Below are 101,700 nucleotides of genomic sequence, written 5' to 3'. Positions count from 1 at the left end.
TCCGTTTTCTCTCGTCTTTCAAACTCCCCAGCCCATGGCCATGGGTTCTATTGGCTGCTGTATTTAACATTCAGCAAACAAGAGCTTGCATCCCTCTTCCAATAGTCTATAAGTATAACAAATGCTAAAAATAAATTCTTCCAGTAAGGTATTCTAGTCTAGCTTTTCCTGGGACTCCAAGAGCAAAGGATTTTTTTTTAAGGAGAGGCCAGCAGAGAGCGACAGAGGCTATAAGTTATATGCTTATTTATAGCCCATCATTGATTACCTAAATACAAGGCTAATAACTTTATTGAATATATATACAATTGATATATATATATATATTTAGGTATATATATACATCAATTTTGAACAGGATTATCTATTTTGGATGCAATTTGAATGGAATTGAGAGAGAGACAGAGAAACGATGACAAAGTGCTCGCATGCACTCTGATTTAAAGCAACAATTGTCACGCCCTGACCATAGAGAGCCTTTTTATTCTCTATTTTGGTTAGGTCGGGGTGTGACTAGGGTGGGTGATCTAGTGCATTTATTTCTATGTTGGCCTGGTATGGTTCCCAATCAGAGGCAGCTGTTTATCGTTGTCTCTGATTGGGGATCATATTTAGGCAGCCATTTCCCCACTGGTTTTTGTGGGATCTTGTTTTCGTGTTGATGCCTGTGAGCTCTACAGAACGGCACGTTTCGTTGCTCTTTATTGTTTTTGTGAGTTTCAATTAATAAACATGTGGAACTCTACGTACGCTGCGCCTTGGTCCGAGTATGATTACCACGACAATCAGACAAAAGATCACAGAAGATCCCACCACAACAGGACCAAGCAGCGTGCCCGGGAAGAGAAGGTATCCTGGGCTTGGGAGGAGATAAAGGAGGAGAAGACATCCTGGACTTGGGAGGAAATTATGGCTGGAGACGAAAGCCTTCCGTGGAAGCAGACGCAGGGAGAGAAGGGAGGACAGCTACGACGCGTGAGATTGTGTTGGTAGCCCTGGGAAAACACACCTCATTCAGCTCATTGAGGGCTTGATGATTAGTTGACAAGTTGAATCAGGTGTGCTTGTCCAGGGTTACAATACAAATGTTTACTGGTGGGGGTACTTGATGAACAGGGTTGGGAAACACTGTGCTACAGTAATATAAGGAATAAATGTGTGTCTGAAGCCATGGGTTTCACGGCCCTATAATAATGATACAAGTTATATCACATTAAAAATGGGTTATTTACAACCTCTGGGGTATAACAAGTTGGGCAAAGTGGTGTAGGAGAGTCTGACATATAACCCCTAACTTGAGTTCAGTCTTTGCCAATGAGAACCAAGAGGGGCCAAGCTTCGTCCTTTATGACTGGGAAAGGCCTTGATTCTAGGCTGTAGAAAATCCTACTACATCTCACTAGATCAGAACAGGATGGATCAACAGTGATTGATATTACTGGTTTTTATCCAATAAAAAAAGGATAGTTGTGTTTTGCTCCATAACACACTTAAATTATTTGTCTTCCAATATGAAGTGGATCATTATCAGGTTATTTGATATTTCAGCTTCGGTAACAAAATAACACCATGGTCGTAACAACACTTTAAACAGTTTGTAAATGTGTAGAATGTGTTTGTTTTGGGTCCAGACTGGTAAGTTAACTTAGTCACAGAGGATTTTCTTCTGAATAACTGGTCAGTGCATAGCACTTTCCATTCAGTTTCAGGCAACTTTGATGTAAGGCTTGATCACACCTGTAGTGACGACTTCTATCCATTGTTCACTAGATATATCAATGTAATTACACCCAACACAATGTTGAAAACAGAATGATTCCCACCACTAGATCACATAACTAGATGTGAGCTGGACGTGATCCCAACGCTGCCACCAATTTTAGTGGAAGTAAGTGAAAGCTGCAACAGACACTCTAACCAGGGTTCATTGGTGGCAAAGTGAGCACTAATGGCAGTTGCATTGAAAGCCTGGTATGCCCTTGGGCAGTGGCAGTAAGCCTACAGTGGTAGCATATGCCTTGTTACAATAGCCTAAGTATATAACATGATTGAGACAACCATAATAATCCCCATGAAATGACCTTGGAAGTAAAATAAGTGTAAATCAAATAACATTTTATTGGTCACATACATGTATTTAGCAGATGTTATTGTGGGTGTAGCGAAATGCTTGTGCTTCTAGCTTTGACAGTGCAGTAATATCTAACAAGTAATATCTAACAGTGTCACAACACATACCCAAAATACACGTAAATCAAAGCAAGGAATGCATTAAGCATATATATACATATACACTACCATTCAAAAGTTTAGGGTCACTTAGAAATGCCCTTGTTTTTGAAAGAAAAGCAAATTTTGTCCATTAAAAATGACATCAAATTGATAAAAAATACAGTGTAGACATTGTTAATGTTGTAAATGACTATTGTAAATGGCTGATTTTTTAAATAGAATATCACTTCAAAATATTTTCCCACCAGCACAGGTTTCATAAATTCACAAATAGCGATGAAATATTCACTTACTTTTTGAAAATCTTCTTCTGATTTGTCATCCAAAGGGTCCCAGCTACAACATGTAGTGTCGTTTTGTTAGATAAAATCCTTCTTTATATCCCAAAGTCTGTTTAGTTGGCACCATCGATTTGAGTAATCCACTCGTTCAACCTGCAGAGAAAGGAATCCAAAAAATACTGCTAAACTTTGTTAAAACAAGTCAAAATACTTTCTATTGAATCCTCAGATACGCTAAAATGTAATTAAACTATAATATTTCATACGGAAAGAAGTATGTTCAATAGGAAAGCGATATTAGCAGGTGTGCGTCCTCTTCGTCGCTCGCACATACACGAATTTCCAAGTCTGTATCCCAGTACTAAAACTCATTATTCTTCCTCGTTTTGGAAGAAACAAGCCTGAAACCTTGAACAAAGACTGTTGACATCTAGTGGAAGACATAGTAATTGCAATCTGGGAGATGGATTTGGATTTGCCCCTATACTTTCCATTGTAAGAGCATGGGTTCTCAAAAAAAAAGAATTCTGGTTGTTTTTTCTTTGGATTTTCTCCTACCATATCTATTGTGTTATAGTCTCATGCATTATTTTAACATTTCTACAAACTTCAAAGTGATTTCTATCCAATGGTACCAATTATATGCATATCCTGGCTTCAGGGCCTGAGTAACAGGCAGTTTACTTTGGGCACGTCAGTCAGGCGGAAATTGAGAAAATATTACCCTAGCCTGAAGAAGTTTTTAATGACATTTAGAAATTGTCAAGCCAAGCCTTCGATACTGGGTAAGCCTACAGGATAGGGAGGGATGTGTTTTCTGTTTGTCGAGATTGACATAGTTTATTTATTGTAGTGTTGAAAACCCAGACCATGATAATGAAGTGCCCGAAGTAGGTGTTTTGTTTATTGGTTGTGTGATGCATTGGCACAGAAACCTCTTGGTGGAAAATTTGTTGCATATATTTTATATAATTACAAATGTGGCATCAACATTTTGAAAATCTGATTCCTCCTAGCTGATCATTGTCTGCAACCAGCTCTGATCGTGAAGTAATGAAACAGTAAGCTCATCTGTGGTGGTCGGCTAGCTCTGAACCTTCAGACCGTAGCCCTGCCTGGCATCAACTGTGCCATAATAGCATGTTGCAAAGTTGATATCAACGTTTAAAAACGTAGGGTCGCTACATTTATTGTTATTCGTGGTCGTAAACATTATATTGAGTTTATTTTACGAGGGGGAGGGTGTTCAATTCATTTTACAGTACAAGGGGAGGGTCATGTGAAAATATTTTTACATTTGGGGAGGGGGGTGATATTTTTTTTATGACAGCTTGAGTTGGACAAGCCCCCCCTAAATGAAAGATTGATTGAGGCTGCCTGCTCCCATTTTGTGGGAATCGGCTGTTTGGTGTCTTGTATTTTCCATACCAGACTGAGGTTATTATCTTGCCTCCTGGCGTGAAGCAATACGAATCTACATCTTTAGGGGCCGATGAATAAACGAGATGATGAACGAGAACGAGGAAGTCGCGCTTGTGGGATGGGGAGTTCACAATAACAGCTGGACTGTCCACTCTATCCACGCCCGCCTGTCATTGAATGCCAGTCACTGAGCGGAAGACAGAGAGAGGCGTCTCCACCGTGCGGCGCCACGATCGATGCGACACAGTACACCTGAGGAGTGAACCATACCTGCGGAGAGTAGACTCTTCTCCAAAACCAGCTCGCCAACATGGGGTTATCACCTTCTAGTCTCCTAGATGAACATGGATCCAACTACATACGAGGTAAAGGAACACTTTTCCAAAATGATTATGTGTGCTCATACTTTGTCTGCTCCAGACGCGGTTGCGTGGTAGTCTGTACCTGCGAGAGTGGCAAGATTACGCAACTCTGTTTTCCGCGGACAAATTTTACAAACCAATTTAATGAACTTTTTAAAAATTCACACCGTCTTCAATATTTTGTTCCACTGTCGCATAGGCTGCTACCCACTGGGCACATACGTGAGTATAACGTCTAGTTTTGATTTAGGTTAATTTGGTTGAGTTGTCAAATAAGGTTAATTCAACACATAATCCAACAAATGTCATCCTGTTTTTGGATTTAGGTTAAATTGGGTGTAAAAAATCCGAAATTCCCTTATGTTAATGACTTTTACAAATCCAATCAGTTTTCCACATTGATTCAAAGACATCATATATTTTTGGCGGGGTTTAAATGACGTGGAAACAATGTTGATTCAGCCAGTTTTTGCCCAGTGGTCTTTCTCAGTGGAACTGTTTTTTCTATTCATCATATCTTTTCACCTGATATGCTTGGTCAAGAAAATACAGATACAGTGCCTTCGGAAAGTATTCAGACCCCTTGACTTTTTCCAAATTTTGTTACGTTACAGCCTTATTCAAAAATGTATTAACAAAAAAAATCATCACCAATCTACACACAATACCCCATAATGACAAAGCGAAAACAGGTTTTTAGATTTTTTGCAAATATATTAAAAATAAAAAACATAAATACCTTATTTACATAAGTATTCAGACCCTTTGCTATGAGACTCAAAATTGAGCTCAGGTGCATCCTGTTTCCATTGATCATCCTTGAGATGTGTCTACAACTTGATTGGAGTAAATTCAATTGATTGGACATGATTTGGAAAGGCACAGACCTGTCTATATAAGGTCCCACAGTTGACAGTGCATGTCAGAGCAAAAACCAAGCCATGAGGTCGAAGGAATTGTCCGTAGAGCTCCGAGACAGGATCGTGTCGAGGCACAGATCTGGGGATGGGTACAAAATATTTTTACTGCATTGAAGGTCCCCAGGAACTCCATTATTCTTAAATGGAAGAAGTTTGGAACTACCAAGACTCTTCCTCTTCCACAAACAAATTAAGAAGGAAAGAAATTCCACAAATTAAGTGTTGATGTCTTCACTATTCACTATTATTCTACAATGTAGAAACTAGTAAAAATAAAGAAAAACCATGGAATGAGTAGGTGTGTCAAAATTTTTGATTGGTACTGAATGTTTGACTAACACTTGAGGATCCTGCTATGTAAAAAGATCAAATCACCAATTGCTTGGTCAATGTCATCTGAGAAAGATCAAACGTTTAAAATCTGCAGGAGGCGTGGATGGTCAGTGGTGTGATGTGATGTGGCTGTAGGATACACCATGCTACATCACTAGCCTGAGACAGACTGGAGATGTGGAGAGAACAGCAAATAAATATACATCGGAGCATAGGAGGATGTCATGGGAATTATACAGTAGCCTCATAGAACCTTCCTGAAATAACCTTTTGGAGTTTCACCCTAGTCCTGGTTCTGCTGTTTGTCTGTATCTGGCAGGGCTTTATCAAGTAAGGTCACCCCTTCTAGCCGTGCAGGCAGCTGAAAAGTGAGAAGCAGTCAAAAAGTTCCTGGACCTGTTTTACCTTTCTCTCTTCAGGTTACCATGGTGTCTATTGAGAAACATATGGGTGGGGACTGTGGACAAAGGATTATTATCTCTCTCTTTCTCTCATTCATTGTTTGTGTGTGTGTATGTGTGTGTGTTAGCATGTGCTAATGGACAGTGCTTTCGGATGTTAAGCTTTGGCCATGTCATTCTCTACCATAAACAACTATCTGAAATGAATAATAACAGATATTTGCATAATTGTACATTAATAGTGATGCGCCGATATGACATTTTTGGCCGATACTGATATCCAATATTTTCCTTGCCCCCCCAAAAAACGATACCGATAACCGATATTTAAAATTTTAGCTGCCTTTTAAGCATTCTAGTACAGTTAAATAGTTAACACACACACATGGACGCAGCGGTCTAAGGCACTGCATCTCAGTGCAAGAGGTGTCACTACAGTCCCTGGTTTGAATCCAGGCTGTATCACATCCGTCCGGGTTTGGCCGGGGTAGGCCGTCATTGTAAATAAGAATTTGTTCTTAACTGACTTGCCTAGTTAAATAATTTTACACACACTGACCCAAAAGTAATTTTGTTGGCCATTACTTATGTCCCCATTACCAGTAAAACATAATCATAATCTTTCACTTACTTGCTGTGTTGTTTTATTGTGCATTTGTTCAGTCGTTTCATTCTCAACCAGGATTTCATCATACATGTCAAGCAGTGAAGTTTCAGCTCTGCCTGTCCGTGGCCTCTCTTCCTCGGTGCGTACTGTCACTGTGTCCGTTTCCATCTTGTCCAGCTGTGTATGTAACATTTCACATAAACCCTGTTTATTGTCTGCATCGAAGTAGCGGTCCTTGTACATAGCATCGAGCATGGTGGCGACACAGTAAAGCGAGAATGCCACCGAATCGCTTGTTCACAGCCCGTGTCGGCAGTTTTGCTGAGCAGGCGTTTCAATGCCATGACAGAGGGTATCACGTCTGCTGCAGGCGCAGTTGATGACCTTATTTCTCGAGTCAGTTGTTCGAATGGAGCTAGCTAGTGTGTTCATGTTTCCATGTTTCAAACATGTTCTCAAATGCCATTGAAATGGCAGCAGCGGTATGACAAGCAGCACATTCATGAGCATGCAAAACGACTTTCCTCAGTACGAAATCCTCGAGGACCCACTGTGCTGTCAGACTCAGCATGCTCATGGGGCTGATATCGCTGGTCCAAATGTCAGTCGTGAAGCTAATAGCAGTTACTGTGTAACTCCGGTAGGACAACATCTGAAAAATAGCGCACTTGGTAGTGTGTAACGGTGCTCGACCAATCGTCGAAAGCCAACATCACCCACGACAGAACGGTTGATTGTCAAGAGCAATGAATTCCATTATCTTGGTGTTAATGGATTTCGCCTTTGAGTTGTCTCGCTGAAATTTTCTTACTCTTTCAAATGACTGCTCGACTTGTTGACTGCTCAATCCACACAGCAGACATTGTGGGCTAGGTTAGGAATGCTGTGTTGCATGTGTAGCACAACATTTTACGTGGCGTCATTAATACCTAGTAGTATACCTATTAAGTTAGAGTAGCAGTGGTCGAGTGTATTACCCCCGCGCGTAGTGCAATCAATATGCTGATAGAATTTAGGTAGTCTTGTTCTCAAATTTGCTTTGTTAAATTCCCAGCTACAATAAATGCAGCCTCAGGATATATGGTTTCCAGTTTACATAGAGTCCACTGAAGTTCCTTGAGGGCCGTCGTGGTATCTGCTTGAGGGGGAATGTACACAGCTGTGATGATAACTGATGAGAATTCTCTGGGAAGGTTATATGGTTGGCATTTGATTGTGAGGAATTCTGGGTCAGGTGAACAGAAGGACTTGAGATCCTGTATGTTGTTATGATTACACCATGAGTCGTTAATCATGAAGCATACACCCCCGCCCTTCCTCTTCCTAGAGAGGTGTTTATCTCTGTCGGCGCGATGCATGGAGAAGCCCGGTGACTGTACCGATTCCGACAACATATCCCGAGAGAGCCATGGTTCTGTGAAACAGAGAATGTTACGATCTCTGATGTCTCTCTGGAAGGCAACCCTTGCTCGAATTTCGTGTACCTTGTTGTCAAGAGACTGGACATTGACGAGTAGTATATTCGGGAGCGGTTGGCGACGTGTACGTCTACGGAGCCTGACCAGGAGGCCTCTCCGTCTGCCCCATCTGCGGCGCCATTGTCTTGGGTCGGCTTCTGGGATTAGATCCATTGTCCTCGGAAGTGGTCCAAACAGAGAATCTGCTTTGGGAAAGTCTTATTCCTGGTCGTAATGTTGGTAAGTTGACGTCCCTCTTATATCCAATAGTTCTTCCCGGCTGTATGTAATAAGAATTAAGATTTCCTGGGACAACGATGTAAGAAATAATACATAAAAACCAGAATACTGCATAGTTTCCTAAGGACTTGAAGCGAGGCAAACATCTCTGTCAGCACCATCTCACAAGTGATAGGCTAATATTGTCACTCATCAGACTATTCTTGATTTAATCTTGTCTTTACATTAGAGGTCGACCGATTATGATTTTTCAACGCCGATACCGATACCAATTATTGGAGGACCAAAAAAGCAGATACCGATTAATCGGCCGATTCTTATTTATTTATTTGTAATAATGACAATTACAACAATACTGAATGAACACTTATTTTAACTTAATATAATACATCAATAAAATCAATTTAGCCTCAAATAAATAATGAAACATGTCCAATTTGGTTTAAATAATGCAAAAACAAAATGTTGGAGAAGAAAGTAAAAGTGCAATATGTGCCATGTAGAAAAGCTAATGTTTAAGTTTCTTGCTCAGAACATGAGAACATATGAAAGCTGGTGGTTCCTTTTAACACGAGTCTTCAATATTCCCGGGTGAGAAGTTTTAGGTTGTAGTTATTATAGGAATTATAGGACTATTTCTCTCTATACCATTTGTATTTCATATACCTTTGACTATTGGATGTTCTTATAGGCACTTTAGTATTGCCAGTGTGACAGTATAGCTTCCGTCCCTCTCCTCGCCCCTACCTGGGCTCGAACCAGGAACACATCAACAACAGCCACCCTCGAAGCATCGTTACCCATCGCTCCACAAAAGCCGCGGCCCTTGCAAAGCAAGGGGAACAACTACTCCAAGTCTCAGAGCGAGTGACGTTTGAAACGCTATTAGCGCGCACCCCGCTAACTAGCTAGCCATTTCACATCGGTTACACCAGCCTAATCTCGGGAGTTGATAGGCTTGAAGTCATAAACAGCTCAATGCTTGAAGCACAGCGAAGAGCTGCTGGCAAACGCACTAAAGTGCGGTTTGAATGAATGCTTACGAGCCTGCTGCTGCCTACCATCGCTCAGTCAGACTGCTCTATCAAATATCAAATCCTATACTTAATTATAACATAACACACAGAAATACGAGCCTTTGGTCATTAATATGGTCGAATGCGGAAACTATAATTTCGAAAACAAAACGTTTATTCTTTCAGTGAAATACGGAACCGTTCCGTATTTTATCTAACGGATGGCATCCCTAAGTCTAAATATTGCTGTTACATTGTACAACCTTTAATGTTCTGTCATAATTATGTACAATTCTGGCAAATTAATTACGGTCTTTGTTAGGAATAAATGGACTTCACACAGTTCGCAACGAGCCAGGCGGCCCAAACTGCAGCATATACCCTGACTGCTTGCACGGAACGCAAGAGAAGTGACACAATGTCCCTAGTTATAAGAAATTAATGTTAGCAGGCAATATTAACTAAATATACAGGTTTAAAAATATATACTTGTGGATTGATTTTAAAGAAAGGCATTGATGTTTATGGTTAGGTACACATTGATGCAATGACAGTGCTTTTTCGCGAATGCGCTTGTTAAATCAGCACCCGTTTAGCGAAGTAGGCTGTGATTCGATGAGAAATTAACAGGCACCGCATCGATTATATGCAACGCAGGATACGCTAGATAAACTAGTAATATCATCAACCATGTGTAGTTAACTAGTGATTATGTTAAGATTGATTGTTTTTTTATAAGATAAGTTTAATGCTAGCTAGCAACTTACCTTGGCTTCTTGCTGCTCTCGCGTAACAGGTAGTCAGCCTGCCACGCAGGCTCCTCGTGGAGTGCAATGTAAGGCAGATGGTTAGAGCGTTGGACTAGTAACCGGAAGGTTGCAAAAACGAATCCCCGAGCTGACAAGGTAAAAATCTGTCGTTCTGCCCCTGAACAAGGCAGTTAACCCACCGTTCCTAGGCCGTCATTGAAAATAAGAATGTGTTCTTAACTGACTTGCCAAGTTAAATAAAGGTGTCTAAAATACCGATCACCGATTGTTATGAAAACTTGAAATCGGCCCTAATTAATCGTCCATTCCGATTAATTGGTCGACCTCTACTTTACATACACTAAATAATATATGTGTGACATTTATTTTGATTTAGAATGGACCATTATCATGCACCTGTCTCGAAACAGGGGCAGGGGGAAAAATGCATGTCATCTATTCACTTAAATAGCGAATGGAGGACGCTATCCCCGTGGTTAATTTTCATGCCAGCCAGGTAGGCTATACGAATGTTATAAAGATAAGCAATGTTCTTAATATTAGGAAAGTTAATAAATATATTATGCCTAGCCTATAGAAAGCTGATGGGATCATTCTCCTTTTAATAGAGGCCATCACTCTGTTTTCTCTCGCAATTGCATAGCCTATATAAATGTTGCGCAACATGAGCTCATGGGCTCTCATTAAGTGTTTGATTACATTTGCAATGACGTCAGAGTGATTAGAGGGATAATAGAGTGCTTAATACCAGGCAGTTAGCAAGTTTGGTAGGCTACTAATGACCATCAGCAGCATCAGAGCATGGAGGAGCCTAATTACCGTGACTAAACGGTCACATGGAATTTGACTGCCTTCATGACTTGTGACTTCCTGTGTGGCGGTAATACGGTCACCGCAACAGCCCTACGTCATTTCAACATGGATAATTGGGTAATATTTTGATAAAGAAAAACCCTTGAATGAGTAGGTGTGTCCAAACTTTTGACTGGTACTGTACATTTAGATGCAAGTGACCAAATCCATTTGAGATTCTGCGCAGATTATTACAGCAATTGTGATGATCTCCAGAGTCCTGTGAGGACCTAAATATGCTATCTTGAACATGCCCACTGGGCACAAACTGGTTGAATCAACATTGTTTCGACGTAATTGTGATGTGGAGTCTACGTGGAACATACTTTGGATTTGAAAAAAAAAGCATCAATGTAAACCCTTGTTTTGAGGGTAGAATTTCAGTCATTCTTATGATAGCACATTGTCACTGACTATTACCAATGTAATAGCTGGACTGGGCTTGGTTTAAACCCTGGATGGGAGACCGAAGGGTATCTGTAGATAGAAAAATTATCCAGTAGGAGGTGCTGTCCAGCCTATTGTTATTTTCTGATAGTGGATAAAACGTTGAAGATCTGACGTAGTTTTAAGGGTACGAATTCAACATATTTTATACTAAGTTTGTCTGTTGAAATTTGGTTACCATGATGACATAGTCCTGTGTTTGAAATGTCACCCTCAAAACAACAGGCGATGACTTTTTTCAAATCCAATGTATTTTCCAACAAGATTCCATGTCACAATACGTTGACAAATTACATTGAAACAATGTCGATTCAACCAGTTTGTGCCCAGTGGGCTGTGACCCCTTGAGCAAGAGAGAGAGCAAGTGTCAGAGAGAGAGAGCGAGAGAGAGCGAGAGAGAGAGAGAGCAAGTGTCAGAGAGCGAGAGAGAGAGCGAGAGAGAGAGAGAGAGAGAGAGAGCGAGAGAGAGAGAGAGAGAGAGAGAGAGAGAGAGAGAGAGAGAGAGAGAGAGAGAGAGAGAGAGAGAGAGAGAGAGAGAGAGAGAGAGAGAGAGAGAGAGAGAGCGAGTGTCAGAGAGAGAGAGAGAGAGCAAGTGTCAGAGAGCGAGAGCGAGACACAGAGACTGGATGACCTTGGGCTCAGTAAAGAGAAAATGTAAAAGCTTCCAAAGCTCGTAGTGAAACCGGGAGCAGTATCACACCCCAAAATATGTGCGCTTAGCAGCTCAGGTATGGCTGTGGCTAGGACCAGGTGGCGTTTAACATATTACTATCCTGAACTACTATACATTGTCTTGCAGGTTGTAATTCTAAAGTTGTGCTGCATAAGGTAGTTGTAAAGAAAATACACCTATTGTCCACAAAAGCCCTCTTACTCAACATACCAGGCATTTCCTCATTGTGAGGACAAAGATGCTTATTGTAGTACACAGTGCAGAGATATATTTTTCATTGGGGAAATATTAGACTCGCTTCTGGCTGTCATTCAATATCAATGTTGATGTTACATTCTTATTTCCTACATTAATCCCAGCATCCCATGGCACCCTGCTATGTCATATCTACCACAGCTGAAGCCTGCAGTGAAAACAATGTTGTCACAGTCAATACATCACTTGAGGTCGCCAGTACAGCAACACTATTGCTAACTGATACTGAGGAGCAGGTCATGACGATAATAGAACACACCTCACAATCTCATCTGAGCACAGAACCCTTTTTACTGTGACAACACCCACTCCACAGAATTAGGCTGCAGAACCTCCTTTCCATAATGCAATACATGGGGTTGTGGATGGATGATGTAATGGTATAGCCTGTTGAACTTGCCCTCCTTCAACAGAACACTATTTACACACAGTTGTAAACTCCCCCCTGTGAGCCAGCTCTGGATTGGCCAGCCTGATCGCAGGAAGCTTAGTATGTAAAACCACGACTGTTTATCATTGTTTTAACTTTCAAAGCTCAGCAGATATGCAAACGCTATGTGACAGGCTGGCAGCCAGCGGGGGAGTGTGTGACTAGTAGGATTGCACATTGAGGAATATTCAGGTGGAAACTTTCCCTGGGAATAAACAGAAATATGCAAATTAATACAATTTAAATGTAGATGTTTTTTGCATTGGATATATTTCCATATCAAATGGAGACATACAAACCTTTTACCTTATACGTAGACAATTGCAAATTATTAAATCCTTCCAATAGAAATCAATTATTTAGTTACGAATTTTACTTTAATGAAATTAGTTGACTCTTCACATGGGATGATTTCACTGAACAAAAGGGAATATTGAAGGATCCCCAATGATCCATCACATCTCCCAAAAACATTTTCAGCATATACAGTGGGGAGAACAAGTATTTGATACACTGCCGATTTTGCAGGTTTTCCTACTTACAAAGCATGTAGAGGTCTGTAATTTGTATCATAGGTACACTTCAACTGTGAGAGACGGAATCTAAAACAAAAATCCAGAAAATCACATTGTATGATTTTTAAGTAATTCATTTGCATTTTATTGCATGACATAAGTATTTGATACATCAGAGAAGCAGAACTTAATATTTGGTACAGAAACCTTTGTTTGCAATTACAGAGATCATACGTTTCCTGTAGTCCTTGACCAGGTTTGCACACACTGCAGCAGGGATTTTGGCCCACTCCTCCATACAGACCTTCTCCAGATCCTTCAGGTTTCGGGGCTGTCGCTGGGCAATACGGTCTTTCAGCTCCCTCCAAAGATTTTCTATTGGGTTCAGGTCTGGAGACTGGCTAGGCCACTCCAGGACCTTGAGATGCTTCTTACGGAGCCACTCCTTAGTTGCCCTGGCTGTGTGTTTTGGGTTGTTGTCATGCTGGAAGACCCAGCCACGACCCATCTTCAATGCTCTTACTGAGGGAAGGAGGTTGTTGGCCAAGATCTCGCGATACATGGCCCCATCCATCCTCCCCTCAATACGGTGCAGTCGTCCTGTCCCCTTTGCAGAAAAGCATCCCCAAAGAATGATGTTTCCACCTCCATGCTTCACGGTTGGGATGGTGTTCTTGGGGTTGTACTCATCCTTCTTCTTCCTCCAAACACGGTGAGTGGAGTTTAGACCAAAAAGCTAAATTTTTGTCTCATCAGACCACATGACCTTCTTCCATTCCTCCTTTGGATCATCCAGATGGTCATTGGCAAACTTCAGACGGGCCTAGACATGCGCTGGCTTGAGCAGGGGGACCTTGCGTGCACTGCAGGATTTTAATCCATGACGGCGTAGTGTGTTACTAATGGTTTTCTTTGAGACTGTGGTCCCAGCTCTCTTCAGGTCATTGACCAGGTCCTGCCGTGTAGTTCTGGGCTGATCCCTCACCTTCCTCATGATCATTGATGCCCCACGAGGTGAGATCTTGCATGGAGCCCCAGACCGAGGGTGATTGACCGTCATCTTGAACTTCTTCCATTTTCTAATAATTGCGCCAACAGTTGTTGACTTCTCACCAAGCTGCTTGCCTATTGTCCTGTAGCCCATCCCAGCCTTGTGCAGGTCTACAATTTTATCCCTGATGTCCTTACACAGCTCTCTGGTCTTGGCCATTGCGGAGATGTTTGAGTCTGTTTGATTGAGTGTGTGGACAGGTGTCTTTTATACAGGTAACGAGTTCAAACAGGTGCAGTTAACACAGGTAATGAGTGGAGAACAGGAGGGCTTCTTAAAGAAAAACTAACAGGTCTGTGAGAGCCGGAATTCTTACTGGTTGGTAGGTGATCAAATACTTATGTCATGCAATAAAATGCAAATTAATTATTAGAAAATCATACAATGTTATTTTCTGGATTTTTGTTTTAGATTCCGTCTCTCACAGTTGAAGTGTACCTATGATAAAAATGACAGACCTCTACATGCTTTGTAAGTAGGAAAACCTGCAAAATCGGCAGTGTATCAAATACTTGTTCTCCCCACTGTATCTGTTAAATGATAGTCTAGAAACTAAAGCTCTGGTTGTCTTCCTCTCAGGCTTCCATGTCTTCTCCCTGGACCTCCTCAATGTCCACCTCTTGAACATCAGACTGAGGCCTCATCTTCACTGTCACTTTCCAACCTTGTTGAGGATAGATCGTTGTCAGGCTCAAAAAGCCTCACATTTTCCCAGATGGCCACCAATTTTTCAACCCTTGTATTGGTCAGCCTGTTACGTGCTTTGGTGTGTGTTCCCAAACAAGGACCAGTTGCGCTCCGAGGCGGCTGATGTTGGGATTTGGAGGATGATGGAGGCAACAGGGGAAAGAGCCTCAGATCCACAAAGTCCCTTCCACCAGGTGGCTGGTGAGACATGTTGGCACGACTGCTATATTGCATCTCCATCCCAAAGCCCTTGTGTTACACACGCCTCTTGGAGGGAACGCAACACCCTGCTACACTCACCTCCCCATGGAGTGAAAGAGGTATGTGACTGTAGGTGCAGGAAAGGATAACAGATGCAGAATATATTACCATTAACAGCAAATGTTAACCAAAGCAAAGAAAGTAAAAGAGCCCTATCTCCTACCTACCCACAACTTACCTAACTAGCACACTAACCAAAGTACAGGGGATGGGCCACCCAGGTCTTACCTAGTGTGCATAGACATAGTACATACTACGGGTATATGTATGCCCGCAGGCCTCCTGCCAAAGCACTCCCAAGGTGCCTTCCCCTTCCCCCCTGGGAACAAATGAAACAGAACAATACAAACTTAAAGTGAACAATTTCACTAATCAAAATCACAGTCCTATGGCATACACAAACGTCAGCAGGACCAGCTACAAAATAAATTACCAAAAATCATCGAGACCAACAACGTAACACTGGACATAGCAAGAAGCTCCCTCCTAACAAAGGAACACGGGATTTTAAAGCTGCAGAAGGAGTCGGTAATTGAAAACAGCTGTATCTCCTGACGAGAGGGCGGGGTCAGAGCTCCAATCATCAATGGGGCCGACCAATCAGCTGCTTAGGACTTCAGGAAGCCATTTCCTGAAATACACACATAAGCACATACAGTGAGGGAAAAAAGTATTTGATCCCCTGCTGATTTTGTACGTTTGCCCACTGACAAAGAAATGATCAGTCTATAATTTTAATGGTAGGTTTATTTGAACAGTGAGAGACAGAATATCAACAAAAAAATCCAGAAAAACGCATGTCAAAAATGTTATGAATTGATTTGCATTTTAATGAGGGAAATAAGTATTTGACCCCTCTGCAAAACATGACTTAGTACTTGGTGGCAAAACCCTTGTTGGCAATCACAGAGGTCAGACGTTTCTTGTAGTTGGCCACCAGGTTTGCACACATCTCAGGAGGGATTTTGTCCCACTCCTCTTTGCAGATCTTCTTCAAGTCATTAAGGTTTCGAGGCTGACGTTTGGCAACTCGAACCTTCAGCTCCCTCCACAGATTTTCTATGGGATTAAGGTCTGGAGACTGGCTAGGCCACTCCAGGACCTTAATGTGCTTCTTCTTGAGCCACTCCTTTGTTGCCTTGGCCGTGTGTTTTGGGTCATTGTCATGCTGGAATACCCATCCACGACCCATTTTCAATACCCTGGCTGAGGGAAGGAGGTTTTCACCCAAGATTTGACGGTACATGGCCCCGTCCATCGTCCCTTTGATGCGGTGAAGTTGTCCTGTCCCTTTAGCAGAAAAACACCCCCAAAGCATAATGTTTCCACCTCCATGTTTGACGGTGGGGATGGTTTCTTGGGGTCATAGGCAGCATTCCTCCTCCTCCAAACACGGCAAGTTGGGTTGATGCCAAAGAACTCCATTTTGGTCTCATCTGACCACAACACGTTCACCCAGTTGTCCTCTGAATCATTCAGATGTTCATTGGCAAACTTCAGACGGGCATGTATATGTGCTTTCTTGAGCAGGGGGACCTTGCGGGCGCTGCAGGATTTCAGTCCTTCACGGCATAGTGTGTTACCAATTGTTTTCTTGATGACTATGGTCCCAGCTGCCTTGAGATCATTGACAAGATCCTCCTGTGTAGTTCTGGGCTGATTCCTCACCGTTCTCATGATCATTGCAACTCCACGAGGTGAGATCTTGCATGGAGCCCCAGGCTGAGGGAGATTGACAGTTCTTTTGTGTTTCTTCCATTTGCGAATAATCACAGAAACTGTTGTCACCTTCTCACCAAGCTGCTTGGCGATGGTCTTGTAGCCCATTCCAGCCTTGTGTAGGTCTACAATCTTGTCCCTGACATCCTTGGAGAGCTCTTTGGTCTTGGCCATGGTGGAGAGTTTGGAATCTGATTGATTGATTGCTTCTGTGGACAGGTATCTTTTATACAGGTAAGAAACTGAGATTAGGAGCACTCCCTTTAAGAGTGTGCTCCTAATCTCCGTTCGTTACCTGTATGAAAGACACCTGGGAGCCAGAAATCTTTTTGATTGAGAAGGGGTCAAATACTTATTTCCCTCATTAAAATGCAAATCTATTTATAACATTTTTGACATGCATTTTTCTGGATATTTTTGTTGTTATTCTGTCTCTCACTGTTCAAATAAACCTACCATTAAAATTATAGACTGATAATTTCTTTGTCAGTGGGCAAACGTACAAAATCAGCAGGGGATCAAATACTTTTTTCCCTCACTGTACAAATCCACAACAACACAGAAACTGGGGAACGGAACTGTGACAATACAGAGGCGGATGCAAGATGCAAGCAACGATGGTTTAATGAATACAGTTTACAGCAGCAACAGGACAGACAGACTGTACTCAGACGGAATCCGACCCAGGGACTAGAGCGCATCTTCCGATGATAGCGTGCTGAGAAATCCAGGGGAGTGTGTCCGGATGGGTAGGAAGGAGCACAGAAGATAATCCACACAAGGGCGGCGAGAGAATGAGCACGGACACACGACACAACCTCAGGGAAGTAACAACGATCTGACAACAAGAACACTGGTTACAGAACATATAAAGGGAAGATAAGTGATTCCAGCTGGCGCAGACAATCAGGCCGAGATTGGGAACCACGCCCACACAAACACGGGAGAGAGAGAGAGAGAGAGAGAGAGAGAAAAAGAGAAAGAGAGAGAGAGAGGGAGGCAGTGGATTCATGAACCGTGACAATACCCCCCCCCCTAGGAACGCCTCTTGGCGTTCCCAGGCGAATTTACCTGTCGATTGAAATCATCGATAAGGGAGTGATCCAGAATGTCCCTAGCAGGTACCCAACTTCTCTCCTCCGGACCGTAACCCTCCCAGTCCACCAGGTACTGGATTCCGCGTCCCCTCCTTCTAGAGTCCAAAATACGATTGACAGAAAAGGTGGGTTCCCCATCAACAAGTTGTGGCGGCGGGGGAACCGGGACCGGCGGGTTAATGCGTGCCTGAAACACAGGTTTTATTTTAGACACATGAAAGGTAGGATGAATTCTCCTATACGCCGGAGGAAGCTTGAGCCGGACCGCCACCGGACTAATGATCCTGGTGACTTTGAACGGGCCGATAAATTTGGGGGCAAGCTTGTTCGAAACGGATCGGAGTGGAATGTTCTTAGTAGAAAGCCACACTCCTTGGCCAACGACGTATACCGGAGGCTTCGACCGGCGGCGATCGGCCTTAGCCTTGGTGCGCGCCCCCACCCGGAGAAGAGTCTCACGGGCTCTGCTCCATGCGTGACGGCACCTCTGGATGAAAGCGTGAGCGGAGGGAACAGTGACCTCGGACTCCGTACTGGGAAAGATAGGTGGCTGGTAACCTAAACTACACTCAAACGGAGAGAGACCCGTGGCTGCCACTGGCAACGAATTGTGAGCGTACTCAACCATAGAGAGTTGTTGACTCCAGGAAGAGGGATTCTTAGAAACCAAACATCGCAACACTCTCTCCAAATCTTGGTTGGCCCTCTCCGTTTGACCGTTGCTCTGGGGATGAAACCCTGAAGACAGACTGACACTCGCTCCCAGTAACCTACAAAACTCTTGCCAAAACTTGGACACAAATTGGGGCCCCCTGTCAGAAACTACGTCCATCGGCAGGCCATGTAAGCGAAAGACGTGATCCACGACAGTTACCGCTGTCTCCTTGGCAGATGGTAATTTAGGCAAGGGAATAAAATGAGCCGCCTTCGAGAACCGGTCCACCACGGTCAAAACAACCGTCTTGCCCTGGGAGGGCGGGAGGGCGGTAACAAAATCTAGCGCGATGTGGGACCAGGGTCTCGAAGGGACCGACAGCGGTTGGAGTAACCCATCTGGAGGTCGATTAGAAGTCTTCCCAGTGGCACAAACCGAGCAAGCCAAGACAAAACTGTGAATGTCACGAGCCATCAGTGGCCACCAAAAGCGTTGCTTAACCAAAAAGCTAGTGCGGCTGACTCTTGGATGACACGCTACGTTGGAGCAATGCCCCCACCGAATAACATCGGACCGACACCCCTCCGGCACAAACAACCGATTAGGCGGACAACCGGGCGGAGGCTTTACCCCTTCTAAGGCCGTTTTGACCCTCGATTCAACCTCCCATGTGAGTGTGGAGACCACTAGGGTCCCGGGTAGGATGCACTCGGGAGTGGATGGGCGTTCGGAATGGTCAAAAATGCGAGAAAGGGAATCGGGTTTGACATTCTTGGAACCCGGGCGATACGAGAGAGAGAAGTCAAAACGTCCGAAAAAGAGTGCCCACCGCGCCTGCCTGGAGTTGAGTCGCTTGGCGGTTCTGATATATTCCAAATTTTTGTGATCGGTCCAAACTATAAAAGGTATCCCCGAACCCTCTAACCAATGGCGCCACTCCTCCAGTGCTAACTTCACTGCCAACAACTCTCTGTTGCCAATGTCGTAGTTGCGTTCCGCAGGTGATAACCGATGGGACAGGAACGCGCAAGGGTGCATCTTGTCGTCAGAAGAGGAACGTTGGGAAAGTACCGCACCTACCCCCACCTCTGAAGCGTCCACCTCCACCACGAACTGACGCGAGGGATCGGGAGCTATGAGGATGGGGGCCGAAACAAAGGGGCTCTTGAGTTTGGCGAATGCAGCCTCGGCTGTATCGGACCACCTGAACGTCACTCTGGGGGAGGTTAAGGCGGTAAGAGAAGCGACTATCTGGCTAAAGTTGCGAACGAAACGCCGGTAGAAATTGGCGAATCCCAGAAACCTCTGTAGGGCCTTACGGGAATCTGGGCTTGGCCAATCCACCACAGCCTTAACCTTGTCAGGATCCATGCGAATACCTTCAGTCGAGACGATGTAACCTAGGAATGGAACGGATTGTGCATGAAAAATGCATTTCTCCGCCTTGACAAAAAGTCCATTCTCCAACAACCTCTGAAGCACTCGTCTGACGTGCTGAACGTGTTCCTGGAGAGAAGAAGAAAAAATCAGTATGTCATCCAGGTAAACATATATGAACTGATCAATCATATCTCTCAGCACGTCATTGACGAGTGCCTGGAAAACCGCTGGGGAGTTGGATAGCCCAAAAGGCATGACCAAATATTCGAAGTGCCCTCTGGGGGTGTTAAACGCGGTCTTCCATTCGTCCCCCCTCCTTATGCGAACCAAATGATATGCATTACGTAAATCCAACTTAGTGAACACGGATGCTCCCTGTAACCTTTCAAAGGCTGAGGACATCAACGGTAAGGGATAGGTATTCTTCACTGTGATGTTATTCAACCCACGGTAATCAATGCAAGGACGCAGAGATCCGTCCTTCTTCCCCACAAAGAAGAACCCCGCCCCCGCTGGAGAAGAGGAAGGACGAATGAATCCAGAGGCCAGAGAATCAGAGATGTATCTCTCCATAGCCTCCCTCTCAGGAACAGAGAGTGAATATAACTTGCCTTTAGGCGGAGACTCACCTGGCAATAATTCTATTGCACAGTCATAGGGACGATGCGGAGGAAGAGAAGCAGCACGGGACTTACTGAACACCTCCTTCAGGTCGAGGTATTCAACGGGCACGTTAGACAAATCCACTGCCTCCTCTAGAAACACAGAATCAGACACAGATGAACAAGCAGACACTAAACAGGACTCAAGACACTTGTTACTCCACATGGATATAGAGTTATGACCCCAGTCAACTCTGGGGTTGTGTTGGGTGAGCCAAGGGTGGCCGAGAACTAATGGTGCAAGGGGTGAGTCCATGAGTAGAAATGATAGTGTCTCAGTGTGATTGCCAGAAGTGATGAGTGTGATAGGTTCAGTGGTGTGAGAAATGTTGGGGAGTTCTTGACCATTGAGAGCGTTGACGGATATCTTGTGCGTGAGTGAGGTGATAGGAATCTGGAGTTTGTGAGCGAGCTTGAAGTCCATAAAATTACCCTCTGCTCCTGAGTCCAGTAAGGCTTGGGTGTCGTGCGTGTGGGTGGCCCATCTTAGTCTTACCGGGAGGAGAGTAGATGATGAGGTCTTCTCTGTGGTGACACCACCCGATAGTAGCCTCATACTTACTACCGGGCCTGATCTTTTACCGGGCAGGAGTGGATAAAGTGGCCCGCTCTACCACAGTAGAGACAGAGTCCTTGGGATCTCCGCCTCTCCCTCTCTTCCCGGGAGAGGCGAGCTCTCCCCAGCTGCATGGGTTCGTGAGCGGAGGCTGAACTGGCCGTGTTCCCGCCGCTGGCATGCCAGCCCTCCGTGTCGTTATACGGTCTGTTAGGGCATGCTCGGCGGCCAATACGACTCAGACGAGCGTCGACCCTCAAGGCTAGTTCCACTAGTCCATTTAAACTCCTGGGAAGGTCCAGAACATAAATCTCCTTCTGGATCCGGTCCTCCAGCCCATGCAGGAACATGTCCCACTGCGCCTCCTCGTTCCACTGACACTCTGCGGCCAGAGTGCGGAATTGGATGGAGTATTCCGATACTGAACGGTCTCCTTGGCGAAGGTCAGCGAGTAGTCTGGCCGCCTCCCTACCCGCCACGGCCCGATCGAAGACCCTTCTCATCTCCTCGGAGAGTGTCTGGAAAGAGGTGCAGCATGGGTCCTGGTTCGCCCACACCGCCGTTCCCCAAAGAGCCGCTTTGCCTGATAGCAGTGTGAGTACGAATGCTACCTTAGACTGTTCACGGTTGAAGGTCCGTGGCTGCAACGAGAAATGCATGGAACATCTCGTAAGAAAAGCTCTGCAATAGTCAGGATCACCTGAATAACCCTCTGGTGTCGGTAGCCGTGGCTCTAGCTGGGAATCCGGCTCTGGCGGGGCGGGTTGAACTGCCGGTGTAGGTGGCGCAGCGAGACCCCTCAGATGTTGTAATTGTTGGGTCAGCTGGGATACCTGCGTCGCAAGGGCTTGTACTGCCCGACCTGTGCTGGAGATGTTCTCCTCTTGTTGATCCATTCTCGTGATACTGCGGGAAATGAATTCGGTCAGACTCGTTGAACTCGCTGCATCCATGGTCTGGTCAGATCGTTCTGTGACAATACAGAGGCGGATGCAAGATGCAAGCAACGATGGTTTAATGAATACAGTTTACAGCAGCAACAGGACAGACAGACTGTACTCAGACGGAATCCGACCCAGGGACTAGAGCGCATCTTCCGATGATAGCGTGCTGAGAAATCCAGGGGAGTGTGTCCGGATGGGTAGGAAGGAGCACAGAAGATAATCCACACAAGGGCGGCGAGAGAATGAGCACGGACACACGACACAACCTCAGGGAAGTAACAACGATCTGACAACAAGAACACTGGTTACAGAACATATAAAGGGAAGATAAGTGATTCCAGCTGGCGCAGACAATCAGGCCGAGATTGGGAACCACGCCCACACAAACACGGGAGAGAGAGAGAGAGAGAGAGAGAGAGAGAGAGAGAGAGAGAGAGAGAGGGAGGCAGTGGATTCATGAACCGTGACAGGAACACCTTGCTTGGAAGTGTACTTCGCCAGGCTGCCAAGAACCTTGCCCACATCCAGGCCTAGGTGGCGAGACACGGTAGTGATGACACAATAGGCCTTGTTGATAGGCCTCTACACCAGACAGGATGCTCTTGCCAGCATACTTGGGGTCCAACATGTACACTACACTGCGGCGTATGTGGGCTTCAGGCAGAAGTCTTCATGCTTTTTGATGTATTTCAGAACTGCAGTTTCCTCTGCTTGGAGCAATAGTGAAGTGGGCAGGGCAGTACAGATTTCTTCTCTTACATCTGCAAGCAGAGTCTGAACATCAGACAGGATAGTATTGTCTCCCTCAATCCGTGCAATGGCTACTGCTATAGGTTTCAGGAGTTTCAGGCTGCTTACCACTCTCTCCCAAAATACATCATCCAGGATGATCCTCTTGATGGGGCTGTCCGTATCGGCAGACTGTGATATGGCCATTTCTTGGAGACTCCTTCCCCTCCAGGAGACTGTCAAACATTATGACAACACCACCCCGACGGGTGTTGCTGGGCAGCTTCAATGTGGTGCTCTTATTCTTCTCACTTTGCTTGGTGAGGTAGATTGCTGCTATAACTTGATGACCCTTCACATACCTAACCATTTCCTTGGTTCTCTTGTAGAGCGTATCCATTGTTTTCAGTGCCATGATGTCCTTGAGGAGCAGATTCAATGCATGAGCAGCACAGCCAATGGGTGTGATGTGAGGGTAGGACTCCTCCGCTTTAGACCAAGCAGCCTTCATGTTTGCAGCATTGTCTGTCACCAGTGCAAATACCTTCTGTGGGCCAAGGTCATTGATGACTGCCTTCAGCTCATCTGCAATGTAGAGACCGGTGTGTCTGTTGTCCCTTGTGTCTGTGCTCTTGTAGAATACTAGTTGAGGGGTGGAGATGATGTAGTTAATTATTCCTTGCCCACGAACATTCGACCACCCATCAGAGATGATTGCAATACAGTCTGCTTTCTCTATGATTTGCTTGACCTTCACTTGAACTCTGTTGAACTCTGCATCCAGCAAATTAGTAGATAAAGCATGTCTGGTTGGAGGGGAGTATGCTGGGCGAAGAACATTCAGAAATCTCTTCCAATACACATTGCCTGTGAGCATCAGAGGTGAACCGGTTGCGTACACAGCTCGAGCAAGACATTCATCAGCATTTCTCTGACTACGTTTCTCCATTGAGTCAAAAAAACGTCTGATTCCAGGAGGACCATGAGCTGTTGCTATCGATAAGGTGTCTGATTCATAATTTTCACATCGAATAGAAGTAGAGGGACTTTTGTCAGAGGTTGCGTGTTGTGAGCACTGAGGAAACTTTATGCACCTGGCCAGATGATTCTGCATTTGGCACAGTATTTGCAAATGTACACAGCTTTTCCTTCCACATTAGCTGCAGTGAAATGTCTCCACACATCAGATAGTGCCGTGGCATTTTCAAATCAAAGTCAAATAAAAGTTTGTCACATGTGCTGAATACAACAGGTTACCTTACAGTGAAATGCTTACTTACAAGCCCTAACCAACAGTGCAAATTTTAAGTAAAAGATAGGTATGAGGTAAACAAAAAATAGGTATTAGGTAAACAACAACAAATGAAAAGAAAACAGTAAAATGACAGTGAAAATAACAGTAGCGAGGCAATATATAGTTGGTACCGGTTAGTTGGGCTAATTGAGGTAATATGTACATATAGTTAAGTAGTAGCAGCGTAAAAGAGGGGGTTGGCGGGTGAGGGGTGGGCGGGACACAATGCAAATAGTCCGGGTAGCCAATGTGCGGGGGGCACCGGTTAGTTGGGCTAATTGAGGTGATATGTGTGTGAATGTATAGTTAAAGTGACTATGAATAGATGATAAACAGAGTAGCAGCAGCGTAAAAGAGGGGTTGGCGGAGGGGGAGACACAATCCACTCTCGTAGCCAGGGGAATTTGTATACCAGAAATTATTTATTTTACTTATGTGTGTGTAAAATGTTACTGTTCTCAGATGTTTTATTACTAGATTTTAGATTTCTTTGCTAAATGCTATATATACAGTTTTTAGCTGGAATGTTCATATGCTGCATATTTGACTGATATGTGGTTGTCTCACCTAGCTATCTTAAGATGAATGCACTAACTTTGATGTTGATAAACCTAGCAGTACTACTTATTTCCGTAAAAGTGAGGCGGATATATACTGTAGCGTTATGCAAAAAAACATGATTATTTGTCTCTCTAAAAGGAAACCATCAAGTGATAGATTTGAACCAAATACATGTCTGTCATTGAATAACCCCATGTCATGATTAGATAGTGAAAAAACACTCATCTCTTTCATACGTTTTTTAAACAATAAAATCTAATATGCCAACTTAAAAAAAATATATATACATATTGATTCATTTGAAGTAAACCTCATGAAGCGGCCCCTTTAGAACTTCCCCTTTTTCCGCTCAACTACGGTACTACTAGCAGGTGTTCTTCATGTTTTGTATATTTAGTGTATAATGCTATTTACTGTATGATTGGGTGATGTTGTTTGTAGGTTGTGCAGAGGCAGAGTTGAAAGAGTTCCGTCCCCACTACAGGACACAGTACTCTGTGGTCTTCTTCTCCCAAGTCCAGGATGAGCTGCAGGAGCCAAAAGAGAAGACAAAACAGCTCCTTAAACAGAGGGTAAGGAGTGTGTGTGTGTGAGTGTGTGCGTATGTGTTCAATGGATCTCTCCATTGATTACCGCTGAGGACATGGTATCAAGACATAATCTCTGTGTTGATCCAGGGTCCTCCGGAGGCGGGGGAGGTGCTGTATGAGGAACAAGTCCTTCATTTTGAAGCAACCAGGTGGGAAGAGAGGTACGTGGTGGTGCGTGGCAACTACTGCCTGGAGTGCCACAGCAGCTTCGAGGTGAGCAGGACACTCTTATGACACTCTTTTTAACAGCCATAAGGAGGACATAGTCATTGGGGCGGCAGGGTAGCCTAGTGGTTAGAGTGTTGGACTAGTCACCGAAAGGTTGCAAGTTCAAATCCCCGAGCTGACAAGGTACAAATCTGTCGTTCTGCCCCTGAACAGGCAGTTAACCCACTGTTCCTAGGCTGTCATTGAAAATAAGAATTTGTTCTTAACTGACTTGCCTAGTTAAATAAAGGTAAAATAAAAAAAATTGGGGAGACATTTTGTCTGAATAGGTGAATGAATAAGCAGCATAAGAAAAATGTATACAGTATTTGAGCTAAATAAATAACAGAAAAATTGAAATAGACCTCGTGCAGTGACTCCTTTCTTCCAGACCTTTGTGAAGGGTGTGCCCCCGCGCCACAAGCTGCTGCCAACAGGGGGCACAGTGCTCACCACAGAAGAGAAATACATGGCCATGGTGGACAAATGCTTCCCTGTTTCTGAAACCAACAGTGAGTATATCATGTAATATGATGTCCGTTTTGGGCATCCATACTTGTGTATGACATGCACAGATTCATTTAGGTAAAGGAAGCAAACTAGCAATGTCGAAACTGACCATCTATGCTGTGTCTCCTTATTAATATACACTGCTCAAAAAAATAAAGGGAACACTTAAACAACACAATGTAACTCCAAGTCAATCACACTTCTATGAAATCAAACTGTCCACTTAGGAAGCAACACTGATTGACAATAAATTTCACATGCTGTTGTGCAAATGGAATAGACAAAAGGTGGAAATTATAGGCAATTAGCAAGACATCCCCAAAAAAGGAGTGATTCTGCAGGTGGTGACCACAGACCACTTCTCAATTCCTATGCTTCCTGGCTGATGTTTTGGTCACTTTTGAATGCTGGCGGTGCTCTCACTCTAGTGGTAGCATGAGACGGAGTCTACAACCCACACAAGTGGCTCAGGTAGTGCAGCTCATCCAGGATGGCACATCAATGCGAGCTGTGGCAAAAAGGTTTGCTGTGTCTGTCAGCGTAGTGTCCAGAGCATGGAGGCGCTACCAGGAGACAGGCCAGTACATCAGGAGACGTGGAGGAGGCCGTAGGAGGGCAACAACCCAGCAGCAGGACCGCTACCTCCGCCTTTGTGCAAGGAGGTGCACTGCCAAAGCCCTGCAAAATGACCTCCAGCAGGCCACAAATGTGCATGTGTCTGCTCAAACGGTCAGAAACAGACTCCATGAGGGTGGTATGAGGGCCCGACGTCCACAGGTGGGGGTTGTGCTTACAGCCCAGCACCGTGCAGGACGTTTGGCATTTGCCAGAGAACACCAAGATTGGCAAATTCGCCACTGGCGCCCTGTGCTCTTCACAGATGAAAGCAGGTTCACACTGAGCACATGAGCACATGTGACAGACGTGACAGAGTCTGGAGACGCCGTGGAGAATGTTCTGCTGCCTGCAACATCCTCCAGCATGACCGGTTTGGCGGTGGGTCAGTCATGGTGTGGGGTGGCATTTCTTTGTGGGGCCGCACAGCCCTCCATGTGCTCGCCAGAGGTAGCCTGACTGCCATTAGGTACCGAGATGAGATCCTCAGACCCCTTGTGAGACCATATGCTGACACATGCACATTTGTGGTCTGCTGGAGGTCATTTTGCAGGGCTCTGGCAGTGCACCTCCTTGCACAAAGGCGGAGGTAGCGGTCCTGCTGCTGGGTTGTTGCCCTCCTACGGCCTCCTCCACGTCTCCTGATGGACTGGCCTGTCTCCTGGTAGCGCCTCCATGCTCTGGACACTACGCTGACAGACACAGCAAACCTTTTTGCCACAGCTCGCATTGATGTGCCATCCTGGATGAACTGCACTACCTGAGCCACTTGTGTGGGTTGTAGACTCCGTCTCATGCTACCACTAGAGTGAGAGCACCGCCAGCATTCAAAAGTGACCAAAACATCAGCCAGGAAGCATAGGAATTGAGAAGTGGTCTGTGGTCACCACCTGCAGAATCACTCCTTTTTTGGGGGTGTCTTGCTAATTGCCTATAATTTCCACCTTTTGTCTATTCCATTTGCACAACAGCATGTGAAATTTATTGTCAATCAGTGTTGCTTCCTAAGTGGACAGTTTGATTTCATAGAAGTGTGATTGACTTGGAGTTACATTGTGTTGTTTAAGTGTTCCCTTTATTTTTTTGAGCAGTGTATATACAGTACCAATCAAAAGTTTGAATACACCTACTCATTCAAGGGATATTTTTTATTTGTACTATGTTCTACATTGTAGAATAATATTGAAGACATCAAAACTATGAAATAAGACATATGGAATCACATAGTAACCAAAAAAGTGTTAAACAAATCAAAATATATTTTATATTTGAGATTCTTCAAGGTAGCCACCATATGCCTTGATGACAGCTTTGCACACTCTTGGCATTCTCTCAACCAGCTTCATGAGGTAGTCACCTGAAATGCATTTCAATTAACAGGTGTGCCTTGTTAAAAGTTTCACTTGTTGAATTTCTTTCCTTTTTATGGCGTTTGAGCCAATCAGTTGTGTTGTGACAAGGTAGGGTTGGTATACAGAAGATGGCCCTATTTGGTAAAATACCAAGTCCATATTATGGCAAGAACAGCTCAAGTTAGCAAAAAGAAACGACAGTCCATCATTACTTTATGACATGAAGGTCAGTCAATATACGGAAAATGTCAAGAACTTTGAAAGTTTCTTCAAGTGCAGTCGCAAAAACCATCAAGCACTATGATGAAACTGGCTATCATGAGGACCACCACAGGAAAGGAAGAACCAGAGTTACCTCTGCTGCAGAGGATAAATTCATTAGAGTTACCAGCCTCAGAAATTGTCAATTAACTGCACCTCAGATTGCAGCCCAAATAAATGCTTCACAGAGTTCAAGGAACAGACACATCTCAACATCAACTGTTCAGAGGAGACTGTGTGAATCAGGCCTTCATTGTCGAAATTGATGCAAAGAACCCACTACTAAAGGACACCAATAAGAAGAGGAGACTTGCTTGGGCCAAGAAACAAGAGCAATGGACATTAGACCGGTGGAAATCTGTCCTTTGGTCTGATGAGTACAAATTTGAGATTTTTGGTTCCAACCGCTGTGTCTTTGTGAGACGCAGAGTAGGTGAACGGATGATCTCCGCATGTGTGGTTCCCACCATGAAGCATGGAGGAGGAGCTGTTATGGTGTTGGGGTGCATTGCTGGTGACACTGTAGGTGATTTATTTGGAATTCAAGGAACACTTAACCAGCATGGCTACCACAGCATTCTGCAGCGATACGCCATCCCATCTAGTTTGCGCTTATTGGGACTATCATGTGTTTTTCAACAGGACAATAACTCAAAACACACCTCCAGGCTGTGTAAGGGCTATTTGACAAAGAAGGAGAGTGAGGGAGTGCTGCATCAGATGACCTGCATCGGATGATGGTGCAGACGGAGATGACAGCAGCGCGATTAGCAAGCAACTCTGCAGTATTTTGTTTGTTTACGTACTATTTTATTGACGATTCAGTTTATTGACGATTTCTGAGGCTGGTAAATTCTAATTAATTTATCCTCTGCGCAGAGGTAACTCTGGTTCTTCCTTTCCTGTGGCGGTCCTCATGATAGCAAGTTTCATCATAGTGCTTGATGGTTTTTGCGACTGCACTTGAAGAAACTTTCAAAGTTCTTGACATTTTCCGTATTGACTGACCGTCATGTCAAAAAGTAATGATGGACTGTCATTTCTCTTTGCTTATTTGAGCTGGTATTTTACCAAATAGGGCTATCTTCTGTATACCAACCCTACCTTGCCACAACACAACTGATTGGCTCAAACACATTAAGAAGGAAAGAAATTCCACAAATGAACTTTTAACAAGGCACACCTGTTAATTGAAATGCATTCCAGGTGACTACCTCATGAAGCTGGTTGAGAGAATGCCAAGAGTGTGCAAAGCTGTCATCAAGGCATATGGTGGCTCCTTTGAAGAATCTCAAATATATAATATATTTTGGTTACTACATGATTCCATATGTGTTATTTCATAGTTTTGATGTCTTCACTATTATTCTACAATGTAGAAAATAGTCAAAATTAAGAATAACCCTTGAATGAGTAGGTGGGTGTGTGTGAGTGAGTGTGAATGTGTATGGCTTAAGTTACACGCCCTGTCTGTTGCTACACAACATTGCGCACTCACAATGGTAATCCCTTCTCGCAGACAGTCTCTATGTGGGGTTTGCTTCGTTTCCTACTTGTCTAGTGAAATGTCAATGCAAATACCCTGGAAACAAACATTCTGGCCTAAAACCTGTTCAAACCTGCCTACAGGGACACAGAAGCGTAGGGAAACCAGCCTTTATATCCGGACTGATATTACCATTCCATCCACTGAGCACTGATACATGCTGTGTCTCTCTGTTTGCAGATTCTTTCATTTAGTTTCTGTTGCCATTCCGAACACTTATTTTGAAAGTTGCCCAATTTTAGTCGAATACTTTGTTGTTCCCAAAACTCCCACCTCAACTGCTTTTAGATGTGTAGAGAGCACAGTGAGTGGGTGTTCGTTTTTTGAGTCCTTGCTTCTCTGGGAGAAGCAGCATTACCTTTCCTATTACAGACGGCCACAAATGCAGACCGAGGCTGTTGTTTTTATCACACTTGATCATATGTTTTCTCATGAGAGATGAATACTACCTTAAAATAGATACTTGATCATCAAATGTTTCGTCCTTTGGAATGGCCAGTGTGTTCCTCTCGAAAAACCAGGCAGGCTGGTGTGCGCGTGTGAGGATGAGTGTGTCTGTGGGTGCGTCTGGGTGGGTGGGTGGATGTATGTGTGGCCCAGCATGATGTGTGTAATAGTAATTGCCAATGTGGTATGACCAACATGGTGATGTGTGTGTTTCCATTGCAGATGTGAATGAAAAGTTTGCCCCTCCTATAATCGGGATGCCTGGACAGTTCCCTGTGTACCTCAGGCTTCCGTACCGTAGGGATTACTACTTCTGCTTCCGACAGGATGCTCGCCAAGCTGAATTCCTCTCCATCCTCTCCGACTGCATCCGCCACCAGAACCAAGGTAACTAACCAGCCAGAACGAACGGTTACCATGGTAGCAGGTTCGCCACACCAGCACTGAAGCAAATATGCATAGGCTTAACTTTGAATAACATTTTCATGTAGGGTCTCCTGAGGGAGGAGAGCAAACACAAGGCTCAGTCAGAACTAAGGCCAGGGCTGTGCTCCAATTCTCTACCGCTCACTCTGAAGTGTGCAGCCACTTACCCCCCCCCCTCTCTTGTGTGTATGGGACATAGTGGAAACTCCCTCTAGCCCATGTTTTCACCATGTTTTGTTAGTGCACACTTTGTGGAGACAAGTAGGCAATTGGAACACAGCCCAGATCTGACTTCCTTATTAAAAGACAGAGAAGCATCACACATTTCTTCCCACTTCTCTCTCTCTCTTTCTCTCTCTTTCTCTCTCTTTCTCTCTTCCTCTCTCTCTCTCTGTCTCTCTCTGTCTCTGTCTCTCTCTCTCTCTCTGTCTCTCTCTGTCTCTCTCTGTCTCTGTCTGTCTCTGTCTCTGTCTCTGTCTCTGTCTCTCTCTCTCTCTCTCTCTCTCATTCTCTCTCTCAGACTTCCTAAAGAAGAAGACAGTTGAGGTGCAGGCCTTCCTCAAAGCAGTCCACCTCTACAGACAGGAGAAGGGCAGCTATGACTCCTGGAAAATGCTGATTGGCAGTGACGTCAGGGTAGGTTACTGGTTCTGTTTCTATGCTTAAAACACTCACATCAGCAGATACTGATTCCCTTGACACTCTTTCTCTCTCTACCCCCCCCCCCCCCCCCATCCCCTGTTAGTTGATGGCAGTATAATTGGGCAATTGTGTGGTCAGGGAGCATTTGTGATACCAGGAAGTTAAGTTAGAGGTGCAGGAAACAACCCCTCTTACTGCAAGGAGGCCGCCACTGTCCTACTGCACTCGCACACCTCCGCATTCACTTATTTGTGCGTGTGTGTGTGTGTCTGTTCTTACACCTCTCTCATCATAGCTTAGTACTGCGTTGAATGTTTTCAACGCCAAGTGTAGAGATGTTGCTCCCAGAGAGTTTTGCTCTGTAGTTTCACCATGTGTTTGCAGTATTACTCACCGGCATGTTTTTCAGGGGTAAATCAATCTGCGTGTTCTCATATGATTTGGATGTTTGATATGCATGGTTCGTAAGATTTGTACAAATACATTGTGTGTTTGTGTTTGTATAGGTACTGGCCAACCTGGTTATGGAGGAGCTGTTGCCCTCTTTGGAGAAGGACATGCTGCCTCATCTAAAAGCCAGGAAGACAGAGAGGAAGAGAGTGTGGTTCGCTGTGAGTCACGCTACCAATACTAAAGTATGATGATAATGACCCGTGTGCGTGTGTTTATTTCCTTAAACCCTAACCCCTCTCTATTCTGCACCACAGACCGTAGAAGCGGCCTATATCCTGGTGCAGGAGTGTCTATTTGAGGGTATGTCTGCTCTGAAGGAGGAGTGTAGGAAGGCAGCTCACCAGCAGGAGGTGCTGATACGCTCTGATATGGACCAGATCCTCAACTCCAGAACCTACCTGGAGGGAAAACTACGAGGTACCGACTAACCCTGGAGAGAGAATCAATCCAAAACCTGCCCCATACTATACTTGTTTACGGTTAGGGGTTCATTTAGAAATCAGCAAGAGAGTTAGGGGTATGCAGCTCTCAGTCACTACAAGACAAACAGGCTGTACAAATGCAATCCTTTACTTGTAATTTGTCACATGATACTGTTTTACATGAATGCATCCATATGAGCGTGAACATGGCAGATTAACTGCATGTATTTGTGTGTACGTGTGTGTGTGTGTGTGTGTGTGTGTGTGTGTGTGTGTGTGTGTGTGTGTGTGTGTGTGTGTGTGTGTGTGTGTGTGTGTGTGTGTGTGTGTGTGTGTGTGTGTGTGTGTGTGTGTGTGTGTGTGTGTAACTATACTTGTGGGGACCAGAAGCCCCCACAAGAATAGTGAACAAACAAAAAATTGGACTAACTGGGGACATTTTGTTAGTCCCCACAAGATCAAATGCTATTTCTAGGGGGTATAATGTTAAGGTTAGAATTAGTGTTAGTGTTAGGAGCTAGGGTTAGTTTAAGGGTTAGGAGCTATGGTTAGGTTTAGGGTTAATGTTAGGTTTTCGGATTAAGGCGAGGGGTTAAGGAAAATAGGATTTTGAATGGGACTGAATTGTGTGTGCCCGCAAAGGTTAGTTATACAAGACTGTGTGTGTGTGTGTGCGCACATGTTCGTGCATGCGTGCTTGCGTTTGCGTACGTGTGAGATTGTGTGTGTCTGATTTTAGGGGGCTGGGTAGACCTGTTGGAGATCCAGCAGGGCTTAGGTCAGGGTGTGGTATTGGGGCGTTGGTGTACATTATTCTTTTGTTCTGTTCAGTGTTGTTGACACTGATACCTAGCTAACTCCCTGGGAGAGTGAATGTCTCTGTGGGGACAGTAAATGCCACCCAGCAGATTTGATGACTGTACACTGGACTTTATACAATATTCGTGCCCAGGCAGTTTACATACAAGCCATGACAATACCCTCCGTTCAACGAGTTACAATTATCCATTTTAGTCAGCAGCACTTAAGATAGATAACTTGTTTTATATTCATTAAACGCTGTTTTTATTGCATTAATGGAACAGGAGCACTATAGATTCAATCCAGAGAGAGCTTAAACTATGATTCAATGTACAGTACTGTATCTTGTTCTATTGACCAAGCCCTAGCTTGTAGCCAGTTTATCAGAGCAGCTAATGAATGTATCTGTCCTACTGTAGCCAGTTTATCAGAGCAGCTAATGAATGTATCTGTCCTACTGTAGCCAGTTTATCAGAGCAGCTAATGAATGTATCTGTCCTACTGTAGCCAGTGTATTGGAGCCAGCAGAGAAGTTCTGTTCGGAGGGAGTGCAGCCCTACCTGGCCTCCGTACTGGAGGAGCTGATGGGACCAATCAGCTCAGGGTTCCAGGAAGCACGGCTCCTGAGTGACAGCCAAATGGACCAACTGTGTCAGGACTTCCAGGAGGGCGGGGTTACCAATGAACTCAAGCAGGTGCAAACTTCCTCTCCTCTTCTTCTCATAAACAGTCCTGTCTGAGCTATCATTTACTCAAACTATTGACCCCCACTTTGCCTGTTGATTCCGCTTGGTCTTTCTTCTCGCCTTTTCCCTCTCTCCCTCACCCCTTTTCCCTCTCTCCCTCGCCCCTTTTTCCTCTTTCTCATCTATTCCCTTTTTATCAAACTCCATCACCCGTCCTCCCTTTCTGTTGCTTCCTTTTTCATCACCCTCTCTCTCCTTCCTCTCATCCCCCTCTTCCCCTCTCCCTCTATCCAGGCCCTAGCTAAACTGAGTAGGCCAAATCTGTTGAGTTGTTACCAGAGGATCAACTCTCTCCACGACCAGCTGCACGACCTGCAGGAACGCTTTGGCTTCTCCAACATCAGCAGCCTGGTCAACAGCACCCAGATAGACCTACAGCAGGTAAACATTACGCACACACTAAGTGACTAACTAAGATTTTCCACACTCTTCAGACAGTCTCAGTGGTTGTGAATATAATATATTTTATATTTGAGATTCTTCAAAGTAGCCACCCTTTGCCTTGATGACAGATTTGCACACTCTTAGCATTCTCTCAACCAGCTTCATGAGGTACGTACATACCCCAACCAGAGCCATGGATTACAGGCAACATCCGCACTGAGCTAAAGGCTAGAGCTGCTGCTTTCAAGGAGCAGGACTCTAACCCGGAAGCTTATAAGAAATCCCGCTATGCCCTCCGACGGACCATCAAGCAGGCAATGCGTCAATATAGTACTAAGATCGAATGGTACTGCACCGTCTCTGACGCTCGTCGGATGTGGCAGGGTTTGCAAACCATTACAGACTACAAAGGGAAGCACACTCAGGTGCTGCCCAATGACACGAGCCTACCAGCTAAACTGATTCTATGCTCACTTCGAGGCAAATAACACTGAAACATGCATGAGAGCACCAGCTGTTCCCGGAAGACTGTGTGATCACGCTCTCTGCAGCCGATGTGAGTAAGACCTTTAAACAGGTCAACATTCACAAGGCCGCAGGGCCAGGCGGATTACCAGGACGTGTACTGCGAGCATGCACTGACCAACTCCGAGCATGCGCTGTGCCCAAGAACACTAAGGTAACCTGCCTAAATTACTACTGACCCTTAGCACTGAAGTGCTTTGAAAGGCTGGTCATGGCTCACATCAACACCATTATCCCAGAAACCCTAGACCCACTCCAATTTTGCATACCACCCCAACAGATCCACAGATGATGCAATCTCTATTGCACTCCACACTGCCCTTTTCCACCTGGACAAAGGGAACACCTATGTGAGAATGCTATTCATTGACTACAGCTCAGCGTTCAACACCATAGTGCCCTCAAAGCTCATCAATAAGCTAAGGACATTGGGCCTAAACACCTCCCTCTGCAACTGGATCCTGGATTTCCTGACTGGCCGCCCCCAGGTAGTAAGGGTAGGTAACAACACATCCGCCACGCTGATCCTCAACACAGGGGCCCCTCAGGGGTGCGTGCTCAGTCCCCTCCTGTACTCCCTGTTCACTCATGACTGCACGGCCAGGCACGACTCCAACACCATCATTAAGTTTTCCAATGACACAACAGTTGTAGGCCTGATCACCGACAACGACGAGACACCCTATAGGGAGGAGGTCAGAGAACTGGCCGTGTGGTGCCAGGACAACAACCTCTCCCTCAACATGATCTAGACAAAGGAGATGATTGTGGACTACAGGAAAAAGAGGACCGAGCATGCCCCCATTCTCATCGACGGGGCTGCAGTGGAGCAGGTTGAGAGCTTCAAGTTCCTTGGTGTCCACATCACCAACAAATTAACATGGTCCAAGCACACCAAGACAGCCGTGAAGAGGGCACAACAAAACCTATTCCCCATAAGGAGACTGAAAAGATTTGGCATGGGTCCTCAGATCCTCAAAAGGTTCTACAGCTGCACCATCGAGAGCATGCTGACTGGTTGCATCACTGCCTGGTATGGCAACTGCTCTGCCTCCGACCGCAAGGCACTACAGAGGGTAGTGCGAACGGCCCAGTACATCACTGGGGCTAAGCTTCCTGCCATCCAGGACCTCTATACCAGGCGGTGTCGGAGGAAGGCCCTAAAAATTGTCAAAGACTCCAGCCACCCTGGTCATAGACTGTCCTCTCTGCTACCGCATGGCAAGCGGTACCGGTCGAGGTCTAAAATGCTTCTAAACAGCTTCTAGCCCCAAGCCATAAGACTCCTGAACATCTAATCAAATGGCTACCCAGTCTATTTGCATTGCCCCTCCCCACACTTTTACACCGCTGCTACTCTCTGTTGTTATCATCTACGTATATTCACTTTAATAACTCTACCTACAGTTGAAGTCGGAAGTTTATATACACCTTAGCCAAATACATTTTTCACAATTCCTGACATTTTATCCTAGTAAAAATTCCCTGTCTTAGGTCAGTTAGGATCACCACTTTATTTTAAGAATGTGAAATGTCAGAATAATAGTGTAGAGAATGATTTATTTCAGCTTTTATTTCTTTCATCACATTCCCAGTGGGTCAGAAGTTTACATACATATATAGTAATCTAAATTGCATGTCCTGGGCTGGAATAATACATTATGGCCTTTCTCTTGCATTTCAAAGATGATACCATTTTTTTTAAAGAACAGTTGGTTTTATGTCCTGGGAAATGTTCTTGTTTCTTACAACCTCATGCTAATCGCATTAGCCTACGTTAGCTCAACCGTCCCGTGGAAGCGACACCGAACCAGGAAGAAGATAACAAGACATTTGTGGAGAGGTTGAAAAACGAGTTTTAATGACTAAGTGTATATAAACTTCCGATTTCAACTGTAATTTTTTTTTTTTAAGTGGCCGTCCCGTCCAAGTCTCTCTTCGAAGGCATTGAGTTCCTCCAATGTAAGCATTGGCAGTATAGGTTCTGTACATGTACATATTACCTCAACTAGCCGGTGCCTCCGCACATTGACTCTGAACCGGTAACCCCCTGTTGTCACGCCCTGACCTTAGTTATCTATGTTTTCTTTATTATTTTGGTTAGGTCAGGGTGTGACGAGGATGGGTATGCTTGTTTTGTATTGTCTAGGGTTTTTGTATGTCATGGGGTGTTTGTAAGTCTAAGCATATGTAGGTCTATGGTGGCCTGAATTGGTTCCCAATCAGAGGCAGCTGTTTATCGTTGTCTCTGATTGGGGATCATATTTAGGTTTCCATTTCCCCTTGGGTATTTGTGGGTTCTTATTCTATGTTTAGTTGCCTGTCTGCACTAGCCATATTAGCTTCACGGTTCGTTTTGTTATTTTGTTCGTTTTGTTCAGTGTTCATTCTTTAAATAAAGAAGAATGTACGCTTATCACGCTGCGCCTTGGTCTCCTCCTTACGACGGCCAATAGTCTCGCTATTGTTATTTTACTGCTGCTCTTTAATTACTTGTTACTTTCATTTCTTATTCTTATCCGTATTTTTGTAACTGCATGGTTGGTTAGGGGCTTGTAAGTAAGCGTTTGGAGCATGTATTCAGCACATAGGGGCGGCAGGTAGCCTAGTGGTTAGAGCATTGGTCCAGTAACCGAAAGGTTGCTAGATCAAATCCCAGAGCTGACAAGGTAAAAATCTGTCGTTCTACCCCTGAACAAGGCAGTTAACCCACTGTTCCTAGGCCGTCATTGTAAATAAGAATTTGTTCTTAACTGACTTGCCTAGTTAAATTAAAAATGTTTTTTTTTTTTTTAAATGTGACTAATAAAATTTGATAATTTCATAGTTTTGATGTTTTCACTACATTCTACAATGTAGAAAACAGTAAAAAATAAAGAAAAACTGAGTAGATGTGTCCAAACTTTTGACTAGTACTGTATGCACAGTGTGTCATTGATTGATGAGCTCCCGGTTAATTCCTCCATGTCCTGTGTTCAGCTGGTGGAGAATGCAGCGTACACATTCCATCTGCTGCTCTACAAGGACATAGAGGACAACCCAGGCAACGCATGCTCTGCCATGGAGAAGTCCAGGCACAAGGTGCTCAAGGTACGCTGCTTATTCATTATTACCCGTCTGTGTCTAAAGCACAGTTACGTCACAGGCATACAGAGGAACTCACTGAGAAGCACGGATCAAAATGAATGTTTATATGCTGATTTAAACTCTATGTGTTGCAGCAATATGACTATGACAGCAGTACGGCGAGGAAAAGGATCTTTCATGCGGCCTTGGTGGGGATCACTCTCCCTCACATCAAGAAGACCCTGGCCCCCACTTACAAAACAGTGAGTCAATACACACACTTTACCCTTTAACCTAGAACAAATACACATAACCTGGCCCCCACCTTGTAGCAACTTATAATGTAAAAACTGCCAATGATGTAATAACAGTTAATAATGTAGTATATTTTGCATTTATAATGCAATAAATGTTGATAATGTAATAAATATGCTCAATGCGTAACGTAATAGTTTTTCACATTCACATCAATAGTGTAATAACTCACGTCAACCCCCTTAAGGCAGTGGTCACCAAACGTTTCTGAGCCCAGATCACTCAGGCAGGGATCTACCGCTCAGAATTGGTTAAAAACGATTAAAAACAGTTCTGTAGCAATGAGGTCTGTGCAGTAGGCTATAGTCCCAATACATTAGGACTGCGTATTGGCTATGCTTGAATTTCCCTGGCAATGTTGTTCTTCTCAGACCATTTCAAAATTATATTTCAAAACTTCAGGTGTATGATCACACTGGTAATAGATCATAGTTATATTAGTTGTGAGACACAGTTGAGTGATCATAAATTGAAGTATATAATTTGCTTTCATTATTTTACTGGACGGATGGTGCCTGCATCTGACGGTCAGTCTCAGCGGAGGGACAGCATCAGAGGGTCCGCCTCTGCTTCGAACACACCGACTGTGTAATTGCGTTTCGGTACACCAGAAGTACATGAATTTCCAATGGAACGCTGCGTTTGCCCTGCAGCATTTCGTTGCAGAGCCAGTTGCAGTGCGTTCGGTGTGATACATACGTTCCATTTATCGAACATATGCATCAAATTGTATGCGTAGACTTGACAGAAAGTAGCAAAATGTGAATGTTGAATTTTTGTTGCACACATATACAGTAAAAACAAAAGTGGGATTTCATAATAAAAACAGTTTAATTGCATAATTTCTTTACCTATTTTATTAGTTTATTTGCCAAGTAGCATACATATTATTTATTCGATGACATCAAAAAATGTATTGTGAGAGCCTATAAAATAATTTCCCTTCAAAATGCATAATTTTGGAGCGAAATGCAATAACAAATAGCCAAGATAGCAGAGAGTATTCTCTTTGAGACAAACGTTGAGGAAGTGGTCTTGATTGCGCTGTTGGGCCGGGACCAGCCCCGTCGAAAGGGGGGGGGGGTCTATGTGGGTCCAGAGATGGTTGAAGTTCCGAAAGCAAAGTTCCACCGTCTCATCCAAGAGCTTCGACTATTTGGAGAGGAATTTCGAAGTTACTTTCGTCTGGACCGAAGCCAGTTCGATCACCTGCTCCAGATGGTTGGAGCCTGGATCGCCCAGATGGATCCCAACTACCGGGAGTCCATCAGCCCAGTTGAAAGCCTGGCGATTTGTCTCCGGTAAGCTCAATTCTAGTGAATTTTTTAAAGCCTTTGATACTGTAATTGATTGATATTAAATATATTTTATGTGCAACCTAGCTAGCTAAAGGGCTCTCTAGTTAATAGCCCCTATGTGACATCAGATGTGCTTTTACAGAATGTCATTAGGGCCATAACTTTTACCAAAGTTGGTTTAAAATGATTTTTTAATGATGCAATGTTACCAAATGAAAAGAAAGTTGGGGTGCCTTCTGCCCTGATAAAGGTAGGCTAGTCTTCTCCAGGACCACTTGTTGTTCAAGACTTGACATTCCTATTGGAATCACATACACTCTTAGAAAAAAGGGTTCCTATAAAGTGTCCCTCTTTCCCCACAGGATAACCCTTTTTTGGATAACCCTTTTCCCTGTTGGGGAAAAGTTTATACATGGAACCGAATAGGGTTCTACCTGGAACCAAAAAGGGTTCCTCAAAGGGTTCTCCTATGGGAACAGCCGGAGAACCCTTTTAGGTTCTAGATGGCACTTTTCTTCTAAAAGTAGAGTTGGCCTGGGCTACAGTTTATTGATACAGTCATAGACTGAATTGTACTGTTTCAAGGCATTGTTAATGAGGGTTGATGAGTATTACAATATAATTAGTAGAGAATAATAAACTGTAATGAGGTGGTAGGTATACTACTGGTCAAAAGTTTTAAAACACCTGCACAGATTCAGTTATGTAAAAGAAGCAAACTAGCAATGTCGAAACTGACTACCTATGCCGTGCCTCCTTATTAATACATATACAGTACCAATCAAAAGTTTGAACACACCTACTCATTCAAGGGTTATTTTTTATTTGTACTATGTTCTACATTGTAGAATAATAGTGAAGACATCAAAAGTATGAAATAAGACATATGGAATCATGTAGTAACCAAAAAAGTGTTAAACAAATCAAAATATATTTGAGATTCTTCAAAGTAGCCACCCTAATGCGTTTGAGCCAATCAGTTGTGTTGTGACAAGGTAGGGTTGGTATACAGAAGATAGCCCTATTTGGTAAAAAACCAAGTCCATATTATGGCAAGAACAGCTCAAATAAGCGAAGAGAAACGACAGTCCATCATTACTTTAAGACATGAACGTCAGTCAATATGGAACATTTCAAGAACTTTGAAGGTTTCTTCAAGTGCAGTTGCCAAAACCATCAAGCGCTGTGATGAAACTGGCTCTCATGAGGACTGCCACAGGAATGGAAGACTCAGAGTTACCTCTGCTGCAGAGGATAAGTTCATTCGAGTTACCAGCCTCAGAAATTGTCAATTAACTGCCCCTCAGATTGCAGCCCAAATAAATGCTTCACAGAGTTCAAGTAACAGACACATCTCAACTGTTCAGAGGAGACTGTGTGAATCAGGCCTTCATGGTCAAAATTCTGCAAGTAACCACTACTAAAGGATACCAATAATAAGAAGAGACTTGCTTGGGCCAAGAAACACGAGCAATGGACATTAGACCGGTGTAAATTTGTCCTTTTGGTCCGTAGTCCATATTGAAGATTTTTGGTCCCAACCGCCGTGTCTTTGTGAGACACGGTATGGGTGAACGGATGATCTCCGCATGTGTATTTCCCATGGAGGAGGAGGTGTGGGGGTGCTTTGCTGGTGGTGACACTGTCTGTGATTTATTTAGATTTCAAGGCACACTTAACTAGCATGGCTACCACAGAATTCTGCAGCGATACGCCATCCCATCTGGTTTGTGCTTAGTGAGACTAGCATTTGTTTTTCAACAGGACCAGGCTGTGTAAGGGCAATTTTACATAGAATTAGAGTGATGGAGTGCTGCATCAGATGACCTGGCCTCCACAATACCCCGACCTCAACCAAATTGAGATGGTTTGGGATGAGTCGGACCGCAGACTGAAGGAAAAGCAGACAACAAGTGCTCAGCATATGTGGGAACTCCTTCCAGACTGTTGGAAAAGCTTCCAGGTGAAGCTGATTGAGAGAATACCAAATACCAGTGTGCAAAGCTGTCATCAAGGCAAAGGGTGGCTATTTGAAGAATCTCAAATATAAAATATATTTTTATTTGTTTAACACTTTTTTTGGTTACTACATGATTCCATATGTGTTATTTTACAGTTTTTATGTATTCACTACTCTTCTACAATGTAGAAAATAGTTTTAAAAAACAAGGAATGAGTAGGTGTTCTAAAACTTTTTTACCGGTATTGTATATGAGTCGATAGAATATGTGGGTGGAATTTCAAGTTCGTCACAATATTGATAATTGTTTTGAATTTTATTTCACATTCTTGGAGACCAACTGTCTGGTTGGTGAATACATGCCTGTCCCCAAGGAGGAAGACTGGAGGGCTATCGCTGCCGAGTTCCTGGAGAGGTGGAATTTTCCCAACTGTCTTGGCTCCATTGACGGGAAACATGTAGTAATCCAGGCTCCACCGTGCTCGGGTTCGCAATTCTACAACTACAAAGGAAAATGAAAAGTGGATCGGCGATGGCTAGAAGGTCGGTGACGTCGACCGCCGAACTCCACCCGAACAAGGAGAGGTCGGTGACGTCGACCGCCGAACGCCGCCCGAACAAGGAGAGGGACAGACTTCGGCGGAAGTCGTGACAGTCTCATTGTTTCTCTTCATTTGGAAGTTATATTTAAGTGAAATTTGGGAGTAAAGACCACACATTAACCACTTCCCTCTCCCATTAACATCAGTATTATACACACCTGGCATGGTACATCAGGTGAGCAGGAGATCTAATTAAGGTTATACGACATACAGTTAGTATGATAACAATGGACCCTCGGTAACCTAGGGACAATACAAATAGTCAAGTATACCACCATCTTCACTGGTCTGACAAAATGCAGGTTAGGAAGAGAGTGTTTTTACTTTAATCTGGTCTTAGATCTGCAAATGTGTAGGGAAGAAATAAGCAGATTAAGTCTAAATGAGATATTAATAAACAACTGAAACAACTGACTATGAAAACATTAGACATAAATAAGTATTCAAGTACAGGAAAGAACATGACAGGTATGTGTTGTAAAAATTTTACCAAAAATAAAAACTATTGAAAGAGGTGTGTGTCCATGTATGTGCGTGTAAAAATACAAAAATGTATGTGTAGCTTGTAATCTGTACGAGAACAACAAGAGCATGTATTTTTGGCACAACTGCAGTCAGATACAGGGACTACTCATAAAGCCTAGACATAGTAGGGGAACTTCAGACATGGCCATAAAGAGAGAGAGGGCAGGGCTGTCTGAAAACTAAAAGTGAATGTGTGGCCACAATACAGGTAAACACACATTTCACCTTTAGTCTTGTAAAAGAACAAGAGCATCTGAATTCTCCGGTGTGTCAGTTTCAATTCAGTCAATTTTCATGCAATCTATGTACAACTAATAATGAATGCTGTCCTACAGTAAGTATTGAGAAACTATTTACTTTATGAATTCCATGAATTTTATACTAAAAAGCCTACTAAGAAAGGACATAGTAAGCGGAATAAGGACAGTTAGAAAATCTCAAGTGAGGCCCCTTGGAAAATATCAGTTGCATTTCCTTGATTCCTCGCGTCCTCTCCTCCACCTCCTGCTCAAAACCCATTGGAGGAGAAGGTCAAAACAACAACCAGACAGCTCTCCACTTCCTGTCCTTCCTGTGAGCTGGTCGGCTAAATTGACTCCATCTCTGGAAGTGAAGAGAAAAACAACACTTACAAGCATTACATAAAATAACACCATAAAAGGTGAGATTTATGTTAACTAAATACTGCTTGTATAGTGTAGTTAGTGGCATAAATATTGGAACAGTATGGTAACATTGGTAATTCTTGCTGTTTACTCATGGAATTTGTATTTCAGATCAAAAGATGAATATGACAGGCAAATATTTAGACAGCAAACTTGTTTTCGGATATTTTCTAACCCAGAAACAACAGCTATACATTTGCCTCATATGAATCCTTTGATCTGAAATACCAATTAGCCTACATGAGTATACTGTAAAAATGACCTACTTTACTTCACTGTCGCAATACTTAAGACAATACCTGTGTTGTGGAGAAAAAAAACGAAACATTGAACTCGGCATCGAAAAGCAGCTAATTAATTTAAACCTTGACTGCTTTGCTGAGGCAGCCTCTTTAGGGTTGCCACTAGACTGATGGCAAAGAGGGTCTCTTCCTCCTCCTTCCTGTGAGCATCAGGTTGGGCTGCATCCCTCTCGACAGCTTGGAGGAGCCTCTGCTGAAATGAGTGGATCTGGGGGCTGGTACCTCCGATGGTGCCTGGTGTGACTTTGTTCCTCTTCGTGTCTCTCCTCGTTTGTCTCCACGGCCACATCCTGTTCAACGAGGTCCCCAGTGGTCACTTCCGTGAGGGTCATAATAATCTCAGGTGGTCCTAGATCCAGAGGTGCTTCCTCCATTTCATCATCTTCCATGGCTGCACCGGTGGTTGTCATACTCGTGGATGATGTAGATGTTGTAGAGGGTCTCGCTGCACCGGTGGTGGTCATACTCGTGGATGATGTAGACGTTGTAGAGGGTCTCGCTGCACCGGTGGTGGTCATACTCGTGGATGATGTAGATGTTGTAGAGGGTCTCGCTGCACCGGTGGTGGTCATACTCGTGGATGATGTAGACGTTGTAGAGGGTCTCGCTGCACCGGTGGTGGTCATACTCGTGGATGATGTAGACGTTGTAGAGGGTCTCGCTGCACCGGTGGTGGTCATACTTGTGGATGATATAGACGTTGTAGAGGGTCTCGCTGCACCGGTGGTGGTCATACTTGTGGATGATATAGACGTTGTAGAGGGTCTCGCTGCACCGGTGGTGGTCATACTCGTGGATGATGTAGACGTTGTAGAGGGTCTCGCTGCACCGGTGGTGGTCATACTCGTGGATGATGTAGACGTTGTAGAGGGTCTCGCTGCACCGGTGATGGTCATACTCGTGGATGATGTAGACGTTGTAGAGGGTCTCGCTGCACCGGTGGTGGTCATACTCGTGGATGATGTAGACGTTGTAGAGGGTCTCGCTGCACCGGTGGTGGTAATACTCGTGGATGATGTAGACGTTGTAGAGGGTCTCGCTGCACCGGTGGTGGTCATACTCGTGGATGATGTAGACGTTGTAGAGGGTCTCGCTGCACCGGTGGTGGTCATACTCGTGGATGATGTAGACGTTGTAGAGGGTCTCGCTGCACCGGTGGTGGTCATACTCGTGGATGATATAGACGTTGTAGAGGGTCTCGCTGCACCGGTGGTGGTCATACTCGTGGATGATGTAGACGTTGTAGAGGGTCTCGCTGCACCGGTGGTGGTCATACTCGTGGATGATGTAGACGTTGTAGAGGGTCTCGCTGCACCGGTGGTGGTTATACTCGTGGATGATGTAGACGTTGTAGAGGGTCTCGCTGCACCGGTGGTGGTCATACTCGTGGATGATGTAGACGTTGTAGAGGGTCTCGCTGCACCGGTGGTGGTCATACTCGTGGATGATGTAGACGTTGTAGAGGGTCTCGCTGCACCGGTGGTGGTCATACTCGTGGATGATATAGACGTTGTAGAGGGTCTCGCTGCACCGGTGGTGGTCATACTCGTGGATGATGTAGATGTTATAGAGGGTCTCGGTGCAACGGTGGTGGTCATACTCGTGGATGATGTAGACGTTGTAGAGGGTCTCGCTGCACCGGTGGTGGTCATACTCGTGGATGATGTAGACGTTGTAGAGGGTCTCGCTGCACCAGTGGTGGTCATACTCGTGGATGATATAGACGTTGTAGAGGGTCTCGCTGCACCGGTGGTGGTCATACTCGTGGATGATGTAGATGTTATAGAGGGTCTCGGTGCACCGGTGGTGGTCATACTCGTGGATGATGTAGACGTTGTAGAGGGTCTCGCTGCACTGGTGATGGTCGCACTAGTAGATGACAGAGGGTCTCGCTTGTATGGGCAAAAGAGTGAATATTACATTTTTGGTTAAAGTAATTACACTATTACACATGCAAAAGTTCTTACATTATTAGCTCCTCTTCCATTATTGGTATTTTATTACATTATCAGTTGCTACACACCTGCAAAACAGTGAGTCTCTCAGCTAGCCTTCAAAACCCTCAAGAAAATAGGGGGAAAGACAGCATAAATTATACTGCCCCAAAAGAATAGTGTTTTGAGAGCACAGGCCTTTACATATTTTTTTGTGTCCTGAAATCTCATTATTGTTTAGAAAATCACAGGTTGAAATGGTTGTTTCTGTGTCTTTAGGCGCTGCAGGGTCTTAAACAGTTAATCAATGCAGACTATTCCAACTTTGTCCATGTTCACAATATCTATGAGGGCATTTTGCTGCAGAGTCTGGACAAGGAAGTCATCAAAGGTATTGTTTCTACTAGATATTGGAGTTATTCATTTGATCTTATTCAATTGTAATACACATTTTAGGCATTACTACAACGTTACTCTCTCTGCTCACCCTCACCAATATTATTAGTGCGCTTGCTTTTAAACACGTCTCTGTTTGCTCTACAGTGGTGGAGGAGGCAGCCAGGCTGAAGAAACACAATCTGTTCACAGACACCAGAAACTTCCTGAGCCAGTCCAGCTCCTCCAGCCTCCTCTCCACCCCTTTCATCCCCAGCAACCCAGCCAGGATGCTAGGCTTCCCCGGACAGCTCCAGACCCAGCCTGAGACCCCTACCTTTATCCAGACCCACCCTGAGACCCAGCCCGAAGCCGAGGTAACAGCCCAGCCCGCCTCTCCTCTTCAGGGCAATGGCCTGGTGGTCGGTGGGGGTGCACAAGGGTAGGGCTGTGGCGGTCATGACATTTTGTCAGCCGGTGATTGTCAAGCAAATAACTGCTGTTCTCAGTATTTGACCGTTAATTAACATATTTAGCATCTCCCGGCTTCCACACACAGCCTACAAGCCACTGATGCAGACCTTTGGAACATCTACATTTTTAAAAAAGTCTAATAAATCCATGTAATATAGCCTACACCATCACAATAAATCCATTAGTTATTTTAGACAGGTCTAAAGAAACATGATCTAGAAAATGTAGTCTATTTCAGAAGAGCAGAGTAGCATATTCTGAGGTATCCTGATGTTAGGCCCTGATCTGGCAATGCCACATGTCTGTGTGCTACATTAGTTCATTTAGCAGACAAGATTTGCTGAGAATTTAGTGGCATTATTTTATATTATTTTATAGTATGAAGAATACAATTGAACATAGCTGAAGAAAATAGAAAGGATATTTTCTCCAAACGATTTGAGGGTGACTATTCTGTGTTGAGCAGTAAACAAGGAAACAGGTACTGCTATATGCATCATTTGTGATTCGATTTTTAGCACATTCTAAGGGTGCATGATGCAACTCTAATGATGATTTGAAAAAAGTTGCATGAAAGGTACATCAGTCTCTCATTCACAATATGACAAGCACTTGATATTTCCCGGCTACATCCCCTTTGTGTGGCCATAATGCCCCCTGAAGAAATCCATTCCTTTTGCGGCCAGGGGCCGTTATGCCCTTGGGATGAATATTATAATTATAATTCCCTTCTGCGTGCTGAAGCACCTCTCATTCACATGGCTCTCTGTCACGTGATAGGGTCTTTATTACAGGCTACAAATGAAGACAGACACACATCCGGGACACGCGTGTACTTATCCAATTCCCGAGGCACATATTGAAGATATTGAAAGAACTGTCCACATTTAATTTTCTACAGCCAACAAAATGTGTAGGCCTAATGAATAGCAAAAGCACTAGCCTATGTCAATTTACTATCCCTATAGTACAGAGGTTGACCTATTCTGTGCGAGAAATAAATATTCCAAACACAGTCTGGGACGGTTGTGGGATGCGATAGATCCCAAATTAATACAACCACTAGCATAAAAAAAAACTGTTTTATGCAATGTGGCTGACGCAACAGATGAGAACGTTTGACTTAAGATGTTGATAAACTGTTAGGCTATTTCTTACATTATAAACGCAACAATGTGCACACGGCAGTAAGCTACAAATGCGATTATGCGTTTTTATTATAGGTCTTATTATCAAGGTGCATTTTTATGGTGAAAATTATCTTTCCCAAACTTGACACATATGCCAGTTAGGCTCTACACCCGTTGTAACGTGGATTAATGTGCTTAATTTTAAGAAGTTGTTTGGCCACTTTAGTTGTGATACAAGACTATAGGAGGATGGGCTAGGCTACACGAAGTGTGTGACTATTATTTTAAAAAGTTGCACAAAAAAGCATGTGCTGTTTCTTTTTTTGCCTTAAGCTGGGCATCATTCACAAGTGATAATAAAACAGGGGCAGCAGGAAAAAATACATGTCATCTATGCAATTAAATAGCAAATGGAGGACGCTTTTCTCGTGGTTCATTTTCATGCTAGCTAGGTAGACTATACTCTTGTTGTATAGAGAACCAACTGAGATAGTTCAATGGGACTCTCCAGTCCCAGCCGAGACAGATAAAGTGTCTAGTCCTGCTACAACGGAAACAGCTCAAGTGGACATCCCTGTCCTAACTGAGACAGCTAAAGTGGACATTCCTGCTCTATCTTAGACCACTCATGTTGACACAGGCCCTCCAGTTGAGACAGAGAAGGTAGACAATCCAATTGCCCCTGAAATAGTGATGGTAGAAAAGCCAGTCGCTGTTGAAAAAGGGAAAGTAGGGACACCTACCGAGGCAGAGATATCCATTGAAGTAGACACCCAACCACAGTAGCACAAAGCAAAGCTCCTTCCCCCAGTCCGGACCCTGTCCCTGACCCACATTGACCCTGTAGTTGTTGAAGATTCAGTAGCATGGCTTCTCTCATAATCACCACTACTGAGCCAAAAGCTGATAGAGAGAGCAGTCCTCCTCACAGTGACCCAGCGGTGCCCTCTAGTGGTGAGAAGCCTGTAACTACCACCAGCAGACTCCAGACTTGCTGCAGCAGTAGAGACCAAAGATGTGGAGGGAGCCTGTGACAGCCCCATCCGTCCCCGATGATGGGGATGAGGACTTGGTTACAGATAGCGAGTCGGCCCCCGTCACACATTGAGACCCCTAATGATGATGTTACAGTGGCGTCAGGAGCAGCAGCCCCCGCTAAGGAGGTCAAAGTGTCACTGAGCAGCAGAGGAGATTTCTGTGACCTCTGACCTTTATTAGAGGTCAGTGTGAGTGAATCACCTGTCAGCGTCAGAGGGTGGACCCCGTTCCCCCTTAACCCTGTCGCCGAAGCAACATTAGGCGTTAACGGAGAAGCTAGTGTTGAAGTCACTGCATGTTCTGATTCAACCATAGCATCAGCAGCCAATGTGAATGTAGTCCCTCCACAGCTCCAGCCACCCTCCCTGCTGAGCCAAAGAGGCCCTCCAGGCTGGGGATCCCGCTGAGCCTGCCCCCAAGGCCCTGGACTGTGTGAAGGAGATCCGGGACCTGGTGGTGGAGGAGTTGGAAGTGGAGAAGATGGTCCAGCGTTACCCAGGTAGTTTTAACCTATAAGAGAGGGGTGACCAGTGAGGGGCCTGATGTCACACAGAGAATAAAGGATGACAAGGGCCCCATTTTATTTTATATCACTGTAATTATGAGGAGTATGGAAATGTGATAGACTATACCCTTGCTGTTGTGGAAACCGACTGAGATTACCTTCACTGTCAAAAAACAAAGTCATTTTTATACAAGCATAAAACTGTACGTTTCCATTAAACTGGTCAAATATGAATGTGTACAATTGTGTTTGTGAGAAGATCAATGTGGTGAGATAACTGGATTATCAAATTCGGGACCAAGGAAAACATCAAATTGACTATTGCAATTGTGTGGAATGAACTTCCGTTTGTGTCATAGATTTTTACATGTATTTTAGATGATTTGAGAACAGTTTGATATATGCCAGTTTAAGTTGTTCAATATTAAATCAAGAACACTGCCGTATATTGAATCGGTCCGAGTAGCATATGGGAGGGTTATGTACAGCTATCCCAACAAGAGATACATCCAAAGGCATCATGATTTGAGGAGCTAATGTTTCTTCCAAGTATATTATTATACTGTATACACATAGACCTACTGCATTGATTGCATGAAGAATGAGCCATTTCCAATGGACGTGGTTGCTATGGAGACTGGTCCAGTGTCTTTATATCTGAATGACCTTTAGCTGTGTTGAAATGTCAACATCATCCAGTGCCTGTACATAACATTTTATACTGGCAGGTTGGGAAGGGGCTGTGCATATTCACTGTATATTTAACAGTTAATTGCTAGCTAAATGTAATTAATTTATTGTTTTCAGCTAGTTTTGTGCTCCATAAACTCAGCTAGCTTCAGTGGTAAAGGAAGACAAACACAGTAAATGTTTTATAGTCAAATAAAAAGGTTATTTTATTTAAATAAATAACACACAAGCACTGGGCGGCTGGCTGGTTTTTCTAGACTTCATACAGTACTTTATAGTTTCTCAGACTCTAAAATTTTTCATGGATAAACAAAATTATTGCCACCCTTGATAAAGACTATAAAATAAATACTGACCTACACTGAGTGTACAAAACATTAGGAACACCTGCTCTTTCCATGACAGACTGACCAGGTGAAAGCTAAGATCCCTTACTGATGTCACGTGTTAAATCCACTTTAATCAGTGTTTATGAAGGAGACAAGTTATAGAAGGATTTTTAAGCCTCTAGACAATTGAGACATGGATTGTGTGTGTGCGCCATCCAGAGGGCAAGACGAAATATTTAAGTGTGGTTGCTCTATTTCCTCTACGGCATAAGTACCTTATGGTTGAAGACTCTTCGAGTCATAAAAGTCCATTGAAATGAAGAGGTGCGTGGCCACTTGGAGACACCAGTTAGTCCTTACTCAAACCCTTATGTTTTTGTCTTATGTTGCACTTACCCCACATTTTCCAGGAATAGTCTTATGTTACTGAATGTATCCAGAGTATTTTCAGATTTCATTATCAACAAATGCAGTGAAAAGTACAGTAAATGTAAAATGCACATAAAATCAACAGTGTAACGTTTGGATTCAGTCTTGTGTCAGGTGAACTGTTGTGTACTCACCTTTGGTCTAATAACTTCCCCATTATCTCCAAACTGTTCCCTTTCAATTGCTACCATGCTTATGCATTTAATATTTATTCTGTTAGAAACATTTAAATGTGTCCCTATCCATATAGGCCATTTCCCTCGAGTATAAATGGTTGAAATGAGATGAACTTAAAGGCCCAGTGCAGTTCTGTGTTTCATATATACTTACACACGATCAGGTTGGGATAATACTGTGAAATTATGATAATGCCCTTTTGGTGTAAGAGCTGTTTGAAAAGGCCGCCTGGAATTTCTGACTGTTTTGGTGGGATGTAGTTTTAGCATTCCATGGTGATATCACCATGCGGTAAATTAGTTAATAGACCAATAAGAAAAACCTCTGCCAATTTCCCTACCCACTCAGACATCTCCCAGACAGTGCTAGCTAAATTCTAGCTTGAGAGCCTTTTGCAATAGTTAGATTTGTTTATTTTTGACTTTTTAATTAAACAATCATAGTAAGGTACTTAATTGTTATACAGTAATGATTTGATATTGAGATAACGTCTGTATTGGACCTTTAAAAAAGTTGTATGTAATATTTACATTTTTAAAGGGTGCCATTAATTTTGACACGTACTTTTTTGAGAATTGCTTTTATTTGTTAAACAAAATCTATTTGAGCAATTGTACAAGTATAAAATAATATAATTTTCAAAACAATGAGCATACAATATAGCTCAGTATTTGTATTATTTATTTTATACCCTTTTCTTTGCTCATCTTTATCGAGGGTGCCAAGGACTGTACAAGGAATGGTCACATCAAACAATGTCCACTTTCAACACTTTATTTTAAATATTGCACCACAGAAAAATGTGTTCTGATGAGCACCAGGCACAATGAAGAGACAACACAACAAATTGTTAATTTATATAAAAGAAAACAGTTAAATAAACATAATTACTGAATGTTTGTACAAAGGCAAAGTAACAGAAGTAAAACTGTCAGTCTCATGAATGAGGTCACCTATAACAAGGACTGTCACAGCATGCAGCTGCTGGACAATTCGAATAAGACTAACACTGTGCAATACCAACCAACCACCTCTACTTCGGAAATGTAATGCGTGGAACACATCCTATGGAAACAAAGCAGTGCTCATCCTGTATAAGTTAAGACTAAAGTTAAGCAGGTGTTCTTGTATTACGGTACATACTTATAGTGAACACATTGAGATATTGCAAATATATTCCAATTAAAGCTCAAAACAAATAGCCATTTATGACCTTAACTAGAAAAAGATTGTTTTCCAGAAAAGCGTTTGGGTAGCTTAAGATGTAATGTTAGCATTCAATAAAACAGAAACATCATCACTGCTAGGGCTTGGAATAGAGCACTTGAAGCGACTAGCTGTTAAAACACACAGTAGTAGTGTTGAGACACTCATCACTACACAGAGCTACACGGGAGATAGCTGGAATCAGTCTGTGCGGTGTAGTGAACCCAATTTGACCTGGTTGATCTGGAGGCCGATTCCAGCCTAGCTGTAGAAGAACTGCTCTTCTGGCCGGAAGCCGGAAGCCGTGGCGGGGCGCTGTCCAGAGGTCACCGTCGACTGTCTAAACGTATCGATATTCATACTGAAGGGTTAGAAACACACACACACACACGTCAGCCCCACAGGAGTCGAAGGGTTAGAAACACACACACACACACACGTCAGCCCCACAGGAGTCGACATCACGTGAGATGGTTCTGAATACCACCACTAGGTGGCATTCTGAGACAGTGAAACATACAAGGACGCAAACAAAACATGGTAAAAGGCGTCGTAGTATAATGGAACGTTAAGTGAAAGCGCTTTAACTTAATGCAATATTAATCTGCTCTAATACAGGGTTCTGACATAACAATGAGGCTCAGTGACAGGGCACCTGTAGCTGCAGGGGTAAACAGTGGAGGCAGCCAGTGAGCCAACTACATAAAAACAGCTAAAATGTCAAAACACAGCTCTGTCAGAGAACAACAGCTAGACCTGTCTAACCTGCATGCCCTCACTCCACCCCTCCACCAACCCCAGCCTATTTGGGGGATGATAAAGGGGCTGTAGCTACAACCATACAAATCAGTTACCATGGGGATGTGGATACAGAGGAAGAAAGGCTGGACGATTTCACGGCTGGGCGTCTCTCTGCTGTGACCAGCTGGTCTTGACCGTTCAGCTGTGCAGTGGGGTCAACGCGACCGTCTTGTTACCCCGGACTGGACGTGGGCGAGTTAACCAAACAGAGTGATGGATAAACTGCCCCCCGACAAACGACAGCATGTCCCCTTCTCTTTCAATCCTTCTCTCTTGGTCTATACACTGTCAGTTGCTGGCTGGCCGGGCCGACATCCTACGGCTCATTAAAATACGAGCTGTTTGCTTTGCCCCTGTGAGCGCCCATAATGATGTGTTGTTTTTAGCCCAAATCACTTCCAGTGATCAGTTACACACTCGGTACCCCCTCTTCCTCGTGCCCCCTCCCAACCCCTACCTCACTGGGCAGGAATATGTCTTTTTCATCTCCGCTCGGCTGTCGGGGGGGATTTGAGAGGCAGGCTAAAAGGAGGCTAAGAGAAACACTGGAGAAACACCAGAGTCCTGAGTCAGACAACCTGCTTGGATAGCTTGCTGCCTCACAGCCTGCCTTGATAGCACTGTCTGCCTGCCTGCCTGCCTGCCTGCCTCACAACCTGCCTGGATAGCTTGCCTGCCTCACAGCCTGTCTTGATTGCACTGTCTGACTGCCTGCCTCACAGCCTACCTGGAAATCCTGCCTGCCTCACTGACCATCTGTCTGACTACACCCTGGGCCTGGGAGAAAGAGAGGCAGAGACACAGCTGGACCTCAGGCCAGGGCCTGCAGTCTGGTTCTGGTGGTGATGAGGAAAGGATTAACACAGTGGTATTCAAACGTCGGGGTCGCGATGGAACTGCAGCGGGGTTTGAGTAAATGTATTTATTTTGATGAGATGAAAATGCAATGATTTGAAAGTTATCTGTTGATGTAAAGATCCAAATTGACAGATTTTAAGGTTGTGTCATTAGATTTGGGGTGTAGTGGGGGTTTTCTTTGGGGGAAAAAATGGGTTCCCAAAAATACCACTGGTTTGAATACCACTGGTTTAAAATGCGCACGTTACGATAAAGAGGGTCAGTTGATCAACAACTCACTCACACACTAATATGAGACATGTAAATCAGCTCGTCTCTCACCTCATTCCAGGTATGCGTGTGTTGTGACATTTTAAGAGAGGGAGGGTTATGTTAGCAGACAAAAGGCCCTCGTTTTTCCACCCTGGTACTACAGGCCCCAGTGAACCCAGGGTGAGGTATGGGGACACATTCTACAGAGATCATAGTGCACAGGAAGAGAAGCAGGCCCCTTTTCCTTTTTTTTGCTCCCCTGACCCTCTGCTCCCTCATACGTCTGTCCCCTCCCACCTCGCCCCGGCCCTCTCACCCGAGATGCTTTGATCTCTCCCCTGGCTGTCACTCCTCAGGTTACAGCTACCCACTACACAAGTGCTAAATAACCAGCTCCCACCTCCCCCCTCTCTTTCGCCGTCTCACCTGATTGCAACACCGTTCTGTTTTCCTTTAGTTTTACATTCCTTAACACTCTTGACTGTCAATCACTGACAGTCCTTTCAAAGCGCTCATTGATTTGCCTGTCTGCGTGTTGTGTGTGTGTGGGGGGGGGTCAGAAACCCTCCAATCTCACGCTGTTGTTCACCTCTAGTAAAATCCAGACACTTCTCTTTCCACACGGGTACACGAACGGCACCCCTCGCTCAGCCTCTGTCGCCTGGCCCACTGAGGCTGCTGGGACTTATTTGAACTTTCTTTCAAATAAAGGACCCGCTCCTTCCCAACGACCCGGGACTAGAGACGTTTTATGTGGTTCATATAAAATAGCTCATTATGATATTTATACAAATAACAGTGATTGTATTAAACCCATTTAAAAAGACCCGATTCACACCATGTTTCACACATAGTTTTAAATAAGCGCTGGAGCTGGCTTTGATTATTGTGTTAACCTGGACCACTCCAGAGTACACTGGCCAAATTAAAACACTCTTACAGATGCCAATTCCCCCAGCTTGCTCAGTATATTTAAAAGGTATCAGTTACAAAGAAATTTGGGGGAAAAAAGCCTCCTACTCGCTTGCTCTCTCTCCGTTCCCTTCCCTCGCTCTCTCATTGCTATCTGTTTCTCCTTCCCTCCCTTCCCTCTCCTTCATCCATTTGGAAGCTGAAAGAACTGTTGCATGGATTCAGAGCATTGTCCTGCTATCTGCTCGACACAGCAAGCCTCTCAACAGCAGTCAACACAAACATACTCCGACAGGAAAAAACCTTGATCGCACGCAAGATGTTTGATAATAAAAAAAAGTCACTTCAAACAAACTCCCCATTTCCTCACCTATTCATCATTTTAACAGCATATCAAATTACTTCAACTTTACATATTAGGCCTGTTTAAGACAGCAAAAATCAAAGGATAATATTTGTTTTATGATAAATATAAATAATGATTTCATTGCAGGCTGCATCTGAGCCTCAACAGTGTAGAGCAGAGTGTGTGTTTATTCTCAAAGCTCCAGTATTGCTGTTGATGGCCTTCTGGGATAGTGGAGGACTGTTGACACAGCCCCTGCCCCTGGTTCAATAACAAAGATCAGCGAATACTGGAGAAGAATAACACCGTTCACCGAGCAGCAGAGACTGAGGCTGAGACGGTTTGCTACGGGGTCATTGTCCTGCTTCAGGACAGCCTGTCAGTCCCACGTGGCTCAGTAGGTAGAGCATGGGTTGTGGGTTCGATTACCACGGGGGACCAGCACGAAAAAGTATGAAAATGTACGCACTTACTACTGTAGGTTGCTCTGGATAAGAGTGTCTGCTAAATTACTCAAATGTAAATGTTAATGCAGGAGAAAGACAACCAGTCCTGCTGTGGTTCTCCAGCGGATGGTGGGGTGGAAGGGGGAGAGGTGCAGCTCACTGCCAAGAGGAGCCTCTAGGGGGATGGGGATAGAGGTGCAGTCCAACCCCTCACCTACTCTGAGCTCACCTGCCTGGGAAGCCTCCAGCCTGGCCCATGTCTCCATTCTGGTAGTCTATGAAGAACTCTGGGCTGATGGTACTGTCTGCTGGGATGATCCCATCTGGGGAGAGAGACATACAACTCTTAAGTTAGAGACACGTTTTCTATTGAGTGTCTCAACTCCTCATCTCGCCCTCTCTCACTTCATCCACACCTGCGCTGTGGAAGAGGTTGAGTCTCTCCAGTATCTGTCTCTCTCCCACCCTCCTCCTCTTTCTCTCTGTACCTGCGCTGTAGAAGAGGTCAGGTCTTTGCCCCCCTTCCTCCTTCTCTATCTCCCTCTGTAGGGGAGCGTGGGGTAAGTTGAGCCAAAGGGGTAAGTTGAGCCACCCTTGTTTCCAGGAAACCATACAGAAAATAAATAATTTGACCAAATATTTAGGAAGAGGTCATCATTTCATGGAGTCTGAAGGAAAAAGTGGTAAGCAAGTTAGATCCAAAAAACATTTTTACCAAGTCAAATTAATTTGTGTAAGTGGTTTCATGATGCTTGTATCTAAAGCCAAGTTCATCATTATTTTTATTTATTTTTTACATCAGTTGGGGTCTCTAAGTTTCAATATAAGGTCATAAACCTGTGTCGGTTAATATAGTCAAAATGTTTGCCTTGCGTAAGTTAAGCCAATGGCCATGGGGTAAGTTGATCCAATGGTTCAGCCAATGGCAAGTTGAGCAAATTGAAGTGTTTTCTTCCCAGGCGTAATGCAAGGCATTATCGCTGGGATATGAGGTAACAGGACCTGGCCTATGTATGATAAGTGTTTAAAAAAGTGTTTGTCAGGTGTTATAAGCCTGTGTTCAAAGATGTTTAAAATTATTAAATGACAAAAAGCGATTGTGAATGTATTGAATTTTGTTTGGGAACTAAAGATAGACATGGTTAAAAACAAGGTAGTGGTAATATTTAATTCAGTACAGAAATTTGTAGGTGGCTTAACTTTCTGTTGAAGTTGTGCCAAGAGACCACTTTTTTTTGGACAAGCTATGTTTTAAAAACTGTAATGTTTACATGACTTTTGATTATTTCCAGGGACACACAACATCCTGAAATGTATGTAGATATCTTCGTTAAGAAAAAATACTATATTTCCCTTGACTAAGTGATGCTGAATGTAAAAAAAATGGCTCAACCCCACTCTCCCCTACCTGCCTCCCTCCCGCCGTACCTGCACTGTAGAAGAGGTTGAGTCCCTGCTGAATGTTTCTGCTTCCCTCTCTCCTTCTCTACCTCCCTCAGTACCTGCACTGTAGAAGAGGTCGTGTCTCTCCAGAATGTCTCCGGTGTGCATGAAAGGTTCCCCGTCGTCTCCGTACATGAAAGGTTCCCCGTCGTCTCCGTACACGAAAGGTTCCCCGTCGTCTCCCATGGCTCTGTTGTCCACCATCTCTAACCACTGGGAGTTGTGCCAGCGGAACTTCTCACTCTGGATCTTCCTCCCCCACTCTTCATCATACTCCTACAGCAGGAAGAGAGAGAGAGCGACAGAGCGCGAGAGAGAGTGACAGAGCGCGAGAGAGGAGTATGGGTTACTGGAGGTTCACACACACAGATAAAAACAGACCGAGTCATACACATGAATACAAGCACACAGGCAGGCATGCACACTGAAAGCACTATATGGAAATCCACCATCTTCAATTGATTTGAATCCCAGCCTTAGTAGCAAACAGATACACTCTGTGTAAACGGAGAGAGTCCACCGAACTGAAAGTGTAATTGGCTGTAGAAGAGTGGCTGGCAGGGAGTCAGCTAGGGCTGGGGGACCAGCCGGACCACTGACCGCCATATTGGTCCATCTCAGCAGGGAGGGCCAGATCCTCCACAGACTACTACAGCATCCCACAATGCACTGCTCTGTGTGCCCGCACCCTACTGATGCTGTTACTAATAAAAACCTGGCGTGGTGAGATGGATGGGACTGCGATGGGGCTGTGTGTGTGTGTAGAGCTTGGCCGAGGAAGGCTGAGGAGGAACACAGATTCTGTTTTCCTTTCTCTGCGTGGGCCATTTGGGAGAAAGACCCTCTTTGAGCCGCTGTGCTCCACTCGGCCAGGCCCTGCAAATTAATCATCCAGATGCAAAGCAGAGCCCCCTGGGCACTGACAGCCACCCAAGGCCCAGGCCTCAAACGGACCCATTGTCACATCGCAGGGCCGCTCTCCGTCCCCAAAGTGGCAGTGACACTTTTTGTCAAGCTGCAGATTTATCACGTCTAAAGCGGCTTAATGACTACACGGCTGACTTCCCCTGGACCATTAGTCTGTAGTAAGGGTTTTATATGAAGCTTAATCCATCATAACGAGAGAGCTGAGCTAATGACGTCTCAGAGGGAAGGAGCCAGCCGATATAAAACAGTACTCAGGGCATTTCCAATGTTCCTCCTCAGAGAAAACCTGAATCTAAGAATTATCCTCATGAATTACCCTTCTGTCTGACCTAGTAGAACCATCTATGCGTAGATTTCTCTCTCTCTGTGGGGTGTGTGTGTGTGGACACAATGATCAAAGGGGAAACATTCAAGAACGTACAATAAGGTAAGGTAGCCTGCAGCTCTGCTAAGGTAGCCTGCAGCTCTGAAGACTAATGATTGTGTGAGCGTAGGGTCTGCTTTTTTGCTCACCTACCGCGTCCTGTTACGACACTCTCCAGAGCCTGTCCTGGTCTTTCATGTGGTTCACATCTTAATAGTTCTCACTGATAATTTCAATGAAACACTTCCTCTCCCCCACTACCAGCTCCACAACCCGGATTTAATCTATAGCTAATTACACTGATCTCAGGCCTGTGACAGATCACACCATGACTGGGACATAACCACACAGGAATTGAATGTACCAGTCCATTCAATCTAAATGTTACAATTAGAGAGATAAGTAATGCATCTTTGCAAGTACATTGTTGATTATGCCATTATCTGGAGTTTTTCCTGGCTAGAAAACAGTTTTTCCTGGCCTGCATTAAACAGGGATGGATCAGGACAACATAGAAAATCTGGAAAACCAGAATTCTGGCCAGTTTCAGTTAGAAATTAATGGGAAGAAAATGTCAGAAAAACCATACTTATGTTCTAAATAGTAGACTTGAATATGCGAAAATATGTTTAATATTATGTGAAATTTCTAAAATGTAGCATGCTTTAAATGCCAGGATTACAGTTGAAGTTGGAAGTTTACATACACTTAGGTTGGAGTCATTAAAACTCGTTTTTCAACCACTCCACACATTTCTTGTTAACAAACTATAGTTTTGGCAAGTTGGTTAGGACATCTACTTTGTGCATGACACAAGTACTTTTTCCAACAATTGTTTACAGACAGATTATTTCACTTATAATTCACTGTATCACATTTCCAGTGGGTCAGAAGTTTACATACACTAAGTTGACTGTGCCTTTAAACAGCTTGGAAAATTCCAGAAAATTATGTCATGGATTTAGAAGCTTCTGATAGAATAATTTACATAATTTCAGTCAATTGGAGGTGTACCTGTGGATGTATTTCAAGGCCTACCTTCAAACTCAGTGCCTCTTTGTTTGACATCATGGGGAAATCAAAAGAAATTAGCCAAGACCTCAGAAAATACATTTGTAGACCTCAACAAGTCTGGTTCATCCTTGGGAGCAATTTCCAAACGCCTGAAGGTACCACGTTCATCTGTACAAACAATAGTACGCAAGTATAAACACCATGGGACCACGCAGCCGTCATACCGCTCAGGAAGGAGATGTGTTGTCTCCTATAGATTAATGTACTTTGGTGCGAAAAGTGCAAACCAGAACAGCAGCAAAGGACCGTGTGAAGATGCTGGAGGAAACAGGTACGAAAGTATCTATATCCACAGTAAAACGAGTCCTATATCGACATAACCCGAAAGGCCGCTCAGAAAGGATGAAGCCACTGCTCCAAAACCGCCATAAAAAAGCCAGACTACGGTTTGCAACTGCACATGGGGACAAAGATCGTACTTTTTAGAGAAAAGTCCTCTGGTCTGATGAAACAAAAATAGAACTGTTTGTCCATAATGACCATCGCTATGTTTGGAGTAAAAATGGGGAGGCTTGCAAGCCAAAGAACACCATCCCAACTGTGAAGCACGGGGGTGGCAGCATCATGTTGTGGGGTGGTTTGCTGCAGGAGGGACTGGTGCACTTCACAAAATAGATGGCATCATGAGGAAAGGAAAATTATGTGGATATATATTGAAGCAACATATCAAGACATCAGTCAGGAAGTTAAAGCTTGGTCACAAATGAGTCTTCCAAATGGACAACGACCCCAAGCATACCTCCAAAGTTGTGGCAAAATGGCTTAAGGACAACCAAGTCAAGGTATTGGAGCGGCCATCTCAAAGCCCTGACCGCAATACTATAGAACATTTGTGGGCAGAACTGAAAAAGTGTGTGCGAGCCAGGAGGGCCTACAAACCTGACTCAGTTACACCAGCTCTGTCAGGAGGAATGGGCCAAAATTCACCCAACTTATGGGAAGCTTGTGGAAGGCAACCCAAAACGTTTGACCCAAGTTAAACAATTTAAAGGCAATGCTACCAAATACTAATTGAGTGTATGTAAACTTCTGACCCATTGGGAATATTATGAAATAAATAATGCTCTGATTAAATGTCAAGAATATTGAAAAAATGAGTTTAAATGTATTTGGCTAAGGTGTATGTAAACTTCCGACTTCAACTGTACATACTCATTTCGGCTTTTCATCTAGTAAAATTCACTGCACACTTGAGGAGAGAATTGTCTTTTGACACGTGTGTTTGACAACAGCTGATAATCAGAATAGGGGAAGTGTTCTACAAAAATTAACAAAATGATGGGGAACAATCACAATTGCTTACTGCATACGTTTTTACCAAACAGATATATAGATACTTACAGCGATGATGTCCAGTGTGTTGTCACAGACTTTGCGTATCTCTGCGTTCTTGTCGTGCATCAGGTCAATGAGGTAGGCGGGAGCCTCTGGAGAGAGTGAGTCAAGGAGAGGACAACAGAGAAAGGGAGGGATGCATTCTACACTTTTCGGGGGGATCATTTTGCTGTTCCTTCTAATCAAACAGATCATTCAATAGTGTCTCTTTAAATCAAGATCACAGTTACGGTATGGTATTTGAGGGAGAAAGAAACGAGAGAGAGGAAATAATGCTTTTGCTCTTTAATTTATAGGAAGCAGACACGAGACAGTTGCCCTGTGGCCAAACAAACAACTATTACATTTCCTGTGATGAGAGAGAGATATGGTAAAGCAGAATAACTCGCCCAAGGCAGACCACTTGGTAGAGATCCCTCTAATATTCTCCATGAAATGAAAACATCTATCAAATACAGTATTTCTGCTAGCTATTTGTAATTTAATGCCTGTCACCTCAGATCACGACTGTGCAGTGTGGAGCACTGAGGTCATGGATGGGGTAACTGAGGTTGCCGTGGAAACACACATTGAAAGAAGCAGACGGGATATAGGGTGATACTATTAGTTACCATGGTAACACAATTTAACGACAGGGTAAATAAATAAGGTCTACATTGAAAGCCATTTAGGAAGCTATGAGGGTTATTTGGGCTGTAATTCTGAGGTCTATATCGAGGTAAATGTAGGTATATTGTGGCATATTGAGGTAAAGCGGAGTATACTTCAGTAAACTAGGCCATATTGAGGTAAACTGAGATAATTGAGGTTAACAGGGATATTGAGATACAGTATATTGAGATAAACTGGGATAAATTGATGTAAAATTACAGTAGATATATTTATGTATCCTGAGGTATATACAGTTGAAGTCGGAGGTTTACATACACCTTAGCCAAATACATTTACACTCAGTTTTTCAAAATTCCTGACATTTAATCCTAGTAAAAATTCCCTGTTTAGGTCAGTTAGGATCCTCACTTTATTTTAAGAATGTGAAATGTCAGAATAATAGTAGAGAGAATGATTTATTTCAGCTTTTATTTCTTTCATCACATTCCCAGTGGGTCAGAAGTTTACATACACTCAATTAGTATTTGGTAGCATTGCCTTTAAATTGTTTAACTTGGGTCAAACGTTTTGGGTTGCCTTCCACAAGCTTCCCACAATAAGTTGGGTGAATTTTGGCCCATTCCTCCTGACAGAGCTGGTGTAACTGAGTCAGGTTTGTAGGCATCTTTGCTCGCACACGTTTTTTCAGTTCTGCCCACAAATGTTCTATAGGATTGAGGTCAGGGCCTTGTGATGGCAACTCCAATACCTTGACTTTGTTGTCCTTAAGCCATTTTGCCACAACTTTGGAAGCTTAAACTTCCTGACTGTTGTCTTGAGATGTTGCTTCAATATATCCACATAATTTCCCTACCTCATGATGCCATCTATTTTGTGAAGTGCACCAGTCCCTCCTGCAGCAAACCACCCCCGTGCTTCACGGTTGGGATGGTGTTCTTCGGCTTGCAAGCATCCCCATTTTCCCTCCAAACATAACGATGGTCATTATGGCCAAACAGTTCTGTTTTTGTTTCATCAGACCAGAGGACATTTCTCCAAAAAATACCATCTTTGTCGCCATGTGCAGTTGCAAACCATAGTCTGGCTTTTTTATGGTGGTTTTGGAGCAGTGGCTTCTTCCTTGCTGAGCGACCTTCCAGGTTATGTCGATATAGGACATATCTTCAAAGGACCTTGGTTGTCGATATATCTTCACAAGGTCCTTTGCTGTTGTTGTTTTGGGATTGATTTGCACTTTTCGCACAAAAGTACGTTTATCTCTAGGAGACAGAACGCGTCTCCTTCCTGAGCGGTATGAGGGCTGCATGGTCCCATGGTGTTTATACTTGCGTACTATTGTTTGTACAGATGAACGTGATACCTTCAGGCATTTGAAAATTGCTCCCAAGGATGAACCAGACTTGTGGAGGTCTGCAATTTTATTTGAGGTCTTGGCTGATTTATTTGATTTTCACATGATGTCAAAGAGGCACTGAGTTTGAAGGTAGGCCTTGAAATACATCCACAGGTACACCTCCAATTGACTCAAATTATGTCAATTATCCTATCAGAAGCTTCTAAAGCCATGACATAATTTTCTGGAATTTCCCAAGCTGTTTAAAGACACAGTCAACTTAGTGTATGTCAACTTCTGATCCACTGAAATTGTGATACAATTAATTGTAAGTGAAATAATCTGTCTGTTAACAATTGTTGGAAAAATTACTTGTGTCATGCACAAAGTAGATGTCCTAACCGACTTGCCAAAACTATAGTTTGTTAACAAGAAATGTGTGGAGTGGTTGAAAAACAAGTTTTAATGACTCCAACCTAAGTGTATGTAAACTTCCGACTTGAACTGTATTGAGGTTTATGGTTGTAAGAGGGAGGATACGTGTGTCCTTAATGATGACATCCCTGGTGGCTTGGTGGAACACCATCTGGTAGAACACATAGACGATCTGACACACAAACTCATCGTCCTCCTGTTGGGCTACAGGCAGAGAGAGGTGAAATAGACTGACACACAAACTCATCGTCCTCCTGTTGGGCTACAGGCAGAGAGAGGTGAAATAGACTGACACACAAACTCATCGTCCTCCTGTTGGGCTACAGGCAGAGAGAGGTGAAATAGACTGACACACAAACTCATCGTCCTCCTGTTGGGCTACAGGCAGAGAGAGGTGAAATAGACTGACACACAAACTCATCGTCCTCCTGTTGGGCTACAGGCAGAGAGAGGTGAAACAGACTGACACACAAACTCATCGTCCTCCTGTTGGGCTACAGGCAGAGAGAGGTGAAATAGACTGACACACAAACTCATCGTCCTCCTGTTGGGCTACAGGCAGAGAGAGGTGAAACAGACTGACACACAAACTCATCGTCCTCCTGTTGGGCTACAGGCAGAGAGAGGTGAAATAGACTGACACACAAACTCATCGTCCTCCTGTTGGGCTACAGGCAGAGAGAGGTGAAATAGACTGACACACAAACTCATCGTCCTCCTGTTGGGCTACAGGCAGAGAGAGGTGAAACAGACTGACACACAAACTCATCGTCCTCCTGTTGGGCTACAGGCAGAGAGAGGTGAAACAGACTGACACACAAACTCATCATCCTCCTGTTGGGCTCACGTCCATGTACATACAATCCCTCAACCAGCAAGCTAATACAAGTCGATGTACTGTATGTTGTATCATACATTTCACTCCATTTCATCATTACTCCTCATATTGTAGTTCACATAGAATGTCAGTTTGATTATAACTTGCAGGCATTTTAGTAGGATAACCCTCCTTCTAGCATGTGCAGGCCTGGGCCCTATCTACTACCTACAGTTGAGCAGCTCGATGAGGGCAGAGATGATGCCAGACTTGGCCATCATGGCAGCACAGGAGTCGTCCATGGACACCGTCCCTATCATGATTACCACCTCTAGGATCAGGTCATCCTCTGCCGAGCCTGGTGGGGGGCAGAGGTCACAGAGATCAAAGCTGAGAAGGGAAAAGTCACTGTGTGTGTGTGTGTGTGTGTGTGTGTGTGTGTGTGTGTGTGTGTGTGTGTGTGTGAGAGAAATCGCTGACATCATTCAATGATGTAGGATCAGTCAGTGATACTGATAGAGTGATGAAGGTTATGGGTTGGAGAAAGGGATAGAATTATTTCAAATTGAAAACTTGTGGAATGGCCGTACAGTATTTGCTTGTCTCAAGTTCTTCAGGCTGAATGCACCTGTAAGTTGTAGCATCAGTCCTCCTTCCCCCCTTTTCTCGCCCTCCCTCCCTCACTGCCTGGTTTGAGGCGGTCTTTGAGGCCTACCTGGTTTGAGGAGGTCTTTTTTTTTTTTAACTATTATTTAACTAGGCAAGTCAGTTAAGAACAAATTCTTATTTCCAATGACGGCCTAGGAACAGTGGGTTAACTGCCTTGTTCAGGGACAGAACAACATATGTTTACCTTGTCAGCTCGGAGATTCGATCTTGCAACCTTTCGGTTACTGGCACAACGCTCTAACCACTAGGCTACCTGCCACCCCACAATCACCCCCTTTGAGGCGGTTTCTGAGCCTACCTGGTTTGAGGCGGTCTTTGAGGAAGGGCACCAGGTTGTACTCCTTCAGCACCAGTTCCCAGTCAAGGTCAGGGATGGTGAGGTTAGCCAGGGTCCCCAGACACTCAATCACATACTCTTCCCTCTCCTCCACTCCCGTCTGAGCAGCCAAGTCACCTACGTAGTCCTGAGGGGGAATCAGAGGGAGGTCAGTTACCATAGAGACAGAGGTCAGGGATTCCCAATTTTTTTGGGCCCACGACCCCATTTTGATATAAAATTCTCACGACCACAACCAAGTGAAAAATGATGGAATTAACAGCCAATGTTTACTTTTTTTAAATTGGGGCTATAACATCTTTATCTTATCTCACCACCACTAATGAGATGGGTGTGCTTGATGCACGTCAGAGCTTCTCAAAGTCAGGGGCCGTGGTCGACAGTGCGCACCTCATCTCTCCGGTCACACCCAACCTGGATCGATATTTGTTTTTAATGCAGACGAGAGCACTGAATCAGTATACCACGAGTTTTAATGCTCGGCGGGAGACGGAACAGTATTCCCTTTTGAGTTACCAAAATTCCTTCATTGTGACCCATGAATGCATTGTCTGCAGCATTGTCACTTGACAGCTCGATCAGCTGTTCGATTTCCCTTACCGGCATGTCAACTGAGCCAAGATCACAGTCAAACAGATTTTGCTGATTCGGTCACTTATCTGAATATTTTTTGTGTATTTCCCCTGCATGCTTCCATTCAGTTTCCCAAATATCTGTTAAATAGGCAAGGAGACACATTTTCTTTTCATTACTCAGAAAAACAGTCTTTACATTTTATTTTATTTATTTTTTTATTTTTTTATTTTTTTTTTACATCCATTGCAAATGACAACAGTTCCTCTCTCAATTTGAAAAATCTTTCCAACACTCCCCCTCGATAACCACCAAGCCTGGATGTGAAATATAACATTGTCATGCTCTGACCCCATATCTCCACATAGTTGTGTGTACAGGCATGCGCAATGTAGTTTGCAATCGAAGTTACCTGCCGCATATCTCCGAGTTCTGTGCTCAGCTTTTTTACCACCAGTTGCTCTCGGTGTATCATACAATGCGTCCATACGGCAGAGGGAGCGACCTCAGCTGCCAGTGAAAAACATTCATAACTAGAGTGTAGAGGCCTGCCCATCGTCCCATCTGTGCAAAAGCCCACCATTTGATCCCATGGAATCTGTATCAATATAGCCACGAAGCAAACTGAACATCGCCTGTGCCGTTTCACGCTTGGGAATTGTGAGAACAGAACAATATGTCCTCGTGAAAAGCATCTCCCAACAGGTAGCGAACAAAAATCAATGCATCTCGGCCCTCACAGCTAACAAGTTTTTGAGTCGTTCAGTCAGTTTCCTCTTGATTGCTAGTTATAGCATCAATTCTTAGTTTCACAGTGTTATCTGACAAAGGTATTGATGTGAGTTTCTGTGCATTAGCCTCCACACACATTGTTCTCACCATATCAATTGTGTCTGGTAATATCAAAGTCTCTGCAATAGCTTGTGGTTTCATAGCGTAGCGAGCTTAGCTATTCACTGTGGGAATGATTAAAGTGCAACGGTCAAGTACGGCCTTTTACCGCGATTTAAGGGCGCTCTCTGGTTGAAATGTAACTTTTAGATTTTAATCATTTTCATTTCGATTTTTAAGGTCAACTACATTACAATGATTGAGAGACAAAGACGATATAATATTTTTTTTATGGTATTATTTTTACCAGGGTTTTTGAAATTCTTCCGCGACCCCATTTTCATATCAGGCGACCCTGTATGGGGTAGATAGAGCCTAGCTATGGATTCAGCTACTAGTATAAAAACAAGCATAGATATGGAGTGAGTAATCTACGAAACCCAGAACTAAAATCTTGCGTAATTGTCTCCGATGCTCAATTAAGTTCTGGGAGGAGACTAATGCGACTTGCAAAGTCTTTCCCTCAGGGTGAACTCTGAAAGCTTCAAGCAGGGCCAAATGTCCCCTCCCCTTTCGAAATTTGAAAGATGCGAGCACCTGCGAAATCGTGATTTATCCAAATGATCAGTGACGGAAAAATCACCGTACCGGAACAAAGTTCATTGTTAGTCTTGCATCCCACAGTCTGTTGAGTCTCTATTCCCATATTACGTGCATCTGTCCATGAGAGATAATGGATTCAGTGATACTATTATAAGATCACAGATGTTAGCCTATCGGCAGCAGTGGCTCATGGGTCTGCATACGCACATCCATACCCACACACATGCAGTCAGAGGCGGCCCTAGCCTTTTGCCTCCCCCCCCTTTAGTGGCCCTCCTCTTGACAGCGGAGAGAACAAATGTACATTTTAGAGTTAATTTCCTGCTATTTTACACATTTTGCCATGGGGCGTAGAGAAAATGTTGCAATGTTATAACTCATTTCATGCAATTCTACTCATTTTGCAATGGGGTGGGGAGAAATGTTTGCAGATTTTAGTGATAATTAAGTGTCTGTCAGTGACTGACATAAGAGAAAAACTGCTGCAGCAACAACACGTTTCGAAATTGGCACATTGTGTATTCTACTATTCTAACTCGCAACAGTAAGAACCACGACTGAGTTCCAAAAATACATATATTATGATCCGCAGGCCTACAAAAGGGGGGCCCCCAGGCGACAGTTGCCCGTCCCTGGCCTATATCTATACTGAGCACGATTAAGCTCATCAGTGTTAAAGACTGAGTGTGAGTTTAGTACGCACTATGAAGAGGTTCTTGGTGGGTCCGTCGTGTTGAGAAACGTTCCTGATCATCTTCATGGTCAGAACATCCTTTAGCTTCAGACCCCTCTTCATCAGCATCTTCAGACCATTACCTAGGGACGGAAAAACAGGATTAGAAGTGTGTGTGTGTGTGTGTGTGTGTGTGTGTGTGTGTGTGTGTGTGTGTGTGTGTGTGTGTGTGTGTGTGTGTTTTTACCTTCACAGATGACCTGTGCATTCCTCTTGTTGGCAGCCAGGTTGATGCAGAAGGAGATTAGCTCAGGGTCCATGGGGCTCTCACCACAATCAAACAGCATCTTCATCAACTGTCAAGCAATCAAATAATACATAACTCAATCAATTCATCAATACCAATTCATCATCAATCATTATAGCTGGCCAGAAGTCAGTCAGTGTCTTATGGGTGTCTCTGTTCCCAAACCTTTCTCTCTATTTGAGGATGGATGCATGCTTGGTGACATCATTGGCTGAATAGATGAATGACATCACCATGTTGATGACACTGGTCTACATATCGTCCATACAGTCATTTAGTGGGTCGCCATGGTGACACATACTGGGTTAACCGCAGAGTACGGAAACAGGAAGGCCTTTTGTGAAGTGAGCAGATAAGTAGAGAGTATAGGTACAGTCATTTCTGTCTAATCAGGTCTGTGCCAAGACCCTGCAGGGGACTACTGAGAGGGCTTGCAAACAGATGGAGGAGAGAGGTGGACGGAGGGAGATGGAAAGAGAGGACATTCCATGCCTGCTTGCAATTTGTCCATTCCTCCACAATCCAAAGGCCTCTGATTCATATAGAGCATCCTACAGTCTCCTTCAATTACGTCAAAAGACAGTAAGCTTCAGGTCCTTAGTGATGATGATGGTGGATGTGTGTGCACGTGTGTGGAGGGGGGCGGTGAGGGGGGAGACGTGATGAGGGGAGCAGAAGAGGGGGCTAGGCCACCAGTTAACACCCTGGAAGTCAACTACAGAGAGAGGTGCAGGCCCAAAAAGGAGTTGCCCCCAGCCCTTGCCCTCTGCTCCCCCTCTTTCCCTGCCCAGTCTCCCAGCACTCCTGCTCTGATTTAACATTAAACAGGAAAGGCTTTAAGCAGGGGCACTGCAGGTCCGCTCCCTGTGAGGAGTCAGTAGTGTGCAATCCTACTAACACACACACACAGGCCTCGCATTGGGTATCACATACCAGGGGCCCTGGACCCCAAATCAGCCCCGTCTAGACTGTCTGGCACCTGCCTCTGCTTATTTACCACAGCATAGCCAGAGGAGGCTTAGCGCCACACTACACAGCACAGCAGAACCTCCATCACTCCCTTCCAGCCTCCACTCCTTCCTTCCACCCCTAACCCTGCACACCCCTTTGCCCCTAAAGCCCCTTCCTCTCCCTCATAACCCCATGTCCGGCCTCTCCCTCCCAGCCCAGAGCTGACCACACCAGAAGTGGAGAAGGGGAAAGGATTGGGTCAGGTCTTGCCCCAGGCCCAGGGGCAGAGGTAGAGAGGAGAAGGGCAGAAAGTAAAGGAGTAGGGGAGGCAGAGAGGAAAAGGTTGAGCTGGCCAAAGGGCAGGGACAGAGCAGAGGTAGCCTGATGAGGAAGTTTGCACAGCGGGAAATAGGGAGGGAGGATGGAGAGGAGATTGGCTCCAGGTAGGACTGGGCGATATGTCCAAATTATTCATCATATTTTCCACATTTGACAGTATGACAGTATTTGAAGGTATTTTATGTTTTTGAATAATAAAAGTTCTAAATATGCTTTGAGTAGTGCATGACCCTAGGGTGGCAACACATACATGATAAGTGATTAAGATGGGGCTTTCTCCATTCTAATTGTTGTAGTGTTCAATCCAACTTCAAACAAAAATTATTATCAGTATTTTCATACATTTCTGAATTTCCTGCACTTTTGTTATCATTTCCACAAAGTGACCTGCAGGGCTGCATGATATGGGCAAAATTCTATAGATGGAATATAGTGGGCAGCACCTTGAATATATTGATGTTTGACATGACAACAAATGAATAAGCCAGGAAATAATTATTGGGTAGGAACCAAAAGTGCTGGTCAGTGTTTCCAGGTGACACTTAATTAGAAGTGACATGTATTCTTACCTCATGTAGCTAGCAAACATTAAAGACGGTACAGTTTGAAGATAGGCAGAAACTGCTTCTCCAATAGAAATCCCTGATCACACTTGTAGGCGATGTCATGGTGATGTTGGCTAGCTAAGCTCATGCACAAAAATACGTCATTGGGTCTAACATTCGCCTCGCTGCGGCAAACTGCGGATGTGCAGGCCGTCAAATCAAAGGCTTTCCTTAGATATAAAGTTGTTTTTGACAGAAATGAAAACGTGTCAGTTTGTCACATTCATGAGGCTAGAGTAATAACATGTTCAACTACTTAAGACTTTGCTCGAATCTAGGTTCTGATTATTATTTTTTAGTTAACAACTAAGGAAGAATGTTTCACTTCTCTCATTGACTTCCCAAACCGCAAAACCCGGTCTGGTCTACTTGGTCTATTTCGCAAGCTTCCCGGAAGTCTCGCAATGATACGCCTCTGGCTACGTTTGCTCTGACTATTAGTACATTTAGCAAGCTAGCTAGCTAACTAGCGATTAGCGGCTAACAATATTTATTTTAGTCACAACTTTGCTAAGAAAGTTGTTTGCAGACAGTAAGATACACAAACTAATAGTGTCATTATAGAATGCTTGGGGAAAGCAGCATGTCACCGACATCTTGTTGCATCTATCTGACCATGCAGACTGCAGAGCGAACAGCAAGAAAGTGCTCGTTGAGTTTGTGGTCAAGCAACTGCTCTCTTGAGTGACAGGGGGGCAGGGCTTGATGTGGGAAGTGGCATGCAGCAGGAGGGAGAAAAACAACTCAAGTAGAAAACGGAGGAGTAAACAAAAAACGGTGTTTACATTACATGCGTCAAAGTTGCGTATCATATTTAACAAACCAAACACTGATTTACCATTATAGAAGGTAAAGTAAAAATCCAAACCGGTCTGTACATCAATACCCATATATAGTAAAATACTGTAAACTGCCCAGCGCTAGCTAAAGGACCATCCCTAGAAACCGAGAGAGAGCGAGAGAGGGGGCCTAGGGTCAAAAGCCACTTTCCAGTCATGCTGTTACCCAACATCCCCTCTGACACTCTGACCCCGCGGGGCAGATCTACTGGCGACATGACCCACTAAACAAACAACTCTGTTTATGAGCATCTGGCCCCCATTTACACCCAATCTCACAAGACAAACAGAATAAGCATTTAACTAATCTACCAATGATGAAAGACAGAGGCAATCAGATTTCACCCAATCAATATGACATCAGTTTCATCCCGACATCACTAACATCATGTACACTTAAAATCTAGATATTCCCTATTAGTGCAATCTACGTACACCAAATAGGCCTATACTATAGAGAAGATGGAGAGTCCTTTTTCACTGAAGGCTGGTTAGATGAATGATGCAAGGCTTTCTCCAGCGCTCCAATAAGTGGAAAGAAAAAAAAAAAAACATGAAGCTGTCATCAGTGAGACTGAAGGCTGAGCAGCCGCCCTTTGGCGATTTGGGTTCAAATGTAGCATGCCAACCCCCTACTCCTACCACTCTATCCATTCCTCCTGTTCTCTACTCCTTCCGCTCTCTCCATTTCTCACACCCTCTCCATCCCTTTCTATCCCTCCACCCTTCCCTCGCTACACCCCTTTTTCTCGTGCATAATTCCACGGCTGTTAGCCTCGATGCTAATGCTGTCTGGTCTGTGGCCCCAGCCCCCGACCCTTGAGTATACACTACCCAGTCTTACCTGTGGTATGCAGTCCGTGTAGGCAAACATGGACTTGAATCTGTCGTCCACACTGATGTGGTACAGAATGCACATACACAGCTGTCTCTGGCTCTCGTCAGCTGAAACATAAACAGAGAGAAGAGAAGCACAGAGAGGGGTAAATGGATGAATGAATGAGGAGCTGTACTTACTTTCTGCTTCATGGAGATTCAAATGTCCAAAAGTCTTGGACGAGGCTAGTGCACAACATACAGTATTGTCCATTACAATACAGATTAAAACCACCTCTCTAGGATGATATGGTTTAGGAGTAAATCTAGTCATTTAAAGACAATGAACACATTTTCTTATTGCAGGTTTATAAGAGGTTATTTTACAGCAGTCTAAAGAACATGGCTCTATGATTCAGTGCTAATCTGTCAGGCAGCTCTCTGAGTGTTTATGAGTCTGACCCAAACCACTGCAGGGTGACTGCACGACGCTCCAGAGAGGCAGCTCACCAACATCATGGGGTTAGGAGTCTGAGGGCCTAGGACCTTGTTTCATGAACACTAGTTTCTAAAGGGAGAGTGACTGCAGTGACCGACCACACTGGGTAATAACTAGGGTGATGAAGGACCACAGATCTAACAGACCAGACCGACCCAGTCCAGTTCTAACTAGTCCCAACCTAACCCGTGGTCAGTGACCATGCAGGTCAAGCAGCCTTATCACATACAGTAGCAGCCTACTGGTACCAGATGTGCTCACTGAACCCCTGGAAACAAGAGAAAAGAAACGGCTTGGAGGTTTAATTGGGAAAACAGGAGGAAGCATCAATTTTACTGCCTTTAATAAGTTAAAGCTACACTGCTCAGGCCCTTGCAGTGCTGCGATTGGCCCACACGTGCTTCTCATTAGTGGAGCCCTCAACCTATACCTTAACACATACGCTCACACACTTGTTGCCTCACATGAGCTCTCTCCCGCTCTCTCTCTCCCCCCCTCCTGATTTGGAAAAGTCCCTCACTACACCGGTAGGAACATGGAGGATCCTTTATGGGGAAGGAGAGAGACCCCATTAAATGTTCTAAATACCACTAGAACCCCACTGAAAAAAGAGCGGAGAGCCATTAACAATTAACTTGAGTGTTCAGGGGCAGTTAGTGAGAGAGCTAAACTTCAATTACACCCTGCTCTGATTTAAAACCACCCAACCTTCATAAAATCATACCACCATGCATTAGTGGCGCCTGGGGCAGGTCTGTGGACAGTATACTATTCTGTTGTTAGTGCAATTTACTGAGTAAATGAGAGTACTGGTTCAGTCTTCAAAGAGAAAACCCATAATGCACATCAAATGGCTTCTAAGAAAAGGTCCATTGTGAAATTGTCCAAATGGAATGATTCTGGAGTAAATTGGGAGTAAAATGTGGTACTCTCTGGAGATAAGAGGGATATCTCTGGACAGTACTTCTACACAGAAAACAGGACAGAGCCAATAGGATGATTAAGAGGACTTCAAATCTACGCAGTTTGAAAACCACACTGACACACATACTGAACACCCACACACATACTAGGGATGTGACAAATGGGAAAAGATTCTTAACTTTAAACTGCCATTTTTGGGGGGGGTTTCCGTGAGAGAAATGTTTTTTTATTTTTATTATTCCAAGTGAACTCACTATGCAGCTGCACTGCTGCCAGCAATGGTTTGGGTCTCATGGTGCATCCCTTTCAGATTGTTAAGCATTGCACCTATAATACCTTTACTGTACCTCAATTCCACCTCGCAAAGTTTGCATTTCCTTTACACCCCAAACACATACTGTGAAACAGTAGCCCAACGTTTAAGAGAAATTGGAGAGAGTGAATCTTACAAGCGAACACACCGGAACAAGCTCTAAATTATATCAAATTGTATTAGTCACATGCGCCGAATACAACAGGTCAAATGCTTACTTACGAGCCCCTAACCAACAGTGCATTTCCCCCAAAAATACAGATAAGAATAAGAGATAAAAGTAACAAGTAATTAAAGTGCAGCAGTAAAAAAATAACAATATATAAAGGGGGTACTGGTACAGTCAATATGCGGGGGCACCGGTTAGTTGAGGTAGTAAGTACATGTAGGTAGAGTTGTTAAAGTGACTATGCATAGATGACAACAGAGAGTGACAGTGGTGTGTAGTGGGGGGGGGGGGGGGGGGGGGGCAATACAAATAGTCTGGATAGCCATTTGACTAGATGTTCTTATGGCTTGGGACTAGAAGCCTCTTGGACCTAGACTTGGCGCTCCGGTACCGCTTGCCATGCGGTAGCAGAGAGAACAGTCTATGACTAGGGTGGCTGGAGTCTTTGACCATTTTTAGGGCCTTCCTCTGACACTGCCTGGTATAGAGGTCCTGGATGGCAGGAAGCTTGGCCCCAGTGATGTACTGGGCCGTTCGCACTATCCTCTGTAGCGCCTTGCGTTCGGAGGCCGAGCAGTTGCCATACCAGGCAGTGATGCAACCAGTCAGGATGCTCTCGATGGTGCAGCTGTAGAACTTTGAGGATCTGAGGACCCATGCCAAATCTTTTCAGTCTCCTGAGGAGGATTAGGTTTGTCGTGCCCTCTTCACAACTGTCTTGGTGTGCTTGGACCATGTTAGTTTGTTGGTGAAGTGGACACCAAGGAACTTGAAGCTCTCAACCTGCTCCACAGCAGCCCCGTTGATGAGAATGGGGGCGTGCTTGGTCCTCTTTTTCCTGTAGTCCACAATCATCTCCTTTGTCTTGATTCAGTTGAGGGAGAGGTTGTTGTCCTGGCACCACACAGCCAGGTCTCTGACCTCCTCCCTATTGGCTGTCCCGTTGTTGTCGGTTATCAGGCCTACCACTGTTGTGTCATCGGCAAATTTAATGGTGTTGGAGTCGTGCCTGGCCGTGCAGTCATGAGCGGGCCCCTGTGTTGCCGATCAGCGTGGCGGATGTGTTGTTACCTACCCTTACCACCTGGGAGTGGGCGTCAGGAAGTCCAGGATCCAGTTGCAGAGGGAGGTGTTTAGTCCCAGGGTCCTTAGCTAATTGATAAGCTTTGAGGACACTATTGTGTTGAAAGCTGAGCTGTAGTCAATGAATAGCATGTAGTCAATGATATGTACACTCCCCTAAGTATGTATATGGACAAGGATTGCAAAACAACCAAAACTCTACAGGAACTTTCAGTAATTTTGGTAATCAACAGGTAATAAGGTCATTTATACTTGATTAACTTTAAAAAGTGTATTAATATACAGTGCCTTCGGGAAAGTATTCAGACACCTGGACTTTTTCCACATTTTGTAACATTACAGCCTTACTCTAAAATTGGCTAAAAAAAATAAATCTAATGACAAAGCGAAAGCTTTTTTATTTTTTAGCAAATTCATTAAAAATAAAAAAACGTAATATCTTATTTACATAAGTATTCAGACCCTTTGCTATGAGATGCGAAATTGAGCTCAGGTACATCATGTTTCCATTGATCATCCTTAAGATGTTTCTACAACTTGATTGGAGACCACCTGTGGTAAATTCAATTGATTGGACATCATTTGGAAAGGCACACACCTCCCTATATAAGGTCAGAGCAAAATCCAAGCCATGAGGTCGAAGGAATTGTCCTTAGAGCTCAGAGACAGGATTGTGTCGAGGCACAGATCTAGGGAAGGGTACCAAAACATTTCTGCTGCATTGAAGGTCCAAGAACACAGTGGCCTCCTTCATTCTTAAATGGAAGAAGTTTGGAATCACCAAGACTCTTCCTAGAGCTGGCCGCCCAGCCAAACTGAGCAAACGGGGGAGAACGGCCTTGGTCAGGGAGGTGACCAAGAACCCAATGGTCACTCTGATAGGGATCTAGAGTTCCTCTGTAGAGATGGGAGAACCTTCCAGAAGCACAACCATCTCTGCACCACTCCACCAATCAGGCCTTTATGGTAGAGTAGTGAGACAGAAGCCCCTCAGTAAAAGGCACATGACAGCCCACTTGAAGTTTCCCAAAAGGCACCTAAAGACTCTTAGACCATGAGAAATAAGATTTCTCTGGTCTGATGAAACCAAGATTGAACTATTTGGACTGAATAACAAGCGTCACATCTGGAGGAAACCTGGCACCATCACTAAGGAGAAGCATGGTGGTGGCAGCATCATGCTGTGGGGATGTTTGTCAGCGGCAGGGACTGGGAGACTAGTCAGGATCGAGGCAAAGACAAACGGAGCAAAGTACAGCGATATCCTTGATGAAAACCTGCTCCAGAGCGCTCAGGACCTCAGACTGGGGTGAAAGTTCACTTTCCAACAGGACAATGACCCTAAGCACAGAGCCAAGACAACGCAGGAGTTTCTTCGGGACAAGTCCCTGAATGTCCTTGAGTGGCCCAGCCAGAGCCCGGACTTGAACCCGATCGAACGTCTCTGGAGAGACCTTAAAAATAGCTATGCAGCAACGCTCCCCATCCAACGTGACAGAGCTTGAGAGGATCTGCAGAGAGGAATGGGAGCAACTCCCCAAATACACGTGCCAAGCTTGTAGCGTCATACCCAACCCAAGAAGACTTGAGGCTATAATCGCTGCCAAAGGTGCTTCAACAAAGTACTGAGTAAAGGGTCTGAATCAAATCAAATTGTATTTGTCACATGCACCAAATATAACCTTACCGTGAAATGCTTACTTACAGGTCCTTAACCAACAATGCAGTTCAAGAAATAGTGTTAAGAAAATATTTGCTAAATAAAATAAAGTTAAAAAAAATAAAATCAAAAGTCGTGGGTGAACAGAGAGTACAGGAGGGGACTAAGCATGCACCCCTGAGTGGCCCCAGTGTTGAGGATCAGCGTGGCAGATGTGTTGTTGCCTACCCTTACCACCTGGGGGCGAACCGTCAGGATGTCCAGGATCCAGTTGCAGAGGGAGGCGTTTAGTACCAGGGTCCTTTGTGGGTACTATGGTGTTGAACGCTGAGCTGTAGTCAATGAACAGAATTCTCACATAGGCATTCCTTTTGTCCAAGTGGGAAAGAGCAGTGTGGAGTGTGATTGAGATTGCGTAATCTGTGGATCTGTTGGGGCGGTATGCGAATTCGAGTGGGTCTAGGGTTTTCAGCATGATGGTGTTGATGTGAGCCATGACCAGCCTTTCAAAGCACTTCATGGCTCACTTACGTAAATGTTACATCTCAGTTTTTTCATTTGCAAACATTTCTAAAAACCTGTTTTTGCTGTCATTATGGGGTATTGTGTGTAGATTGATGAGGGGGAAAAACTATTTAATCCATTTTAGAATGAGGCTAAGGTAACAAAATGTTGGAAAAGTCAAGGGCTCTGAATACTTTCCGAATGCACTGTGTAGTAAGGATGTGCATCTTTCCCTTTCAAGTCGATTCTATATGCATCTAGATAAACAGGCTCCGATACGATACAGGAAGTTAAGGTTTAGTTTGAAACAATTCGGTTTCATTAGAGAATGAATTGATGCGAATCGGTTTGATGCGATACACTAACATTTGTTGCATAAACACATTCATTTTCCATCCAAAATTAAAATCTGCTGCTGATGGCACTCATGAGCTGGGGCTCTCTGAGCTGACTTCTGTGCGTGTGTACATTTTGTATGTGTGTGTAAGTGATGTATGTCTATGGTGTATGCATTATGTAGGCACCTGAGCTGAGCAAAAAAGAAGACTAGGCATCTACCACCCCACTACCACTATCAGATTAAAGGGGGAAATGTAGCCTGTTTTCCGTCCCTTCCACTTCGGTTCTGAAATCATCATCACCCACTAATTAACTTGTCATTTTTGCAGATTAAGTGTTTGAGCTAGTAATAACATAGCCAATGAATGAGCGTACAAAACATTAAGAACACCTTCCTAATATTGAGTTGCACCCCCCCTTTGGGCCCTCAGAACAGCCTCAATTCGTCAGACATGGACTCTACAAGGTGTCGAAAGCTTTCAACAAGGATGACCATTATTCTAACAAATATATTATATTAATTATGCACATTAAAAATGATGCACATTTTTAAAAAGGCCCATTGCAGATGCTCCCAGCCGTGCCACATGACCCCCTGGACGAGCTAACACACCAGTCACACACAGGATCTAGTTTCAGGAGTAAGCCTCGCTGGCTCTGGTTCTGCTGGCCATTACACACATGTACACACATACACAGTTGTGTCAGTGAGTAGTGTACCTAGCAGTGAGGAGAGTTTGGGGATGAGTCCAGCCTGGACCATCTGGCTGCGGAGGCCTGTGTCAAAGGAGAGGTTGAGGAGCAGGCGCAGTGTAGTGTTCAGTAGGTCTTCATGCTTACAGGGCAGCAGCCTGGCCAGTTTCTCCACAGCATACGTCTCTGCCTGAACACCAGAGAACAGAGGAGACATTAAAGTCATTAAACACAACCCAATATAAAATGTGCACCGATACACACCCTACTTCAACAACCAATCCCACCATGAGAGACCACAATGATACTTTCTTTGACGTCAGACAAATCAAATCACATTTTATTGGTCACATACACATGGTTAGCAGATGTTATTGCGAGTGTAGCGAAATGCTTTTGCAGTTTCCTAAGGACTAGAAGCGAAGCTGTCATCTCTATCGGCGCCAACTTTAACAACACAGACTTCACCTGTGTTGGGGGTCAATTTAATTTGAACTCCGTTCATTCAATGAATTACTTAAAACGTATTCAACTTATTTTGTAATTTGGTAAGAATGTCCTGAATGTACAGAGAAAGCAGTGTTGACTAGATACACAGTGTTGACAGGTAGGTACAGGTGTTGAGTAGACACATCAAGGACCAGTCTATAAGGCACCACGAAGAGTAGCAAACCAGATGGCCTGCACACTGGAGGTGTGTGTGTCAATTACACTGCTACTGTGTTCAAAAGGAAATCCACTGACACCAATATACATTTTGTCTGCACAGTAATCAACTGCAGTTCTAAAGCCATCTCACAACTGTTATCTGGTGTTGAATACAAACGTGTAATAAGTAGAAGGATAACAAATCCCTAACCAATTATATTTTTGTAGCTAATCAGCCTGCAACTAAAACCGTCCCCTGAGATAAAGTGATACTCTGTGAATAACATCTTGAGAGCACTACTCTTCTGTTCTGCTGGACTCATGTAGACAATGGGCAAGAACCCCGAAGGGTTCTTTTTATCAGAGTCAAAGATACACTAAAAGGAAACCATTTTTTAAAATAAAAACTGTTCCTAACTCAGTCTGGGTTTAATAAAGGCACACAAACTGGCTGAGATTGGATCCAGGTGGAACTGCAGTAAGACAGGGAAGTGAAGCAATGATCACTGAAGTCCTACAACTGTACTAGAGAAGGCATCAAAAGTAACTCTAAATGTAAACTAGTACAAATCTTTAAAAGGTACCACAAAATAATAAAAATAATAATATTATTATTATACATTCTCAATCTACAGTAAGTCAGAGGACCTGAGACTTTGTATGTACAGTGAGCTTAAAAAGTATTGGGACAGCGATACATTTGTTGAAGTTTTTTCCTCTGTACTCCGGCACTTTAGATTTGAAATGATTCAATGACTATGAGGTTAAAGTGCAGACTGTCAGCTTTACATTGAAGGTATTTTCATCCATATGAAAATCCATTTAGAAAAAACAGCACTCTTTGTACATTTGCCACCCCCCCATTTTAGGGGACCAAAACTATTGGGACTAATACACTTACACTGCATTCAGAAAGTATCAAGATCCCTTGACTTTTTCCACATTTTGTTACATTACAGCCTTATTCTAAAATGGATTAAATCGTTTACCCCCCCTCAATCTACACACAATACCCCATAATGACATAGTCGCTGCACAGCCATTTTCAGGTCTCCCCAGAGATGTTTGATTGGGTTCAAGTCCAGGCTCTGGCTGGGCCACTCAAGGACATTCAGAGACTTGTCCCGAAGCCACTCCTGCGTTGTCTTGGCTGTGTGCTTAGGGTAGTTGTTCTGTTGGAAGGAGAACCAGTGCCCCAGTCTGAGATCCTGAGCATTCTGGAGGTTTTCATCAAGGATCTCTCTGTACTTTGCTTCGTTAATCTTTCCCTCGATCCTGACTAGTCTCCCAGTCCATGCCGCTGAAAAACATCACTACAAGCATGATGCTGCTTACACCACCATGCTTCGCCAAAGGGATTGTTTTGGACAGGTGATGAGCAGTGCCTGGTTTCCTCCAGACGTAACGCTTGGCATTCAGGCGAAATAATTCAATCTTCGTTTCATCACACCAGAAAATCTTGTTTTCTCATGGTCTGAGAGTCCTTTAGGTGCCTTTAGGCAAACTAAAAGTGGGCTGTCATGTGCCTTTTACTGAGGAGTGGCTTCCATCGGGCCACTCTACAATAAAGGTCTGATTGGTGGAGTGCTGCAGAGATGGTTGTCCTTCTGGAAGGTTCTCCAATCTCCACAGAGGAACTCTGGAACTCTGTCAGAGTGACCATCAGGTTCTTGGTCACCTCCCTGACCAATACCCTTTTCCCCAGATTGCCAGCTCTAGGAACAGTCTTGGTGATTCCAAACTTCTTCCATTTGAGAATGATGGAGGCCACTGTGTTCTTGGGGACATACAATGCTGCAGACATTTTTTGGTACCCTTCCCCAGATCTGTGCCTCGGAGGTCTACAGACAATTCCTTCAACCTCACGGCTTGGTATTTGCTCTGACATGCACTGTCAACTGTGGGACCTTATATAGACAGGTGTGTGCCTTTCCAAATCACTTCTAATTAACTGAATTTACCACAGGTGGACTCCAATCAAGTTGTAGAAACATCTCAAGGATGATCAATGGAAACAGGATGCACCTGAGCTCAATTTTGAGTCTCATAGCAAAGGGTCTGAATACTTATGTAAATAAGGTATTTCTGTTTTTTATTTATTTGCAAAAATGTACATTATCGGGTATTGTGGATAGATTGATGAGGGAAAAATGTAATTGAATCCATTTTAGAATAAGACTAACGTAACAAAATGTGGAAAAAGGGAAGGGGTCTGAATACTTTCCGAATGCACTATATGTGTATTAAAGTAGTCAAAACTTTATTTGGTCCTATATTCCTAGCACGCAATGACCACATCAAGTTTGTGACTACAAACTTGTTGGACGCATTTCCTGTTTGTTTTGGTTGCGTTTGATTATTTTGTGCACAATATAAATGAATGGTAAATAATGTAGTCACTTTTATTGTAAATAAGAATGTAACCATGACTATGGATAGTCCTGAATGAATCGTGAATAATAATAATAATAATAATAGTGAGACGCACAAATATCATACCCCCAAAACATGCTAACCTCTCACCATTACAACAGGGGAGCATTTTTGGAAGGGGGTATGATATTTACAATAAAAATGACTCCAAAATGACACAATACATTTTTACCATTCATTTCTATTGGGCACAAAATAATCTGAAACACAACCAAAACAAGCAACAAATGCATCCAACAAGTTTGTAGAGTCACAAGCTTGATGTAATCATTGTGTGCGAGGAATATTGGATAAAATACAAAACATTTGACTACTTTAATACACATAGGTAAACTTGTCCCAATACTTTTGGTCCCCTACAATGGGGGGACTACGTACACTGAACAAAAATATAAAAAGCAACATGCAACAATTTCAAAGATTTTACTGAGTTACAGTTCATACAAGGAAATCAGTCAATTGAAATAAATTCATTAGGCCCTAATAATCTATGGATTTCACATGACGGAATACAGATATGCATCTGCTGGTCACAGATAGTAAAAATAATAATAAAATAAAATTAGGTGTGGATCAGAAAACCAGTCAGTCTCTGGTGTGACCACTATTTCCATCAAGCAGCGCGACACATCTCCTTCGCAAAGAGTTGATCAGGCTGTTGGTTGTGACCTGTGGAATGTTGTCCCACTCCTCTTCAATGGCTGTGGGAAGTTGCTGGATATTGGCAGGAACTGGAACATACCGTCATACACGTGGATCCAAAACATACCAAACATCATCAATAGGTGACATGTTTGGTGAGTATGCAGGCCAAGGAAGGACAAGGACATTTTCAGCTTCCAGGAATTGTGTACAGATCTTTGCGACATTGGGCCGTGCACTTTCATGCTGAAACATGAGGTGATGGCGGCGGAGGAATGGCACGACAATGGGCCTCAGGATCTTGTCACGGTATCTCTGTGCATTCAAACTGCCATCGATAAAATGCAAGGGAAAGCAATTCTGTTCGTTGTCCGATGCCTGCCCATACCCTAACTCCAACATGGGGCACTCTGTTCAAAACATTGACATCAGCAAACCGGTCGCCCACATCTGCCATCTTCCCGGTACAGTTGAAACCGGGATTCATCTGGGAAGAGCACACTACTCTAGCGTGCCAGTAGCCATCGAAAGTGAGCATTTGGCCACTGAAGTCATTTACGACGTGGAACTCAGGTCAAGACACTGGTGAGGACGAAGAGAACGCAGATGAGCTTCCCCGAGACGTTTTCTGACAGTTTGTGCAGACATTCTCCAGTTGTGCAAACCCACAGTTTCATCAGCTGTCCGAGTGACTAGTCTCAGACGATCCCGCAGGTGAAGAAGCCGGATGTGGAGGTCCTGGGCTGGCGTCATTACATGTGGTCTGCAGTTGTACGTACTGCCAAATTTTCGAAAATGACGTTAAAGGCGGTTATGGTAGAGAAATTATCATGAAATTCTCTGGCAACATCCTCTGATGGACATTCCTGCAGTCAGCATGCCAATTGACGCTCCCTCAACTTGAGACATCTGTGGAATTGTGTTGTGTGACAAAACTGCACATTTCAGAGTGGCCTTTTATTGTCCCCAGCACAAGGCACATCTGTATAATGATCATGCTGTTTAACCAGCTTAATGATATGCCACGCCTTTCAGGAGGATGAAGTATCTTGGCAAAGGAGAAAAGCTCACTAACAGGGATGTGCCTATGGAACATTTCTGGGAATTGGATGAAAATACCCTGAAATTAAAGGTGACAGTCTGCACTTTAACTGAAGTGCTAGGGTAGAGCCAAAACCACAAAAAAGGCGTCAGTGTCCCAATACTTTGAGCTCACTGTATTTTCCTCACCTTGTTGCAATTCCTCTCCATCCATCCCTCCCTCTTCCTCTCTCACTCCATCACTCACCATGTCTCTCTTGTTCTCCAGGAAAATGCTGAGCTTCTTGAGGAAGGAGACCACCAGCTCCTGTACCGCTCTCCCTACATCCCTCCCTCTTCTCTGCCCCTCTCCCTCCATCTTTCCCTCTCTTCCTTCCTCTCTCACCATGTCATTCTTATTCTCCAGGAAGATACTGAGCTTCTTGAGGAAGGAGACCACCAGCACCAGCAGCTCCTCGTCTTCCCGGTCCAGGGTCTTCACCAGGGTGTGGACGATGTTCTTGTTCCTCATCTTCAGCTCGGTGCGCGTGTCCTCAGCAAGGTTCAACAACAGGTGCAGAGCCACTGGGAAGCAATAGGGAGAGGGGGGACTGTAGAATCAAATAGTGATCCAACAACCAATGTAGTTGGTAATTACATCACTGTATTATCAAGCACTAATAGTGCTGTCTGTAACAAACATCACTACCCCTCTGCTAGACATGGTAGTGTGCTACACAGTTACTGTACCTCGTAGAAGCTGCTCCTGCTTGATCAGTAGACCTTGGTACTTCTTGAAGGCTTTCTCATGCTCCTTCTTCACATTCTGGTTCTTATGGTCATCGTCACGTGAGATCAGTCAAGGAAGGAGTGTTGCTGTATTGAACCAATGAACTCACTATATAGTCGTGTTTTATAAATCAGCCAGCACTGAGGGCAGAAGGAACCCTGAGGCATTGACCCTCTGTCTATGTTGTTTTCGTTATGTGTCGGACCCCAGTAAGACTGGCTGTCGCCATTGGCGTCGGCTAATGGGGATCCTAATCAAATCAAATCAAATCAAGCAGCGAGATATGTAACATCATTTAGGTGACCTTTGACTTCAGCTGAAGGATATAGGCTGCCGCTTTCTTCTGCAGTTCGTCCTGCCAGAGGTCGTACCTCTTCAGCTCGTGTTCAATTATGTTCATACAGAGGGCTCCGATCTTATAGTGGGTCACCTGCCCATGGAACTGGGAGAAACTGGGACAGGGAAGAGAAAAGGTTTACAAGGCTTCCACTTATTCAAAAGTGCATTTCGTTCATCGTTATGCAACACCTATTGTTTTTTTAGCACAGTCGGGTGCTCAGATTGAAATGATCCTATCAGCTGAGAGCTTAGTCCAAAAAGTCAACTGCAGAAAAAGGACAAGAACGATTGAGTAAAACAGTATCTCTCATCTCCTACTCATAATCAGCCAGACACAAACCAAATCATTTCAAAACCAAACAGCACTGCCACGGAGCGGGGCCAAGAAGGACTATCAGTTTGCAGAACTACGTAGATCCTCTCACAACTCAAATCGCTCTTGACAAGTAGTTTAATTATTATTCTATCAAGGGTAATTAGTGTTTCCCAACCCCCAAGGTTGGAAAGTAAGGTTTTGCCATATGTTGTCATAGTTGTGTGATTGCTGTCAGAATGAGAGAGAGCAGAACATGAAAACAAAAGAAGAGGTTCTGGCGAGCGAGCGAGTTGTATACCTGGAGAAGCAAAAGAAGACGTAGATGATGGTGGTTGCCAGGTCAACGCTCTGTTTCCAGTCCTCCCTCAGAACTCTGGCCAGGGCTCCCAGGGCTGTCTCTGATGAGCAGCAGACACCACACAGGTCAGAGAGAAAGCAAGAGAGAGGTGGGGAGGTGAGAAGAGAGAGTGAGGAAAGTGATATATATATGATGTGTGTGTGGGGGGGGGGGGGGGGCAGGGGAGTGATTGAGGAAGAGGAGGGGGATTATTTGAAGTATGTTAGGATTTGAAAGGGAAGTATGCAGTTGGGGTGGAGGTGGGCAGGTAGTGGAAAGAGTCTAGCATGGAGATGACAGTCAGCTTGGGGTGGGAGGTTAAGGTAAGGAATTTGGGGGAATGTAAAGGGTTCCAGGCTCCCATGGCTTGAGCTATGGGTGATCTTCATTGTAAATATACATATCACATTGTTCCATTTCCCCTGGCCATCTCCACTTTCCTCACTGACCCGAGGTCTCATGGTTCACATGCACGTTCTAACGTTATCAACGTCTGACCATGTGATCCGTTACGACAGACAAAGTGAGCCTGTGATGCATAGTGACAGTTACAAAATGAAGCCATGCCATCATTTGACAGCTGTAATGGATGAGGACCCTGTGCTGTTGTGAGAGAAAACAGCTCTGTCGTCAGGGAAGGGAATAGGAAGGACTAGTGCTAGGCTGTTTTCTTATGAACAGGATGGGCTGGTGAGAGAGTCTGTAGATTATATCAACCAATGACACTAGAGTTTGTCTAGCCTGGCCTGTACAGCTTTTAAACACCCAGCAGAACAGAGAAGATGATTTCTCTGGAACGTAGCATTGTGACAGACTGGGAAGGAACGTACCATTCTGCAGGAGCTCCTCCAGGTTGTCTGGGTTGCGGGCGAGGTGGAGGATGAGGGTGGCACCCCTGACCTTCTCTGGGATGTCCTCATACAGCAGCTCCACATAGTGATCTATCCTGTTGATGTTGGCCTCCTCATCCAGCTGAGAACAGAGATACAGTATAGGTGAGGAATGGCGAGGGTTAAAATCATACTGACATAATACAGTGATAATCATGCTACAAACACACAGAAACAGACTTGGACACGAACAGACACAGTTAGACACGTACACAAATTTGAAGATGCTCTGCTTACCTCCATCCCCTCAAATGGTGCGAGGTCTCTCGGCGGGTGTTTCTCTCGTTTGTCTGTGAGGAGGACAGGATGTGCACTAGTAAGCATAGCATGATAAAGGTGTATTTACACAATGAATCGCAGGCAAAGTCATTCAGATCAATTCAACTTTTATTGGTCAAGTACACATACTGTATTTTGCAGAGGTTATCGCAGGTGCAGTGAAATGCTTATGTTTCTATACTGCACTGTTTCCAACAGTCTCCCACACCTACTCATTCAAGGGTTTTTATTTTTACTATTTTCCACGTTGTAGAATAATAGTGAAGACATCAAAACTATGAAATAACACATATGGAATCATGTAGAACCCCCCAAAAAAGTGTTAAATAAATCTAAATATATTTTACATTTGAGATTCTTCGAAGTAGCCACCCCCTCTGCCTTGATGACAGCTGTGCACACTCTTGGCATTCTCTCAACCAGCTTCATGAGGTAGTCACATGGAATGCATTGTTAAAAATTGTTAAATTAATTTGTTAAATTAATCAGGCTGCACGATATGGGCAAATAATCTAGGACTTATTTTTAACCAAATGTTGGAATTGCGATTTGACTTGCGAATTAGAGCAAAACTGTTGGAATCATGGAAATAGATTGACTATTTTAATTCTATAGTTAGAATATAATAGTGGGCACTTTGAATACAGTGTAGTTTCAGATGACAACGAATTAAAATGCCAGGGAGGAGTTATTGTGACAGGGTAGGAACTAAAGTGTTGATAAGTGTTTCCTAGGGGACCCTATAAGCTTTAGTTACATTGCATGTTCTCTCTAAGCTAGTTCATGTAGTTAACATAATCTTGCTTTGCATATTCCTCTTTGATTTAGAAGATACTGTTGCACAAACATGCTGATTTAGGTCTACACCATCACTGGTATTATCAGGCTGTATTAGCTAGCTACGTTTGCTCTTACTCAGTACATTTATTAGCTAGCTAGCTATTAGCATTAGCGGCTAACAACTAGAACGCTAGTGGATTTATATTAAAACAGCATTAATGTCATCAACATTGTTGCATGTGCTGCATTGATACATGCAGACTGAAGGCAAGTGTATCGTGGTTGAGGAACATCAAATGCGCTCCTTGAGTGACAGGGGGCGTGGCTAGGTCTGTGTGGAAAGTGGCACAGAGAGAAAGAGCGGAAAGATATGACTCAAGTAGCGAAGTAAACTATAAAAATAGACTTTACACATGGCGTATCACATTTAACAAACCAAACATTCAAATCCCAGTATAGAAGGTAACGTAAAAACCCAAACCAGTCCCTGCATCAATACCGGTATACCGCCCAGCCCTAGGTGGTATACTAACCGGTCCTCGATCTAACCGGTGCCCCCACACACTGACTCTACCAGTGTCTCCTGTACAGTTGAAGTCAGAAGTTTACATACACTTAGGTTGGAGTCATTAAAAATCGTTTTTCAACCACTCCACAAATGTCTTGTTAACTGGTTCATCCAAGGGAGCAATTTCCAAACGCCACGTTCATCTTTACCAACAATAGTATGCAAGTATAAACACCATGGGACCATGCAGCTGTCATACTGCTCAGGAAAAAGACGCGTTTGGTCTCCTAGAGTTGAATGTACTTTGGTACAAAAAGTGCAAATCAATCCCAGAACAATAGCAAAGGACCTTGTGAAGATGCTAGAGCAATCAGGTGGTTTGCTGCAGGAGGGACTGGTGCACTTCACAAAATAGTCGCAAATGGGTCTTCCAAATGGAAAATGACCCCTTCCACAGTTGTGGAAGTATGCTTAAGAAAGTATGCAAAATGGCTTAAGGACAACAAAGTCAAGGTATTGGAGTGGCCATCACAAAACCCTGACCTCAATCCTATAGAAAATTTGTGTGCAGAACTGAAAAAACGTGTGCGAGCAAGGAGGCCTACAAACCTGACTCAGTTACACCAGCTCTGTCAGGAGGAATGGACCAACATTCACCCAACTTATTGTGGGAAGCTTGTGGAAGGCAACCCTAACATTTGACCCAAGTTAAACAATTTAAAAGGCAATGCTACCAAATACAAATTTAGTATATGTAAACTTCTGACCCACTGTGAATATGATGAAAGAAATTAAAGTTGAAATAAATCACTCTCTCTACTATTATTCTGACATTTCACATTCTTAAAATAAAGTGGTGATCCTAACTCAGCCAAGACAGGGAATTGTTACTTGGATTTAATGTCAGGAATTGTGAAAAACAGTTTTTAAACTGAATTTAAATGTATTTGGCTAAGGTGTATGTAAACTTCCAACTTCAACTGTATATAGCCTTGCTATTGTTATTTTACTGCTGTTGTTTAATTATGTTACTTTTATTTAAAAAAAAATTACTTAACTTTTTTTTGTTCTTAAAACTTCTTAAAGAATTGTTGGTTAAGGGCTTGTAAGTAAGCATTTCACTGTAACTCTACACCTGTTGTATTCGGCACATGTGACAAATAAAATATTTGTTATATACAAGATAGCTCTATTTGGTAAAAGACCAAGTCCATATTATGGCAAAAACAGCTCAAATAAGCAAAGAGAAACGAGAGTCCACCATTACTTTAAGACATGAAGGTCAGTCAATCCGGAAAATGTCAACAACTTTGGTTTTCGCGACTGCACTTCAACATCAAGCGCAATGATGAAACTGGCTCTCATGAAGACCACCACAGGAAAGGAAGACCCAGAGTTACCTCTGCTGCAGAGGATAAGTTCATTAGAGTTAAAAGCCTCAGAAATTGCAGCCCAAATAAATGCTTCAGAGTTCAAGTAACAGATACATCTAAAAATCAACTGTTCAGATGGCACGGCGTGAATCAGGCCTTAATGGTCAAATTGCTGCAAATAATGAGATTTTTAGTCCCAACCGCCATGTCTGTGTGAGATGCAGAATAGGTGAACGGATGATCTCCACATGTATGGTCCCCACCGTGAAGCAAGGAGGAGGTGTGATGGTATGGGGGTGCTTTGCTGGTGACACTGTCAGTGACTTGTTTAGAATTCAATGCACACTTAACCAGCATGGCTACCGGAGCGATATGCCATCCCATCTCGTTTGCGCTTAGAGGGACTATCATTTGTTTTTCAACAGGACAATGACCCAACACATCTCTAGGCTGTGTAAGGGCTATTTGACCGAGGAGAGTGATGGAGTGCTGCATCAGATGGCCTGACCTCCACAATCACCCGGCCTCAAGCCAATTGAGATGGTTTGGGATGAGTTGGACCGCAGAGTGAAAGAATAGCAGCCAACAAGTGCTCAGCATATGTGGGAACTCCTTCAAGACTGTTGGAAAAGCATTCCAGGTGAAGCTGGTTGAGAGAATGCTAAGAGTGTGCAAAGCTCTCATCAAGGCAAAAGGTGGCTACTTTGAAGAATCTCATATATAAAACATATTTTGATTTATTTAACACTTTTTAGTTACTTTATGATTCCATATGTGTTATTTCACAGGTTTTGATGTCTTCACTATTATTCTACAATGTAGAAAATAGTAAAAAATAAAGAAAAACTCTGGAATGAGTATGTGTGTCCAAACCTTTGACTGGTACTGTATGTCAGCTGTCAATACTGGCCGGGAGGTTGTCTTCTCTCAAATGAGCCATTGATCATATTTTTGCAATATTCCTACTTGAGGTCGACCAGCATGGCCGATTTCAAGTTTTCATAACAATCGGTAGTCAGCATTTTTTGACGCAGAATATGGCCGATTACATTGCACTCCACGAGGAGACTGCGTGGCAGGCTGACCACCTGTTACGTGAGTGCATGAATGAGCCAAGGTAAGTTGCTAGCTAGCATTAAATGTATCTTATAAAAAACAAATCTTAACATAATCACTAGTTAAACTAATAATATTATCAACCATGTGTAGTTAACTAGCTTGTCCTGCGTTGCAAATAATCATTGCGGTGCTTGTTAATTTATCATCGAATCACAGCCTACTTCGCCAAAACGGGTGATGATTTAACAAGCGCATTCACGAATAAAAGCACTGTTGTTGCACCAATGTACCTAACCATAAACATCAATGCCTTTCTTAAAATAAATACACAAGTATATATTTGAAACCTCCATATTTAGTTAAAAGAAATTCATGTTAGCAGGCAATATAAATAGGGAAATTGTGTCACTGCTCTTGCGTTCTGTGCAAGCAGTCAGGGTATATGCAGCAGTTTGGGCCGCCTGGCTCGTTGCGAACTGTTTGAAGCGACCATTTCTTCCTAAACAAGACCGTAATTAATTTGCCAGAATTTTACATAATTATGACATAACATTGAAGGTTGTCCAATGTAACAGCAATATTTAGACTTAGGGATGACACCCAGTTAGGGATGACACCCGGTTCCCTATTTCACTGAAAGAATAAACGTTTTGTTTTCTAAATGATAGTTTCCGGATTTGACCATATTAATGACCTAAGGTCCGTATTTCTGTGTGTTTATTATATTATAATTATGCTGGTGTGTGGGATTACTGACGACAGGATACAAATACTCTTGTTATCAGAGCCTAATCTCATGTTTGAGAATACACTCAAACTGGCCCAGGCCATGGAGTCCGTGAATAGAAATGCACTGGATTTGCAGGCAAGGGGTGCAACTGCATGCCATACAGTAAAAGAGAGCAGCTCTGAGCTCGCTGAGATTCAAAGAAGGGAAAGCCGCGGGGCAGCCCCTCCGGTTAATAGAGACTGTTATAGTTGAAAAGTGAATGTAAATTCAAACATGAAAGGTTTTATGCATGTTGGATAATATGACACATTGCGAGGGCGTGCCACAATTAGAAAAAGCTACGAGCTACAGAAAATAAAATGAACAGAAGAAAACCGAATAGCGACGCCATAACTACCGCTCATATTAAGTAATAGAAAGTGAGTGCGCAGACGCAGAGCAAACGCTCTCAATGTACAGTGTACATTGGGTGAATATGAAAAAGGTGACGCCTTTTATTGTGGAAATGGGAATAAATGGATTTAAGGTACTGTTTGAAATAGACACGATGTAGCGTCACACTGATGAACAGGTCCCAATTCAATGAGAAGTGGAAAAAAGGTGAAGTGGACAAACTGAAAGACTCAAAATGTACACAGGGGAGAAAAAAAACTGGGATTGGAGTTGCTGATGTTCAGGTGGAATATCAAGGCCAAAATAAAAGTCTGCCTCTCTTAATAGCGGAAGGTACTGGCCCCAGCTTACTAGGGAGATGGTGGTTGGAGGAAATAAAATTGAACTGGGATGAAATCAAACATGTCACCACAGAGACATTGACACTGCAGCAGGTGATTTAAAAGCATGACTGTGTTTTCAAAGCGCTAGGGACATTGAAAGGGGTCTAAGCTACCATTCATGTTGCCCCAGATGCTACTCCCAGATTCTATTGGCCAAGATCAGTTCCATATGCCATGTTGTTGCCAGCGGACAAAAAGTACTCTCAGCTGGCTATCATATTCGGAATACAGAGATTCCACAAGTACTTATACGGGGTAACATTCACTATTGTGACCGACCATAAGCCTCTGATCTCTCTGTTCCATGAACAAAAGCCAGTACCACAAATGGTCTCTCCAAGAGTTCGACGTTGGGCTGTGTGGCTCAGGGCCATCATGTACAGAAGCCAGGTAGATACCATGGGAATGCTGATGCTCTGAGTAGGCTGCCGTTCCAGAAATCATCGCTCAGGAAGAAGAAAAGGACCAAGTCTTGATGATCGATGTGTTGGATGATGCACCGGTGAACACAGCACAAAATCAGGCAATGGACTTCAAAGGATGTGACGCTGTCACAAGTGCATTAATTTATTCTGAAAGGATGCGCTACAGTGACAGAGCCTCAGATCATGCCTTACTACGCTCGCCGCTTGGTCTTGAGTGTTTGAGATGGGTGTGTTCTGTGGGATTCAAGAGTAGTTATCCCAGTAGCGGGGAATGCTACTGAAGTTGTTGCACCAGTCACATCCAGATACGTCTGGTGGCCAAAGATGGACCAGGATGTGGAAAATGAGGTTAGCCTGTGTACAGATTGTCAGAGTAACAGGAAGTCACACACCCCCCACCGTGCCATTACATCCATGGGAATGGCCGGGAAAACCATGGACACGACTACATGTGGACTACACTGGACCCTTCCAAGGGAAAATGTTGCTCGTGCTGATTGATTCTCATTCAAAGTGAATGGATGTTTACCCCATGAACACGTCAACATTGCACGCTACGATTGAGAAGTTGAGACAAAGCTTCAGTGTCATGGGATTGCCTGAATTGCTGGTTAGCGACAATGCTACTTGTTTTACAAGCACTGAATTCACAAGTTTCATGAAACAAAATGGAATTCGGCATGTAACGTCGTCCCTTTTCACCCATTTTCAAACGGATTAGCAGAATGTGCGGTTCAGACCTTGAAGGAGATCAAATCAAATTGTATTTGTCACATGCGCCGAATACAACAGGTGTAGACCTTACCGTGAAATGCTTACTTACAAGCCCTTAAACAACAATGAGGTTCAAGAAACAGAGTTAATAAAATATTTACTAAATAAATTGACTCAATCAAAAAGTAACAATAAATGTACATAACAATAACGAGGCTACATACAGGGGGCACGGTACCGAGTCAATGTGTGGGGGTACAGATTAGTCGAGGTAATTTGTAAAGTGACTAGTTAGGAGCCTGTAAAACAGTAGCCCTCCCCTCGGGCGCCATTAGAGGAAGATGCAAGGGGACAGCATTGAAACAAATGTGTCAAGCTACAGGATCACTCCTTAAGCTACAACTGGGTTGTTACCTTCAGAAATGCGAATGTCAAGGAGATTAAGGTCAACCTTGGATCTCATCAGGCCAGACTTAAAAGTGAAAATACAACAAAAGCAATGGAATCAAAAACGTAATCATGATAACAGAGCCAAACTCAGAACTTTCTCACCTGGAGACGATATCTACACAAGAAACAATGGGTTTGGTCCCAAATGGATTCCAGCTACAATTTGAGGATTGCGCAGGACCAGTATCACATACTGTGATCATCGGAAGTGGACAAAGACTAAGGAGGCACGTGGCTCAGATCTGAGCTCAAATTCCAGTTCCATCCGTGGACTTGGATCAATGCTTAAACGAGCAGGACAGGACATTGGAACGTTCACCAGAGCTGCAGTTGGACAAACAACCTGAGACCAACAAGGCTCAACTTCCTGAGAGCACCAGTCCGGGTCAAACACCTCCTGTGAAGTCTCCACAAAAAGACTTTGTTTCACCATGAAGTGGTGAAGTGCTGGTAGCACCAGCTACACTACCTCTGAGACACTATTAGAGAGACGTCCGCCAGACTATTTCAGATCCTATTTATTTTATTTAACTAGGCAAGTCAGTTAAGAACAAATTGTTATTTACAGTTTGATGGCTTGGAGATAAAAGCTGTTTTTCAGTCTCTCGGTCTATATGCTAGCGGGGTGAACAGGCCGTGGCTCGGGTGGCTGAGGTCCTTGATCTACTTGGCCTTTCTGTGACACCAGATGCTGTAGATGTCCTGGGGGCCAGGCAGTGCGCCCCTGGTGATGCGTTGGGCTGAATGCACCACCCTCTGGAGTGGTATTCATTGATGTGAACGTCAAGAAACTTGAAGCTTCGTTTTGTTGACATTGAGAGAGAGGTTGTTTTCCTGGCACCACTCTGCCAGGGCCCCTCACCTCCTCCCTGTAGGCTGTCTTGTCGTTGTTGGTAATCAGGCCTACCACTGTTGTGTCGTCAGCAAACTTGATGATTGAGTTGGAGACGTGTAAGGCCACGCAGTCATGGGTGAACAGGGAGTACAAGAGAGGGTTGAGCACGTACCCTTTTATGGGGCCCTTGTGTTGAGGATCAGCATGGTGGAGGTGTTGTTGCCTACCTTCACCACCTGGGGTCAGCCCGTCAGGAAGTCCAGGACCCAGTTGCACAGGGCGGGGTTCAGACCCAGGGCCCCGAGCTTAGTGATGAGCTTGGAGCACAATATGGTGTTGAAGGCTGAGCTTTCATCGATGAACAGCATTCTTACATACTTATTCCTCTTGTCCAGATGGGATAGGGCAGTGTGCAGTGCAATGGCAATTGAGTCTTCCGTGGGTCTGTTGGGGAGGTATGCAAATTGTAGTGTGTCTAGGGTGTTGTCGGGTAAGGTGGAGGTGATATGATCCTTAACTAGCCTATCAAAGCACTTCATGACGACAGAAGTGAGTGCTACAGGGCGATAGTAATTTCATTCAGTTACCTTCACTTTCTTGGATACAGGAACAATGGTGGACATCTTGAAGCAAGTGGGGACAACAGACTGGGATAGTGAGAGATTGGATATGTCCGTAAACACTCCAGCCAACTGGTCTGCACATGCTCTGAGGACGCAGCTTGGAATTTGGTCTGCTATAGCCCATAGAAACTCATTGAATAACACAATCAGAAATGGCAAAACAGACAGTCCAAAAATGCATAATAAATATTAAGGTTGTGAAGTGTCTGTCCTATATCTAGGAGATACATAAAAATATAAAAATTCAACTCTGGAATTATTAAATGTTTTACACATATTTAACCCCTTTTTGGGGGGCACAAAACTACTTCCATCCTTCCATTAATTTTAAAAACCGGTACGGGGGTTAACTTCAGATGAGTCCCATGACACTTGTGGGGGTCGTAGAACAAAACAGAGAACACCATCATGTTCGTGAGAGTCTCCCCTTTCCATAGCGAGGTCAGACTGATTTTCAGGATGTCTCCTGGTCTGACAAACAGCGCTGTAGCTCTGCCACTTTACACCGCAGATGCGGTAGGCCGACATAGGCGGATGCAGTGGATTGAGACGCAGGTTATGCAATTTTGATGGGGAAAAGGTGTTTAGCTGGTCCTAATTTGCCGAAGAGGGCAGGGGAAGGCCTTGTAACTGTCCCGGAAGGGGGAGAAGCAATGGTCCAGAGTTCTCGATGTGCACAGGAGATGTGTTGATAGAATTCCTTTATTAAAGTCACCAGCTACAATAAATGCGGCCTCAGGATATTTGTAGTTTCCAGTTTGCGCAAAGTCCAGAGTAGTCGTCGCAGTGTTGGCTTGGTGGGAGATATACACGACCGTGACGATGACAGAAGAAAATTCTCTCAGGAGGTAATGTGGTCAGCATTTGATAGTGAGGAATTGCAGATCATGAAAACAAAAGGACTTGAGTTCCTGTATGTTACCACAATCACACCATGAATAGTTAATCATGAAACATACACCTCCGCCTTTCTTTTTCTCGGAGAGTTGTTTCTTCCTGTCCGCGCGATGGATGGAGAACCCCGCTGGCTGAATGTACAGGGACAGTATATCTGAGCGTACCAGAGCGCAGAATAACTGATGAATTTACGAACGCTCAACACCCATTTAATATGAACGCTCAACACCCACTTAATATGGCCGGTGTCAGTAAATGCCTGCAAAAAAGCTAATTAAATTGTTGCCAGCAGCACAGTTACAGTCACCAACGCTCTGGATAACATGAAAACAGCCTAACCAGCTCTGCTACAGCGAGTAAAACGGTCAGAGTGAGGTGTTCTCCCATTTGTCTGGGAGTAGCTAGCCAGTTAACTTGTGTGCTTGACTGCAGTGTTGTTGTGATGGTCAGAACGCTCGGATGAACCCTACTCCTCTGGTAGTGTACGCTCTGAATCAGGGATGCAAACTGGTGAGGGCCCAAAAAGGTGACACTTTTTTTTGTTGCACTGAAACATGCAAACAAAAATCCCTGATAGGGGGAAATGCAGGTTAACTAATTAAACAACAAAGACTATGATCTACATGATCAGTCTCTGTGTGTAAAATAAAGTGGTTAAAACCTCTCCGGGATTGGTGTCCCCCCTACGGGACGGTTGAGCGAACGTAGGCTAATGTGATTAGCATGAGGTTGTAAGTAACAAGAAAAAATCCCAGGACATAAGCTTTCTGCCCATATCAGATATGTCTAAATTAGGCACATTTGGGCAGTCTTGATACAACATTTTGAACAGATGTGCAATGGTTCATTGGATCAGTCTAAAACGTTGCACATACACTGCTGCCATCTAGAGGCCAAAATCTACTGAATCAACTTCCGGTAGACAGGCGTAGCGCCAATATGCTCAACTGAAAGGATACTGTTTGTTTACAGTATACTAAAATGAACTAAAAGTATGTAGTATGGTCTCATTAAGTATGTAGTATTAGTATGGGTATTCGAACACAGCTTATGTCTGTCGGCAACATCTTGCAGGGACAGGCATTATCATGATGGAACCATTACCTGATTTCTTGCGGTTCTGCAGGTAGAAGAGCAATTGCTCCACCTCTGGTAGTTTAGATGGATGAATGAGCCTGCATTCCTCCACCACCTTCCGAGCTAGGGAGGCAATGTCCGTGTTGGCGTTCAAGCTTTTTAGGCGGATGCTGTGAATAGAAAATACACATGCAACATAGTTTTGAGACATTTTCTAAGAAACAACATTGCTAGTTCCAATAACTCTTCAATGTGATGGGGAAGGAACGATAGTTTTGGTCTATGTTTCCCCTGGGACCCTACTTAGTTGTGAACATGTAAAATGGTATAAAAGCACCCCTTTTCAGGTGAGTGACTGAAAAACAACAATCTCATTCCTAGTAGCTTAGTAACATTAAGTTACATTAGGTTAGCCTCTTTTAGAATCCAAGAGTGAAATAATTACTCTCGTCTCTAACATGTAGGCTCAGCATTCCCGAACAGTCCCGTTACAAGTCAGAATGTTGAACAAACTTCATTTCAACTTACTTCACCTGTTGTCTGCCGATTTTGGCCCTATGTCAGAGGTAATCTGAGACAAAATATCCACGGGGAAGTGTTATCAACTCGACCTTCAGTACACTGGTCTGTATATTGGTTTTTCACACGTGATAAACACTTGCCCAATATGGCCAAGCATAACCAAACCACAGCCCGAACATTGTCCGAGGCAATCAGCTGTCAAACACTTCCAGCTGATTGTGAGGAAACGTGATTTGGTCGACTATGTTCGGTTACATTCGGCTATTGTTTACATATATTGCATCATGAGCAATCCGTTAGGTGATTGAAAATACAAGTGACAGAACCTACCAGCACCGCAAAAAGCACCACAAAAAAAATTGGGTAAACAACAATTTCTTGTGGATACCCCATCTCCATCTCCTACCGTCAAAACGACCAACAGCACGGAAAACCAGTAAAGTGTAAATATCATTTTTTTCAACATTCTGGCTTGTAGACTCTTGCTTCTTTTTTAGGCAGACTCTTTCAGACTGAATAGCCATGGGGTACCCCATGGTTACAGTCTGATGTTTAAGCAAACATCAGGCATGTGTGTAGCTAGACCCATGCTTACATTTTCTGACACTCCTTGCGTTCCCCAACCATCGGGTCTCCCATCTCACCGAGGATAGTTGCCTCCAACTCATACTGAACGATGAGGGCTTTCTCTGTCGGGTGGACATCCAAACTCCCCCCTTTCACTTTCCTATGGAATTAGATAAATGGCCAAGTGTCACATGAAGTGTTCATGATGGAAAACGGTTTTGATTTACAACATTTAGTTTCAACCACTAAATTGTTAGCTAGACAGTAAGCTTGAAGCCTATACTTAAATACATGTATTTTTTCATATCATTTCAAGACAAGTGTCACATTGTTAAATTTCAATAACAGCTGATTGCTAGTCATAGTTTGGGTGTAATCATTATTCCAAACAGCTGCTTTTCAACAAAAACAAGAGTTTCTATGGGAAAAATGTGGGTAGGTGCAGCAATGGCTAGAAGGGATTCAGCTTCTGTCAGATTTGATTTACACAGCAGGTTACGATAATTAACGTAGCCGGTTAGGATAATTCGGTTAAGGTTAGGAAAATGGTTAGAATTAGCTAAAATGATTCATTTAATTTAACAAAAGCTGCATCCCTTCTAGCCATGACCGGTAGGCCCCTCCCCATTTGTCGTTCCGTTTAAGAAACGTTTCGCTACAGAATAGGCGTAATGAATACGCCCCTGGCTAGCTAACGTTAGCTGCTAGTTAGGTGCTTGCAACCGTTACCTTTTCAAATACCGAGCATCTTCTGCTTGCAATTTTTCCATTTCGGAAATAATGGAATACTCATATAAAATGTTCTTTCACAGTAATTTCAACAGAACGACTGAATTTGTTAGCTAAATGTAGAGCTCTCATCGTTTCTGCTTTTGCTTTGTGTTGCTAGGATTGAGACTGTCATCCCAGCATGCAAAGCAGAAAATGAGAGGAAAAACATAGAACGTTGAAATGCGGACAAGAGAGTAACTTATCGCCATCTGTAGGTCTGGAGGAGAACATGTACACCTGGAAAGGGATACAGTTACAGGTGGGTGACTTCAGGTTTGTTTATCCGTTGACTGGGTTTAGCAGATACTGTATGTTATCCATTGTCCAATGTTCACATATGTTGTTCCACCCAGGGACCTCATGCATGAACAACATGCATTATGTTGCCTCTGGTATGACATAGTCAGGTAATGGATTCTTCAATTTCACACTTTTGTTGGATTTGATTTGTCCAGTTTTTCTAATCAGTGAAATGTAGTGCTTTTCCTTTAATCTAAGGAAACATCTTCCATTTGTAGGCCATTTCCTTTGTAACCAGCTGGTGATCTATTTGAATCCTTTTTTATTAAGTTCAAGGCTGTGTTTGATTGGTCGGACATCTTTTTTAAGTAGCGTAGCTAACATGATGGACGTCCCAACAGAAGGTTCTGGTCTCTGAGGTCGCAGGGTTAGGTGACAATGGACCTTACAGTTCTGGATGTAAATATGTGAACTTAGTGGCTAAATGTTATGTAACAGCTCAGAGCTAGGGAAAATGAATTATTCAAATCCATTTTCTTATCTGACTATTACACTGGAATGGACTCCTTTAACCCTGTTTTAAGATACATTGTGTATAACAATTCAACAGTCTGAATGCAGTCCATAAATAATAATTGCACATATGAAGGGTACAGAAAATGAGATATAGTTGAGTTATACTGTAAACCCTTTATCATCTTAACAGTCTGAACAGTCTAGTCAACAAGCCATTAATATTGACCGCACATGTGTTAAAGGGACAGAACATGTGACTGCACAACTTGAGCTAGCTGATTTTAGCCTTTCGAAGTGACAAGTGATGTCATCACTCTGAAATTTGAATCCGTAGGCGAGAAGCTACACTGGTATTTATTTTCTGGTTGAAACAGAATTTACTGGGCATTGGACAACATATGAATTCTATGGGCAACACATTGCCTTTTACTATAAAGTCAACTGAAGTGAGTGAAAGGATGGGTGATGTTTACAGTTTGCCAATGTACATTCGGTTATGTGCTGGCCAAGACTAACTTACTGTAAAATATATGTAGGAGTGTTTAATGAGGAGTGTTTGATACTATTTACCATAAAGGCATTTGCATAGGATTGGCCATGCAGACTTGTTATTTTTCTGATATCCTCTGCAGATCATGGTGCATCAACATCCAAGTCATTATTAAAGACTATGTACAGTATTGTTGACACTCACGAGGGACGATAATGCTTCTTTTTGGGATCTGAAATGTTGATTGAGCATGGTGACACGTACACATTGGGGATTTCCCTGGAGACATGAAGGCAGATTCCTGAACCATAAGTCAGACTTACTGACGCATATCTGGACCAGAAGTTCAGAGACAACAAAAACTGAGAGGCTAGGGCGATGCTTCAGCATCTGACTATCGGCAGAAAAGAAATGTCAAACAGTTTGAGTTTTGGACCGGGTGTGCCTTATCATGTGATAAGTCCAAATGTCTCTATTCAAAGCATTAAATATAAGTGAATATTTACATGTTGTTGAGTGAATGCATGCATGGTCTGACATACATTTAAATGACTTATCACTCACTGTGTAAATTAGGCTTCTTGAGACAAGAACACTGCATATGCAGTGCATGCTATGTATAGATACAAACATGAGAAGACATTGCTAAAAAATAACTGCTACATTATATGGCTGTAAGTGCCGGGTGAATGTATGGTCCGCCTTGTGTGCTTCTGGTTTTTGTGGGTTGAAAGCTCAAATACCACTCGGCATGCCTGCTCTTCTTGAGGGAGGAGGCTTCTTCTGAAACAGATAGCTAGTGTCCCACCCTCCGTCCCTGGCTCCTCTCTCACCCCTCCCAAGCCAAAGGCTCAAGCAGGTGACCCGTTAAGCCAGGGTCAGTTTTCAGCACCATCTCAAGAGGGGATCCCAGCCTATCCCTTTTTTTCCACGCTGCCTGAGGCTACCACCCGACACCAGGATCCACAGACATAGCACCACAGAAGCAACAACACTCTCACACTCGGTTCACACACACTACTCGCTCACTAGACTGGACACACACAGAGTAGGGACACTGCCACAGGCACACTAGGTCACACACAGACCGTTGATTCACACATAACTTGCTCGCTGTGCTGGACACACACACAGGGCAGGGATGTCTTCGAGCCTGGAAGACACACAAAGAGCAGGGATGTCAGAACAGGACAGAACAGGGCTCCGGGCAGCCGAGCGGAAATGGAGGAAAACTCGCCTCCCTGCGGACCTGGCATCCTTTCACTCCCTCCTCTCTACATTCTCCTCTTCTGTCTCTGCTGCTAAAGCCAATTTCTACCACTCTAAATTCCAAGCATCTGCCTCTAACCCTAGGAAGCTCTTTGCCACCTTCTCCTCCCTCCTGAATCCTCCTCCCCCTCCTCCCCCCTCCTCCCTCTCTGCTGATGACTTCGTCAACCATTTTGAAAAGAAGGTCGACGACATCCGATCCTCGTTTGCTAAGTCAAACGACACCGCTGGTTCTGCTCACACTGCCCTACCCTGTGCTTTGACCTCTTTCTCCCCTCTCTCTCCAGATGAAATCTCGCGTCTTGTGACGGCCGGCCGCCCAACAACCTGCCCGCTTGACCCTATCCCCTCCTCTCTTCTCCAGACCATTTCCGGAGACCTTCTCCCTTACCTCACCTCGCTCATCAACTCATCCTTGACCGCTGGCTACGTCCCTTCCGTCTTCAAGAGAGCGAGAGTTGCACCCCTTCTGAAAAAACCTACACTCGATCCCTCCGATGTCAACAACTACAGACCAGTATCCCTTCTTTCTTTTCTCTCCAAAACTCTTGAACGTGCCGTCCTTGGCCAGCTCTCCTGCTATCTCTCTCAGAATGACCTTCTTGATCCAAATCAGTCAGGTTTCAAGACTAGTCATTCAACTGAGACTGCTCTTCTCTGTGTCACGGAGGCGCTCCGCACTGCTAAAGCTAACTCTCTCTCCTCTGCTCTCATCCTTCTAGACCTATCGGCTGCCTTTGATACTGTGAACCATCAGATCCTCCTCTCCACCCTCTCCGAGCTGGGCATCTCCGGCGCGGCCCACGCTTGGATTGCGTCCTACCTGACAGGTCGCTCCTACCAGGTGGCGTGGCGAGAATCTGTCTCCGCACCACGTGCTTTCACCACTGGTGTCCCCCAGGGCTCTGTTCTAGGCCCTCTCCTATTCTCGCTATACACCAAGTCACTTGGCTCTGTCATATCCTCACATGGTCTCTCCTATCATTGCTATGCAGACGACACACAATTAATCTTCTCCTTTCCCCCCTCTGATAACCAGGTGGTGAATCGCATCTCTGCATGTCTGGCAGACATATCAGTGTGGATGACGGATCACCACCTCAAGCTGAACCTCGGCAAGACGGAGCTGCTCTTCCTCCCGGGGAAGGACTGCCCGTTCCATGATCTCGCCATCACGGTTGACAACTCCATTGTGTCCTCCTCCTAGAGTGCTAAGAACCTTGGCGTGATCCTGGACAACACCCTGTCGTTCTCAACTAACATCAAGGCGGTGACCCGTTCCTGTAGGTTCATGCTCTACAACATTCGCAGAGTACGACCCTGCCTCACGCAGGAAGCGGCGCAGGTCCTAATCCAGGCACTTGTCATCTCCCGTCTGGATTACTGCAACTCGCTGTTGGCTGGGCTCCCTGCCTGTGCCATTAAACCCCTACAACTCATCCAGAACGCCGCAGCCCGTCTGGTGTTCAACTTTCCCAAGTTCTCTCACGTCACCCCGCTCCTCCGCTCTCTCCACTGGCTTCCAGTTGAAGCTCGCATCCGCTACAAGACCATGGTGCTTGCCTACGGAGCTGTGAGGGGAACGGCACCTCCGTACCTTCAGGCTCTGATCAGGCCCTACACCCAAACAAGGGCACTGCGTTCATCCACCTCTGGCCTGCTCGCCTCCCTACCTCTGAGGAAGTACAGTTCCCGCTCAGCCCAGTCAAAACTGTTCGCTGCTCTGGCACCCCAATGGTGGAACAAACTCCCTCACGACGCCAGGTCAGCGGAGTCAATCACCACCTTCCGGAGACACCTGAAACCCCACCTCTTTAAGGAATACCTAGGATAGGATAAAGTAATCCTTCTAACCCCCCCCCCCCCTTAAAAGAGTTAGATGCACTATTGTAAAGTGGTTGTTCCACTGGATATCATAAGGTGAATGCACCAATTTGTAAGTCGCT

General features: G+C 44.0%; 2 protein-coding genes across 4 annotated transcripts; one reads left to right on the top strand and one right to left on the bottom strand.

Annotated features, from left to right (window-relative positions):
• Positions 1-4,131: 4,131 nt before the first annotated feature.
• LOC139578749 (protein Niban 1-like) lies at positions 4,132-49,159 on the top strand. 3 transcript variants are annotated; one of them, XM_071406729.1, is made up of 15 exons: positions 4,132-4,300; positions 25,251-25,381; positions 25,487-25,612; positions 25,998-26,118; positions 30,560-30,724; positions 31,284-31,399; positions 31,912-32,016; positions 32,113-32,275; positions 33,589-33,776; positions 34,062-34,208; positions 37,716-37,826; positions 37,958-38,065; positions 45,683-45,794; positions 45,947-46,155; positions 48,771-49,159. In XM_071406729.1, exons 1-15 carry the CDS (start codon positions 4,246-4,248, stop codon positions 48,825-48,827), a joined length of 1,914 nt encoding a protein of 637 aa, XP_071262830.1. In that variant the 5' UTR covers positions 4,132-4,245; the 3' UTR covers positions 48,828-49,159. The 3 variants fall into 3 exon arrangements, with proteins under 3 accessions (XP_071262830.1, XP_071262831.1, XP_071262832.1); XM_071406730.1 differs by having other exon boundaries at positions 48,760-49,159; XM_071406731.1 differs by lacking the exons at positions 45,683-45,794; positions 48,771-49,159 and having other exon boundaries at positions 45,947-46,119.
• A 2,149-nt stretch (positions 49,160-51,308) lies between these two features.
• LOC139578748 (kinesin-associated protein 3-like) lies at positions 51,309-97,413 on the bottom strand. Its single transcript, XM_071406728.1, has 20 exons — positions 97,198-97,413; positions 96,497-96,628; positions 95,407-95,549; positions 85,091-85,143; positions 84,794-84,935; positions 83,925-84,024; positions 83,299-83,423; positions 82,932-83,030; positions 82,588-82,766; positions 77,466-77,628; positions 71,283-71,383; positions 67,645-67,753; positions 67,428-67,540; positions 64,679-64,844; positions 63,944-64,069; positions 63,000-63,098; positions 60,521-60,606; positions 56,874-57,090; positions 55,601-55,694; positions 51,309-52,117 (listed from the first exon to the last, which is right to left on the bottom strand). Exons 1-20 carry the CDS (start codon positions 97,236-97,238, stop codon positions 52,018-52,020), a joined length of 2,388 nt encoding a protein of 795 aa, XP_071262829.1. The 5' UTR covers positions 97,239-97,413; the 3' UTR covers positions 51,309-52,017.
• Between the last annotated feature and the right edge of the window lie 4,287 nt (positions 97,414-101,700).

This window comes from Salvelinus alpinus, chromosome 6 (assembly GCF_045679555.1).
Source record: "Salvelinus alpinus chromosome 6, SLU_Salpinus.1, whole genome shotgun sequence".
NCBI lineage: Eukaryota > Metazoa > Chordata > Actinopteri > Salmoniformes > Salmonidae > Salvelinus > Salvelinus alpinus.
This window is presented reverse-complemented; position numbering and strand designations above follow the sequence as displayed.

What these genes read in the sequence shown, in the direction of transcription:
- LOC139578749 (XM_071406729.1), top strand. Translation starts at nt 4,246, where the DNA reads ATGGGGTTATCACCTTCTAGTCTCCTAGATGAACATGGATCCAACTAC. An exon ending in AACAGCTCCTTAAACAGAGG is followed by an intron (nt 25,382 to 25,486) that starts GTAAGGAGTGTG and finishes GTGTTGATCCAG; the next exon opens with GGTCCTCCGGAGGCGGGGGA. An exon ending in TGATTGGCAGTGACGTCAGG is followed by an intron (nt 31,400 to 31,911) that starts GTAGGTTACTGG and finishes GTGTTTGTATAG; the next exon opens with GTACTGGCCAACCTGGTTAT.
- LOC139578748 (XM_071406728.1), bottom strand. Translation starts at nt 97,238, where the DNA reads ATGGAAAAATTGCAAGCAGAAGATGCTCGGTATTTGAAAAG. An exon ending in GTCTTCTTTTGCTTCTCCAG is followed by an intron (nt 83,424 to 83,924) that starts GTATACAACTCG and finishes TCCCTGTCCCAG; the next exon opens with TTTCTCCCAGTTCCATGGGC. An exon ending in GCAGGAGCAGCTTCTACGAG is followed by an intron (nt 82,767 to 82,931) that starts GTACAGTAACTG and finishes ATTGCTTCCCAG; the next exon opens with TGGCTCTGCACCTGTTGTTG.